Source organism: Dermacentor variabilis, chromosome 10, assembly GCF_050947875.1.
Source record: "Dermacentor variabilis isolate Ectoservices chromosome 10, ASM5094787v1, whole genome shotgun sequence".
In the NCBI taxonomy this organism is placed as follows: Eukaryota; Metazoa; Arthropoda; class Arachnida; order Ixodida; family Ixodidae; genus Dermacentor; species Dermacentor variabilis.
This window is the reverse complement of record NC_134577.1, coordinates 61,540,074-61,684,252: the sequence shown is the minus strand read 5'-3', so window position 1 is coordinate 61,684,252 and position 144,179 is coordinate 61,540,074. Positions and strand designations below refer to the sequence as shown.

At 44.7% G+C, this 144,179-nt stretch overlaps 1 protein-coding gene across 1 annotated transcript; it reads left to right on the top strand.

Moving 5' to 3' along the window:
- The first annotated feature begins 31,396 nt into the window (after window positions 1-31,396).
- On the top strand, window positions 31,397-110,408 carry LOC142559267 (uncharacterized). Its single transcript, XM_075670891.1, has 18 exons — window positions 31,397-31,524; window positions 32,508-32,584; window positions 35,257-35,383; window positions 40,167-40,240; window positions 41,326-41,452; window positions 59,018-59,088; window positions 62,609-62,744; window positions 66,829-66,905; window positions 69,336-69,462; window positions 72,455-72,528; window positions 73,615-73,741; window positions 75,963-76,544; window positions 77,805-77,861; window positions 90,484-90,554; window positions 94,125-94,260; window positions 103,960-104,033; window positions 109,386-109,421; window positions 110,353-110,408. The coding sequence occupies exons 1-18, from the start codon at window positions 31,403-31,405 to the stop codon at window positions 110,406-110,408; spliced, it is 2,151 nt and encodes a 716-aa protein (XP_075527006.1). The 5' UTR covers window positions 31,397-31,402.
- Window positions 110,409-144,179: the final 33,771 nt, after the last annotated feature.

Genomic DNA, 144,179 nt, shown 5'->3' with positions numbered 1-144,179 from the left:
TTTCCTCGATTTCTTCTCAATATTCATTCACGTTTGCAGTGGAAGAAACTTTTGTACAGCAACCATTTTAATGAAGCAATTGAAGCTTGTATACATCCTGCGCTTCCACGAGCAACAGTTTTTTCCCAGCAAGATGTGCACTTCACTTTGCGAGGAGCATGAAAGAAAAGAAGCGATATCATCAAATAAATGTACTTTCTTTCTTAGTAAGGGAGGTTTAGTGTGTTTAGGTGGTTTGGCGGATAGATAGCACGGGTAATCGGGGCGCCTCTGCTGGCGTTCAAAAATTTGTACATTAGCGTCATGCTCGTGGCGGACTCAAACATCTAGTTTTTTTACAGATATGCGGTATCGTTTTATTAGTTTCCGTTCTTTCTTGGCATTGAGTGCGCAAGCGCGGTGATTCAACAACGCGCAGTCGACAACACACGCCAGTTATAGGACATCGAAACATCAGGCATGGCTGAACAAAGCAGCAACGAAAACACGCCTCTTGACTTAAGCGTGAAGGACAAAGCAACACGAAGAGCAAGCCGTGACGGTACCCAGGGCGCTTCATCTACTTTGGGGGCCTACAGAACGTGAGCTTTGCCACTTGTCAATTTTTTCATTGAATACTGTTACCCTTAGACAGACCCATATAATAGGCTTTAACATGCGTTTATTTGCTCCCACCTAAAATGGGTCTTTTTTACTGCCAGCTCAAGCTTTGAAATCGAAGGCATTCGAAGATCAAGATGCGTCTACGCACGGGCGGTGCGAAAATATTGCCACGTTTAGCGCAAAGCAAGCTACTTTGCGCTATGAATAAGATTTTTCAGAACATGAAGCGAACGTATACTTATAGAAGAAAATACTTTTCATTGGTGTATAAGTCTTCTACTCCACAGACGCGATGGGGTGCTATAGCTTGAAGTCCCGGGTAGAAATTAAATATAATTTCACCTCTTTTTTTTTTCTTGTCACAGCTAGTAACTGTCTGACGACATTTTTATTATCTTTAGGATTTCCGACGACGCCTTGCGCTACCCGGGGAACACGCAGCACACGCCCACGACCAACGACATTTGCAACGTCGACGGTACGTAGGCAATTGTCACTCGCCTTTCCCTCAAACATGCCAAATAGGCCCTACGGTTACAATGGTAGCGGTACATTTATTGCGTATAAAGATGCATTTTACTAGCGCGGCCAATACGGTTTCCACATGAACCAGCTTATAACTGTCCTTAGTAAGAAATGTGCGCTCATCTGAATATATCCAAATTCATACATAACCCATGCAGTAGAAGTTTTGGAATGAACGTGTTCTTGTATCGGGGCGCCGATAAAGCACGCTACTAGTTGAGCGCAGAAGCCGAGACTGTACATTACATGCAATGATTAAGTAGCTCGTAAATGGAATCATAGCATGACTCGTCTGTCTACAATTTTATTTGCCAAGCAGAATCTCGGTGGGTTTGACCTGCTAACATCAGGACAATGTTTCCCTGAAACCGATCACGCTGGTTTACAAAGCAAGTGCTTTGATCCGAATGCCGTGGGGGATGTGCAATTATTTCATCGTTTCAAATGTTTTAACAGTGCTGGTATCTTTTAGGCAGAGTGTGAAAATTCCTCATGAATAGCATGTTAGGAGCAGCAGACATATCCCGCTGCGGCCGAATGTAGACGTTACAGCGTACACTTTGGGGCACCCCAAAACAGCTTATATTGAAGCTCTTCGTTCTTTCATACGAAGCAAGCCACAGCCGCAGCATAAGCTATACTAAATATATAATGAAAATGCAATGCAAGGAGATAGAAAATTGTTGGGTAGTTGTTCGCGCTCTTTTGCAATAAATCTTTACCAAATATCTCAGCTATGGGCACCTGAAGCATACACTATTCGTATTGCCAGAGTAACCATCATTTTACCGAACGATTTACAATCAGTGGGCCACTACTTCAAAATTGTAAAGCATTGTTAAGAAGAAAATCTACGCCATGCTGAAACACCGGTCTTCCGAATTGAATGTACTTTTTTTTTTGTAAGGTGATTGACTTTCCTTGGATACGTCATCCATTTTTCGTACTGCCAGTATCTGCGCAACCTCTTTCGCAGGCATGACGAACGGTGCGACTTCAATGGTGCGACTAATAAAGTTGAGAATACCAGACAATAAAAATGAGCTCTTTAATTTACGCCTTTGCTGCTACACTGCAGTTCATTCGATGTCAAAGTTGCAACTAAAATCTGTAGTTCCGGTGGTTGGGAATCCGCGTGTAAAGTTTTCTTCGAAATACGAAGGCATAGACACTGAGCCATGTGGGTGCAATAAAGACGTAAACATTCTTGGCCACCTCAACCCCTCCCCCTTTAATATTGTATTCAAAGTGCATCCAAAAATACGACGTGGCCCTGGAGTTTCAACGCTAATTGCAGTAGCGTAGATGGTCATCCTGAGAGTTTTATGCCGTAATTTCCGCCTCTTAGGTCTCTCGCGTGTTCCTTTCAGTTTCACGCAATTGCTGCGCCGTTATATAAAATACGTGCACCTAGCTGCGATACTTGCAGCGCTATCCATACACCCAACACTTTTAAAATCCTTCGAGGCTTTTCGTTGCATAGTTTAGTTGCATATTGCCCCATGAATTAACACTTCCGCATTTCTTTCCAAGCTAATGTACTTTCTGCAATACGACTCTTACATATGCGCATTGAGTTATATTTTTGAAAGCTGTTCTATAGTCTATTGATGACCTAGACAGGAACATTGTTAATGACAGCCGTTTTAGCGCTCGTATGGAGCAGGGAAATCTGCAGTGCACACCACCGGTACTTATGTGCTTCCCTATACAAGACTCACCAAAAGGGGTGCGGATAACCACTTTCTGAAAGGCGAGTACGTATTTTGATTATGCACCTGCGTCATAGAAGGCCAATAAATTAAGGGCATACGCCAAACAACAATGTTAAATCCCTCGGTAGGAATGCGTCCTCTCACTTTTGCATGGTCATCGTCGGCGTCGGGCTATGCCTGCTGCTCGTAAAAGATAAAGATGAAGAATAAGTAAGAACTTCGTGAGACATCTAATGAGATTATTATTGGATAGCACAGCAAATATTGGGTCGAGGCTTTCACGCACAGGGGACCGAGATGTTGTTATTTACTTTTACCACACTCGTGTTCTGCCCGTGGTTTGAGATAAAGCGTGATAAGCGTCTGAAGAATCCAACACTACACAATCGTGATCGTGCATGGTTTACCCATCACCACGAAGGTCTTGCATGCATTCAAGACATAGATAAAGCACTGCGTATGGAAGCACCGCAGCAAAGTTTCTCGACCACTAAAAGCTTCTTGCCTTGGACCATAAGCATGGAAAATCCATTCCCATGAATTGCCCTTGCACAACGGCGAATGAACACTTTTACTATACTTTTATGCCATAAAGGTGTCACTGAAAATGGGAGCACAAGTTACCAGCACCTGGGGTTCATCGGCAACATCGATCACGCAAGGCCCAGCACAAGCCGCGCTAGCATGGAGGAAGCATCAGCGAAGATTGAAGACGGCGCCATGTAAGTTCAGAGAAAAGTCCCGTTGCGAAACAACTCGGAGACACCAGTGATTGCTACCCGTGTAACAATCATGCCTCTACTCGGTAATTTCTCCTTGGGAGGGCTAGCTCTGATGGCTGAAACAGGTACTGCATCAGCAGTTTTGAGCGTACGGCCGGAGCGGCAGGCCTTGACTAACTTCACGGTTCCAACCGCGCGACCGGACACCACACGGAAGTGTGCACACCCGATGCCTCAACCACAAAGCTATACAGGCTCGCCCGATTTTCCATCCTGTTAACATGCCGCAATGTGCGGTACACTTGCAGGTTTGCTCTCCATTATGGAATATGTAAAGATGGTGAACGGAATATGCTCATCCAAGTCGAGGCTTATAAAATGAAACAGGGTTTACCTGTTTTCCTGTAAAATTACTGCAAGAATTAAGCTTGCACTGACGCACTTGCACGAGGGCTAAAGTCCCGATGACTTAAATGGGAAATATTAACTGGTATTTAGACAATATGGTGTCGGCGTAAACAAAAACCTTTACGTCTGGGACTACTACCTAGGTACATTTGGAGAGAAATGCATGTGCTCGGCAACACCCTGTGCGAGTATTGAAGCTTCTGGAATCTAAAGGAATGTCATAATATCGGAACCGAAGCTGTTGCATTTTAGATTCGTCATATACTTAAGAAGGCGTTGAGAAACTCAAGGAACAGAGTTACATCCTTGCGAACGTGTAATGGTTTCTAGCAAGTACAGACGCGAGCACAAGTAGAAACAGACAGGACAACGCTGGACTTACAATTGAAGTTTATTGTGAAAACACTCCACAAATCACCTCCACGCATGCGTATGCACCCAAGAACAATAACAAGGTTTGTACTCAATTATCAACAAAAGCTCTACACGTCTACAAAAGTGAAGTCACACCCCTTCCCGACAAAGGCAACAACACGTGGATTGACATGATAAATTTCAGCATTGTAGTTCTTTAATATTGTTATGAACCGAAGGTTCACTCACACGAGTATGCGCGCCCAACTTTTTCATGTGGAACGCTTCGCTAGTTTCTCTTTCCAGTTTGCTGGGCTCTCTCCCCACTATCGATACACTATGAAAAAAAAAGGTCGGCATTCGTGCTTTTTGCAACGCAATGGCAAGTTCCCTCCTGTACGTGTACGTAGCAAATAGCGATGCTCACGCATGCGGTCATTATTGCAATGACCTGTCTGGTCAATATAGGACTTTCCGCATGAGAGAGGTATGCGATACACAACCGAAGTTGCAAAGTTTTTGTGAACATAAGTGATGTGCTTTTTTCCACAGCCACTAGTCACATCTTTCTTCTCCCCTGTGATGCTTTTGCACAACCTAACCAGCTTGGTCGGCGCAGTTTACCGGTTGAAAAGATGTCGTACCAGCAATGCCTTAATTCGACGCTTGCAGCGTTCATTATCTTACCGACAAAAGAAAGAGAAGACCAACTTCTTCGGCTGCATATTTCATCCAATGTTCATGAAACACTGAATTATTTGACGGATCTGCGCTTCATACGTAGGGGGGGAAATCACTATGTGATTGTCGTTCTCGTGATGCCTTCGGCAGCAACGGTGTGCAGTTTGAATGCAAGTCAAATGCCAAATTACTTCATACAGACACTGCAGGAAAATATGAACACAGCAGTTTTTCTTCGTATTCGTTATGTGGGACTTCAGTTAAGACGTGTGGTGTCCGACGGGCAGTCGGTCCAGGTCAGAAATAAAGCGTATAGTTCGCCTTTACTGCATTTCTATTTCTTAAAGCGAGAGATTCAAGGGACAAATTGCAAAGGCGTATACCCGGAAAATGCGGCTCGAGTGCAGTGAGAGAAAAATATCAGGAATGTCTCGTAGCTCCGTCAGCAAGCAATGATGTAATGGCTGTATAATAACGAAGGAAAGAAACATCGAACAAACGAGCGAACGAACGAGCAAAGAAAAAAAATGTGTCGATGAAAACAGAGACGAAACAACCTTTAGGTATTGCATTAGGTTCTCTCATGTGACCTTGAGAAGGTCAACCTACAGTGCCAAATGTATACTTCGCACTGCGGCTCACTATGTCAGACCCGTCAGATTGTACAACTTAACTTTAAAGATTAACACGTGCGCAGCAGGCCTTCGTCTTCAGGTGTTAGAGTGTAACATGCTGCCGGACTGTTTTACTCTTTTACACTGAAAAATTCACCGATAATTTGGAAAGCCCATAACGCGAAATTTCAGAGCAGCATTGTACGTGTTTTCCTTTCGCGATATATGGAGTCAAAGATTTTGAGAAAGGCACATAGCAGAGGTAAAGCGCGACGGCTTTTGTAAGTGACTAATCGACGGATCCTGTGTAATAGCTGGTGCTGCTTGGCTTACATAAAATACTACAGAATTCGCGTTGCGCATAGAATCCGGTTGCAAAACAATCGCAAACCAAGACAACCGAACGAAGCAAACAAATCAAGCTGGAGCGAGAGCCGACGCCAACTGATGAGCTGATCATAGCACGAAATAAGCCCTCTGGCTGAGACCAGATGCTAGTACGAAACAAGCAGTCGGGCGGGTCAGCAAAAACCAGTTTTGCGCGCTCATATCACGGAAGGGCAGCGGTCATTGGTCTCCGCCTCTCGAGCGTTCAACGCTCGCGTCTTCTTTTGCTCCGTGTTCGCTCTTTCATCTTTCGCTCGTGTGCCCGTTCGCTCGGTTACGCCGCCGAAGCTCGCCTTAGAAGCGGGTCACTGAGCTGCGTCATCAAACGGAGACGTATTTTAGCCGGCGCAAAACACTCTTTATCAATGCCAAATGTCTCACTTCGGAGGGCACGTTTCTGGACCGTTGCCTGAATACTCCTTGGGAGCGTGTTGAAGGCAGAGTTGCATTTTCAATACTCAGACCGGCTAGTTTTTTAACTTACCATCACTGAGAGATATTTCTACTCTCCTGCACCTGTTTCATGTAGTATTAGCATGATATATTAGATAATGCAAGGCTTCTGTTATGCTTGAATCACGAACGAGAAAAGTTCTTAATTTACAGTTCAGAATCACAGGCCACTGAAAGAACCAGTGTTCAATTTCTGACAATGTAGAGCCCAAATCGAGAGCTAAATAGCAATGCAGGAACTTAGCGCTCAAATTGAGCGAGTCACCTTACCATTATGGTACGGTTTACTTTGTCAAACTCTCATTGGGTCAAAATCTGTTTTCGCCATTCCACAAAAAAGTCGGCCATTTCTTGAGCTAAATTGTCCATACCCTTGCAGGAATGCTACTGAAACCGGAGGAAGAGAACAGCAAGTGTCCTGCGGTGCCAGTAGGAAGGTTTCCAGCAGACGGGACGCCTCACACGGGCAATCCAACGAACGTACGGGAGGCACAGTGCCCATGTTCAGAGCACGCGATCGATCGCCTGTCAAGAAGTCGAATCACAAATGCGAAACATGTGGTAAATTGCTAAGAAGTGCTGCTAATCTAACTGCACATTACCGCACGCATACAGGAGAAAGACCCTACAAATGCGAAATATGTGAGAAATCATTCGCGGACACGTCGAATTTCCATAATCATCAACGGATTCATACAGGCGTGAAACCCCATATCTGTCAAATATGTAACAAACCATTCCAAAGCAAAGCGCAACTTAAACATCATCTTATATCACACAGTAACGACAGACCTTTGATTTGCGACATTTGTAATCGTTCCTTTAAGTATATCTCAACATTGAGAAGACACCGCAAAACTTTTCACGAGGGTAAATAGCCGTACGAGTCCTAGCAGTGTGTATTTCGGTTCGCAATCAAAGAAAACCTCGACGCACATCTCTGCAAGAATATTTGGTGCGAATTGTGTAGATTCGTTTAGAGATGCAGCTCAACTGGTTCCAGATCACGTGACACATACGGGTGGGCAGTCGTAACAGTGTGACTAGTGCACAAGGGAAGTAGATCTCCCACGTGTTTTGCATAGGAACGTGACCGTGAAGCCGCGTTTTCCTAGGAAAATAACGCTGACATTCTCCCACACTGACGAGAAACTAACCGAACGCATCGTGGCGAGAGGGGCTTCTTTTGACGTTTAAAAGTGCAGAATGAAATGCAAGACTCAAACGATGCCGCTAGATTTTTCTAAATTACGTGACAAAACGTCATCTCCACCAGAACTTAGCATGCTTCCATGTCGAAGTATACTGCAGATCCTGCGTAGAGCTCTCTGTTTGCAAAACTATGTTGTTCGCCAACGCAACTTTAGCAAACTCATTTCAAGACAAACCATAATCGGCGGAAGCTTTGTGTTTGCGTAACTAGAAGGTTGAATGTTTGTACAGGATCCTTGAAACCTCGTTTAGTTTTCTGCAAGCGTTTGGCAGTGTACTAGTAATCAAGGTTTAGCTAACCATGCTTTAAGGGTTCTGCAGTTTGAATAGAAGGGAGTACTTCACATGAGGAACTCATTAAAAAAGGAGGCGCTTCCTTGTTGTCAACAAAAACTAATCTCTAATAATTGAGGCCCTTCGGCCTTGCTGCCTTTCTGGGACAGCTTTTACAATATATGGATACAGCTATGGGAAAGCTTGATTCGATTTGTTTTGGTTCTCCCTTTGGCTCTTGTATTCTTACCGAAAATTTTTATTCTTTATCATACTGCTGACAACTGGTCGACTTTATTCGACTCACATCATTTGGAACTTAACTATATATCTTCTTCCAGAGCGAATATTTCAAATATTGTGGTGTTGAGGTGTAACCTCCATCCGTTTTCAAGTGCAGTTTCTTATTCACTCGGAAGTAGTCTCTTTTGACTTGCCCTGCGCTCTAACTACAGCAGGGGAATTTTTTAGCCTGATCTGACAAACGTGTCCCTGCGAGCAATGATAGGACAACTGAGATACAGTTTTTAGTTAATATTATTGACCCACGCACTTCTTATATCTTTTTTTCAATGAACGCGTCTCACCGAATAACAAAGGTTGTTACAGCTTAGGGCATGAGACACCAGCATGTATCAGAACATTCTGCAATAGCGGAGCGTTTTGTAATCAAATTACACGCGTAAGGCGAATACAGTTGTGCATTCTGGAAGACACGCGAGCGCCAATGATAAGGCTGGAATCTTTTACGAAAAAGGTGGGAATAGCCGATACTCGCAAATCGTTTGTTCAACGATCGACTCATGTGCCCGGCAGCATCGTTCTGCCCGACTGTAACTTGTTTTGTTGGTTCAGAGGTACGCCCAATAAAGGTTTTTTTCATGACTCACGGTTCTTTTGACTGGGCTATTCACAGTCACTACAACGTGACATCTGGTAGAGGTGCTTCGTGGAAAAAGAATAAACCCTACCATGGAAATAACGTGAACGTCGTTAGGGGCGAGGGAGATAGCCGCAGGCTAAGACCACCGCCCGAGTACTTGTCCTCTGCCCGAGAAGACTAGGAACATGGTGGCCGAGACAACTGGCATAATGAGAGTGCCCGTGTCACCTGCAGCGACGTGTGCTGCAATAGCCAAGGAGGCCACCGATCATTCGCGGATCACTGTTTGGAAATCTGAAAAGCTGGCCGGAAACCTACTCAACAACCGCCATGTTTACCTATTGAAACTGTGAAAAGCTGTGGTTTCACAGCTTACATTTTTTACATCATTACGGCACTTCTACAAACATTCGCGAGCGTCATGTTTAAGGAGCAAGCTGAATTTCAATGAGAACACGGGGTTATTCCGGGCAGGAATACACTATTCGGCCACGTCGACGACCCGCACACGGCACAGATTAAAGCGTTTTTTACTAATCTGCGATTTTTAAGCAAGTGATTTACGCCAAATTGATATGTAAAACGGCCAATATCATTACGAAGTTCCTAAGGGATGCAACGGGTATCAAAAAGACGTTGGCAAAGCGCACTAGCATTATTGCCGCCTGGTGTTCTCGCCGTGGTGAAAAATTCAAGCACTAAGCTCCGGCGAACTCCGAAAGACCACCAGAACATTTGCGCCCGGAGGACAACTTAAGATGTTCTCTTCGACGCAGCCTCAATTCGCCTAAATTGTTCGCGTCGTCTGAGAGATCTAGCAGCCATTTGTCGTTACTGAATTGCCGCAGCTGAAGCCTGGAGTGATGGCATGCGTCCGCCTTCACGCCCGCACCTTACGACTGCTCGCTCTGCTGAAATCGCGGAGAAGCCAGACACGTCAATTGCGTATACCCGTACCATGAGATGCGACTAAAACCTTGTGCAATCAACTCTTTGCGTTCACGGCAAGACGAACGACCGCATGAAATTGCTGACTCTTTGGCTGCAACTGAATGGCGACTCCGACAACTTTCTCGGTCGCTGTCGCCTAGGCACTGCCTCCCACTGCAGAGCCGAGGGTACACTGGGGAAATACGTGGCCGATGTGTGGGTACGTATCCGGTAAACAAAACACAGCAAACTATGGAGGTGCGGTTTCTGTTCATTGAAGTTCCCAAGGTCCCCCGCCGCCAACGCAAAATCTGTCTCTACGACGAAGAAACGACGCGCTGCAATTTCGACGAAGCTCCGAAGAAAAAACCACGCTGCCTAAAGGATACCTGACGACGCCACGAAACAGGGGGACAGTGTCACGGAGCCATGGTCATACACCTCGAAATAAATAAGATAAGACTACGAACCATCAACATCGACGGAGGACCCGACTACTCCATCAGGAATGAATCCTTAACCGCACAGTCGATGACAGCTATGACTACATGGCAAGGGCCCCAAATCCGAGCAGCTGAAGGTCACCTGACAAGGACGACTGGAATGAGGACGTACGTCGAACACAAGATGTGCGCAACACGCTTGCGTCGCAGAATCACCCTTGTGTCACAGGAACAAAACGAAGCACGTCGCATACTACGTCGATACCCGAGCACGGAAAATATTATGAAATCAGAAAGGTAAGTCATAGAGCAGGCGACACAGTGGCAGGCTATAGAGTAAGCTGGAGAAAGTTTCGAAAGCCAAGGTTTATCGCAAAACATATTTTTGTTGATTTGAGGGCAGGTCATCGTAATGGAAACATTGGGTGCGGTGCGCTTTTCCTTGAGAACGAGTAATTTTTTCGCCAAGGTTTGTATCAATTCTGTTTAACAAGCTTAGCAAGCATCATCACTGTGGCAAACAAGTAGAAACGCTGTTATCATTCATTTTTCAGGTATATTACTCAAATAAAGGTGTTTGCTAGACAGTGTCACGCAGCGGCAAAAGTGCTGCGTAAGTTGAGTTAAGAATTTACTAACGAGGTTTACGTAATTACGTGAACAATGTCCAGTCATGTTAGCACTTGATATAACTGTTTACTGACAGATTTACTTAGCCGGCATTGAATACACTAAGCACGGAATTGGCTGCCGTTCCGTTTTGCATTTGGAGCCCGTATTAATCTACGAAGGCCACACTGTCACGTATATCGTTACTGAAGGGTACTGAAAACCAAGAAAATAACCGCTATCTTGTAGTAGCAAGAAATAAGTTACTTGAGGCAAAGTGCAAAAAGGCAAGTAGGACAATAGAAGTGAACAAAGACACAATAATTCACTTCTATTGTCCTACGTGGATTTCTGTGCCCTTAGTCTGAAGTTATGCAATACGACTTGCCCCAAGTGGGGGGGGGGGGGGGGGGGGAGATCCCACGTCTTCGCAATGCGTGTGCGATGCTCTATAACATACGACAATTTTCGCTCACGCGGACGCCGGCGCAGGACGCCGACACCGGATTTTCTGTCATACCTACGAGGCCCTTAACGCTGTGGTGTTAAAACTCCTTCCACAAACGAAATACAAAACACGTAAAGGACGGGCCACCTGGGGGAATGAGCATTGCAGAAAGACGCGAAAGAAACAAAACACGGACCGTGCATACTTCTTAGGTACCCAATCAAGTAAAATATTATCGAATTAGAAAGGCAAGTCATAAAGTAACTGACACAATGGCAATCTGAAGGGCAAGCTGGCGAAAGTTTCGGACGCCAAGATTTAACGCATGATATATCTTTGTTTATTCGGGCAGGTAATCGTACTGGCAACTTTAGGTGCGGTGCGATTTTTCTTGAGAACCAATAATTTTTTCACCTAGGTTTGTAAAAACTGTGTGTAAGACGCTTAGCAGGCATCAATATTGTGCCAAACATGTAGAAAATCTGTTATCATTCATTTTGCAAGTAAGATATTAATAAATAAAAGTCTTTGCTAGACAGCATCCCGCATTAGGGAAAGTGCTGCGTAAATGTAGCTAGAAATTAACCTAATTACGTAATTACGTCAACAATATAAAGCTATGCTAGCACTGGATATCATTGATTATTGACAGATTTACTTCGGAAGCATTGAATATACCGAAAACGACAATAAGTGCCCTTCTGTTTAGCATTTCAAGCCCATATTTCTGAACAAAGGCTACACAATATCACGTGTGCCGTTTTAGAAAGGTATGAAAAACAAAAAAATATAACCGGTATCTGGTAGTAGCAAGAAATAAATTACTTGAGGCATCGCGCAGAAAGGCACGTAGTTCAAGAGAAGTGAATAAAGACAGAACGCTTCAATTCTGTTGTCCGATGTGCTGTTTGCGCATTACCTCAAGTTATGCCGTACCATTTAAGCCCACCTTTCGGTTTTCTTGAAGAAATCAATTACTGCACTGCTTTTTTTTTCACCTAATGAGCACCTCTGGGCTATATACGTGACGTGAGCGAATTGCGTATGTACAGTCAACAGCAAAAGTTTACCGGATGCAGTTTCCCCTTCAAATGTGAATTCCTGTGCTGTTGAGGCATGACACTTCGTATTTAATGAATCACTGTGTAGTTGGCGAAGGCTACTACAAGCTGGAACATTTAATTCGTGGCTGTGTGAACACGCTTCGCGAGAATTCAGCTTGTTGGCACATTCTGCGTCCCACAAACTTTTGCGGTTGACTGTACACTGCTGCCCTTCTGAGAGGCTGCATGTGCTCTTGCGCTGCAGTCACCCTGCTGGCGAGACTTTTCACTCTTGCTTACGCAATAAAACAAGGACATGATTTGTTACAATAAATTAACGTTGTCCGAACCATTATCGTGGTAAAATAGCCTGGTGATGCTCAGTATAATGTATTTTCAACTGGCATAGCTACAGCAAATACAGATAGCACACTGAAGCTTCAACGATGTGGAACAAGCTCGAAATCGATAGATGTCTTAACTTTCCTCGATTTCTTCTCAATATTCATTCACGTTTGCAGTGGCGGAAACTTTTGTACAGCAACCATTTTCATGAAGCAATTGAAACTTGTATACATCCTGCGCTTCCACGAGCAACAGTTTTTTCCCAGCAAGATGTGCACTTCACTTTGCGAGGAGCATGAAAGAAAAGAAGCGATATCATCAGATAAATGTACTTTCTTTCCTAGTAAGGGAGGTTTAGTGCGTTTAGGTGATTTGGCGGATAGATAGCACGGGTAATCGGGGCGTCTCTGCTGGCGTTCAAAAATTTGTACATTTGCGTCATGCTAGTGGCGCACTCAAACATCTAGTTTTTTTTTCAGATATGCGGTATCGTTTTATTAGTTTCCGTTCTTTCTTGGCATTGAGAGCGCAAGCGCGGTGATTCAACCAGGGGGGGGACACTCCGTATACATCCCATTGGCCGTTTTCGAGCAGACGCTCTTTCGACGCTAGCGCTAAGGTCACCTTCAGTTACGGCCCTAACGAATGGGCGACGCATTAAGCAAAATGGCGGCGCACATGATTGTTTGCGTTGTCATGGCAACAGCAACAGCAGCCGCGCGGCACCTCCTCTTCCAAACGTTTTTCTTTCCTTTTTGTTTTTATTATGCCGACCCGCTCCACTCCCTTTCCCCCTTTCCCCCATGCCGCGCGCGCGGCTCACTTTTTTTGTTTTTACCCGTAAGCGGCGCGTTTTTTTCTTTTTTATAGCGCGCTTGTTACCGCGCGTTACGCGCCAGCTCGCAAGCAATGCGCGCGCTACGCCGCGCATTGGCATTGCTTGCGAGCTGGCGCGTGGTGCGCCGTGGGCTATGCGTTGGCACGCACGCAGTCTTGCCCATACTTATATTATACCAGCATGTGCCGGGACATAAAAAAAATTCCACTTTCAACACAACAGATGTTTAGTCTCGCTTTATTGACTTCGTTTCCGAAAAGAGATTTTTCTTACAACGTGGTGTGATACACGCTCAAAAAATGAGCAAAAGTGAGAGGTGCATGACATATACAAGAGTACTAAAGACAAGAGTTCACAGATGGTGAAATAACAAAAGAAAGTGCTAGAAAACGCGAAGGCCATTTCATGTACATACATATAAAACAAGATTTTTATATAACGTCCTCAAGACCTAAATGTAGACGAGCTCCTGATATGTGCACTAAGATATTGCACAAAATTGGACGACGTGTATGACATAGTCATGACAACTATAAAAAGGGAAAACTCACTAGTAATGGCAAAAACAATGACACGCAAAATACCTGAAAGATAGAATAAAATGCTAACATTGTTTGATTGAGAGCCATACCAAAAGAAAGCTTACTTATAAATCTGCACGAAAGTATATGAAATGCTTGACATGTTCATTACTGCTGAACAAATTGAAAAAAACATGGCAGAAAAAAATAACATTGTACTAAAAACTGAAACACACATTATCACATTATTTCGCACTTGGCCACAACTTGAGTAACGGTGGCAAGGGAACAGAAGATAGTCGGCTTTTGCAGCAGCACATAGAAAACATTCGCAGAAAGGCTTATTCCTCAATCAAAGACCAGGTAAAACAGGCCAACACGACTTTTCTTTCTACCCGAATGCAATGCTTAGCAATAAAATTACGTCACTTAAGGCACTAAGTCGTACCTACTGGGCTCTCCCTTGTATAATAAACACGCACTGCAAAAATCTGCATGTAGGACACTTGCAATGCTCATGCTTTCCAGAGGAAAAAAAAGCGTATCATGCCTACACATGAAGGTTGTTCGCGCGGTTTTCCCATCGGGGGTTACTGAGATAGTACACAAACACTAACAGTAATTTTTCAGCTGTTAGTCGGTTTGTAGAACGTGATACACAGAAAAAGCACTGAGGGCGGTATGGAAAGCTGGGCAAGTTACTGAAGTTGCAGAATGAGACTTGGCACAGAAAAACACAAGTCACAGACCAGGTGACAATGAGGAGGAACATCTATTTGTCAGCTTTCTCTACCGGGAAGAGGCAAGTGTAGCACAATCAAGGCGCAACGACGTCCGGAGCCTCATGGAGTACACAAATGGACAGGGCTGTATTCGTGTACATGCGCCTTCTGATGTCCTTGGGTCTGAGCGCTCACCTGTTGTCTTTAGGCACCTGGAACAACCTTGCAGTACTTGTTTTTGAGGTATTTGTGCACCACTGCACGATGCACGAGCGGTACGAGTCGTGAAACGGGTGAAACATCGCGGAGCACAAGCACACAGCTACCGAGGACCACAGAACTGACGAAACTAGCCACGTCGGTCAACGCACAGCAGCGCACGCATCTCGATGACAGTAGATAACAAAAATAAAGCGTTACGTAGCGGACTAAGCAGCAGCCGGGCCGGCGGGGATGGCACGGCGGCGCGGACGCGTAGACAGTCGACGGAGAGGGAGTTGAGAGGGTATTACGACAGAGGGCGTAGAGAGAGGACTTGAGCGTGGGGAAGGGCTTGGCCACCTGGATCGGCGCGCGTGCGCGCGACGATCTACGAGGCCGTGCAAGGGAAACGGATTTTTGCGTCGCCCATTACAGAGATGGCGCCAATTTCCTGTGCCACCGGAACCGGGGAGTGTCCCCCCCTGATTCAACAACGCCCAGTCGACAATAGCCGCCAGTTATAGGACATCGAAACATCAGGCATGGCTGAAGAAAGCAGCAACGAAAACACGCCTCTTGACTTAGGCATCAAGGGCAAAGCAACAACAAGTACAAGCCGTGACGGTACCCAGGACGCTTCATCTACATTGAGCGCCTGCACAACGTGAGCTTTACCACTTGTTAATTTTTTTCGTTGGATACTGTTACCCTTAGACACGACCCATATAATAGGCTTTCACATCTGTACATTTGTTCTCACCTAAAACGGGTCTTTTTTTAAAGCCAGCTTGAGCTTCGACATCGAAGGCATTCTTAGATCAAGACGCGTCGACGCAAGGGAGGCGCGAAAATATTGCCACGTTTAGCGCAAACTCAGCTACTTAGCACTCAGGATAAGATTTTTCAGAACATGAAGCGAACGTATACTTACGGAAGAAAATATGTTTTATTGATGTGTAAGTCTTGTACTCCACACACGCGATGGGGTGCTATAGATTGAAGTCCCGGGTACAAATTCAGCATAATTTCACCTCTTTTTTTTTCTTGTCACTGCTAGTAACTGTCTGACGAATTTTTTATTATTTGTAGGATTTCCGACGACGCCTTCTGCTATCCGGGGAACACGCTGCACACGCCCACCACCGACGAGACTTGCAACGTCGACGGTACGTAGGCGATTCTCACTCGCATTTCCTTCAAACATGGCAAATAGCCCCTACGGTTACAATGGTAGTGGTACATTTATTGCGTATAAAGATGCATTTTACCAGCGCGGTCAATACGGTTTCCACATGAACCAGCTTATAACTGTCCTTACAAAGAAATTTGGGCTTATCTGAATATATCCGAATTCATGCATATTATATGCAGTAGAAGTTTTTGAATGAGTGTGTTCTTGTATCGGAGCGCAGGTAAAGCACGCTCCTAGATGATGAGGGCAGAAGCCGAGAGTGTAGTCAACAGCAAAAGTTTGCGGGATGCGCGAGCGCGTGGCAAAGCGACCCTCCTCCCCTTCTAGCGGGGAACCTCAGTCTGGTGTCGAGACCGACGCCTGCGCGCATGCGCGTCCCTCCGAGACTGCAAGTGTGCATGTTTTCGCGCTTCGAGCTTTGCGTTCCGGCGACATCCGAATATAGCCGCGAGGTAGTCCTCTTGCGATAGGCCCCGTGGCGGCTTCGACGGGAAGAACTTCGTTTATACAACGAAAATCAATTGTCCCATTTTCGTCTTGCCGGTCTCCTTCCATAGAGCGCGTCTTCTGCCCCGCCCTTCTGCGATAGAACGCATCGTTCGTAAAAAGAAAGAAACAACGAAGAATGGTAATGAGAAGGTGCAGCGCAGAAAAAAAAATGACTTGTTGCGTTCGCCACTGGGCCACACATATGCGGCAGCGCTCGTGATTCGCCAAAAAGCGGCCGCAGCGGCGCCCGCTAGTTCACGCTTCTAAGCACGTTTCACACAGTTTCGCCCGTTGAAGCCGCCACAGCGCATATCGCAAGAGGGCTACCTCGCGGCTACATTCGGATATCGCCAGCGCGCAAGGAGGAAGCGCGGAAACACGCACGCTTGCAGTGTCGGAGGGACGCGCATGCGTGCAGGCATCGGTCTCGACACCAGGGGTTCACCGCTAGAAGGGGAGGAGGGTCGCTTTGCCACGCGTTCGCGCATCCCGCAAACTTTTGCTGCTGACTGTACATTCCATGCAATGATTAAGTACCTCGTAAATGGAATCATAGCATGACTATTTGTCTGCAATTTTATTTGCCAAGCAGAATCTCAGTGGGTTTGACCTACTGACATCGTGACAATGTTTCCTTTAAACCGATCCAGCTGGTTTACAAAGCAAGTGCTTTGATCCGAATGCCGTGGGTGATGTACAATTATTTCGGCATTTCAAATGTTTTAACAGTGCTGGTACCTCCTAGGCAGAGTGAAAATTGATCATGAATAGCATGTTACGAGCAGCAGACATATCCAGCTGCGGCCGAATGTAGACTTCACAGCGTACAATTTTCGCACCACAAAACAGCTTATATTGAAGCTCTTCGTTCTTTCATACAAAGCAAGCCACAGCCGCCGCATAAGCAATACTAAATATATAATGAAAATGCAATGCAAGGAGATTGGGTAGTTGTTTGCGCTCTGTTGCAATAAATCTTTACCAAATATACCAACTATGGGCACCTGAAGCATAAACACTATTCGTATTGACAGAGTAACAATCACTTTACCGAACGATTTACAATCAGTGGGCCCCTACTTCAAAATTGTAAAGCTTTGTTAAAAAGAAAATCTACGCCATGCTGAAACACCGGTCCTCGAAATTGAATGTACTTTTTTTTTGTAAGATGATTAGCTTTCCTTGGATACGTCATCCATTATTTGTACTGCCAGTATCCGCACAACCTATTTCGCAGGCATAACGAACGGTGCGACTTCAATGGGGCGACTAAGAAAGTTGAGAATTGCAGACAATGAAAATGAGTTCTTTAATTTACGCCTTTGCTACAACACTGTGGTTCATTCGATGTCAAAGATGCTACTAGAATCTTTAGTTCCGGTGGTTGGGAATCCGCATTTAATGTTTTCTTCGGCGTACAAAGGCATAGACACTAATGTATGTGGGTGTAATAATGCCATAAACATTCTTAGCCAACTCACCCCCCCCCCCTTCATATTGTAAATAAAGGTGCATCCAAAAATACGACGTGTCGCTGCAGTTTCAATGCTTATTGCAGTAGCGTTGAGGGTCATCCTGAGAAGGTTCTGCCGTAATTGCCGCCTTTTATGTCTCTCGCGTGTTCCTTTCAGTTTCACGCAATCGCTGCGCCGTTATAGGAAAGACGTGCACCTAGCTACAAAACTTGCAGCACTATCCATACAGTCCAAACATTTAACGTCCTTCGAGGCTTTCCGTTGCATAGTTTAGTGACATATTGCCCCCTGAATTAACGCTTCCGCATTTCTTTCCAAGCTAGTGTACTTCATGCAATATGACTCTTACATATGCGCATTGAGCTATGTTCTTGAAAGTTCTATAGTCTATTGATAACCTACACAGGAACATTGTCCAGGACAGCCGTTTTAGTGCTCATAATGAGCTGGTAAACCTGCGCTGCTTACAACCGGTGCTTATGTACTTCATCTTCAAGACTCACCAAAAGCGGTTCGGATAACCACTTTCTGAAAGGCGAGTACGTATTTCGATGACGCACCTGCGTCATAGAAGGTCAATAAATTAAGAGAATACGTCAAACAAAAATTTTAAATCCCTCGATAGGAATGCTTCCTCTAACTTTTTCATTCTCACCGTCTGCGACGGGCTGTGCCTGCTGTTCGTAATCGATGAATAATAAGCAAGAACTTCGTGAGGCATCTGATGTGCTTATTACTGGATAACACTGCTAATATATTGGGTCAGGGGTTTCACGCACAAGATACCGACATGTGGTTTTCAATTCGAGCACTGTCGTGCGCATGTTCTGCCCGTGGTTTTCGACAAAACGTTATAATCTTCACAAGAATCCAACACTGCACAATCTTGATCGTGCTCGGCTTACACATTGCCGTGAAGTTCTTGCATGCATTTAAGAAATAGTTGCAGAAAGAAAAAAGCACCGCGTACGGAAGCACAGCAGTGAAGTTTCCCTACCACTAAAAGTTCTTCCCTTACAAAAAATTTTATAGAAAGTCTATAGACAGTCTATAGATTTTCTATAAAATTTTTTGTAAGGGTTGCCTTGCAAATTAAGCAAGTAATATCAATTTCCAAGGAATTGCCTTTAAACAACGCCGAATGAAATAGTATACTATATTTTCATGTAATACAGGTGTCTCTGACAATGGCCGCACAAGTTTCCAGACAAGAGGCTCCATCAGGAGCATCGATAAAGCAATGCCCAGAACAAGTCGCGCTGGCGTGGAGGAAGCATCAGCCACACTTGAAGGCGGCGCCCCGTAAGTTCCCATTTAGAAAAATTCAATTTAAAACGCAACTTGGACACGACAGGGATGATTACTCGGTATAACAACGATGCCTCTATTCGGTAATTCCTCCTTAAGAGGGCTAGCTCTGATGGCTGAAACAGGTACTGCATCAGCAGTTTAGAGCGTTTGGCCGACGCAGCCTGCCTTGCCAAACCTAATGGTTCCAACAGCGCGACCGGACACCAGTGTCCGGTCCGGACCCGTACTTCATGCCGCAAGCACAAAGCTACACAAGCTCGCGCGATTGTCCATCCTGGTAATACGCCGCAATATGCGGCACACTTCCAGGTTTGTAGCCTGCTAACTCACTCTCCATAATGGAATATGTGAAGATTGTCAAAGAGAGACGCTCATCGAAGGCGAGACTCACAAAATGAATTAGGCTATTCCTGTTTTCCTGTCAAATTCCTGCAAAAATTATGGTAGCACTCAAGTACTTGGGCGAGGGTTAAATGTTGCGATGACCTAAATGACAAATATCAGCTGCTGTTCAAGGAATATGGTGTCGGCGTAAAAAAGAAGCCTTAGCTCAGGATCTACAACCTAAATGTGCTTGAGAACACACTGTACGAGTATTGAAGCTTGCGCACTTAAAGGAATGTGATAACATCGTAACTGAACAGTTGCATTTTAGATTCGTCAAATACTGAAGAAAATGTTGAGAAACTCAAGTAACAAAAACATCTTTATAACTCAATGAAACCGACGGCAAGACTTAATGAACGGCGCCAAATAACACAAATAAAGCGCTGAGAATTCACGTATTACACAGCGCTTTGAATGTTTGTTTTGTGGGTACATCATTCGGCCGTATTCGAACACAATGTATTGATTTCAAGGAAATTGAAAATGAATATGAAGAAAGTTGTCCGCAGAGGATGCTCCAAAAAATGCAGCCAATTGAACTGGGATATATATTTTTTCATGTAGTTAGCTTGTAAATTCTCAGCTTCTATTGTTTTTAAACTTACTGATTTCATAAGTTTTTCCACTTGCAAGCCTGAATAAAAGTTTGATGGATAATTTGCCGGGATTTAACTGGCTCTATCAAAAGAAATATGATAGTTTGAAAGTTCTAATTTCTTCATTAAATAACGCCCAAGGTAACACCACACAACTCGAACCAAACGATGACATTGCATGAGTCATGTATACAACCACTACAATAATTAATAAAAGTATACAAATAAAAAGTACATTACCGCGAGAATAGCGACCAATGTTCACCTAGTGCTTAAAGTAGTCATTTCAAACGAGCAACAGGCTGTACTAAAAACATATGCCATAGGCGCTATCTCTGTTGTACTGCCCGTTGTATTTTTCTTCGGTAAACGGTTGAAAAGATCTCGCACCAGCAAGGCGTTAACTCCATGCTTGCAGAGCTCATCACCTTACCGAGAAAAACAAAAGAAAATAGTAACTTCTTCGGTAACATATTTCATCCATTGTACATGAAAACGCTGAAGTATTTGACGTATCTGTGCTTGCTATGTATCGGGGGAAATGATTACGTGCCGTTCTCACGATGCCTTCAGCAGGAATGGTGTGCAGTTTGAATACGAGTGAACTATTTGACTTCATACAAACACTGCAGGAAAACTTGAACCTGGAAGTTTTTCATTGTATTTGACATGACCGACCTTAGTTATACCTATGATGTCCGACGGGGAGTCATTACACCTACACTTGTCAGAAATAAATCGAAAAGTTAGCCTTTGCACCATCTACATTTCTTAAAGTGAGAACCTCAAGCGGCCAATTGCTATACCCGCAAGAAATCGGCCCTAGTGCAGTGAGAGCAAAATATTATCATGTTTAGATCGGCTAAGTTCCTTATCAAACCACCACTAATAGGCATTTCTTTTCCATTCGAGTAGCAAGAAATACCAAAACCTCGCTTTACTTACTACATTATGTATAGACTATGTGAGAAAGGTGCGGGTCTTTCTTATTTTCAAGTTTAGCCACACCGACCAGCAAACGCTGCATTGTTCAATTTTCGCCAAACATGATCCTCAATCGAGCGCCAAGATTAAATGCATCAAGTTAGCGCTAAGGTTCAGAATGTCGCCTTATCATGAACGCACGATTGTTTATCAACCTCTAAATTCTCAAGTGTGTTTTACTCCTCTCGTAACAAGAGTCGGCCGTTTTGAGCTCATTTGTCCGCGTCCCTGCAGGAATGCTCCTGGAACCGGACGAAAGGAACAGCGAGAGTTGTGCGGTGTCTGTGGCAATGTTTCCAGCAGACGGGATGGCCTGAACGGGAACGCCAAAGAACGCACGGATGACACAGCCCACATTTGCAAAGCATGTGATCAATCGTCTGTGAAGATGTCTGAAATTGTAGAACATTGCCGCAACCGTACTGACAACAAACACAAATGCGAAACCTGTGGTAAATACTTCCGGCAGTCTCATCATCTAGATAACCATAAGCGCACGCACACAGACGAAAGACCCTACAAATGCTATATCTGTGATAAATCGTTCCGGCAGTCTACTCATCTAGATACCCATAAGCGCACACATACAGACGAAAGACCCTACAAATGCAATATCTGTGATAAATCCTTCCGGCAGTCTCATCATCTAGATGAACATAAGCGCACGCACACAGACGAAAGACCTTACAAATGCAATATCTGTGATAAAGCGTTCCGGCAGGCTAATCATCTAGATAATCATAAGCGCACGCACACAGACGAAAGACCCTACAAATGCAATATCTGTGATAAAGCGTTCCGGCAGGCTAATCATCTAGATGACCATAAGGGCACGCACACAGACGAAAGACCCTACAAATGCAAAATCTGTGATAAATCGTTCCGGCAGTCTCGTCATCTAGATAATCATAAGCGCACGCATGCCGACAAGAAAAATTACAAATGCGAAATATGTGATAAATCATTCAAAAACAAAGATAGTTTCACAAGACATGTAGACTCGCAATGTGGAAACAATGCTTTCGTTTGCGAAATCTGCGTTCGATCCTTTCATAACAATTCAAATCTCCTTCGTCACCGTCGAACAATGCACGTGGATAAAACACCGTATGAGTGTACACAGTGCGGATGTCGATTTGCAGACCAAGAAGCACGCGATAGGCATGTGTGCCAGAAGGAATGCAAGATGTGAACGATGCCGTCTGGTTTTTCGAAATCGCGCGACAAGACCCCGTCGACAGAAGTATTTGGGGTGCTTCAATGTCGAAAAATACTGCTGGTCCTGGTCAGCGCTCACTGTTCCATGAACTATGTAGTTGATGAACGTTGCTTTATCAAACTGATTTCAAGACAAACCCTTATGTGCTGCAATCTCTTGAAATGTCCACAAAGTATCCTTGACCCCCATTTGGTTAGATTAACTTGTGTATGTCTTTTAACATTGTAGAGGCAAACAAGCTTTAACTAACCATATTCGTAGCGATTTTGCAGTGTTAACAGAATGAAATATCTCATTAGGAAGCATTTGAGAAAGGATGTACTGTATTCTTGTCAACTAAGAAGTGATTTCTGCCATTAATCGAGGTCCTAAGGGGAAGTTGCCTTGGGGAGAAAGCTTTTACGACAATGCATAACTACATCGTTCACGTATGAAAACCATTCGCTTGAAAGTTTGCTCAATGCATTGACTATACTTCGGCGCGTGTATTCATACCGCAAATGTTTGTTCTATACCATAAGATGAGCTGATGAGAGCAGTGAGACTGTATTAAATTCAACTAATTTGGCACGTCGCTATACGTCATGGTCTCCTACTAGGAAATTTTTTAGTTATGTTTTATTGTGGCGGAACTTCTGAAGTTTCATGGACAGTTTTTTATTCACTCGGATGTCGTCTGTTTGGACTCGGACTGCTCTCTACTTGCAGCGGTAAAATCTTTTTAGCTTCAAGTGACAAAAGTTTCTGTGCGAAAACGACAATAAAGGTCTGACATGACACGTAAGCTTTGGTATATGTTCACACGCTTGCTTGTATATATTTTTCCTATGAACGTGTTTCACCGGCTAACAAATATTACGTTACCCCTCGGCGCATGACGCGCCTGCGTGTATCAGAACCTTCACGATCTTTCTAACCAATTATAAATTTTTTTCTATGCTGTAGTCGAACCTTTCGTAATAACTGCATGCTCAATACGAATAAAAATGTGCAATCTTGAAGGCTTGCAAGCACCAATGATTACGCTACAATCTTCAATGAATCAAGCATTAATATCCGATAAACGTTAGCCGTCAATCACATATTTAATCATTGATGTCTACGCTCGCAACTATCTTTCTGCCCCAGTGTAACTCGTTTTGTGCCTTCCCGTTCCCCGATTAAAGAGTTAGTTGCGTGACACAATGTTCTTGCTGTTTTATTGTTCACTGTCACTGCAACGTAGCATCTGGTAGAGGTGCTTGTTGTGACCCAATACACCCAGAAAGCAATGAAATCATTGTAAGCATTGTCATCGGCCAGCGTTTTTGTTCAGTTGGGAGATATAAGCGTGATACTCCACCTATCAATGAACAGCGCGCTCGAATCAATATTTCAGGCTAATCCCATTGATCCGACCAAAACTGTGCTCCTCGAGGGCTGAAAAGAACAGTAGGGGTCTAATGCACAGTGAATCAACAACCGGCTTAACAAAAAAATCAGACATGCCCACGAAGCTTTTCACGCTGACCTTTGCGTCTAGCTTTCTGCTGCGGAAAATAGAAGCGGGATGTATTGCATTCCAAACACGCGACCCTGATTCCAATGTCAAATGTATGACCATCACGCACATAGGTGCCCTGGCTAGCTCACCGGGGCAAAACGTCCTGTCCAAGGCCACCCCTCGGACCAGTGTGCTGGAACAACCCGTTGAAAGACGTGAACCTCGATGGCGACTACGCTGCATATTCCCAGTCACCTGTAAGCAGAAAAAAGTAAAAAGTCATCACCCCGAAAGACAACGATAGTATCTCATTAAGAAAGGCCGTAGGAGGAAGGTGTTCATTATTTTTCACTTGACCGCGGCAAAAAAGAAAAAAGGAATATCGGCCATGGTAAAGGAGGGTGAACACAAACTGCAATTTCTCCCGGTACATGGAACAATTTTAATTTAGTCGTACTACTATGGCGTTACGGCTAATGTATTCAAATCAATAGAACTTATTCGCAACCTTAATGGATTATCCAAAACTATTGTCTAAATGTAAGCCTAAGGTGTCTGGGTCCAGGAGAGGCATTTAAACTCAGAGCAATCAAACTTTCTCCTGTGATATGCCATCTTCTGAAAGCACCGTGAAGACGGTTTCACCTCATTCTGTGGTGGGACACTTACTGTGTAGACAAGTCTGTCACTTCACACCTACAACTTAAAATGCCCCTTGAGGCCGTGTAATGCGAGTAATTCAAATTGATAGATTGAATTGAATTAAATATTGAATTTTATGGTTGGTGGATTCATTGATGCACAATCTATAGAGGGAATCTCGGTGTTGTGCGATAGGTTTCCTGATGTAACACCTACTTGTAACTTCCGGTGGATGCTTATTAGATAAGAAGGAGACCACCTATTTCAATGTATCAAACAATTCATATTCTTTCATTGATTTAGCGATTGTCAAACCACGCTCCTCCCCAAAGTGGAGTGGGATGTTATTGCATTCCTTTAGAAATGACCCCTTCCCAGTAGCGTTTGCTTTAATGCAGCAACACGCCTCTTTACCGCGTGTCTCTTTGTCAGAACTAGTTTCAGACGATTAGTCCCATGTTGATGCGAATGCATCAAATGGCCCATTGACCAAAATATACTGCGTCTGTAGCAGCGAAACGACACCTATATTCCCATTTGATGCGTCATCACGTCCCGTGTGCCCCTCGAGGAGCAGAGACGGGACAGGGAACAAATGGGGGGGGTGCATTCTGTAAGAGTCCACCTAGTGGACTGTCTATTTCAGCCGCTGCTGATTGAACGCAGGTGTACGAGAGAGGAGGAGACGAGAGGCCTTAGCCAATCAGGAGCGGCTGAAATGCGCAGTCCACTAGGTGGACCCTTACACAATACCTCCCCTGCTGAGGCACTGTCGCGCCAGGTGTTGCGTGAGGGCTGAGCGCATCGACGCAACGCCTCGTCACTGTCATTCTCGGGTGCCTGCGTCCTTCGAGATCAGGCTCTCGCCTGCGTCTTAAGTTCGGCTGGATAATCGCTATAAAGAAACTAATGTATAAAAAAGCAGGAAATCAATTCTGAAGAAAAACGTTCGAGGTTGTGAGTTTCGAAACTACGACCCCAAGCTCCAAAGACGACTGTCTTACAAACTGGGATAATCCAACGCCTTCTAGACAACAGGCCTGTGCACCCTGCATTATAACAGCAGGCTACCTGAACACAAATTTTCATTGCCAAGCCAGGCGTGACTAATGTGGGGACGTGAAAATTGCTGCTTATTCGATGGCGCCCACTTTAGCTTCTATGACAGTCGGGGGAGATACAATGGCGTCACGGAACGAAGCGCTTCGGTCATGGACTATGTCGAAGGCGTTGGCCAAGTGTCTTAACGCACTCGGTTTCCAACGAGGAATTCATAACTCGAAGGACTACTCAGCACACTGTTCAAGTGGACATTAATGCTTTCGTATTCACCACTCACAAGAACTAAGGTTCCTCAAGTATTTAAAGAATCACAATATCTAACACGCTACTATACAAGGGAACTTAGCATAGGCGATACAGTAGCATACTTTATCGCTTTCAATACCGACTCAGCGAAGACGCTTAATTTTCGCCTTTAAAAGTGAAAGGCTATATAACGTTCCAAGATCCTTGAACGGTTCTCACGCGTCACGGCAACTACAGCTTACGCAATCACAATGTTTACCTGGAAACGCTGTCGCCGAACGCTATGCTCCTAGGCGAGTTTTCTAGTAGGAACTCTTGCGTCGGCTGATCCTGGAGGCTGTACATAGCCACGCCGAAGAAATAAATTATCAGGTTTGTTATTTTTTGGCACTTTTAATATTTCAGTCTAAGAAGATATAACATAAAAACATGTGCTGTCGGTGGTTTGTTTCAGGACATTTGTTTGTGGGCTGCCATTCGTAAAATTCCGTGGGAACACCTTGTGATGAATGTAAGAGAAGGTGTGAGATACTTTAGGGATAGAACTGTTTTCCAATATAACCCGTATATATAGCTTGTCCTAAGCAAGGTGTGGCACATACATATACATTATTATAAGTGCTGGAAGTTTCGCTTTAGGGGACTCCGGCGCCGGACGCCGACATCGCATTTTCTGCGAGACGGGACCCTTAATGCTATCGCATTAAACAGGTTCTTTCCGCATACGAATGGCAATACGTGCAGAAGACTGGTGGAATGAGGATTGCGCAAAGACGCCAAAGAAACAAAACAGACCATGGGGCACACTTCCCCCATACCCTAGCACGAAAAATTTCACCAAATTAAAAATGTACGTCACATACTAGGCCCACAATATTGCAGGCTGATGAGCAAGCTGGGGAAACTTTCAAAAGCGACGGTTTCTTGCAATTCATTTTTAGTTCAGTCATACAGGTCACCGTAACGGCAGCTTTGGCTACGGTAAATTTTTTCTTGACAATCAATAATCTTTACCTAAGTTTCTATTAACTAGCTGTGTTAATAAGCTTAGCAAGAATCATCTTTGTCGCAAACAAATAGAAACACAATAATATTTCATTTTCAGGTAAGATATTGCTTAAATAAAAGTATTTACTAAACAATATCACGCAGCGGCAAAAGTGTTGCATAGATTGAGTCAAAAATGTACTTACGAACTTTATGCAATTGCGTGAACAAGGTCCAGCTATGCTTCCATTGGATATCTTTGTTTATTGAGCGATTTACTGAGAAAACTTTGAATATACCAAGCGTGGAATTAAATGCCGTTCCGTTTGGCATTTGCAGCACATTTTACTGTACAAAGGCTACCCACTAGCTGTCACGTATGTCATCCAGTACAGTAACAAAAGACAAAAATAAAACCAGCATATGGTAGTAGGAAGAAATTAATTACTGGACTAGTCTTGTATCCCCTAATGAGCGTCTGTAGGCTTTCGGTGTGACGTCAGTGTATTGCGTGTGTAGGACTGCTCTCCTTCTTACAGACTGCATGCGCTCTTGCGCTGCATAGAGCGTGTTGACGAAGCTTTTCACTCTTGCTTACGTAATAAATCCTGACACAATTTACTGCTTTAAATTACTCTTGTCCGAGCCATTAGCGTGTTAAAATAGCCTGTTGATGCTCAGTATAATTTATTTTCAACCGGCACAGCGAGACCACATATAAGTAGCACACTAAAAATGCATATCCAGCCATGATGACCAGGTAGTGGAAACCTTCTATCAAGACTTGGAATCGGTGATGGGTAAAGTCAAAACGAAATACACTATACTGATGGGCGGCTTCAATGCCAGGGTAGGCAAGATGCAGGCTGGAGACAAGTCAGTGGGGGAATTTAGCATAGCTTATAGAAATAGTAGGGAAGAGTTATTAGTAGAGTTGCCAGAACATAATAATTTGCGGATAACAAATACCTTCTTCCGCAAGCGGGATAGCCGAAAGTGGACGTGGAGGAGCCCGAATGGCGAGACTCGAAGTGAAATAGACTTCATACTCTGCGCTAACCCTGGCGTCATACAATATGTGGACGGGCTTGGCAAAGCGCGCTGAAGTGACTATAGGGTGGTAAGATCTCGAATTAGCCTACACTTGAGGAGGAAACAGAAGAAACTGGTGAATAAGAAGCCGATCAATGAGTTAGCGGTAAGAGGGAAAATAGAGAAGTTCCGGATCAAGCTGCAGAACAGGTATTCGGCTTTAACTCAGGAAGAGGACTTTGGTGTCGAAGCAATGAACGACCATCTTAGGGCCATCATTAAGGAGTGTGCACTAGTAGTCGGTGGTAACTTCATTAGACAGGATACCCGTAAGCTATCGCAGGTGACGAAAGATCTGATTATGAAACGCCAATGTATGAAAGCATCTAGGCCTAAAGCTAGAATAGAACTGGCAGAACTTTCAAAGTTAGTCAACAGGCGTAAGATAGCTGACATAAGGAAGCATAATATGAATAGAACTGAGCATGCTCTCAAGAACGGAGGAAGACTAAAACGAGTGAACAAGAAACTGGGAATAGGCAAGAATCAGATTTATGCATTAAGAGACAATGCCGGCAATATCATTATTGATATGGATGAGATAGTTTAGGTGGCTGAGGAGTTCTGTAGAGATTTATACAGTACCAGTGGAACCCACGACAATAATGGACGGAATTTTCTAGAGCAATTTGACATCCCCTAAGTAACGGCGGAAGAAGTAAAGAAAGCCTTGGGAGCTATGCAAAGGGGGATTGCAGATAGGGAGGATCAGGTAACAGTAGATTTGTTGAAGAATGGTGGGCAGATTGTTCTAGAAAAACTGGCCACCCTGTATGCGTAATACCTCATGATTTCGAGCGCACCGGAATGTTGGAAGAAAGCCAACATAATAATTTTGATCCATCAAAAAGGGGACGCCGAAGACTAGAAAAATTATAGACCAGATCACCTTACTGTCCGTTACCTACAAGATATTCACTAAGGTAATCGTAAATACAGTTAGGAACACCCTAGACTTCTGTAAACCAAAAGACCAGGCAGGATTTCGTAAAGGCTACTCAACAATAGACTATATTCACACTATCAATTAGGCGATAAAGAAATGTGCGGAATATAGCCTACCCTTACATATAGCTTTCATTGATTACGAGAAAGCGTTTGAGTCAGTCGAAACCGCAGTAGTAACGCATGCATTACAAAATCAGGGTGTAGACGAGGCGTATGTAATAATGCTGAAAGATACCTATAGCGGGTCCGCAGCCACCGGAGTCCTCCATAAAGAAAGCCACAAAATTCCAATAAAGAAGGGCGTCAGGCAGGCAAATACGATTTCTCCAATGCTGTTCACAGCATGTTTACAGGACGTATTCAGAGACCTGCATTGGGAAGAATTGGGGGTAACAGTTAATGGAGAATACCTTAGTGACTTGCAATTCGCTAATGATATTGCCTTGCTTAGTAACTCAGGGGTGCCAATTGCAATGCAGGCTCACTGACGTGAACAGGCAAAGAAGAAGGGTGGTTCTAAAGATTATTCTGCAGATAATTAAAGTACTGTTTAATAGTCTCGGAAGAGAACAGCCGTTTCCGATAGGTAGTGATGCACTGGAAGTTATAAGAGAATACATCTACTTAGGCCATGTAGGTGACCGCGGATCCGGATCATGAGACTAAAAAAACAGAAGAATAAGAATTTGCTTGGGTGCGTTTGGCAGGCATTCTCAGATCATGAACAGCAGGTTGCCATTATCCCTCAAGAGAAAAGTGCATAGCAGCTGTGTCTTACCACTACTCACCTACGGGGCAGAAACCTGGCGGCTTACGAAAAGGGTTCTACTTAAATGAGGACGGCGCAACGAGGTATGGAAAGAAGAATGATGTGTGTAACGTTAAGGGGGGATATAAGAAGATAGCAGATTGGGTGAAGGAACAAACACGAGTTAGTGACATCTTAGTTGAAATAAAGGAAATAAATAGGCAAGGGCAGGGTATATAACCAGGAGGGAACATAACCAATGGTCATTAAGGCTTACGGACTGGATTCCAAGGGAAGGGAAGCGTAGCAGGGGGTGGCACAAAGTTAGGTGGGCGGATGAGATTAAGAAGTTTGCAGGGAGAATGTGGCCGCAATTAGCACAAAATAGGGGTATTGGAGAATTATGGGAGAGGCCTTTTCCCTGCAGTTTGCGTAGCCAGGCTGATGATGATTATGAAAGCCTGCATGGTGTAGAACAAGCTCAAAAACCATGGATGTCGCAACTTTCCGCTATTCGTCCTCAGTATTCAGTCGTGTTTGCAGCGACGTAACCTTTTGTACCACAAACCATTTTCACGAAGCAATGGAAGCACGAGTAAACGCCACCTGTCCCCCTTGTAATTTAAACAATCGCGAAAGCATGACCCTGAATCCGTTCGCGGCGAGAGCACAGTGAAAACTGACTCGACTGTTGACTTGGCTTGTTTCTGCTCGCGGCCCCTTACTCGTACTGGCCACAAACACTTATAAACAGCTGACACTTGATTCTTTGTTATTCATGTTTCGTTAAAGTTTGTGCAAGACAAATATTTGAAGGCCGGAGTGGAAATTAGCGTATTTTATTTAAGGACAGCACCACCCGTCGTGCTTGGCATGAAAGACAATTTACAACTGTAGAGCAATCACAAGAAATAGTCCCCGCTGTGCCATGTATGACTGAGCTACGGCTATGCAGGCGCATGAGTGTTCGTTACCGAATAATCGCGTTAAGTGCGAAGAAGCTGTAGTTTTGTATTGGTAGGGGTTTGCGAAGACAGCACCGCAATTTGTGCGACAAGGAACAAAGCAAAGGGAGCACCGCTCGGTCGGTGGTAAGAGCTGCACCTGCTTCATTTCAACTGAGTCAGAGAGTGCCACAGCCGTCAGCAGAATTGTAGCATCTGGTAATCACAAACTATTTAGGCATAACTTAGCTTCTATATCTCCTGCCCTTCCATTAGTGCTTACACCAGCAACAATTTCTTACCAGCAAGATGTGCACTTCACTTTGAGAAGACCACGAAAAAAAGTAGCAATTTCATCCAATAAATGCACAATTTTGTTCTTGTTGTAAATGAGGGTTAGTGTGGGTAGATAATTCGGCGAAAAATAGCAAGGTATATCGGGGCGCCACTGCTAGCGTTCAAAAATTCGCACAGTCGCGTCAAGGTAGTGGCGGACTCGAACGTCTTGTTTTTTTCCCAGCCGTACGGTATCATTTTAATCGAAACCCCGACATGACAAAATCTTTATTAGTTTCCGTTCTTTCTTGGTATTGAGTGCGCATGCGCGGTGATTCAATAACGCGCTGTCGACTGTACACGCCAGTTAGAGAACATCGAACCATCAGGCATGGCTGAAGAAAGCAGCAACGAATATACGCCTCTTGACTTAAGCATGAAGGGCGAAGCAACACCAAGCACAAGCCGTGACGGTAACCAGAGCGCTTCATCTACTTTGGGGGCCTACAGAACGTGAGCTTTGCCACTTCTCACTCAATTTTTTTATTGAATACTGTTACCCATAGACAGGACCTATATAATAGGCTTTAATATCTGTACAATTGTTCCCACCTAAACGCGTCTTTTTGACAGCTAGTTTGAGCTTTGAAATCGGAGGCATACGTAGATCAAGATGCGTCTACGCAAGGGCGGTGCGAAAATATTGCCACGTTTAGCGCAAAGTAAGCTACTTCGCGCTATGAATACGATTTTTCAGAACATGAAGCGAACGTATACTTACAGAAGAAAATACTTTTCATTGGTGTATAAGTCTTGTACTCCACACACGCGATGGGGTGCTATAGCTTGAAGTCCCGGGTAGAAATTAAACATAATTTCAACTCTTTTTTTTTTTCTTGTCACAGCTAGTAACTGTCTGACGCGTCGACGCAAGGGCGGTGCGACAATATTGCTACACGTGTGTAGTATTTAATTGTTTGAACGAGGCGCGTGGGCTCCATCACTCGAGAAAAGAGGAGGAAGAACGCTCTCTGGCTATCGAGCTGTCGGCTGAACTGGGCAGCGCTACATTATCCCCTTGTAAATATATTTTGTTAACAGTCGCCAGTTTTATTCCTTCGTTCGCGTAACAATTCGGTGGAGGGTACCGTTCCCTGTCCTCGCCACGGAGCTCCGCAGCGGCCGCACCATCCTGCTTTGCGCCATGGCTCCCGGTGACGACACCTCGTCTCCTTCTACTCCTGCGACCCCAACAACAATGTGCCATGTTCCGCGCAAAGTCAGCTGTTGAGCGCTCAGGATAAGATTATTCAGAACATGAAGCGAACGTAAACTTATTGGAGAAAATATCTTTCCTTGATGTATGTAGAAGTATTGCACTCCACAAACGCGATGGTGTGCTATAGCTCTAACTCGCGGGTACAAATTAAACATAATTTCACCTCTTTTCTTGTCACAACTAGCAACTGTCTGACGAATACCTTCATCAATTCTAGGAATGCTGACTACGCCTTGCGCTACCAGGGGAACACGCGGCACACGCCCACGACCGACGAGACTTGCCACGTCGACGGTACGTAGGCGATTCTCACTCGCCTTTACCACAAATATCGCAGATAGCCCCTACGGTTACCGTGCTAGAGGTACTTTATGGCGTATAAAGATGCACTTTACTAGCGCGTCCAAGACGGTTTCCGCATGAGCCAGCTTATAACTGTCCTTACTAAAAAATATGTGCTTATCTGAATATATCCAAATTCATACATAACCTATGCAGTAGATGTTTTTGAATGAATTTGTTCTTGTATCGGTGGGCTGGTAGAGCACTCCAGGATGATGAGGTCAGAAGCCGAGGCTTTACATTCTATGTAGTGATTAATTCGCTCGTAAATGGAATCTGTGCTTGACCATTGGGCTAAAATTTTATTTGCCAAGAAGAATCACAGTGCGTTTGACCTACTAACATCAGGATAATGTTTCCCTTAAACGGATCGCGCTCGTTTACAAAGCAAGTGCTTTGGTGCGAATGCCGTGTGTGATGTGCAATTAGGGCGGCGTTTCAGTTGTCCTTACAGGAGAGTCATAACGGTGCTGTTAAGATTTAGGCAGTGTATGAGAATTCCTCAGAAATAGCATGTTACGAGCAGCAGACATGTCCCGCTGCTGCCAAATGCAGAAGTTACAGCGCACAATGCGGGGCACACCAAAACATATTATTGTGGAGCCCTTGGTTCTTTCATACCAAGCACGCCAAGCCAAAGCCGCAGCATAAACAAACTGCAACACAAGGAGAAATGCAACATAAGGAGAAAAAAATCGTTGGGTAGTAGTTTGCGGTCTGTTGCCATAATTTTTTACCAAATATCTCAACTTTGGGCGTCTGAAACTTAAACACATTTCGTATTGACAGAGTAACAATCACTTTACCCAATGATTTCCTGTGAGTGTGCCACTACATAAAAATTGTAACGCTTTGTTAACGATAAAATCTACGCCATGCTGAAACACCGACCTTCCAAAATGAACGTTCTTTTTTGTAAGGTGATTAGTTCGCTTGGATACGTCAAGCATTATTCGTTCTAAGAGTATTTGCGCAACCTCTTTTGCAGTCCTCATGAACGTTGCGACATTAACGGCGCGACTTATAATCTTAAGAATGCCAGAGAATAAGAGAGTGAGTTCTTAAAGTTACGCCTATACTATCACACTGTAGTTCTTTCGAAGTCAGAGATAAAACTGCAATATTCAGTTCCTGTGGTTGGGAATCCGCTTTGAATGCTTTCCGTTGCGTACGAAGGCATAGTCACTAAAGCATGTGGGTGTAGTAATGCCGTAAACATTCTTGGTCACCACCCCCCCTTCATATTGCAAATAAAGGTGCATCCAAAAATACGGCGTCTCCCTGCAGTTTGAATGTTAATTGCAGTAGCATCGATGGTCATCCTGAAAGGGATTCTGCCGTAATTTGCGCCTTTTATGTCTCTCGCGGTTCCCTTTCAGTTTCAAGCTATTTCTGGCCGTTATAGGGAAGATTTCCATCTAGCTACAGTACTAGCAGCGCTGTCCATACAATCCACACTTTTAACGTGCTTTGAGAATTTCTCTAGCATAGTTTAGTGGCATTGCCCCGTGAATTAACACTGCCGATTTTCTTTCCAAGCTAATGTACTGTCCTCAAGGTGGAACTGGTCGCATTTACCACTGGGTGCTACGTGTCCATACTGCTCCGTTCCTGTGATGGAAGCAGATACATACCACCTAATATGGATATGTACTGGTTTAAAATCGGAACGCTCGCGTCTCCTACTGCAAGCCGGCCTCCGCTACAGTGTGACAAACAGCTATGACCGCTGGATACATAACAGATTCCACAAAACACTGCTTCAATTCATACCTAACACAGGCCTCACAGCACACATATAATACACATATACGCACCAAGAATTATGCCTTAAGGGCAAGTCTTTATCGCAATAAAAAAAATGTACTGTCTCCAATAGGACCCTTACATATGCGCATTAAAAGACCTTTTTGAAAGTTCTCCTATAGTCTACTGATGGCCTGCACAGGAACATTGGATAACCGTTTTAGTGCTCGTAATTAGCTGGTAAACCTGCAGTGCTTACAGCCGGTGCTTATGATGTTCAGCTAAACGAGCCACCAAATTGGATTCGGATAACCCCTTTCTGAAAGCGAGTACGTATTTCCATAACGCACCTGTGTCATAGAAGTTAATTAAATTAAGGGCCCACGTTAAACAAAAATGTTAAATCCCTCGGTAGAAATGAGTCCTCTCACTTGTTCATTGTCGTAGTCGGCGTCGGGCTGTGCCTGCTGCTCGTAAAAGATGAAGAATAAGCAAGAACTTCGTGAGGCATTTAATGTGCTTATTACTGGATAATACAGCAAATACAGTGGGTCAAGGGTTTCTCGCACAAGAGACCGACATGACGTTTTTCATTTCAAGCACTCTCGTGTTCTGCCCGTGGTTTGAGATAAAACGTGATAAGCGTCACAAGAATCCAACGCTAAAGAATCTTGATCGTGTTCGGCTTCCCAATCGCCACGAAGTTCTTGCATGCAGTCAAGACATAGACAAAGCACCGCGTATCGAAGCACCGCAGTAAAGTTTCTCTACGACTAAAAGCTTCTTGCCTTGCACCATAAGCATGGAGTATCCATTCCCATGAATCGCCATTGCACTACGGCGAATGAACACCTTAACTATACTTTTATGCCATATAGGTGTCACTGACAATGGCAGCACACGGTGCCAGCACCTGGGGTCCATCGGGAACATCGATTACATGAGGCCCAGTACAGGTCGCGCTGGTTTGGAGGAAGCATCAGCCATGTCTGAAGACGGCGCCACGTAAGTTCACATTTAGAAAAATTCCATGAAATGCATCTCAGGGAAGAGAGGAATGGCTACCCGTGTAACAATATGCCCCTACTTGGTAATTTCTCCTTGGGAGGTCTAGCTCTGATGGCTGAAACAGTACTGCATTGACAGTTTTGAGCGTTAGGCCGGCGCGGCTGGCCTTGACAAACGTCACGGTTGCAACAGCGCGACCGGACACCACACGGATTTGTGCACACCCCATGCCGCAGCCATGAAACTATACAAGCTTGCCCGATTTTCCATCCTGCTAACATGCCGCAATGTGCGGTACACTTGCAGGTTTGCTCCCCAATATGGAATATGTAAAGATTGTGAAGGGAGGATGCTCATCCGAGTCGAGGCTCATAAAATGAAACAGGGTTTTCCTGTAAAATTAATGCAAGAATTAAGCTGGCACTGACGCATTTGCGCGAGGGATAAAAGTCCCGATGACTTAAATGCCAAATATCTGGTGGTGTTTAGACAATATGCTGTCGGCATAAACAAAAAGCTTTACCTCAGGGTCTACTACGTAGGTACATTTGGAGAGAAGTGCATGTGCTCGGCAACACCCTGTACGAGTATTGAAGTTTGTGGCATTTAAAGGATTGTGATAATATCGGAGCTGAAGCTGCTGCATTTTAGATTCGTCATATACTTCAGAAGGCGCTGAGAAACTCAAGGAACAAAGTTACATCTTTGTGAACGTACGTATGATGGTTTCCAGCAAGTATGGACGCGAGCACAAGAAGTAGAAACAGACAGGACAACGCTGTACTTACAATTGAAGTTTATTGTGAAAACATTCCACAAATCACCGCCACGCATGCGTATACACCCAAGACCAATAACAAGGTTTGTAGTCAATTATCAACAAAAGTTCTACACGTACACAAAAGCGAAGTCACACCCCTTCCCGACAAAGGCAACAACACGTGTATTGACATGATAAATTTCGAAATGCAGTTCTTTATCATTGATATGAACTGAAGGTTCACTCACACAAGTATGTGCGCCCAACTTTTTCATGTGGAACGCTTCGCTAATTTTTCTTTCCAGTTTGCTGCGCTCTCTCCCAACTATAGGTACACTATCAAAAACTGGTCGGCATTCGTGCTTTTTGCGATGCAATGGCAAGTTCCCTCCTGTACCTGTAGGTAGCAAATAGCGATGCTCACGCATGCGGTCATTATTGCAATGACCTGTCTGGCCGATACAGGACTGTCCGCATGAGAGAGGTATGCGATACACAACCGAAGATGCAAAGTTTTTGTGAAAATAAGTGGTGTGCTTTTTTTCCACAGATACTAATCGCATCTTTCTTCTCCCCTGTGATGCTTTTGGCACAACCTAACCAGTTTGCTCGGCACCGAAAACACTAGTGTGACACCCAGAAGGCGAGATTAGTGTCGGCAGGGCACCCGGTCTCACTTTTGATGGCTGTGTCAAAATTCTTGTTTAGAAAGTACACAAAAAAAAACCGTGGAAACCGCGGACAACAATGAATCTTAAAAAAGAAGGAAGGTCGTAGTGATGCCGTATTTGCATGGCTTGTCACATAATCTTGAAAGGGTGGCCACTAGGGATGGCGTCACACTAGTGTTTTCGGCGCCGAGCAAACTGGTTAATTTGTGCAAAAGCATCACAGGAGAGAAGAAAGATTCGACTAGTCGCTGTGGAAAAAAGCACACCAATTTTTTCACGAAAGCTGTGCGTCTTCGGTTCTCTATCGCACACCTCTCTCATGCGGACTGTCCTATATCAGCCAGCCAGGTCGTTGCATTAATGACCGCAAGCGCGAGCATCGCTATTTGCTACCTACAGGTACAGGAGGGAACTTGCCATTGCATTGCAAAAAGCATGAATGCCGACCAGTTTTTGATAGTGTACCGATAGTGGGGAGAGAGCGCAGCAAACTGGAAAGAGAAATTAGCGAAGCGTTCCACATGAAAAAGTTGGGCGCACATACTTGTGTGAGTGAACCTTCAGTTCATATCAATGATAAAGAACTGCATTTCGAAATTTATCATGTCAATCCACGTGTTGTTGCCTTTGTCGGGAAGGGGTGTGACTTCGCTTTTGTGTACGTGTAGAACTTTTGTTGATAATTGACTACAAACCTTGTTATTGTTCTTGGGTGTATACGCATGCGTGGCGGTGATTTGTGGAATGTTTCCACAATAAACTTCAATTGTAAGTCCGGCGTTGTCCTGTCTGTTTCTACTTGTGCTCCCGTCCATACTTGCTGGAAACCATCATACGTTCGCCATGCACTAACTGGCCCAGCAAACTACTCTACTAGACTTACATCTTTATACCTCAGAAACAAAGAGACCGCCCCAATTCAATTAAGTGCCGCGAATAACATATTTAGAGCGCTCAAAATGGATGTATTACACACCGCACTGAAATTTAGTCTTTCATGGGTAGATCATTCTCCAGTCCTCGGACACATTGTACCAATTTCAAGCAAATTGTAAATGAATATGAAGAAAGTTGTCCGCTTCGGATGCTCCAAGAGATGCAGCTAATAAAACTGTGATATATATTTTTTTCGTGTAGTTAACTTTGTAAATTCTGAGATTCTATTCTTTTTAAGCTTAGCGATTTCATAATTTTTCGCATTTGCAAAGATATATAAATGTTATGATGTATACATTTACCGGAATTTACCTGGCCCTATCAAACAAAATTTGAATGTTTGATAGTTCTAATTTCTTCAGGAAATAATCCCGTCTTAATGCCGGCGAAGCTGGCGCGATTAGAAACGACGCACAACGTAACACAACACGACTGCAACCAAACCATAACATCGCATGAGTTATGTCAACATGGGCAACACGAATAAATCAAAGCACATTACCGCAAGAATAGCGACCAATGTTAATCTAGTGCTTAGCGTAGACATTTCAAACGAGCTACTGGCTTTACAAAAGACATACACCAAGCGCGCTGTCTCTGCCCTACTGCCCGTTATATTTTGCTTCACCAAACGGTTGAAAAGATGTACAAGCAATGCCTTAACTCGACGCTTGCAGCGTTCCTTATCTTACCGAGAAAAGAAAGAGAATACTAACTTCTTCGGCAGCATATTTCATCCAATGTACAAGAGACACTGAATTATTTGACGTATCTGCGCTTGCTACGTATGGGGGGAAATCACTATGTCTGTGTCGTTCTCGTGATGCCTTCGGCAGCAACGGTGTGCAGTTCGAATGCAAGACAAATACCAATGGCTTCATTGAAACACTGCAGGAAAATTTGAACACAGCAGTTCTTCTTCGTATTCGTTATGTGGGACTTCAGTTAAGACGTGTGGTGTCCGACGGGCGGTGAGTCCAGGTCAGAAATAGAGCAAATAGTTCGCCTTTACGGCATTTCTATTTCTTAAAGCGAGAGATTCAAGTGACTAATTGCAAAGGCGTATACCCGGAAAATGCGGCTCAAGTGCAGTGAGAGAAAAATATAATCAGGAATGTCTCATACCTCCGTAAGCGAGCAATGGTGTAATGGCTGTATAATAACGAAGGAAAGAAAGAAACATCAAACGAACTAACGAGCGACGGCAAAAAATGTGTCAATGAAAACAGAAACGAAACAACCTTTAGGTATTGCATTAGGTTCTCTCATGTGGCGTTGAAGAGGTCAACCTAGAGTGCCAAACGTATACTTCGTACTGCGGCTCACTACGTCAGACCCTCAGATTGTACAACTTAACTTTAAACATTAACACGTGTGCAGCAGGCCTTCGTCTTCAGGTGCTAAACGAGTGTAACATGCTGCCGAACTGTTTTACTCTTTTACTCTGAAAAATTCACCGATAATTTGGAAAGCCCATAACGCCAAATTTCAGAGCAGCATTGTACGTGTTTTCCTTTCGCGATATATGGAGTCAAAGATTTTGCGAGAGACGCATAGCAGAGGTAAATAGCCACGGCTTTTGTAAGTGACTGATCGACGGACCCAGTGTAATAGCTGGTGTTGCTTGGCTTATCACTTGTAAAGAGTAGAGGCATCAAAAATCACTTGTAAAGAGTAGAGGCATCAGGGAACGTTCACTCTGGGACAAGCACCTACAGTATCCTTCGCCGGCCCTCCTCATCACACCATCTTTATGACTGGGCATGTTAGAGGTCATTAGATTACGTGTTACACCCGCCGTGGTTGCTTAGTGGCTAAGGTGTTGGGCTGCTGATAACGATGTCGCGGGGTCGAATATCGGCCATGGCGGCCGCATTTCGATGGGGGCGAAATGCGAAAACACCCATGTGCTTAGATCTAGGTGCACGTTAAAGAATCCCAGGTGGTCTAAAGTTCCGGAGTCCTCTACTACGGCGTGCCTCATAATCAGAAAGTGGTTTTGGCACGTACAACCCCATAATTTTTAGATTACGTGTTATGCGTGTCATTTGGCACGTGGTATAACATTGATTTACTAAATACGTGAGCTTGTCTTGGAATATACACTGTCTAAATACTACTAACCTTACTTTCGTTATTGTTTTATATCATATTATAGATGTCATAGCTTCGCCCTTCCGCGAAGACAGCGTCTATATTAGTACGGGACCTCTTTCATTCCGATAGCATAGATCGCACTAAATTGTTTAAGTGCAATATGCCTGTGCGCCTTAAGGATTTGGAGGCAAACGTTTCCAAACAGGAACTTGTCCTCGTCTGTTGTGTCCCCCAGTCGAAACGTTGGCTTCCGCTACAATATTTGTCCAACCACTGTTGGCTCAGTGTTTATGTGAATATCTGTCTTGTGTTGCAGAATTCCTGAGACAACCCGCGTTGACCAATGCAACACGCAGTACCACCTGGCTGATAGCACATCCACCGACTGCGGTAGGTGCGGGAAGGTTTTCGGTCACTGGTATACCACGCCTCGCAGTCAAGGTGATTGAGGAAGCTAACATTTGCTATCGTACACAATACATTCAGGCAGCACGAATGAATGTATTCTGGGGTTTTAGGTGTCATAACCCCGATGTTATGAGGCACGCCATAGTGAGGAACTCCGGATTTATTTTGACCACCAGAGGACTTTTACCGGGCCACCAATGTTAAACAGCATCGCCGCTGTCTGAGGTATGGTTCAGTAAATTTCATTCATGCACCTTTTCGTTAATCGGTTGATCCAAACTTTTCTTGCTTCGGTTAAGTAATTTTATTGCTAAGCATTCTTTGCCTCATCCAATATACTGTGACAATTGAGTCCAAGGTCCGCCCATAAGTCCCGAGACCAACCGCCCTTACCCGCTGAAAGCCAAGCCAGCTGGAATCCACTCGAACCTTAATGACTTTGCTCTGCTAACGCAAATGTCCTTTGTCTCAGCGCTGATATGAGGATCATCCATAAAATTTGCGAAGATGTGCAGGTTTCATCATAACCAATGACAAATTTCTTTCGGGAACCATTCATCGCTTTTTGTGGTTAGCTGATATTTTTATAAGCCCGATCTCGTTCTAGAGATTTTGAAGGTAAAATATGGAATGTTTACTTCATTTTATTTTTCAATAACAGCAGCAACCTACTATGCAGCGATTGTTCCGTACATGCATTTGCATGTACCGTTTTCTTGTATGACCGACAGCAACGTCGTCTGCCGCTGAGTTGCTTATCACAGAGCACAACCATAATCAAAGCGCGCCAAGAAGCGAGAGAACAAAAAATCAGCCCTTGCAAGGTCAACCTACCTCCGGTCAGTGCAGAATAGCCGAAGGAATGTAGCAACGAACAACTCCCTAAACACACGCGAGTCTTTCTCGTAACATTACGTTGTGGCTTCCCACTTTTGTTGTTTGAATTAAGAGAATCACTTCAGACGGCCGCAGCGCTGTCAGAGTTACTTCTTGCTTCCTGCGCGTTCTTATCGCGGAATTCTCCGGCCTTGTTGTCGCACAATCTCAAATCGGCATCTCTATTTCAGGGCATACAGGCCACACAGAAACCGGAAGCACTGGCTTCCCACTTCCGGTCTGCAGCAGCAGCCCAGTGGCCAGCACAAGCTACGCGCACATGCAGGAACCATCGGACATTTTTGGGAACGACGCTTGGTGAGCCAAACTTTTGTACAAATTCCTTTCCATGGAGGAACTCAGTGAGACCACACGGAACGCTGCCTATGGCTCAATTATACTTCCACTGACGAACTTGTGCGACGGATGAAAGTGTTGTTGCCTGAAATGCCAAATGTCATCTGCAGTTAAGACAATATGGCGCTGGCGTAACACGAATCTTCAGCTCAGGACTTAAGTACATTGAAAATGAGAGATTAATCTGCTGAACAACCAACTGCGCCAATATTCCAGTTTCTGCATTCGAAAAAAATTTATAATATGTTAAGGAATTGCATTTTTGATTTACGTCGCAAGTACCAAAAATTCTGAAACAATTCGGCTATAAAGCCAACGCCGCGATTCTTTAAACTGCACCTAACACAAATTTCAAAATTTTTCAAACTTGACAACCTAGATAAAAGTTGTGATTGATGCGATTACTGGAATTTGACTGTTTGAATGAAATACCATCAACTAGTTTTGAATTCAAACGTAAGTCACTGAAGAAGTCTTTTCTTCAGCCTAGACCGGGTCCTCTGAAAACGCTCATCCCGCTATTGTGGCCAGCTATCCCAATTCTCCTAAATTTATTATTAATTTGTTTACTTATTTACTTACTTACCTAACAAATGTTTACGATGTAAAAATTAAGTACGTAATCTGGTCTAGATACGGGCCGAGCGAGCACGATTAGAAAAAACATACTAAGTTACACCACATAAGTTCAATGACACCATAACCTTCCATGAGTCACGTGAACAATGACGAATAAATATAACCCACCGTGGTTGCTCAGTGGCTATGGTGTTGGGCTGCTCAGCACGAGGTCACGGGATCAAGTCCCGGCCACGGCGGCCGCATTTCGATGGGGGGCGAAATGCGAAAACACCCGCGTACTTAGATTTAGGTGCACGTTAAAGAACCCCAGGTGGTCGAAATTTCGGGAGTCCTCCACTGCGGCGTGCCTCTTAATCTGAAACTGGTTTTGGCACGTAAAACGCATAATATAATCTTTTTAGAATAAATATAGGTAAACGATAAATACCATATTAACAACAATAAAGCAAACAATTTTCATCCAGTACAAACTGGACAGTAACTTCAAAAAACAGCAGACAGGAGAGAACGCATACGCGAGGCACTTGTGCATGTGTCGTATTCAGTTCGTATTTTTTTTCTTGCATTTCTGCCTTAAACGGTAGGGATGATGACGCACCAACAATGCCAACTCCACGTATGCAAACTTCCTGAAATTAACGCACAAGAAATGTCATGGCCAAGAAATGAATAGAAAGAAATAGATTTTATCCACGGCGCTTGAAAACTCTGGCACACTTCATAATATTCGATATGTATTTGATATTTGTATATTGCCATATGTCCGACGATGAGCAGCCCCCTCCCCACCCCCCAGCCCCTCGTATTTGTCAGAGATAACGCGAGTAGTACAGCGCGCCTTTTAAGCATTTGCAATTATGTTACTCCTCGTTACGTACAAGGGCTTGTATAAAAAGCAAACGTGTTTTAGCTCAGGCAATACGGTCTGTTTCAGTGCTGAACGTCGCACTTCCGAGGGCACATTTCTGGACCTTTGCCTGAATGCTCCTCCTTAGCGTGTCCAAGAAGTAGGACTGTTTTTAATCTTTAGAGCATGTAAATTTCATATATAATTTCGTTTTCAGATAGTCCTACTCGTCTGCGCTGGTTACATTTAGGCTTTATATATTGTAACAAATATAACAACACTTTTTATTATTATCCACTTCACGGACCATCGTTCGTGTTTTCAAGATTAACGAAATAGACACAACAAAAGCTCCAGTGTTCAATTTATGCCAATCTAGAAGCAAAATCGAGCGTTAAATATAAATGTAGCAGGTTCGCGCTCAGATTGTGCAAATCGCCTTACTATGAACGCGCGATTTAGTTTGTCCAACTCTCAAATGGCAAATGTGTTTTTATCATCAAGTAACAACAGTCGCCCATTTTGAGCCCCATTGTACGTTTACTTACAGGAATGCTACTCGAACAGGAGGGAGGGAACAGCAAGAGTTGTCCGCTGCATGTTCCAATGTTTCCAGCAGAGAGGATGCCTTACACGGGCCCACCAAGGAACACACGGGCGATACAGCCTACACTTGCAAAGCAATTGATTCTGTGAATAATTCTGTGAAACACTGCCGGAATACAACAGGCAAAAACCACAAATGCGCAACCTGCGGCAAAATGTTCCACGGGGCTAATCTTCTTGCTAAACATTACCGCACGCACGCAAACGAGAAGCCCTACAAATGCGAAATATGTGAAAGATCGTTTCGGCAATCTCATCACCGAGATATCCACAAACGCACACATACAGGCGAGAGACCGTACACTTGCAAAACATGTGGTAAATCATTCGCGGACTCATCGAATCTCCGTAAACACAACTCCACTCACACAGACGAGAAACCCCATGTCTGTCAGAAGTGTACTAAACCGTTCAAAACCAAAAGCAGCCTCAAACATCATCACGACCTGTGTAGTGGGGACAGAGTCTTCGTTTGCGAAATATGTAATGCATCCTTCAAGAACAACTCAGGTCTCGGCCGTCACCGTCGAAGCCACATGGATGAAACCCCGCATTAGTTTACGCAGAGCGCATTTGCTCTCGCAGAGAAAGCCTTTGATTGACACCTGCACCAGAATATTACCTGCCAATTGTGTGGAGATGCATTTGGAGACGACGATCAACTTAATACCCACTTCGTGACGCATAGGGTTGTGCAGACATAATAGTCTGACTAGTGCGCAAGTTAACTAAATCGCCCGCGGCTTTTGCATGCCAACGTGAAAGTGAAGCAGTGCGGGGAAGCAACGCTGATATTCTTTCAGAGGATCCAGGAGCTAACTAAACGCATCTTGTGCATAGGCCGGCTTCTTTTGACGTTTATAGCGCCCTAGTAAAATGAGCGATGTGAACGATGCCATCTGGTTTCTCCAAATTATGAGAAAAGACGTCGTTGCCAGAAGTATTTGGAGTGCTTCAATGTCGAAGTATACGGCAGATCCTAGCCAGCGCTTACTGTTTCCATACATACATTTGTTTTTCACGAACGCAGCATTAGCAAACTTATTTCAAGATAGATCCTTATGGGCTGCAAGTGTGTGCTTTATGTAAGTAGAAGGTTGAAATGCCTTCACAATATCCTTGACTCCCTGTTCTGTCAGTTTCTTTGCAGGTGTTCTGACAGCGTAGTAGTGAACCGGCTGTAAAGATCCCTATGCTTTATGATGTTCTAAGGTCGATAGAAAGGGACAACTCTAATTGGAAAGAACTTAAAATAGGAGGCACTGTCTTTTCAACTAACAAGTAATCTCTGTCATTAAGGTCCTTGCGCCCTGTTGCCTCCCAGAGACACCCTTTATGACTATATAGAGACGCATTCCACCCATGGGAAAATTTATTTCTTTTAAAATTTGTTGAATGCATTGACTGTTTTGGTTCTCTCTTTACTACTGTATCTATACCGAAAGTCTTTTTTTGTATACCATAAACTGTGTTGATGACAGTAGTGAGACTGTATTAGATCGAAATAGTTTGGAGCTTCACTATATCATGTGTTCTCCAACTACAAAAATTTTGTGAAATTGTGATAGCTTAAAGCTTTAAAGGCCAGTCTTTTATCCACTTGAAAGCCGTCTGTTATAACTCACACTGTTCTCCAGTTACAGCTGTAGAATCTTTTTTTTAGCGTGATGTGACAAACTCATCTGTGCGAGCAATGACCGGAAAAGTGAAATGCACTTTTTAGGCATATTAACAAGCACACTTGTATATCTTCTACTTGTGAATGCGTTTCGCAGGCTAACAAAGGCTGTTACCACTCAGTGCACGGCACTGAGTGGTAACGGCACTGAGTGGTAGGCACCAACAATTACGCTGCAATCTTCGATGAATCACGTAGGAATATGCGACGTTCGTTAACCGTAAATCACTTCTTCGATGGTTGACGCATGGGCTCGGAAATATCTCTGTCCGAGTGTAACTTGTTTCGTGGGTTCACGTTCGCCCAATAAAGTGATTCGTGGCTCACGCTTCTTATTACTGTGTTGTTCGCCGTCACCACAACGCTACATCCCGTAGAGGAGCGTCTTCATTACCGGATACACACTACAAGCCGTGAAAACAGTGTAAATGTCGCCATGGACCAGTGAGCTAGCCGTAACCTACCACTACCAGAAGAGTACGGACGTGTGCCCGACAAGACTAGGAAGATCTTGGCCCTGTGAGCAGTCGCAATGAACGCATCCATGTCGCCTGCAATGATCATTCTGCGAAAATCTTGGGGGGAAGGGATCGAATCCTGGCCATGGTGGCCCCATTTTATTAATCGCAGTTTATTAAAAAGGAGTGCTCGAACTGACTCTGCCTCAACTTACATCTGAAGGGTGGCGTGTCGATAAGCTCCAGACGTGTCAGCAACTATTGCTACACCGCCGGAGGAGTTCGCCTCGTCACGGACTTTTCGGGAGATGGTGTAATTGCGAAGGGAATTAGTGCTCCCAGCGCTGCTGGTAAAACCGGTAGCGCAGGGAGCTTCGGATATATAGGCGAAACATCGTCAGCAGTAGTCGCATGGTTTCGCATCTGCCATTTCATCCTCCGAGACAGTCACACGTTCGGCTTGCGCGCTTGCCCTCAAACTCCGAGTTCGTGGAATACCGGATCTGCCCGACTATGCTTCGGGGGTTAGAGACGACCCGTCGAAGATACCATAAGAATGTTAGCCGACTGAAGAAAAGCTGCCGGGAAGTGCTTCCGGCGATTACCCTAGCCCGTTTACTCCGTTGTTTAAAAGAAAAAAAAACCGTGTCTGTCTTTCGGGAAGCCTCTCAAAAGCCCAGAATGGACCCTCGCTCGTAGCCACTAAAGGTTTTTAGGATAGTCATTTCGAGCCGACGAGCGGCTACGCTTTATCAAAAACATTGATAGCGCCGGCGCGACAAACCTTGTGGTAAAGTTCAGCAGACAGGTATGGCTTTTAATTCTATTTTTGTTTTTCTGACGCAGTCATTACGTCACTGCGGGAAGATTGAAAAGTTTAAGGTCACTACGCCACGTAGTGGCACTCACGCGAACTAAAACCTGACGTCCAGAACAGCTGAATCTGATGGGGATCATGCACACATAATTATGAAAGGGTTCGCCCTTTGAGATTAGCACGCCGCTATACATACTTATTTGCTGTTTTGCCACTGAGAATGTAAGAAGCAAAATTCGACTTGATTGAGTTTTCTCCATGCGTGATAATTGTATCGGCCATAAGGGCACACTTGACGCGAGTGAGCTGCCTTTGCGATGTCAATGTTCGCAGATTATGTAGCCGTAACACAGCGGTCTATGCACGGCGGCCACACGATTACTTGGCAACTTATTAAAGCGTCAGCCACCTCGTATTCGTACCTATACATACGTACAGTGCGATGCTTGCCTGCGCCAGGTACTTGCTCCTGTATAGATTTGATCGACTGAGTGACTGATTGATTGCTTTAACGTCAATGCAACGCCCAGGATACGACAGAGAAGTCAATGTCCTTTATAAACATCTATTTGATAAGGGATACACAATAGTGGAGGACTGCGCGTTCATTTTGAAGTTCCTTAAGGTGTCCGTAATCTTCATAAACCAACATTTCCGCATTCTGACCATTAAGATAAACATGCTCCGCAAACGGGAATTGGACTTGCGATCTACTGCTGATCAGAACCCGGCTACTAGTGAATCACAAAGGCGGGTGTTTATGAACCTCTTCAGTGCGGGTACCGATGACGAACGTTTGGGGCATTATGAATTAAAATTAATTCATATTTGAGGGTTCGCGTGCTAGCTGAAATCGGGACATCATGATGAGGCACGTTGTCGTGAGGATCCAGATAAATTTAAAAACATCTGAGGTTCCAGAAGCCGGAATTATGAATAGTCAAACGCCACGCGGTCATCGCATCTCGAAAGTATTCAAGAGCTAGAAAAAGTATTCTATTACATTACATTGCAATCTCCTTTCTGCTGTGTTTACACGACACTGCATTTTTTATACAGTTGCCTCCACAGGGGCTCATTTGTCGGCAGGCGTTTGGTGAGCCGTGACACCAAAGTGTCCAGCAGACGTGGGCCGGACTCTTCGTTCCCTCATCGTGCGCTGCTTAGACGTGTCCAAAAGAAAGGTGATTAGTACAGTTAAGACGGTAAGAAGAGTGCCGGGGCGTTTTAAAGCCCTTCGGTGGAGGCCCTGCACGTTACTGCCTTGGATTTTCCGTACATTTCGAGTGACCCATCCGAGGAAATTCGGCGTTGGCATTTTCCTCTCCCCTTATTTGATTCCGTATTTTTTTCTGACGTGCTTTATTTTACTCATGACCAATCCTATCTTCCTATTTGTTTGTACGACTCACGTATGCATTCTTACATGTTAGGTCCTCCAACGTCTCGTAGTCATTGCAGTCTAAACAAAATAGAAGGCTATAAGAACCCCATCTTCTCCTTCACTACCGCAACTCTCCAAATAACTTGACGCACCAATGGAGGCTTACCAACTCTTTCTATCGACCGAAAGAGATTCCGCCCTTTCGATGAAGCAAAATACGATAAAATTGAAAACCAAGATAGAATACTTTCTACTTTTGTTGCTGGCAATTCTTTGGCTTACACCCTAGGCGCGGGCTATGAGGTGCTAAAAATGGTCAGCGGAGACCTCCTGCTCTTGTTTCGTGACAAACAGGAGTAGGAGACTCTAACCAGTCTTGTGTATCTTGGAGGTATTCCGATGACCAGCTTACAACCATTATCATAATCATCATCAGCCTCGTTAAGCCCACTGCAGGGCAAAGGCCTCACTCATACTTATCCTACTTCCCCGCTCCTAAACAAATTGTGGCCATGTCGTCCCTGCAAACTTCTTAACCTCATCCGCCCACCTAACTTTCTGCCACTACCTGATACGTTTCCCTTCCCTTGGAATCCAGCTCGTAAACCTTAATGACCATCGGTTATCTTCCCTCCTGATTACATGTCCTGCCCATGCCCATTTCTTGATTTCAACAAAGATGTCATTAACTCACGTTTGTTCCCTCACGCAATCTGCTCTTTTCTTATCCGTTAACGTTAGACCCATGATTCTTATTTTCCATAGCTCGTTGCGTCGTCCTCAATTTAAGTAGAACACTTTTTGTAAGCCTCCAGGTTTCTGCCCCGTACGTGAGTACTGGTAAAACACAGCTGTTATACACTTTCCTCTTATACACCCACCCTTCTGCTTTGCCTCTCCAGGTCAGTGAGCATGCCTTGCAATTTGTCCTCCGAGTTAGTAAGCAAGGCAATATCATCAGCGAACCTCAAGTTACTAAGGTATTCTTCATTAACTCTTAACGCCAATTCTTCCCAATCCAGGTCTCTAAATACCTCCTGTAAACAGCACTGGAGAGGTCGTGTCTCCCTACCTGAAGCCTTTCTTTATTGGGATTTTGTTGCTTTCTTTATGGAGGTCTACGGTGGCTGTGGAGCCACCATAGATATATTTCAGTATTTTTACGTACGGCTCGTCTACACCCTGATTCCGCAATGCCTCCATTACTGCTGAGGTTTCAACTGAATCAAACGCTTTCTCGTATCCCATGAAAGTTATATATAAGGGTTGGTTATATTCCGCACATTTCTCTATCACCTGATTGATAGTGTAAATATGGTCTATTGTTGAGTAGCGTTTACGGAATCCTGCCTGGTCCTTTGGTTGACAGAAGTCTAAGATGTTCCTGACTCTATTTGCGATTATCTTAGTAAATACTTTGCATGCAACGGACAGTAAGCTGATCGGTCTATAATTTTTCAAATCTTTTTATGGATTAGGATTATGTTGGCGTTCTTCCAAGATTCCGGTACGCTCGAGGTCATGAGGCATTGCGTATATGGGTGGCCAGTTTTTTCCTAGAAAAATCTGCCCAACATCCTTCAACAAATCTGCTGTTACCCGATCCTCCCCAGCTGCTTTCCCCCTTTGCATAGCCCCCAAAGCTTTCTTTACTTCTTCCGGTGTTACTTGTGTGATTTCAAATTCCTCTAGACTATTCTCTCTTCCATTTATCATCGTCGGTGCCACTGGTACTGTGTAAATCTCTATGGAACTCCTCATCCACTTGAACTATCTCATTCATATTAGTAACGATATTGCCGGCTTTGTCTCTTTACGCATACATCTGACTCGTGCGAATTCCTAGTTTCTCCACCGCTTTTAGGCTTCCTCCATTCCGGAGAGCATATTCAATTCTATCCATATTATAGTTCCTTATGACTACTGCCTTACGCTTGTTGATTAACTGGGAAAGTTCTGCCAGTTCTATTCTAGCTGTATTGTTGCGGGCTTTCATACATTGGCGTTTCTTGATCAGATATTTCTTGTACTGCGATAGCTTACTCGTATCCTGCCTAACGGAGTTACCACTGACTTCTATTGCACCCTCCTTAATGATGCCCATAAGAGTGTCGTTCATTGTTTCAGCACTAAGGTCCTCTTCCTGAGTTAAAGCCGAATACCTGTTCTGTAGCTTGATCCGGAATTCCTCCATTTTCCCTCTTACCGCTAACTTATTGATCGGCTTCTTATGTACCAGTTTCTTCCGTTCCCTCCTCAGGTCTAGGCTAATTCGAGTTATTACCATCCTGTAGTCATTGCAGCGCACCTTGCCGAGCACGTCCACATCTTGTATGATGCCAGGATTAGCGCATAGTATAAAGTCTATTTCATTTCTAGTCTCACCGTTCGGGCTTCTCCACGTCACTTTCGGCTATCCCGCTTGCGGAAGAAGGTATTCATTATCCGCATAATATTCTGTTCTGCAAGGTCTAATAATAACTCTCCCCTGCTATTCCTCGTGCCTATGCCATATTCCCCCACTGCCTTGTCTGCAGCCTGCTTCTTGCCTACCCTGGCATTGAAGTCGCCCATCAGTACGGTGTATATTGTTTTGACTTTAGCCATCGCCGATTCCACATCTTCATGGAAACTTTCGACTTCCTGGTCATCATGACTGGATGTAGGGGCGTACGCCTGTGCGACCTTCAATTTGTACCTCTTATTGAGTTTCACAACAAGACCTGCCACTCTCTCGTTAATGCTATAGGATTCCTGTATGTTACCAGCTGTATTCGTATCAATCAGGAATCAGACTCCTAGTTCTCGTCTCTCCGCTAAGCCCCGGTAGCAGAAGACGTGCCCCCTTTTTAGCACTGTATACGCTTCTTTTGGCCTCCTAACTTCACTGAGCCCTATTATATCCCATGTACTGCCCTCTAATTCCTCCAATAGCACTGCTAGACTCGCCTCACAAGATAACGTTCTAGCGTTAAACGTTGCCAGGTTCAGATTCCAATGACTGCCAGTGCAGCGGTGGCGTAGAGGTCGAGCATCCGCCTCGCGCGGAAGAGAGCCGTGGTTCGAATCCCGATGCCTCGCAATTTGCCACTGGAATTAAAAAAATCCGCTTGTTGATAAAATTGCACTCCGACGATCAAGTCTGCTGACACAAACTTTACCATGAGCCTTGAATGGCTTTCGCCTTAATACTATCAATTAAGTTTGAATTCGAACCGAAGTCACTAAAGAACTCTTGATCCTAGACAGGTTCTATGAAAATGCTGCTGTAGGCAGTTATTCCTTACTCCTATAATTATTTATTTACTTACTCAATACATTTTTTCAATGAAAAAATTCATTAAGTACGCAATCTGGTCTAGATACGACCCAAGCGGTCACGATTAGAAAAAACGTAAGAGCTAGGTTACACCAGATGAGTTCAATCGCACCATAACTTTCCATGAGTCACGTGAACAATGACTAGAATAATATAGGTAAACGAATAAATGGCATATTAAAAGCAATATAGCAGAGAACGTTCATCCAGGGCATATACGGTAGTAATTTTTAAAAAATCAGACGGTAGAGAACGTATACACTAGGCACTTGTGCATGTCTTCTATTCTGTACTTTTCCTTTTTTATATATTTCTGCTCTCAACGGCATGAGCGATGAGGCGCTAGCAATTCCGAAACGCCACGCATGCAAACTTCTTGAAGTTAACGCACAAAAGTGTCCTGGCCAAGGAATCAAAAGAAAGAAATACATTTTATGCTACTATGAGGAACATTGCAGTGAGCGTTGTACTGCATATTTGCACAATCGGATCTTTGAAGTATTCGGCAGCAGATTTTATCGGTTGTGCGTGAAAACTTCGAAATATTTCATAATATACGATATGTATTTGATATGTATGTGTTGAGTCACCACATATGTCCGACGATGACTTAAGCCGTCTCCTCCTTCCCTGTATTTCTCAGAGATAATGCCAATAGTATAGTACACCTTTGAAGCATTTCCAATTATATTACTCCTCCTCACGTACAAGGCGTCCTACAAAAAGCAAACCTGTTTTAGCTCGGGAAATACGGTCTGTTTCTGTGCCGAGTGTCTCAATTGGCAAAAATGTGTTTTTGTCATCCCGTAAAAAGAGACGCCCATGTTGAGTTCCATTGTGCGTCCATTTGCAGGAATCCTACGGCAACAGGAGGACGGCAACAGCAAGGATTCTGCGATGTTTGTGGCACTGTTTCCAACAGACAGGATGCCTTACACGGGCCCGCCAACGAACACACGGGCGATACAGGACACACTTGAAAAGCAAGTGATTCTGTGAATAATTCGAAGTTCGAAGAACGCTGTCGGAATACAAGAGGCAAAAACCACAAATGCGCAACCTAAGGCCAGTTGTTCCGCCAAGATAGTAATCTAGTTATACACTGCCGCGTGCACATAGGCGAGAAACCTTACAAATGTGAAATGTGTGAGAAATCGTTTCGGCAGTATGGTCATTTAGCTTACCACAAGCTCACACATACAGACGAGCAACCCTGCAAATGCCGCATTTGTGATAAATCGTTCCGGTGGTCCAGTCATCTAGATAGTCATATGCGCACACATACAGGCGAGAAACAATAGATATGGGAAATATGGGAAAAAGCGTTTCGTCATTCTCATAACCATTCTCATTCTCATTCTCAGCCACTTGGTTTCTCGAAATTACGAGACAAGACGTCGCCGCCAGAAGTATTCAGGTGCTTCAATGTCGAAGTATACTTCAGATCCTGGCCAGCGCTTACTGCTCGCATAACTGCGTGTGTTATTCGCGAACGCAGCTTTAGCAGACTTATTTCGAGAGAAACGCTCATGGGCTGCAAGTTTGGGTTTTGTGTTAGTAGAAGGTCCTTGACCCGCCGTTTCGTTAGAGATTTTTTTTTTCGGGCATTTTGACATTGGGCTTAGTAAACAAGCTCTAATGGACCCTGTGCTTCATGATTTTGCAGTGTGAATAAAAGGGAAACTATAATTGAAAAGCATATAAAAAAGGAGGCACTGTTTTCTTGGCAATTCACAAGTAAGGTGTCATTATTTCAGCTCTTTACGCCCTCTTGCTTTCCATAGACAGCGTTCACAATATATAGACACATCTTACGTTTGGCAAAACTTATTTCCTTTAAAATTTGGTAAATGCATTGACTGTTTTGGTTCTCTCTTTGGCTCGTGTATTCATACCGAAAATATTTGTTTGAAACCATAAACTAAGCTGATCACAGTAGTCAGACTACTAGATTGAAATAATTCGGAGATTCACTATATTATGTGTTCTCCCGCTACGAAAATTTCACTTGTTTTATTAAGGTAGCATCATGTTTTAAAGGGCAGTTTTTTATCCACTTTGAAGCCGTCTGTTATAACTCGCACTGTTCTCTATTTACAGTTGCAGAATCTTTTTAGTGCGATGTGACAAACGCATCTGCGTGAGCAATGACGGGAAACGTGAGATGCAGGTTTTAGGCATATTGACACGCGTACTTGCATATCTTGTTCTTGTGAATTTTTCCTTCTCTGAAATTCGTCTACGTCGCTGCTTCAAGTACAACCAGCTCGGAAGGCCTGCATCTCCCAAATGCCAAGGATGTCGTCACATTTCATCACACAAAGGGAAGCGCAGTGACGGAATTCTCGTTTCAGAAATGCAACGCGTGAACAAAGTGAGACTACACACCGTGTACAGTGAGGCTAACCAGTGCGTAGCTGCTGCCAAAGCAAAAGGCGCGTTGTCGCTGGTTTCCTCCAACATCGGAACTCGTAGTGCTCACTCTACAGACACTGAACCCGGCACAGTTCTCAACCAAGCAGATGTCTTTGCCATTCCGAAAGGCAGCTTGATGAACCAGTTCCAAACCGAGAGATTCTCTATGTAGCATGATGTGGTCTATGCAGGACAGACATGGCAAGCAATGCAAAATGCTAACGTATTTCTGAGAATTGTCCTCTACTATACAGGCATTTTTAGACATCGGAAAAGCGATCGGTAGGTAGACATGCATAAGCTACGAGAAGCAAGTAAACAAAAGCGAAACAACAGCAGAGCCAAAGAACGGTTAGACATTACGAGACAGTACTCAGAATTTCTTTACTATTTTTTTTTGTCAAGTTCCATATTTCATGAAAGTGCGTGAAACAAAATTTTTTTCGTACTCGCGATGCAGGTTCCGCGGCATTTTTTTAGAAATTCACCATTTCATGTTGCTAGTGCGAAAAAAAAATTACGTCAGTGATGCCATCACTGGGGAAGGAACTCCAAACGGGCCGCAGGGTGCCTGACCTGGCACCTGCTTTACATTCGCATCTTATGACACGCCTGAATCGGCGCATCCACGTGTCAGGCGTGCAGTAGCAGCGACAGTACACTAATCACAAGCCACGTAGGCTTCGCGGCTACAGCCGAGCGCGAAGCAACTTCCAATATTTCCACAAAAAAATAATAAAAGGTGCTTAGTCTGGAGGCCACCGTTCCTAATTCGATGGTCTGCATGCACTCAAGCTGTCAATGGGATCACGTGTTCACAGAGTCAAAAGACAAAGAAAAACAAGATGACAAACGCGCTGACTGGCCACTCAAGAAAGGTGGAAGAAAAGTTCGTCAACACCAACATCGAGGACGCTAGACCGCCCTACCCTCGACCGCAGCGCCCCCTCACAGACCGGGGCCAAACTGCGTCCGATTTAAGAGATAGAATTCTGCGAATGAAAACTTTTACATTATATATATTCCCAAATTGTTTAACATGCACCAATTTCCCTTGCAAGCCATACCACTTAATAAAAATAAAAATAAAAATATTACAGTCACTTTAGCATATGGTAAAGAGGATGAAAGGGAAAGGCTGCGCGCTCACAAGACAATCATTAAATTACTTTGACATTGTCCCTCGAATGCGGTGTTACTTTCTATTATTACCTGCTTTCCCCTCACTCGTTTTTCTTTTGCAATCTTTTGCGGTCGCCTAGGCATCGCGACTGATTCCGCATGGTTAAAGGAACGCTAGAACGGCCGTGGCAGGGCTATGAAGGCCATTCGGAGACACACGCTAGTTCCCTGAATGATTTTTGTAGCACGTTATTCGACGAAGGTAGCTACATGGGCTTGTGTATATTCTTTTAGCACAGAATGGAAAGGCAAAGTAGGCAAAACAGACAGCGCTAAATTTCAATGACAGATGATGCAGACGTACTGATAGTCCTGAAAACGTCATAAGACATGTGTACTTTGCTCGCCGGACATGAACAACATCGAGGAAACCACACGCAGACACTTTTGTGGCCACGCTGATAATTTATAAGGGCGTCCGTTCAACGCGAACAAAGGTGATCGAACTCTTTTTTTTTAATTGATAAACAAATACTGGCGCATGCGCTTGAATCTTGATGCCATAACGCCCTACGGACAAATTTTCGACCCATGAGCCATCTTAGACTTTCGCCTTAAAGAAGACATTTCATGCCAACGGTTTTTAACTGGGTGAGGGGGTTACACGGTTTTGATCATTTGGTGGCAAGACAGCGCGGGTTATTAGAACGCCTCTTCTACAGTTAAAATATGAGCATTCTAGCGTCGAGGTAGTGACGCACTCTATCCGCTCTTTCTTTTTTTTCAGATGAGCCCTACGGCTGTCTTCTAGTTTCCAAAGAGCCAAACGTTTCATTGTTTCCCTTTCGTCATCGGCACTGACTGCGCATAGGCGGTGATTCCGGGTGCTTCTGTCCCGAAAGAGACGCTAGTGCTCCGGAGGCGCCGAAACAGCCATGGCTGAAGAAGGTAACAGTGGAAACACGCCTCCTGTGTTTACCTTTGACGACGAAGCAATGCCGAGCACAAGCCAGGAATTCTTCGAGGACGCTTCGCGCACTTCCGACTGTAGCACTCTGTGAGTTTTGTCGCTTGTAAAAATTCTCGACGAATATTGTTCCCCGTAGGTATGACCCGGAACGCAGGCGTTGATAGCTGTAGATTTGTTCTTACTTCAAGGCAGGCCTTTGACTGACAACTTCAGCCTGCGTACGTGGGCGACATTTTTAACTTTTTTCACACGTCGATGAGCGGCTCATGCCAAAATATTGTCAAGGTAAGTACAGCTGCGGCTGTTTGTCGTTAAGGTCCAAAGGAATGTCACTGCGGGAAGCAAGTGCTTCTATCAAAGAACATGTTCTTCGCTCGTGTTTGGTCACCGCGTCGCATACCTGTTCCGGTGGCCCAGTGGCTACGGCATTGTGCTGCCGAGTTCGAGGTCACTCCTGTTGTTCCTGGAGCAACGGCCTATCATCGCTGATGGTGAAATGCAGAAAACACACACCGGTCTACGTGCCAGGTATAGAAAACCCACGCAGTGAAGCAAAATTTCGTTCGTGTCAGGCTTTTCGAATGCTGCTCACCGTGACATTTTAAAGCCATATTTTTCCAATGGTCCCCTTTGAGCTAAATAAACGTCCTTCACAGAAACATGCACAAAAAATCGGTAGGCGGGAGCCGCGGAGCTAGCAAAACCGAAACAAATCAGGTACATCCGACGTACCTTTCGATTCTGGGATTCGCGTACACACGACGTACAGTCGTGAGCACGCTTAGCGTAAACACGGGAGCGCCTGCCGCCCTGTGCTATCAGCGACGCCTGCCGACGCGAACGTGAAGTTCTGCACGTGCGCAGTGCGTTTGCGGCTTGAATATTTTACCACCGCGCGCATCGCGTCATCGGAAAGCGCCTTCGTCGTCTGCTATGTTGCGCGCCGGTTGCCGCAGGTTTTATGATAAAGATCACGCCACCACCCAGCATGCTATGAGCAAATATATAAATGGAGACGGTGTTTCTGAACGTTCCACAGGTGACGGCATACTGCCATGGCTAGGTTTCCCGAGGAGCAGAGGCGTGAAACTGTGCATCTTGCATATAAGGGGTGCACCCAACGTCAAATCTGAACATCGGTTAACAGGCCATTGAAGACCGTGAATAGAATAATTCAGGCTTTTAAGCATGAAGGACGCATCCGCGATACGACGCAGGATGAAGATGAAGAGGATACGACGGAGGATAAAGATGTGTTAATCATCAAAGTGGTAGTCCAGGATCCTTTCCTAGAGTGCTGACTCCATTTAGTTATTTACACGTTTTGTTGTTAGTAATTGTTGCGGCAAGCAGGGCGAAAGCTGGAACCCACGCGAACGCTCTTAAATAAGGACGAAGTGACAAAGAACGAACGGTGGTAGCTTCAGAAGCAGGCAAGAGATGGTGTAACGTAGTAACATTGTTTTAAAACGTAATTCAATGGGCGCTTATTTGGTATAGAAGACACGCAAAGTCTAAGCTAAAAGTAAATCGAAGGCCGGTACTGCCGCACAGACCTAGCCAGCTCTTGTTTCATTTATCGTAACTGGCAGATCGCGGTAAGCCGGACGATAGCAGCCGAGGCAAAATATAGCAGACGACGACGGCGCGCTGCGTTGATGCAATGCGCGCGATGGTAAAATAGCAACGCCGCAAAAATGCTGCGCATGTGCAGAACTTCGCGTTCGCATCGGTAGGCGTCGCTGATAGCACCGTGGGGCACGCGCTCCCATGTTTACGCTAAGCGTGCTCACGACTGTACCTTTCGACACAGCGACCACCACATGGCCTGTCAGTGCCCACTGCTTCACCTGACTTGCCGCCCTGGCAGCCAGCGTGGGAGCGTAAACAAATTAGCGTATGGGCATGGCCAGCGCGCGACCACATTCCGCCATTCCGGCACTATAAAGAAAAACGCATACAAAACGAGCAAAGAAACTACTCATCTCTAGTAGGGCGGGCGATTAATGAAATGTCATCGCGTACTGGGTGGCTGTCTAGGACGACTGATTAGTCCCCTTTACGAGAGTTTCTTTTACGCATAACCTAAAAACTCTCGCGCAGCATTCACTTGTGCTGCGCATCGCGCGGCTGTCAGCTTGGTGATGTCTCTTCCTTTTACAGCTGAAGGGAAACTTATAAGCATATTTAAGTTCTATATCAGGTTTTAAAGAGTAAGCTTCGACAACTTTTTTTACTGCTGCAGTAAAGAAGTCGCCAGTAAAAATGATTTGCGGTACGCAACTACAGAAGCCCGTCCCTTCATTTGCGTTTTTTTTTTTCTGAGGCTTATGTCTGCAATTGCGGCTTGTTCATGCCCCATCGCTCAGCCTAATTTTTCCGAGAGGCAGCTGTGAACGAAACTTGAATTAACACATTTTTGTCCTAATGCAGTGATATGGTCTTGTTGGTATGATATCGTGAGGCTTATAGCGCGTGAAAAGACTAAATCGGAAGGAAGACGTGACACACACATGTCACGTCTTCCTTTCTCCCTTGCCTTTTCACGCGCTATAAGCCTCACATTTTTCTCACATATGCTTCATTTAAACTGACTGCGTCCTTCTGTTTTGAAGCGCTCAAAATGGGTGTTCCCTAAGAGGCAACTGTCGGTTCACTATTATTCTGTGGAAGCCATGTTGCTCGTAATTTTAATTATTAATAAGATTGATTGCTCATAGCGCGGATCCACGATTCGTATTAAAATTGCTTTGAAAATTCTAATACCACCACGGCGACTGCGAATCCCATCAGCCGCGGAAGGAGCATTTCTTTTTATTACTACCCTGCTTTGAACCAAAGCATGCCGGAAGTTCATGCACCCTCTTCTTTTGAGCCTCACCCTATTTCATAGAACCATTAGACAAAAATATTCCGGTTAGCCTATTCTGAAATTATCACTGCGATTCTCCTCCATGCGTTATTGGCTCCACGACAACTTCAAAACTGAACACGTATAGCCAACTACAAAGAACTAATCAGAACCGTTGTAAGTAAACAAAAACAAGTTCTAAACTAATCTAAACTAAACTTGATTTCCATATTCGTGCAAGTCAGAGACCTATCCACTACGATCGATGATCGCTCCCCACTCCACGTATAACACAGGGTTCCCCTTGTGCCAGCCAAAAGTGAGCATAGGGATAAATTAAACATTACATGTATCACGTTCGTGAAAAAAATAGTAGTTGGCTTGTTCCAAATTGTGATTTCACCAAACTTTCTGCAGATGTTTCCTTCCTTATCTGTAAGCAAAGAGTCCGATTATAATACATACGTCTAATTCTAGGACTTGCGATGACTCCTTCGAAGACCTGTGGAACGCGATGAACAGCCACAACGATGCCACGGACGTCACTGGTATGTACGGCACGGCCTTCGACTATCAATACCACTTGCGAAGACCCTTGACAACCCTCAAAGGAAAGAACATTTACATTGGTAGATTACATTACATTACTGCAATCGGTAAATCTAACGTTGCAACGTTTACGGCACAAAAGGACACATTTTACGCGCGTCACCGTGCATATTTCCCATCGCCACCTCAGTAAAACCTGAAATATGCTTATTGCTGGAAATGTAGACCCAAATGTAGGCAAGAAGCAGGCTGGAGACAAGGCAGTGGGTGAATATGGCATAGGCACTAGGAATAGCAGGGGAGAGTTATTAGTAGAGTTTGCGGAACAGAATAATATGAGGATAATGAACACCTTCTTCCGCAAGCGGGATAGCCGAAAGTGGACGTGGAGGAGCCCGAACGGCGAGACTAGAAATGAAATAGACTTCATACTCTGCGCTAACCCTGGCATCATACAAGATGTGGACGTGCTCGGCAAGGTGCGCTGCAGTGACCACAGGATGGTAAGAACTCGAATTAGCCTAGACCTGAGGAGGGAACGGAAGAAACTGGTACATAAGAAGCGGATCAATGAGTTAGCGGTAAGAGGGAAAATAGAGGAATTCCAGATCAAGCTACAGAACAGGTATTCAGCTTTAACTCAGGAAGAGGACCTTAGTGTTGAACCAATAAACGACAATCTTGTGGGCATCATTAAGGAGTGTGCAATGGAAGTCGGTGGTAACTCCGTTAGGCAGGATACCAGCAAACTATCGCAGGAGACGGAAGATCTGATCAGGAAACGCCAATGTATGAAAGCATCTACAGCTAGAATAGAACTTGCAGAACTTTCGAAGTTAATCAACAAGCGTAAGACAGCTGACATAAGGAAGTATAATATGGATAGAATTGAACATGCTCTCAGGAACGGAGGAAGCCTAAAAACAGTGAAGAAGAAACTAGGAATAGGCAAGAATCAGATGTGTGCGTTAAGAGAAAGCCGGCAATATCGTTACTAATATGGATGAGATAGTTCAAGTGGCTGAGGAGTTCTATAGAGATTTATACAGTACCAGTGGCATCCACGACGATAATGGAAGAGAAAATAGTCTAGAGGAATTCGAAATCCCGAAGGTAACGCCGGAAGAAGTAAAGAAAGCCTTACGAGATATGCAAAGGGGGAAGGCAGCTGGGGAGGATCAGGTAACAGCAGATTTGTTGAAGGATGGTGGACAGATTGTTCTAGAGAAACTGGCCACCCTGTATACGCAATGCCTCATGACCTCGAGCGTACCGGAATCTTGGAAGAACGCTAACATAATCCTAATCCATAAGAAAGGGGACTCCAAAGACTTCAAAAATTATAGACCGATCAGCTTACTGTCCGTTGCCTACAAAGTATTTACTAAGGTAATTGCAAATAGAATCAGGAACACCTTAGACTTCTGTCAACCAAAGGACCAGGCAGGATTCCGTAAAGGCTACTCAACAATAGACCATATTCACACTATCAATCAAGTGATAGAGAAATGTGCAGAATAGAACCAACCCTTATATATAGCTTTCATTGATTACGAGAAAGCGTTTGATTCAGTCGAAACCTCAGCAGTCATGGAGGCATTACGGAATCAGGGTGTAGATGAGTCATATGTAAAAATACTGGAAGATATCTATAGCGGCTCCACAGCCACCGTAGTCCTCCATAAAGCAAGCAACAAAATCCCAATAAAGAAGGGCGTCAGGCAGGGAGATACGATATCTCCAATGCTATTCACAGCGTGTTTACAGGAGGTATTCAGAGACCTGGATTGGGAAGAATTGGGGATAAAAGTTAATGGAGAATACCTTAGTAACTTGCGATTCGCTGATGATATTGCCTTGCTTAGTAACTCAGGGGACCAATTGCAATGCATGCTCACTGACCTGGAGAGGCAAAGCAGAAGAGTGGGTCTAAAAATTAATCTGCAGAAAACTAAAGTAATTCTTAACAGTCTCGGGAGAGAACAGCAATTTACAATAGGCAGCGAGGCACTGGAAGTCGTAAGGGAATACATCTACTTAGGGCAGGTAGTGACGGCGGATCTGGATCATGAGACGGAAATAATCAGAAGAATAAGAATGGGCTGGGGTGCGTTTGGCAGGCATTCCCAAATCATGAACAGCAGGTTGCCATTATCCCTCAAGAGAAAAGTATATAATAGCTGTGTCTTACCAGTACTCACCTACGGGGCAGAAACCTGGAGGCTTACTAAAAGGGTTCTACTCAAATTGAGGACAACACAACGAGCTATAGAAAGAAGAATGATAGGTGTAACGTTAAGGGATAAGAAAAGAGCAGATTGGGTGACGGAACAAACGCGAGTTAATGACATCTTAGTTGAAATCAAGAAAAAGAAATGGGCATTGGCAGGACATGTAATGAGGAGGGAAGATAACCGATGATCATTAAGGGTTACGGACTGGATCCCAAGGGAAGGGAAGCGTAGCAGGGGGCGGCAGAAGGTTAGGTGGGCGGATTAGATTAAGAAGTTTGCAGGGACGGCATGGCCACAATTAGTACATGACCGGGGTTGTTGGAGAATTATGGGAGAGGCCTTTTACCCTGCAGTGGGCGTAACCAGGATGATGATGATGATGATGATGATGATGATGATGATGATGTAGACCCAAGATTTCTCCGATTACAGACACACAAAAATTTTGCAGGACGCTTTAGCTTTGCTTTTAAGAGTGGAAAGCAATACCATTCAAAGATCCCTGGCTGCTTCTCGCGCTTCCCGGTAACTGCATCTTATGTAACCGTAATGTTTACCGGGAAACGCTGGCCGCAAACGCTACGCACGAACGCGAGCTTTATGGTAGAAACGCGGCTTCTTGCGTGGGCCGCTTATGCTCGGAGGCCAGCAACATCTGGACGCCCCTCTATAAGGGGTAGAAACGCTGGAAAATGGGTTTGTGTTTGAGTGTCCACTTAAAAAAATGTTTTCTCGTGTATTCAAATTACAATCTGACGCTATCATGTCTGTAGGTTGTGTGTAAGTCATAATTTACGATGTTTCTGACGCATTTTACTGACGCAATTCGTTAAGTTCAGTAACACCTTTGCGCTACACGGAAGCCCTGCGTGGTTCGGTATGCCTGATTCGGAATGATTTTTTGCTCACAACATGGTCAACGCCGGTGCCGGACGCAGACACCGGATTTTTTGCGGCACGAGGGCCGTAACGCTGTCACGTTAAAAACGCGTACTGTTGTCCTAGCGTGGAACACTATCGTGTTCTATTCTAGTGTAATAAATGCAGCACATAATTTGGGGAAAATCCAACGTTGCATAATTTCCGCCAAGCACGTCTATTTGGTCACATGTATTGAAGGCACGTTTCCAGAAAGAGCACCGCACACGGAAGTCCTGAAGTAAGGTTACCCTATCACTAAACTTCAACTAAATCGTTGTGGGTTTTTTTTTTCAGCACGCAATGGTTGACGCTCGCTGAATGACCCTTGCACAGTGACGAGCTAACACCTCTGTCATTCTATCAGGCCATACACATGTCACTGAAAGCGGAATCACCAGTGCCCAACCTGTGGAGTTCAGGAGCAGCGTTGATCATGCACAGTCCAGTACAAGCCGCGCTGGCATGGAGGAAACATCGGCCATTCCGGAAAACATTGCTAGGTGAGCCCACGTGTGGAAAAATTTCTTTGCATAAAGCAAATCACAGACGGTGCGTAATGCTGCCCGTGGTGCAACTGTGCCTCCATTGTCTAACTTTTTTCTGAAACGCGCACAATAACAACCGTTATTATAAACACTGGTTCTTGTAAACACTCAAGGTGGTGCTAACATGCTTGTCATGCTCAGAACTCTTGCAACTTTGTGAAATGCGTACGTACTACACCATATTCATTGGCAAAGATACTAAAGAGAAAGGCGTCCGTCTAAAGACGAAATTAAATTATGGGGTTCTACGTGCCAAAACCACTTTCTGATTATGGAGCACGCCGTAGTGGAGGACCAGGGGCTCTTCAACCAGGGGCTCTTTAACGTGCACCTAAATCTAAGTACACAGGTGCTTTTGCATTTCGCCCCATCTAAATGCGGTCGCCATGGGCGGGATTCGATCCCGCGACCTTGTGGTCAGAAGCCTAACACCATAGCCACTGGGCAACCACGGCGGATGCCTAAAGCAATTGAGCAAGGCAGTGACGGCCCATATTGCTTAAGTGACGTTCATTTCAGAGTGCGGCGACAAATCTTAGACTTTCGATGATTCGACTGTATGCCACATGCTCAAATATTGTACCGCTTTGCTATGACTTTCACTTACCAAAGTAACCTATGAGCCTGGAGGCACGATGACGGTATGACGCTAACGCAATGATAATGGAATAAGAATGAATGATAATACTAGGTAGCCGGATCGAATCCGGGCCATGGTGGCCGCATTTCGATGGGGTGTAATGCGAAAACACCCGTGTAGTCAGATTTAGGTGCACGCGCTAAAGAACTGCAGGTGGTCAAAATTTCCGGAGTCCCCCACTATGGCGTGCCTCATAAACAGGTCGGGGTTTTGGCACGTAAAACCTCATAACTTAATTCCAATTTAAAGGAATGATATTGATGTAATGGTAAAGTCGTACGATGGCGACGGCATCCCGACAATTACAGGCGCATTCTTAAGTCATGATGATGGTATGACAAGGACTACGTGACGACGACGGTAAAGCAACCGCATGAAAAAGCGATAATGACGACGACCGCACCGCACAGGCGGCATGATGACTATACTGTGTGACATCAAATGCATGATAGCGTCTGTGTGACAACGACGCAATGACAACGATGGCATGACAACGACGGCGTAATCCCGACGCAATCGCGACAGCATAACTGCCGCAGAATAACAAACAAAAAATGACGTCGACACACCAACGAGGGTGGTGTCACGGCATGACGGCAATGGGATTACGGCACGCAAGTGATGAATGCGGCGGCTGCAGTGAATCGCACCCACGCGTCACCCACGCGCTGCCTCTCGCGATCTCCCACTTAGCGAGGCAGTCGCGCCACATTTGGCTCCGTTTGCAACGCGCCGCACGAGACACTGACCGCGCCAGCCAATACATCGTGAAATGTAAACATGTATGCAGCTGCGCTCAAATTAGGCATTCGGAAGTATCATAATAGTCGGTGCAGTTCTTTGTAAGATAAAGAGTTCAGGTTTTTATTTGTTGTTCTACCCCGGACAAGTAACCAGTGTTTTGGTCGAATTAAGGTCGACATTGATCGTGCGAAGAATTCTGCCTAAACGTTAATTTATATATTTCCTGAGTAAAATGTTATATTTTCTTCACGAAATGAGACACATTTGCTTAACTTTATCGAGTTACATTATGTGGTTTATTTACCTCCTTTTACTTATTAAGCACATATTGCGATGGAGATACCACGTAAGCCAGTAGAGTTGACGAAGACTTACAAAGTAACATCACGTGGGTTGAATCGTGGCACATATTTGGCTGAGTCGCGACAACAAAAGTAACAGAATAAATGCGACTACGCAACCCTAATTCCAAAACAGCGCCAGGGGCGCACACAGAGAAAGGAAACAACAGGACGGCGTGCTGCCTCTCAAGGTCACGTTTGCAATTATGTTAGCACATGAACTCGCCCAACTGTTCCTACTGTTCATATACAAATTTATAAAATATAGAAGGTAGAAGCTATAGCTCGAAATGTTCATTATTTTAATAATTAAAAACAATCATGTACCAAAGTAAAAGAAATAAAGAAAAATAGAGGTTATCTATGTTACAGTAGAGCAGATTGCAAAGAGTGTTGATGTGTAGATTTGAAGACTGAGATTGAAGAAGCAGAAATTTCATTGTCGGCATACTTCATCCACTGCGCGTTTATACTTGAACGTACTTGGTATTTCACCTATTCACGCACGCGGTGTATGATGCGATAGATTATGCGCATGTCGGTTGGTTCCTGTGCTGTGCGGGAGCGATAAATTGCACGCATGTGTTTCAGTGTTAACCAACTTGCTACAAAGATAACAGAGACATTAAAGTCCGGTAAATTAAACATAAGGCCGGAGGAGGAAAAGCAACAGTTTGGTTTAACACGATTGCTGGTCGTATAGCATGTTGCCTAAGAGCGACCAATGTATTTTGAAGAGAAAACAAAGTACTGGGCGAGCTGACCCATTTTCCGCTCGGGGTAGTTGGGCCAATGAAACCCCTTCTGGCAGTGTTTTTAAGGGTTCTTTTACCACTGAAATTTATATTAGGGGGCTCCCAATTGTATTTACAAAAGAAAACCCACGCGACATTACACTACAGCGATCAAGATGTGGAAATTTAAGTCACCATATGCTGCGGTACCCTCTACCATTTGAGAACAAGTGCAGTAGTACGTCGCGTTTCAGTTACGCTCATGCAGTGTACAGTGTATATACAGTGTATCCGTCATCGGACATTTTTAAAGCGGACAGTATAGATCTCTGTTTCAAGGTCCCGTTGTAATTGCACAGAATATCTGAGTGCTCGCATCACTACTGGCTCTTTCGTCGTCGCCGTATTTCACATCGCTGCCACATTGACGCCACTAACCATGCCAGAAATGACAGGCAACTATTGTACAGTCAATTAAGACACCCGAACTCAGGACCTTTGATAGGAGTCGAACCCACGATATTTGGTGTTAATAAGGGCGAAGATGACTAAGGCACAGCTAATAAAGGTAGCCTAATTAGGGCGCTAAACCCACGACCTTAACTGGGAAGAAGTAATAAGAAGCAAGAATGCATTCGAACGAAAATGTCGAGTAATTCGATGGCTCTCTTGAGTGTGGTGACATTAGCCTCCACAATCTATGGCGTATGCGAAAGTGACTGTCATTTTTTTTTTCATGCTGTTCTCACAATAAACTTCATCCTTCAATAAATTCTCAGATAATCAGCTGCGACTGTCATAGCAGAAGCAAACTAACCATAGTTTGCAAACGAATATTTATGAACTCCATCTTCGTTGATCCGCAATTCATTCGAATTCATCCTCTCATTTTGAACTGTTAATATTGACACTTGGCTATGAGACAAAATCTGTTTTGTATTATGATCAAGTTATTTAAGACCGAAATTTCAAGTACTAGCGAAAATGTGCTGGATTTCACACAGCTCTGGAATGCACGAGTCATGAATGTAATTAGCGCGAAAAGCATACATTCTCCACGGCGATGCCGAGCCACAACATGTGGGTACAAAGGGGAATTTTTCTAACATGAGTGCTGTTTTGCATCAGCATTGCAAAAACCATTCACACAGTGTGTTTTTTATGCTTTAGCCTGTTTTAATATTATTGCATGAAAAATGTTCTATGCAGCAAAATATTTTCTCCCGGAATTCTTAGGATTCTCTCACTGTTGCAAGTGGAGCACGCGTGTTATATAGGAAACTAGACGCGGATGCATCATGCCCGTTGTAAATAATTTAACAGTTAAACTGACATTTTTCGTGCAAGTCAAGGTAGGTGCCATTTCGATTACGGTGGATGAGTGCCCCGCACCAGATGTTGGCCCCTGTGCCTTTTGTCCAATTCCAGCAAGCGCAGTGTGCCTTAAGTGAGAGCGAAACATTTCAAGAAGCCCGGTTACAACAGAGTATTTTACCTTTCCTGAACTTTGTTTTATAAAAATGTAATTTCAACTTTTTCGCCACAGCTGTGTCTAACACCAATACCTTTAATAACTGCAGCATTACTGACGACGCCTGGCGTTACCATTGGAACACGCAGCACAGGCCAATAACTGACGGGACTTACAACGTCGACGGTACGTAGGCGATGGTAACTGGCCTTTACTACAAACATGGGAGATAGCCCCAACGCGTTCCGTGGCAGCGGTGCACTTATTGCCTAGAAAGGGGCACATTACCAGCGGCGACAACAAGGTATCCGCATCAGGCACTTGATCACTGTCCTTAGAAAGAAATGTGTGTCCCCTTTCCCTCACCCTCAGTGTAGGGTAGCCTACCGGGTGCTCGTTTGGTTGATATCACTGCGTTTCCTCTCCTTGCTCTCTCTCTCTCTCTGCATTGATGAGAATACATGCAAATTCATACATCGTGCAGTTCGAGATTTTGAACGAATTTGTACCGATATGACCAAATTGCGAATACACGCTCCTAGGTGGCTACGTCGGAATGCCAGACTCTGCGTTCTATACCATGATCAGTTCAATCGTAACGGCAATCACAGCGTGACCATTGTTCTAGAATTTCGTTAAGCAAGCATAATCTCAGTGGGTCCGTCGCGCTACCACTAGGTACTCTTTTTCTTTGAATCGATGAAACTTAGAAGAGAAAATTTTTTGATACCATCGCAGCGTGTGATTTACAATTAGGGTGGCGTTTCAGATGTCTATACCGGAGGGTTGTAACGGTGCTGCAACGTTTTCGGCACAGCGTGAGAATTGTTCACGTGTAGCTTGTTACTAGCAGCCGACATATCCCACTGCATACAAGTTACAGTTTACAATTTGGGGCAACCCAAATCAATTTATACTGAAAATCTTATTTTATACCCAGAAAGAAAGCAACAAATGCAATGTATACATTACGAATTTATTGAAAACGTAACTCATTAAAACAAAAATTTTTGCTAGGTCATTCGCTCTGTTAGCACAAATATTTACCAAATATCCCCACCATATGCTGCTGAACCTTTAAAGAGGTTTAATCGCGTTGATAGATTAGGAATCCCAGAAGCCAACGATTTCCAACAACTGTGGCACCGCGTGAAGACTATAACGCTTTATTAACAAGAAAGTCTACACCTTGCTGATACAACGGCCTTCCAAACTGAATGCTCTATTCTGTAAGCTGGTTACCATTCTACGCATATCAAACGTTTTTCGGTCTGCCGATATCTGTGCAACCTATTTCCTAACACTGACTGATGCGCGTTGAGAGTTTAATGGCATGACTAGCAAAAGTGAGTGTGCTGGACTTTAAAAATGAACTCCTTAAATTACGCCTAATCAGTCGCACTGTAGTTCGTTGGAAGTCAAAGCTATTGCAACTCATATCTTTAGTGATCTGGTTCGGAATTGGTGTTTAATGCTTTTGTGACCTACGAAGGCGCTGACACTATGGCAGTGGGTGTAATAATGTGATTATCATTCTTAGTCGGCTTTCTCCAAATCAGATTGCATATAAAGATGTATTCAGCAATATGGTGTGCCCTGCATTCTTTTGTACGGAACCTCCTCGCATCCTGAGAAGGCCTATGCCGTATTCTCACCTTTTAGTCTCTCCTGTTTTCCTTTTTTTTTTCCAATGCCATGCAATTTCCGCGCAAATAGGGAACATGCGCTGCTTGGTACAATTCTTGCAGCGCTATCCGCACATCCCACACTTTTAAAGCAATTTGACGCTTTCTGTTGCACCATTTAATGACATTTCCCCATGAATAAAGACTTCCATATTTCGTTCCAAGCTAATCTACTGTCTGCAACACGAATCTTAGATAATCGCATTGACCAATCGCTGTTGATGGTCTGTTGATAGTCTGTTGATGGCATACACAGGGCCATTGGCGAGGACAACCGTTTTCGATTTGTTAATGAGTTGATTAATATGCATTGCTTACCGCCTGAGCTTAGGAACCTCAGCCGAAGGAGTGGCCAAATGGGGTTCGCATAACCAGTTTCTGAAAGGCGAGTAGGTCGTGACATATGTATGTGCCATAGGAGGTCAAGAATCTCTGATCAGGCTTAAAAAAAATTATAATCCCTCGGTAGAAATGTGCCCTCTCAATTTTTCTTTGTCCTCCTCTGTAACGTGCTGCGTGTAGTACTTGTAATAGTTCAGCCAAAGGAAAGAACTCCACGACGTATCTAATGCGCCTATAACTAAAAAATCCAGCAAATATAGTGGGTCAAGGGTTGCACACACAAGAAATCGACATGCCCTATTTTCCTTCGAACGCTCTCCTATTGTGTCCGCGATATGAGATAGAGCGTAATAATCTGTCAGAAGAATTAAGGTCGTGCTCGGTATCCCCATCCCCACAAAGTCCTTGCGTCGATTCAAAACATAGATATATATGTGAAAAGCATAGACTCCGAATCCCTGCAGTAGGGTTCCCCCACAACTAAAACTTCTTGCCTCCCACCATCGATAATAATGAAGCATTCATTTCCTATGAATTGCCCTTGCAAAGCGGGGAATGAAGACCTTTGCTGTACTTCTATACCGTACAGGTGTCACTGACAATGGTAACACGAGTTACCTGCACCAGGGGTCCAGCAGCAGCCTTGATCACGCGACGCCCAGCACAAGCCGCACAGGCATGGAGCAAGCATCAGCCATTAGAGAATGTGGCGTCAGGTCAGCCCACATTTACAGAAGCTTCCTTCCAAATAAACTCAGAGACTGCTGGGATGGCTACCCGGGGAACAATCATGCCGGTACTCAATAATTCCTCCCGGGAAAGGCTAGCTCTGATGCCTGAACCAGGCGCTGCATCAGAAGTTTTGAGCGTTCGGCAGGCGGAGCTTGTCATGCTATACGTAACAGTTGCAAGAGCGCGACTAGACACGGAGAGAGTAAAACAAAACAAAACAGGCAGCATGTTGCACTCCCGTTACACGTGAAGGCACGCATTCAGGATGGTTACCTTGGTTACTCACCCCCCTGTGAAATATATGAACATAGTGAGGATAGAGATGTTCATTTAAAAGAAAACGCGTACAATGAAACAGAGGTTGGCTAAGTCTTTCTAGGCAATGTAGCGTAGCTGCGCTGGTAGTAATCAAAGCAGTAGAAATTAATCCTTGCTCCCACACTACAGCCAGCAACATAATGAGATCGTGGTTTTGGTGCATTAAAGCCCCAGAGTTCAGTTTTTGAAATTTTTATATTTTTGCCTTCACCAAACGTTTTAAAGGCCATAAGAAGAAAGTTATCAAATAGCCGTAATTGAAGCAGTTGCTGAGCCGAATATATCTCAATAAGAAAACGTGAAATATGTAAAATGTCCAGGAAAGTACTGCTAAACCTTCCATTTATTTTTACGGGTAATTAAGCACTCCTTATCGTCAATGATATCAAAGTACAGGTTCTTTTAAGTTTAGCCTGCCATACTTCGGCACGTCATTGAAAGGTGTTCTCAACTTGATCAATACGTACCTATGATACGTGAACCGCTAGGCCATTTGCACAAGCTAGTCTTGTACCGATAATACGGCAAGTTGCTATACTTGTGTAAAGAAGGACCAGCACCCCGACAAGTCCAGGCCGCCCACTTTGGTCCGAATTCGCCTTTCCTTCTTTCTTTCTTTCCACTGAGAGGGCAAGAAATTAATGGTAAAAGCTACGTCAATATGCTTGTCTCAACTTCGCCTGTGTACAAGAACTTCCCACCAAAACGTCGCTTTATGCAATTATCGGTGTAAGACTTCCCCACAAAAACGAAAAGACATGAAAACATAAAGCAGGAAATGCTGAACGAGCACACTTGCTCTGGGCTCTGCTTTGCGCCTTCGCGCGCGCGTTCTCGATTGTTTCACAGACTCGCTTAGTCATACTGCGCTGAATTGACAGTTCGGTTCACATCCACGCAATATTATATAAATGCACATGCATGCCCCATACCAAAATTCTTCAAAGGCTCACGCGTCCATTATTCGCGCATTAAAGCCATTCGTCTGACGTCAAATATTTGCGTAACCAGTTAAATAAACGCGCGCTTACAATCCCACATACAGCGTTGCGGGAGCGGAGACCGTAGTATCGCCCTTGGAATTTATACAGAACGTCACGGCGATGGTGACGCCGACGGCATAACTGCGTCTCGAATGCCCATATACTTGTTATCGCAATAAAGAATAAGCTTGCCGAAGAACGGCTGAACAAGCCTTGGCAGGTGGGTTGAGAAGTGCTGCCAAACGAGGCTTCAGTTTCCGAGATGGTTAGATGGGTGTACATGAGTTCGCCATTAACAATCGTTAAATAGCCAGCGTAACTGTGTTGGTTCGCAAGCGTGTGAGATCTTCGGCTGAATAGGCTCAAGTTTCAGGTGAGGGATGAACGGCCAATGATAGATCCTTGGCAATTTGCTGCATGCCACGGAGTATCATTTGGCTTCCGTGCTGCTAACGTCATTCGGTACACATTGCGGCAGTTCCCTTACCTTACGCAAAGAGGGTTCCCGTGCACTTTGAACAAAAGCGGCTGCCTTGACACGACTTTCCGATATATATCCGTCTATACCTTGCGCCACACATTCACGGAATATGTATAGCCTTAAAAGCGAATGCGTTGGCCAGTGTTCCCGTAGGCGTAAGTATATATCGACTACTCAGATACAAATCGCGGTCGGCGCTAAGACATAGCGTTCTCTACTGCTTGCAAATACCGGTGCCGCATCGGTTTTTAGTACACTACGTAGAAGAAAAACTTCCACTGCGCCTTTGTATTCCATGCATGGAAATGCGGGATGTGGAGACTTAGGATCGGCATAGTTTTCGGAGAGCCAGGACGCTTCGAAGGACAAGAGACGGCAAGCAGCAAAGTCTGACGCCTTGGTACGCAATATCTTCCTCCTGTCTTGACCTGTGCGGTAGAAATCACTTGCAGAGAGTAGAGGCATCAGGGAACGTTCACTCTGGGACAAGCACCTACAGTATCCTTCGCCGGCCCTGCTCATCACACCATCTTTTTGAATGGGCATGTTAGAGGTCATTAGATTACGTGTTACACCCGCCGTGGTTGCTTAGTGGCTATGGTGTTGGGCTGCTGATAACGATGTCGCGGGATCGAATACCAGCCATGGCGGCCGCATTTCGATGGGGGCGAATTGCGAAAACACCCATGTGCTTAGATCTAGGTGCACATTAAAGAACTCCAGGTGGTCGAAAGTTCCGGAGTCCTCCACTATTGCGTGCCTCATAATCAGAAAGTGGTTTTGGCACGTACAACCCCATAATTTTTAGATTACGTGTTATGCGTGTCACTTGGCACGTGGTATAACATTGATTTACTAAATACGTGAGCTTGTCTTGGAATATACACTGTCTAAATACTACTAACCTTACTTTCGTTATTGTTTTATAACATATTATAGATGTCATAGCTTCGCCCTTCCGCGAAGACAGCGTCTATATTAGTACGGGACCTCTTTCATTCCGATAGCATAGATCGCACTAAATTGTTTAAGTGCAATATGTCTGTGCGCCTTAAGGATTTGGAGGCCAACGTTTCCAAACAGCAACTTGTCCTCGTCTGTTGTGTCCCCCAGTCGAAACGTTGGCTTCCGCTACAATCTTTGTCCAACCACTGTTGGCTCAGTATTTATGTGAATATCTGTCTTGTGTTGCAGAATTCCTGAGACAACCCGCGTTGACCAATGGAACACGCCGTACCACCTGGCTAATAGCACATCCACCGACTGCGGTAGGTGCGGGAGGGTTTTCGGTCACTGGTATACCACGCCTCGCAGTCAAGGTGATTGAGGAAGCTAACATTTGCTATCGTACACAATACATTAAGGCAGCACGAATGAATGAATTCTGGGGTTTTAGGTGTCATAACCCCGATGTTATGAGGCACGCCATAGTGAGGGACTCCGCATGTGTTTTGAACACCAGAGGACTTTTAGCGTGCCACCAATGTTAAGCAGCATCGCCGCTGTCTGAGGTATGGTTCAGTAAATTTCATTCATGCACCTTTTCGTTAATCGGTTGATCCAAACTTTTCTTGCTTCGGTTAAGTAATTTTATTGCTAAGCATTCTTTGCCTCATCCAATATACTGTGACAATTGAGTCCAAGGTCCGCCCATAAGTCCCGAGACCAACCGCCCTTACCCGCTGAAAGCCAAGCCAGCTGGAATCCACTCGAACCTTAATGACTTTGCTCTGCTAACGCAAATGTCCTTTGTCTCAGCGCTGATATGAGGTTCATCCATAAAATTTGCGAAGATGTGCAGGTTTCATCATAACCAATGACAAATTTCTTTCGGGAACCATTCATCGCTTTTTGTGGTTAGCTGATATATTTATAAGCCCGATCTCGTTCTAGAGATTTTGAAGGTAAAATATGGAATGTTTACGTCATTTTATTTTTCAATAACAGCAGCAACCTACTATGCAGCGATTGTTCCGTACATGCGTTTGCATGTACCGTTTTCTTGCATGACCGACAGCAACGTCGTCTGCCGCTTAGTTGCTTATCAGAGAGCACAACCATTATCAAAGCGCGCCAAGAAGCGAGAGAACAAAAAAATCAGCCCTTTCCAGGTCAACCGCCCTCCGGTCAGTGCAGAGTAGCCGAAGGAATGTAGCAACGAACAACTCCCGAAACACACGCGAGTCTTTCTCGTAACATTACGTTGTGGCTTCCCACTTTTGTTGTTTAAATTAAGAGAATCACTTCAGACGGCCGCAGCGCTGTCAGAGTTACTTCTTTCTTCCTGCGCGTTCCTATCGCGGAATTCTCCAGCCTTGTTCTCGCGCAATCGCAAATCAGCACCTCTATTTCAGGGCATATAGGCCACACAGAAGCCGGAAGCACTGGCTTCACACTTCCGGTCTGCAGCAGCAGCCCAGTGGCCAGTACAAGCTACGCGCACATGCAGGAACCATCGGACATTTTTGGGAACGATGCTTGGTGAGCCAAACCTTTGTATGAATTCCTTTCGATTGAGGAACTCAGTGAGATGACACTGAACGCTGCCTATGGCTCAATTATACTTCCACTGACGAGCTTCTGCGACGGATGAAAGCGTTTTTGCCTGAAATGCCAAATGTCATCTGCAGTTAAGACAATATAGCGCTGGCGTAACAGGAATCTTCAGCTCGGGACTTAAGTACATTGAAAATGAGAGATTAATCTGCTGAACAACCAACTGCGCCAATATTCCAGTTTCTGCAGTCGAAAAAAATTTATAATATGTTAAGGAATTGCATTTTTGATTTACGTCGCAAGTACCATAAATTCTGAAACAATTCGGCCATAAAGCCACCGCCGCGATTCTCTAAACTGCACCTAACACCACATCTAAAGTGCGCAAAATGGGTGTATTACGCAGCACCCTGAAATATACTATTTTAGAAGCAGATCCTTTAGTAATCCTCGCAAACCAAAACTTCACGCAAACTGGAAATGTATAAAAAGGAAGTGATGACCTTGGGTGCAGGAAGTTATGACCTGGTGCAGTTAACTTAATAAACCTTTTCTTTTTTTCTCGTAACTTTGCGATTTCAAAATTTTTCAAACTTGACAACCTAGATAAATGTTGTGATTGATGCGATTACTGGAATTTGACTGTTTGAATGAAATACCATCAACTAGTATTGAATTCAAACGTAAGTCACTGAAGAAGTCTTTTCTTCAGCCTAGACCGGGTCCTCTGAAAACGCTCATCCCACTATTGTGGCCAGCTATCCCAACTCCTAAATTTATTATTAATTTGTTTACTTATTTACTTACTTACCTAAAAAATGTTTACGATGTAAAAATTAAGTAAGTAATCTGGTCTAGATACGGGCCGAGCGAGCACGATTACAAAAAACATACTAAGTTACACCACATAAGTTCAATGACACCATAACCTTCCATGAGTCACGTGAACAATGACGAATAAATATAACCCACCGTGGTTGCTCAGTGGCTATGGTGTTGGGCTGCTCAGCACGAGGTAGCGGGATCAAATCCCGGCCACGGCGGCCGCATTTCGATGGGGGGCGAAATGCGAAAACACCCGCGTACTTAGATTTAGGTGCACGTTAAAGAACCCCAGGTGGTCGAAATTTCGGGAGTCCTCCACTGCGGCGTGGCTCTTAATCTGAAACTGGTTTTGGCACGTAAAACGCATAATATAATCTTTTTAGAATAAATATAGGTAAACGATAAATACCATATTAACAACAATGTAGCAAACAATTTTCATCCAGTACAAACTGGGCAGTAACTTCAAAAAACAGCAGACAGCAGAGAACGCATACGCGATGCACTTGTGCATGTGTCGTATTCAGTTCGTATTTTTTTCTTGCATTTCTGCCTGAAACGGTAGGGATGATAACGCACCAACAATGCCAACTCCACGTATGCAAACTTCATGAAATTAACGCACAACAAATCTCATGGCCAAGAAATGAATAGAAAGAAATAGAGATTTTATCCACGGCGCTTGAAAACTCTGGCACACTTCATAATATTCGATATGTATTTGATATTTGTATATTGCCATATGTCCGACGAGGAGCAGCCCCCTCCCCACCCCCCACCCCCTCGTATTTGTCAGAGATAACGCGAGTAGTACAGCGCGCCTTTTAAGCGTTTGCAATTATGTTACTCCTCGTTACGTACAAGGGCTTGTATAAAAAGCAAACGTGTTTTAGCTCAGGCAATACGGTCTTTTTCAGTGCTGAACGTCGCACTTCCGAGGGCACATTTCTGGACCTTTGCCTGAATGCTCCTCCTTAGCGTGTCCAAGAAGTAGGACTGTTTTTAATCTTTAGAGCATGTAAATTTCATATATAATCTTCGTTTTCAGATAGTCCTACTCGTCTGCGCAGGTTACATTTAGGCTTTATATATTGTAACAAATATAACAACACTTTTTATTAATATCCACTTCACGGACCATCGTTCGTGTTTTCAAGCTTAACGAAATAGACACAACAAAAGCTCCAGTGTTCAATTTCTGCCAATCTAGAAGCAAAATCGAGCGTTAAATATAAATGTAGCAGGTTCGCGCTCAGATTGTGCAAATCGCCTTACTATGAACGCGCGATTTAGTTTGTCCAACTCTCAAATGGCAAATGTGTTTTTATCATCAAGTAACAACAGTCACCCATTTTGAGCCCCATTGTACGTTTACTTACAGGAATGCTACTGGAACAGGAGGGAGGGAACAGCAAGAGTTGTCCGGTGTTTCCAGCAGAGAGGATGCCTTACACGGGCACACCAAGGAACACACGGGCGATACAGCCTACACTTGCAAAGCAATTGATTCTGTGAATAATTCTGTGAAACACTGCCGGAATACAACAGGCAAAAACCACAAATGCGCAACCTGCGGCAAAATGTTCCACCGGGTTGCTCATCTTGCCGCACATTACCTCACGCACACAAACGAGAAGCCCTACAAATGCGAAATATGTGAAAAATCGTTTCGGCGTTCTCATCACCTAGATAACCACAAACGTACACACACAGGCGAGAGACCTTACACTTGCAAAACATGTGGTAAATCATTCGCGCTCACGTCGACTCTCCGTAAACACAATTACACTCACACAGACGAGAAACACCATGTTTGTCAGAAGTGTACTAAACCATTCAAAACCAAAAAAATGCTCGAACGTCATCACAGCTTGTGTTGTGGGGACAGAGCTTTCGTTTGCGAAATATGTCACGCATCCTTCAATAACAACTCGGCTCTCGATCGTCACTGTCGAAGCCACATGCATTAAACCCCGCATTTGTGTACGCAGAGCGGACTTGCTTCCGCAGGGAAAACCTTTGATGGACACCTGCACCAGAATATTACCTGCCAATTGAGTGGAGATGCATTTGGAGACGACGATCAACTTAATACCCACTTCGTGACGCATAGGGTTGTGCAGACATAATAGTCTGACTAGTGCGCAAGTCAACTAAATCGCCCGCGGCTTTTGCATGTCAACATGAAAGTGAAGCAGTGCGGTGAAGCAACGCTGATATTCTTTCAGAGGATCCAGGAGCTAACTAAACGCATCTTGTGCATAGGCCGGCTTCTTTTGACGTTTAAAGCGCCCTAGTAAAATGAGCGATGTGAACGATGCCATCTGGTTTCTCCAAATTATGAGAAAAGACGTCGTCGCCAGAGGTATTTGGGCTGCTTCAATGTCGAAGTATACGGCAGGTCCTGGCGAGCGCCTACTGCTTGAATAACTGCATTTGCTGTTCACGAACGCAGCTTTAGCAAAATTATTTCAAGACAAATCCTTCTGGGCTGCAAGTTTCTGTTTTATGTAAGTAGAAGGTTCAAATGTCTTCACAATTTCCTTGACTCGCTGTCCTGTCAGTGTTTCTTTGTAGGTGTTTTGACAGCGTAGTAGTGAACAGGCTCTAATGAACCCAGGGCTTTATGATATTCGAATATCGATAGAAAGAGACAACTCTAATTGGAAAGAACTTAAAATAGGAGGCACTGTATTTTCAACTAACAAGTAATCTCTGTCATTAATTAAGGTCCTTGCGCCCTGTTGCCTCCCAGAGACACCTTTTATGACTATATAGAGACGCATTCCACCCATGGGAAAATTTATTTCTTTTAAAATGTGTTGAATGCATTGACTGTTTTGGTTCTCTCTTTACTCCTGTATCTATACCGAAAGTCTTTTTTGTATACCATAAACTGTGTTGATGACAGTAGTGAGACTGTATTAGATCGAAATAGTTTGGAGCTTCACTATATCATGTGTTCTCCAACTACAAAAATTTTGTGAACTACAAAAATTTTGTGAAATTGTGATGGCTTAAAGCTTTAAAGGCCAGTCTTTTATCCACTTGGAAGCCGTCTGTCATAACTCACACTGTTCTCCAGTTACAGCTGTAGAATCTTTTTTTTAGCGTGATGTGACAAACTCATCTGTGCGAGCAATGACCGGAAAAGTGAAATGCACTTTTTAGGCATATTAACAAGCACACTTGTATATCTCCTACTTGTGAATGCGCTTCGCAGGCTAACAACGGTTGTTACCACTCAGTGCACGGCACTGAGTGGTAACGGCACTGAGTGGTAAGCACCAACAATTACGCTGCAATCTTCGATGAATCACGTAGGAATATGCGACGTTCGTTAACCGTAAATCACTTCTTCGATGGTTGACGCATGGGCTCGGAAATATCTCTGTCCGAGTGTAACTTGTTTCGTGGGTTCACGTTCGCCCAATAAAGTGATTCGTGGCTCACGCTTCTTATTACTGTGTTGTTCGCCGTCACCACAACGCTACATCCCGTAGAGGAGCGTCTTCATTACCGGATACACACTACAAGCCGTGAAAACAGTGTAAATGTCGCCATGGACCAGTGAGCTAGCCGTAACCTACCACTACCAGAAGAGTACGGACGTGTGCCCGACAAGACTAGGAAGATCTTGGCCCTGTGAGCAGTCGCAATGAACGCCTCCATGTCGCCTGCAATGATCATTCTGCGAAAATCTTGGGGGAGGGGATCGAATCCTGGCCATGGTGGCCCCATTTTATTAATCGCAGTTTATTAAAAAGGAGTGCTCGAACTGACTGTGCCTCAACTTACATCTGAAGGGTGGCGTGTCGACAAGCTCCAGACGTGTCAGCAACTATTGCTACACCGCCGGAGGAGTTCGCCTCGTCACGGACTTTTCGGGAGATGGTGTAATTGCGAAGGGAATTAGTGCTCCCTGCGCTGCTGGTAAAACCGGTAGCGCAGGGAGCTTCGGATATATAGGCGAAACATCGTCAGCAGTAGTCGCATAGTTTCGCATCTGCCATTTCATCCTCCGAGACAGCCACACGTTCGGCTTGCGCGCTTGCCCTCAAACTCCGAGTTCGTGGAATACCGGATCTGCCCGACTATGCTTCGGGGGTTAGAGACGACCAGTCGAAGATACCATAAGAATGTTAGCCGACTGAAGAAAAGCTGCCGGGAAGTGCTTCCGGCGATTACCCTAGCCCGTTTACTCCGTTGTTTAAAAGAAAAAAAACCGTGTCTTTCGGGAAGCCTCTCAAAAGCCCAGAATGGACCCTCGCTCGTAGCCACTAAAGGTTTTTAGGATAGTCATTTCGAGCCGACGAGCGGCTACGCTTTATCAAAAACATTGATAGCGCCGGCGCGACAAACCTTGTGCTAAAGTTCAGCAGACAGGTATGGCTTTTAATTCTATTTTTGTTTTTCTGACGCAATCATTACGTCACTGCGGGAAGATTGAAAAGTTTAAGGTCACTACGCCACGTAGTGGCACTCACGCGAACTAAAACCTGACGTCCAGAACAGCTGAATCTGATGGGGATCATGCACACATAATTATGAAAGGGTTCGCCCTTTGAGATTAGCACGCCGCTATACATACTTATTTGCTGTTTTGCCACTGAGAATGTAAGAAGCAAAATTCGACTTGATTGAGTTTTCTCCATGCGTGATAATTGTATCGGCCATAAGGGCAAACTTGACGCGAGTGAGCTGCCTTTGCGATGTCAATGTTCGCAGATTATGTAGCCGTAACACAGCGGTCTATGCACGGCGGCCACACGATTACTTGGCAACTTATTAAAGCGTCAGCCACCTCGTATTCGTACCTATACATACGTACAGTGCGATGCTTGCCTGCGCCAGGTACTTGCTCCTGTATAGATTTGATCGACTGAGTGACTGATTGATTGCCTTAACGTCAATGCAACGCCCAGGATACGACAGAGAAGTCAATGTCCTTTATAAACATCCATTTGATAAGGGATACACAATAGTAGAGGACTGCGCGTTCATTTTGAAGTTCCTTAAGGTGTCCGTAATCTTCATAAAACAACATTTCCGCATTCTGACCATTAAGATAAAAATGCTCCGCTAACGGGAATTGGACTTGCGATCTACTGCTGATCAGAACCCGGCTACTAGTGAATCACAAAGGCGGGTGTTTATGAACCTCTTCAGTGCGGGTACCGATGACGAACGTTTGGGGCATTATGAATTAAAATTAATTCATATTTGAGGGTTCGCGTGCTAGCTGAAATCGGGACATCATGATGAGGCACGTTGTCGTGAGGATCCAGATAAATTTAAAAACATCTGAGGTTCCAGAAGCCGGAATTATGAATAGTCAAACGCCACGTGGTCATCGCATCTCGAAAGTATTCAAGAGCTAGAAAAAGTATTCTATTACATTACATTGCAATCTCCTTTCTGCTGTGTTTACACGACACTGCATTTTTTATACAGTTGCCTCCACAGGGGCTCATTTGTCGGCAGGCGTTTGGTGAGCCGTGACACCAAAGTGTCCAGCAGACGTGGGCCGGACCCTTCGTTCCCTCATCGTGCGCTGCTTAGACGTGTCCAAAAGAAAGGTGATTAGTACAGTTAAGACGATAAGAAGAGTGCCGGGGCGTTTTAAAGCCCTTCGGTGGAGGCCCTGCACGTTACTGCCTTGGATTTTCCGTACATTTCGAGTGACCCATCCGAGGAAATTCGGCGTTGGCATTTTCCTCTCCCCTTATTTGATTCCGTATTTTTTTCTGACGTGCTTTATTTTACTCATGACCACTCCTATCTTCCTATTTGTACGGCTCACGTATCCATTCTTACATGTTAGGTCCTCCAACGTCTCATAGTCATTGCAGTCTAAACAAAATAGAAGGCTATAAGAACCCCATCTTCTCCTTCACTACCGCAACTCTCCAAATAACTTGACGCACCAATGGAGGCTTACCAACTCTTTCTATCGACCGAAAGAGATTCCGCCCTTTCGATGAAGCAAAATACGATAAAATTGAAAACAAAGATAGAATACTTTCTACTTTTGTTGCTGGCAATTCTTTGGCTTACACCCTAGGCGCGGGCTACGAGGTGCTAAAAATGGTCAGCGGAGACCTCCTGCTCTTGTTTCGTGACAAACAGGAGTAGGAGACTCTAACCAGTCTTGTGTATCTTTGAGGTATTCCGACGACCAGCTTACAACCATCATCATCATCATCAGCCTCGTTAAGCCCACTGCAGGGCAAAGGCCTCACTCATACTTATCCTACTTCACCGTTCCTAACCAAATTGTGGCCATGTCGTCCCTGCAAACTTCTTAACCTCATCCGCCCACCTAACTTTCTGCCACTACCTGATACGTTTCCCTTCCCTTGGAATCCAGCTCGTAAACCTTAATGACCATCGGTTATCTTCCCTCCTGATTACATGTCCTGCCCATGCCCATTTCTTGATTTCAACAAAGATGTCATTAACTCACGTTTGTTCCCTCACGCAATCTGCTCTTTTCTGATCCGTTAACGTTAGACCCATGATTCTTATTTTCCATAGCTCGTTGCGTCGTCCTCAATTTAAGTAGAACACTTTTTGTAAGGCTCCAGGTTTCTGCCCCGTACGTGAGTACTGGTAAAACACAGCTGTTATACACTTTCCTCTTATACACCCACCCTTCTGCTTTGCCTCTCCAGGTCAGTGAGCATGCCTTGCAATTTGTCCTCTGAGTTAGTAAGCAAGGCAATATCATCAGCGAACCTCAAGTTACTAAGGTATTCTTCATTAACACTTAACGCCAATTCTTCCCAATCCAGGTCAATAAATACCTCCTCTAAACAGCACTGGAGAGGTCGTGTCTCCCTACCTGAAGCCTTTCTTTATTGGGATTTTGTTGCTTTCTTTATGGAGGTCTACGGTGGCTGTGGAGCCACCATACATATATTTCAGTATTTTTACGTACGGCTCGTCTACACCCTGATTCCGCAATGCCTCCATTACTGCTGAGGTTTCAACTGAATCAAACGCTTTCTCGTATCCTATGAAAGTTATATATAAGGGTTGGTTATATTCCGCACACTTCTCTATCACCTGATTGATAGTGTAAATATGGTCTATTGTTGAGTAGCCTTTACGGAATCCTGCCTGGTCCTTTGGTTGACAGAAGTCTAAGATGTTCCTGACTCTATTTGCGATTATCTTAGTAAATACTTTGCATGCAACGGACAGTAAGCTGATCGGTCTATAATTTTTCAAATCTTTTTATGGATTAGGATTATGTTGGCGTTCTTCCAAGATTCCGGTACGCTCGAGGTCATGAGGCATTGCGTATATGGGTGGCCAGTTTTTTTCTAGAAAAATCTGCTCAACATCCTTCAACAAATCTGCTGTTACCCGATCCTCCCCAGCTGCTTTCCCCCTTTGCATAGCCCCCAAAGCTTTCTTTACTTCTTCCGGCGTTACTTGTGTGATTTCAAATTCCTCTAGACTATTCTCTCTTCCATTATCATCGTCGGTGCCACTGGTACTGTATAAATCTCTATGGAACTCCTCATCCACTTGAACTATCTCATTCATATTAGTAACGATATTGCCGGCTTTGTCTCTTTACGCATACATCTGACTCGTGCGAATTCCTAGTTTCTTCTCCACCGCTTTTAGGCTTCCTCCATTCCGGAGAGCATATTCAATTCTATCCATATTATAGTTCCTTATGTCTACTGCCTTACGCTTGTTGATTAACTGGGAAAGTTCTGCCAGTTCTATTGTAGCTGTATTGTTGCGGGCTTTCATACATTGGCGTTTCTTGATCAGATATTTCTTGTACTGCGATAGCTTACTCGTATCCTGCCTAACGGAGTTACCACTGACTTCTATTGCACCCTCCTTAATGATGCCCATAAGAGTGTCGTTCATTGTTTCAGCACTAAGGTCCTCTTCCTGAGTTAAAGCCGAATACCTGTTCTGTAGCTTGATCCGGAATTCCTCCATTTTCCCTCTTACCGCTAACTCATTGATCGGCTTCTTATGTACCAGTTTCTTCCGTTCCCTCCTCTAGTCTACGCTAATTCAAGTTCTTACCATCCTATGGTCACTGCAGCTCACCTTGCAGAGCACGTCCACATCTTGTATAATGCCAGGATTAGCGCATAGTATAAAGTCTATTTCATTTCTAGTCTCACCGTTCGGGCTTCTCCACGTCACTTTCGGCTATCCCGCTTGCGGAAGAAGGTATTCATTATCCGCATAATATTCTGTTCTGCAAGGTCTAATAATAACTCTCCCCTGTTATTCCTTGTGCCTATGCCATATTCCCCCACTGCCTTGTCTGCGGCCTGCTTCTTGCCTACCCTGGCATTGAAGTCGCCCATCAGTACGGTGTATATTGTTTTGACTTGAGCCATCGCCGATTCCACATCTTCATGGAAACTTTAGACTTCCTGGTCATCATGACTGGATGTAGGGGCGTACGCCTGTGCGACCTTAAATTTGTACCTCTTATTGAGTTTCACAACAAGACCTGCCACTCTCTCGTTGATGCTATAGGATTCCTGTATGTTACCAGCTGTATTCGTATCAATTAGGAATCCGACTCCTAGTTCTCGTCTCTCCGCTAAGCCCCGGTAGCAGAAGACGTGCCCCCTTTTTAGCACTGTATATGCTTCTTTTGGCCTCCTAACTTCACTGAGCCCTATTATATCCCATATACTGCCCTCTAATTCCTCCAATAGCACTGCTAGACTCGCCTCACAAGATAACGTTCTTGCGTTAAACGTTGCCAGGTTCAGATTCCAATGAGCGCCAGTGCAGCGGCGGCGTAGAGGTCGAGCATCCGCCTCGCGCGGAAGAGAGCCGTGGTTCGAATCCCGATGCCTCGCAATTTGCCACTGGAATTAAAAAAATCCGCTTGTTGATAAAATTGCACTCCGACGATCAAGTCTGCTGACACAAACTTTACCATGAGCCTTGAATGGCTTTCGCCTTAATACTATCAATTAAGTTTGAATTCGAACCGAAGTCACTAAAGAACTCTTCATCCTAGACAGGTTCTCTGAAAATGCTGCTGTAGGCAGTTATTCCTTACTCCTATAATTATTTATTTACTTACTCAATACATTTTTTCAATGAAAAAATTCATTAAGTATGCAATCTGGTCTCGATACGACCGAAGCGGTCACGATTAGAAAAAACGTAAGAGCTAGGTTACACCAGATGAGTTCAATCGCACCATAACTTTCCATGAGTCACGTGAACAATGACTAGAATAATATAGGTAAACGAATAAATGGCATATTAAAAGCAATATAGCAGAGAACGTTCATCCAGGGCATATACGGTAGTAATTTAAAAAAAATCAGACGGTAGAGAACGTATACACTAGGCACTTGTGCATGTCTTCTATTCTGTACTTTTCCTTTTTTATATATTTCTGCTCTCGACGGCATGAGCGATGAGGCGCTAGCAATTCCGAAACGCCACGCATGCAAACTTCTTGAAGTTAACGCACAAAAGTGTCCTGGCCAAGGAATCAAAAGAAAGAAATACATTTTATGCTACTATGAGGAACATTGCAGTGAGCGTTGTACTGCATATTTGCACAATCGGATCTTTGAAGTATTCGGCAGCAGATTTTATCGGTTGTGCGTGAAAACTCCGAAATATTTCATAATATACGATATGTATTTGATATGTATGTGTTGAGTCACCACATATGTCCGACGATGACTTAAGCCGTCTCCTCCTTCCCTATATTTCTCAGAGATGATTCCAATAGTATAGTACACCTTTGAAGCATTTCCAATTATATTACTCCTCCTCACGTACAAGGCGTCCTACAAAAAACAAACCTGTTTTAGCTCGGGAAATACGGTCTGTTTCAGTGCCGAGTGTCTCAATTGGCAAAAATGTGTTTTTGTGATCCCGTAAAAAGAGACGCCCATATTGAGTTCCATTGTGCGTCCATTTGCAGGAATCCTACGGCAACAGGAGGACGGGAACAGCAAGGATTCTGCGATGTTTGTGGGACTGTTTCCAGCAGACAGGATGCCTTACACGGGCCCGCCAACGAACACACGGGCGATACAGGACACACTTGAAAAGCAAGTGATTCTGTGAATAATTCGAAGTTCGAAGAACGCTGTCGGAATACAAGAGGCAAAAACCACAAATGCGCAACCTAAGGCCAGTTGTTCCGCCAAGATAGTAATCTAGTTATATGCCGCGTGCACACAGGCGAGAAACCTTACAAATGTGAAATGTGTGAGAAATCGTTTCGGCAGTATGGTCATTTAGCTTACCACAAGCTCACACATACAGACGAGCAACCCTGCAAATGCCGCATTTGTGATAAATCGTTCCGGTGGTCCAGTCATCTAGATAGTCATATGCGCACACATACAGGCGAGAAACAATATATATGGGAAATATGTGAAAAAGCGTTTCGACATTATCATAACCATTCTCATTCTCATTCTCAGCCACTTGGTTTCTCGAAATTACGAGACAGGACGTCGTCGCCAGAAGTATTCAGGTGCTTCAATGTCGAAGTATACTTCAGATCCTGGCCAGCGCTTGCTGCTCGCATAACTGCGTGTGTTATTCGCGAACGCAGCTTTAGCAGACTTATTTCGAGAGAAACGCTCATGGGCTGCAAGTTTGGGTTTTGTGTTAGTAGAAGGTCCTTGACCCGCCGTTTCGTTAGAGATTTTTTTTTCAGGCATTTTGACATTGGGCTTAGTAAACAAGCTCTAATGGACCCTGTGCTTCATGATTTTGCAGTGTGAATAAAAGGGAAACTATAATTGAAAAGCATATAAAAAAGGAGGCACTGTTTTCTTGGCAATTCACAAGTAAGGTGTCATTATTTCAGCTCTTTACGCCCTCTTGCCTTCCATAGACAGCGTTCACAATATATAGACACATCTTACGTTTCGCAAAACTTATTTCCTTTAAAATTTGGTAAATGCATTGAATGTTTTGGTTCTCTCTTTGGCTCGTGTATTCAAACCGAAAATATTTGTTGGAAACCATAAACTAAGCTGATCACAGTAGTCAGACTACTAGATTGAAATAATTCGGAGATTCACTATATTATGTGTTCTCCCGCTACGAAAATTTCACTTGTTTTATTAAGGTAGCGTCATGTTTTAAAGGGCAGTTTTTTATCCACTTTGAAGCCGTCTGTTATAACTCGCACTGTTCTCTATTTACATTTGCAGAATCTTTTTAGTGTGATGTGACAAACGCATCTGCGTGAGCAATGACGGGAAACGTGAGATGCAGGTTTTAGGCATATTGACACGCGTACTTCCATATCTTGTTCTCGTGAATTTTTCCTTCTCTGAAATTCGTCTACGTCACTGCTTCAAGTACAACCAGCTCGGAAGGCCTGCATCTCCCAAATGCCAAGGATGTCGTCACATTTCGTCACACAAAGGGCAGCGCAATGACGGAATTCTCGTTTCAGAAATGCAACGCGTGAACAAAGTGAGACTACACACCGTGTACAGTGAGGCTAACCAGTGCGTAGATGCTGCCAAAGCAAAAGGCGCGTTGTCGCTGGTTTCCTCCAACATCGAAACTCGTAGTGCTCACTCTACAGACATTGAACACGGCACAGTTCTCAACCAAGCAGATGTCTTTGCCATTCCGAAAGGCAGCTTGATGAACCAGTTCCAAACCGAGAGATTCACCATGTAGCGTGATGTGGTCTATGCAGGATAGACATGATAAGCAATGCAAAATGCTAACGTATTTCTGAGAATTGTCCTCTAATATACAGGCATTTTTAGACATCGGAAAAGCGATCGGTAGGTAGACATGCATAAGCTACGAGAAGCAAGTAAACAAAAGCGAGGCAACAGCAGTGCCAAAGAACGGTTAGACATTACGAGACAGTACTGAGAATTTCTTTACTATTTTTTTTTTGTCAAGTTCCATATTTCATGAAAGTGCGTGAAACAAAATTTTTTCGTACTCGCGATGCAGGTTCCGCGGCATTTCTTTTACAATATCACCATTCCATGTAGCGAGTGTGAAACAAAAATTTACGACAGTGATGCCATCACTGGGGAAGGAACTCCAAATGGGCCGCAGGGTGCCTCACCTGGCACCTGCTTTACATTCGCATCTTATGACACGCCTGAATCGGCGCATCCACGTGTCAGGCGTGCAGTAGCAGCGACAGTACACTAATCACAAGCCACGTAGGCTTCGCGGCTACAGCCGAGCGCGAAGCAACTTCCAATATTTCCACAAAAAAATAATAAAAGGTGCTTAGTCTGGAGGCCACCGTTCCTAATTCGATGGTCTGCATGAACTCAAGCTGTCAATGGGATCACGTGTTCACAGAGTCAAAAGACAAAGAAAAACAAGATGACAAACGCGCTGACTGGCCACTCAAGAAAGGTGGAAGAAAAGTTCGTCAACACCAACATCAAGGACGCTAGACCGCCCTACCCTCGACCGCAGCGCCCCCTCACAGACCGGGGACAAACTGCGTCCGATTTAAGAGATAGAATTCTGCAAATGAAAACTTTAACATTATATATATTCCCAAATTGTTTAACATGCACCAATTTCCCTTGCAAGCCATACCACTTAATAAAAATAAAAAGAAAAATATTACGGTTACTTTAGCATATGGTAAAGAGGATGAAAGGGAAAGGCTGCGCACTCACAAGACAATCATTAAATTACTTTGACATTGTCCCTCGAATGCGGTGTTACTTTCAAATATTATCTGCTTTACCCTCACTCGTTTTTCTTTTGCGCTCTTTTGCGGTCGCCTAAGCATCGTGACTGATTCCGCATGGTTAAAGGAACGCTAGAACGGCCGTGGCAGGGCTATGAAGGCCATTCGGAGACACACGCTAGTTCCCTGAATGATTTTTGTAGCACGTTAATCGACGAAGGTAGCTACATGGGCTTGTGTATATTCTTTTAGCACAGAATGGAAAGGCAAATTAGGCAAAACAGACAGCGCTAAATTTCAATGACAGATGCATTTCCAGCTGATGCAGATGTACTGATAGTCCTGAAAATGTCATAAGACATGTGTACTTTGCTCGCCGGACATGAACAACATCGAGGAAACCACACGAAGACACTTTTGTGGCCACGCTGATTATTTATAAGGGCGTCCGTTCAACGCGAACAAAGGTGATCGAACTCTTTTTTTTTTATTGATAAACAAATACTGGCGCATGCGCTTGAATCTTGATGCCATAACGCCCTACGGACAAATTTTCGACCCATGAGCCATCTTAGACTTTCGCCTTAAAGAAGACATTTCATGTCAACGGTTTTTAACTGGGAGAGGGGGTTACACGGTTTTGATCATTTGGTGGCAAGACAGCGCGGTTTATTAGAACGCCTCTTCTACAGTTAAAATATGAGCATTCTAGCGTCGAGGTAGTGACGCACTCTATCCGCTCTTTCTTTTTTTTTCAGATGAGCCCTACAGCTGTCTTCTAGTTTCCAAAGAGCCAAACGTTTCATTTTTTCCCTTTCGTCATCGGCACTGACTGCGCATAGGCGGTGATTCCGGGTGCTTCTGTCCCGAAAGAGACGCTAGTGCTCCGGATGCGCCGAAACAGCCATGGCTGAAGAAGGTAACAGTGGAAACACGCCTCCTGCGTTTACCTTTGACGACGAAGCAATGCCGAGCACAAGCCAGGAATTCTTCGAGGACGCTTCGGGCACTTCCGACTGTAGCACTATGTGAGTCTTGTCGCTTGTAAAAATTCTCGACGAATATTGTTCCCCGTAGGTATGACCCGGAACGCAGGCGTTGATAGCTGTAGATTTGTTCTTACTTCAAGGCAGGCCTTTGACTGACAACTTCAGCCTGCGTACGTGGGCGACATTTTTAACTTTTTTCACACGTCGATGCGCGGCTCATGACAAAATATTGTCAAGGTAAGTACAGCTGCGGCTGTTTGTCGTTAAGGTCCAAAGGAATGTCACTGCGGGAAGCAAGTGCTTCTATCAAAGAACATGTTTTTCGCTCGTGTTTGGTCACCGCGTCGCATACCTGTCCGGTGGCCCAGTGGCTACGGCATTGTGCTGCCGAGTTCGAGGTCACTCCTGTTGTTCCTGGAGCAACGGCCTATCATCGCTGATGGTGAAATGCAGAAAACACACACCGGTCTACGTGCCAGGTATAGAAAACCCACGCAGTGAAGCAAAATTTCGTTCGTGTCAGGCTTTTCGAATGCTGCTCACCGTGACATTTTAAAGGCATATTTTTCCAATGGTCCCCTTTGAGCTAAATAAACGTCCTTCACAGAAACATGCACAAAAAATCGGTAGGCGGGAGCCGCAGAGCTAGCAAAACCGAAGCAAATCAGGTACATCCGACGTACCTTTCGATTCTGGGATTCGCGGACACACGACGTACCTTTCGACACAGCGACCACCACATGGCCTGTCAGTGCCCACTGCTTCACCTGACTTGCCGCCCTGGCAGCCAGCGTGGGAGCGTAAACAAATTAGCGTATGGGCATGGCCAGCGCGCGACCACATTCCGCCATTCCGGCACTATAAAGAAAAACGCATACCAAATGAGCAAAGAAACTACTTATCTCTAGTAGGGCGGGCGATTCCTGAAATGTCATCGCGTACTGGGTGGCTGTCTAGGACGACTGATTAGTCCCCTTTACGAGAGTTTCTTTTACGCATAACCTAAAAACTCTCGCGCAGCATTCACTTGTGCTGCGCATCGCGCGGCTGTCAGCTTGGTGATGTCTCTTCCTTTTACAGCTGAAGGGAAACTTATAAGCATATTTAAGTTCTATATCAGGTTTTAAAGAGTAAGCTTCGACAACTTTTTTTACTGCTGCAGTAAAGAAGTCGCCAGTAAAAATGATTTGCGGTACGCAACTACAGAAGCCCGTCCCTTCATTTGCGTTTTTTTTTTCTGAGGCTTCTGTCTGCAATTGCGGCTTGTTCATGCCCCATCGCTCAGCCTAATTTTTCCGAGAGGCAGCTGTGAACGAAACTTGAACTAACACATTTTTGTCGTAATGCAGTGATATGGTCTTGTTGGTATGATATCGTGAGGCTTATAGCGCGTGAAAAGACTAAATCGGAAGGAAGACGTGACACACACATGTCACGTCTTCCTTTCACCCTTGCCTTTTCACGCGCTATAAGCCTCACATTTTTCTCACATATGCTTCATTTAAACTGACTGCGTCCTTCTCTTTTGAAGCGCTCAAAATGGGTGTTCCCTAAGAGGCAACTGTCGGTTCACTATTATTCTGTGGAAGCCATGTTGCCCGTAATTTTAATTATTAATCAGATTGATTGCTCATAGCGCGGATCCACGATTCGTATTAAAATTGCTTTGAAAATTCTAATACCACCGCGGCGATTGCGAATCCAATCAGCCGCGGAAGGAGCATTTCCTTTTATTACAACCCTGCTTTGAACCAAAGCATGCCGGAAGTTCATGCACCCTCTTCTTTTGAGCCTCACCCTATTTCATAGAACCATTAGACAAAAATATTCCGGTTAGCCTATTCTGAAATTATCACTGCGATTCTCCTCCATGCGTTATGGCTCCACGACAACTTCAAAACTGAACACGTATAGCCAACTACAAAGAACTAATCAGAACCGTTGTAAGTGAACAAAAACAAGTTCTAAACTAATCTAAACTAAACTTGATTTCCATATTCGTGCAAGTCAGAGACCTATCCACTACGATCGATGATCGCTCCCCACTCCACGTATAACACAGGGTTCCCCTTGTGCCAGCCAAAAGTGAGCATAGGGATAAATTAAACATTACATGTATCACGTTCGTGAACAAAATAGTAGTTGGCTTGTTCCAAATTGTGATTTCACCAAACTTTCTGCAGATGTTTCCTTCCTTATCTGTAAGCAAAGAGTCCGATTATAATACATATGTCTAATTCTAGGACTTGCGATGACTCCTTCGAAGACCTGTGGAACGCGATGAACAGCCACAACGATGCCACGGACGTCACTGGTATGTACGGCACGGCCTTCGACTATCAATAGCACTTGCGAAGACCCTTGACAACCCTCAAAGGAAAGAACATTTACATTGGTAGATAACATTACATTACTGCAATCGGTAAATCCAACGTTCCAACGTTTACGGCACAAAAGGACACACTTTACGCGCGTCACCGTGCATATTTCCCATCGCCACCTTAGTACAACCTGAAATATGCTTATTGCTGGAAATGTAGACCCAAATGTAGGCAAGAAGCAGGCTGGAGACAAGGCAGTGGGTGAATATGGCATAGGCACTAGGAATAGCAGGGGAGAGTTATTAGTAGAGTTTGCGGAACAGAATAATATGAGGATAATGAATACCTTCTTCCGCAAGCGGGATAGCCGAAAGTGGACGTGGAGGAGCCCGAACGGCGAGACTAGAAATTAAATAGACTTCATACTCTGCGCTAACCCTGGCATCATACAAGATGTGGACGTGCTCGGCAAGGTGCGCTGCAGTGACCACAGGATGGTAAGAACTCGAATTAGCCTAGACCTGAGGAGGGAACGGAAGAAACTGGTACATAAGAAGCGGATCAATGAGTTAGCGGTAAGAGGGAAAATAGAGGAATTCCAGATCAAGCTACATAAGAGGTATTCAGCTTTAACTCAGGAAGAGGACCTTAGTGTTGAACCAATAAACGATAATCTTGTGGGCATCATTAAGGAGTGTGCAATGGAAGTCGGTGGTAACTCCGTTAGGCAGGATACCAGCAAATTATCGCAGGAGACGAAAGATCTGATCAGGAAACGCCAATGTATGAAAGCATCTAACCCTACAGCTAGAATAGAACTTGCAGAACTTTCGAAGTTAATGAACAAGCGTAAGACAGCTGACATAAGGAAGTATAATATGGATAGAATTGAACATGCTCTCAGGAACGGAGGAAGCCTAAAAACAGTGAAGAAGAAACTAGGAATTGGCAAGCACCAGATGTATGCGTTAAGAGACAAAGCCGGCAATATCATTACTAATATGGATGAGATAGTTCAAGTGGCTGACGAGTTCTATAGAGATTTATACAGTACCAGTGGCATCCACGACGATAATGGAAGAGAAAATAGTCTAGAGGAATTCGAAATCCCGAAGGTAACGCCGGAAGAAGTAAAGAAAGCCTTAGGAGATATGCAAAGGGGGAAGGCAGCTGGGGAGGATCAGGTAACAGCAGATTTGTTGAAGGATGGTGGACAGATTGTTCTAGAGAAACTGGCCATCCTGTATACGCAATGCCTCATGACCTCGAGCGTACCGGAATCTTGGAAGAACGCTAACATAATCCTAATCCATAAGAAAGGGGACGCCAAAGACTTGAAAAATTATAGACCGATCAGCTTACTGTTCGTTGTCTACAAAGTATTTACTAAGGTAATTGCAAATAGAATCAGGAACACCTTAGACTTCTGTCAACCAAAGGACCAGGCTGGATTTCGTAAAGGCTACTCAACAATAGACCATATTCACACTATCAATCAAGTGATAGAGAAATGTGCAGAATATAACCAACCCTTATATATAGCTTTCATTGATTACGAGAAAGCGTTTGATTCAGTCGAAACCTCAGCAGTCATGGAGACGGAATCAGGGTGTAGATGAGCCATATGTAAAAATACTGGAAGATATCTATAGCGGCTCCACAGCCACCATAGTCCTCCATAAAGCAAGCAACAAAATCCCAATAAAGAAAGGCGTCAGACAGGGAGATACGATCTCTCCAATGCTATTCACAGCGCGTTTACAGGAGGTATTCAGAGACCTGGATTGGGAAGAATTGGGGATAAAAGTTAATGGAGAATACCTTAGTAACTTGCGATTCGCTGATGATATTGCCTTGCTTAGTAACTCAGGGGACCAATTGCAATGCATGCTCACTGACCTGGAGAGGCAAAGCAGAAGAGTGGGTCTAAAAATTAATCTGCAGAAAACTAAAGTAATGCTTAACAGTCTCGGGAGAGAACAGCAATTTACAATAGGCAGCGAGGCACTGGAAGTCGTAAGGGAATACATCTACTTAGGGCAGGTAGTGACGGCGGATCCGGATCATGAGACGGAAATAATCAGAAGAATAAGAATGGGCTGGGGTGCGTTTGGCAGGCATTCCCAAATCATGAACAGCAGGTTGCCATTATCCCTCAAGAGAAAAGTATATAATAGCTGTGTCTTACCAGTACTCACCTACGGGGCAGAAACCTGGAGGCTTACTAAAAGGGTTCTACTCAAATTGAGGACGACACAACGAGCTATGGAAAGAAGAATGATAGGTGTAACGTTAAGGGATAAGAAAAGAGCAGATTGGGTGAGGGAACAAAGGCGAGTTAATGACATCTTAGTTGAAATCAAGAAAAAGAAATGGGCATGGGCAGGACATGTAATGAGGAGGGAAGATAACCGATGGTCATTAAGGGTTACGGACTGGATCCCAAGGGAAGGGAAGCGTAGCAGGGGGCGGCAGAAGGTTAGGTGGGCGGATGAGATTAAGAAGTTTGCAGGGAGGGCATGGCCACAATTAGTACATGACCGGGGTTGTTGGAGAAGTATGGGAGAGGCCTTTACCCTGCAGTGGGCGTAACCAGGCTGATGATGATGATGATGATGATGATGATGATGATGATGATGATGATGATGATGATGATGATGATGATGATGATGATGATGATGATGTAGACCCAAGATTTTTCCGATTACAGACACACAAAAATTTTGCAGGACGCTTTAGCTTTGCTTTTAAGAGTGGAAAGCAATACCATTCAAAGATCCCTGGCTGCTTCTCGCGCTTCCCGGTAACTGCATCTTATGTAACCGTAATGTTTACCGGGAAACGCTGGCCGCAAACGCTATGCACGAAAGCGAGCTTTCTGGTAGAAACGCGGCTTCTTGCGTGGGCCGCTTATGCTCGGAGGCCAGCACCATCTGGACGCCCCTCTATAAGGGGTAGAAACGCTGGAAAATGGGTTTGTGTTTGAGTGTCCACTTAAAAAAATGTTTTCTCGTGTATTCAAATTACAATCTGACGCTATCATGTCTGTAGGTTGTGTGTAAGTCATAATTTACGATGTTTCTGACGCATTTTACTGACGCAATTCGTTAAGTTCAGTAACACCTTTGCGCTACGCGGAAGGCCTGCGTGGTTCGGTATGCCTGATTCGGAATGATTTTTTGCTCACAACACGGTCAACGCCGGTGCCGGACGCAGACACCGGATTTTTTGCGACACGAGGGCCGTAACGCTGTCACGTTAAAAATGCGTACTGTTGTCCTAGCGTGGAACACTATCGCGTTCTATTCTAGTGTAATAAATGCAGCACATAATTTGGGGGAAATCCAACGTTGCATAATTTCCGCCAAGCACGTCTATTTCGTCACATGTATTGAAGGCACGTTTCCAGAAAGAGCACCGCACACGGAAGTCCTGAAGTAAGGTTACCCTATCACTAAACTTCAACTAAATCGTTGTGGGTTTTTTTTTTCAGCACGCAATGGTTGACGCTCGCTGAATGACCCTTGCACAGTGACGAGCTAACACCTGTGTTATTCTATCAGGCCATACACATGTCACTGAAAGCGGAATCACCAGTGCCCAACCTGTGGAGTTCAGGAGCAGCGTTGATCATGCACAGCCCAGTACAAGCCGCGCTGGCATGGAGGAAGCATCCGCCATTCCGGAAAACATTGCTAGGTGAGCCCACGTGTGGAAAAATTTCTTTGCATAAAGTAAATCACAGACGGTGCGTAATGCTGCCTGTGGTGCAAATGTGCCTCCATTGTCTAACTTTTTTCTGAAACGCGCACAATAACAACCGTTATTATAAACACTGGTTATTGTAAACACTCAAGGTGGTGCTAACATGCTTGTCATGCTCAGAACTCTTGCAAGTTTGTGAAATGCGTACGTACTACAACATATTCATTGGCAAAGATACTAAAGAGAAAGGCGTCCGTCTAAAGACGAAATTAAATTATGGGGTTCTACGTGCCAAAACCGCTTTCTGATTATGGAGCACGCCGTAGTGGAGGACCAGGGGCTCTTCAACCAGGGGCTCTTTAACCTGCACCTAAATCTAAGTACACGGGTGTTTTTGCATTTCGCCCCATCTAAATGCGGTCGCCATGGACGGGATTCGATCCCGCGACCTTGTGGTCAGAAGCCTAACACCATAGCCACTGGGCAACCACGGCGGATGCCTAAAGCAATCGAGCAAGGCAGTGATGGCCCATATTGCTTAAGTGACGTTCATTTCAGAGTGCGGCGACAAATCTTAGACTTTCGATGATTCGACTGTATGCCACATGCTCAAATATTGTACCGCTTTGCTATGACTTTCACTTACCAAAGTAACCTATGAGCCCGGAGGCATGATGACGGTATGACGCTAACGCAATGATAATGGAATAAGAATGAATGATATTACTAGGTAGCCGGATCGAATCCGGGCCACGGTGGCCGCATTTCGATGGGGTGTAATGCGAAAACACCCGTGTAGTCAGATTTAGGTGCACGCTAAAGAACTGCAGGTGGTCAAAATTTCCGGAGTCCCCCACTATGGCGTGCCTCATAAACAGGTCGGGGTTTTGGCACGTAAAACCTCATAACTTAATTCCAATTTAAAGGAATGATATTGATGTAATGGTAGAGTCGTACGATGGCGACGGCATCACGACAATTGCAGGCGCATTCTTAAGTCATGATGATGGTATGACAAGGACTACGGGACGACGACGGTAAGACAACCGCATGAAAAAGCGATAATGACGACGACCGCACCGCACAGGCGGCATGATGGCTATACCGCATGACATCAAATGCATGATAGCGTCCGTGTGACAACGACGCAATGACAACGATGGCATGGCAACGACGGCGTAATCCCGACGCAATTGCAACAGCATAACTGCCGCAGAATAACAAACAAAAAATGACGTCGACACACCAACGAGGGTGGTGTCACGGCATGACGGCAATGGGATTACGGCACGCAAGTGATGAATGCGGCGGCTGCAGTGAATCGCACCCACGCGTCACCCACGCGCTGCCTCTCGCGATCTCCCACTTAGCGAGGCAGTCGCGCCACACTTGGCTCCGTTTGCAACGCGCCGCACGAGACACTGACCGCGCCAGCCAATACATCGTGAAATGTAAACATGTATGCAGCTGCGCTCAAATTAGGCATTCGGAAGTATCATAATAGTCGGTGCAGTTTTTTGTAAGATAGAGTTTAGGTTTTTATTTGTTGTTCTACCCCGGACAAGTAACCAGTGTTTTTGGTCGAATTAAGGTCGACATTGATCGTGCGAAGAATTCTGCCTAAACGTTAATTTATATATTTCCCGAGTAAAATTTTATATTTTCTTCACAAAATGATACACATTTACTTAATTTTATAGAGTTACATTATGTGGTTTATTTACCTCCTTTTACTTATTAAGCACGTATTGCGATGGAGATACCACGTAAGCCAGTAGAGTTGACGAAGACTTACAAAGTAACATCACGTGGGTTGAATCGTGGCACATATTTGGCTGAGTCGCGACAACAAAAGTAACAGAATAAATGCGACTACGCAACCCTAATTCCAAAACAGCGCCAGGGGCGCACACAGAGAAAAGAAACAACGGGACCGCGCACCGCCTCTCAAGGTCAGGTTTGCAATTATGTTAGCACATGAACTCGCCCAACTGTTCCTACTGTTCATATACAAATTTATAAAATATAGAAGGTAGAAGCTATAGCTGGAAATGTTCATTATTTTAATAATTAAAAACAATCATGTACCAAAGTAAAAGAAATAATGAAAAATAGAGGTTATCTATGTTACAGCAGAGCAGATTGCAAATAGTGTTGATATGTAGATTTGAAGACTGAGATTGAAGAAGCAGAAATTTCATTGTCGGCATACTTCATCCACTGCGCGTTTATACATGAACGTACTTGGTATTTCACCTATTCGCGCACGCGGTGTATGATGCGATAGATTATGCGCATGTCGGTTGTTTCCTGTGCTGTGCGGGAGCGATAAATGGCACGCATGTGTTTCAGTGTTAACCAACTTGCTACAAAGATAACAGAGACATTAAAGTCCGGTAAATTAAACATAAGGCCGGAGGAGGAAAAGCAACAGTTTGGTTTAACACGATTGCTGGTCGTATAGCATGTTGCCTAAGAGCGACCAATGTATTTTGAAGAGAAAACAAAGTACTGGGCGAGCTGACCCATTTTCCGCTCGGAGTAGTTGGGCCAATGAAACCCCTTCTGGCAGTGTTTTTAAGGGTTCTTTTACCACTGAAATTTATATTAGGGGGCTCCCAATTGTATTTACAAAAGAAAACCCACGCGACATTACACTACAGCGATCAAGATGTGGAAATTTAAGTCACCATATGCTGCGGTACCCTCTACCATTTGAGAACAAGTGCAGTAGTACGTCGCGTTTCAGTTACGCTCATGCAGTGTACAGTGTATATACAGTGTATCCGTCATCGGACATTTTTAAAGCGGAAAGTATAGATCTCTGTTTCAAGGTCCCGTTGTAATTGCACAGAATATCTGAGTGCTCGTATCACTACTGGCTCTTTCGTCGTCGCCGTATTTCACATCGCTGCCACATAGACGCCACTAACCATGCCAGAAATGACAGGCAACTATTGTACAGTCAATTAAGACACCCGAACTCAGGACCTTTGATAGGAGTCGAACCCACGATATTTGGTGTTAATAAGGGCGAAGATGACTAAGGCACAGCGAATAAAGGTAGCCTAATTAGGGCGCTCGAACCCACGACCTTAACTGGGAAGGAGTAATAAGAAGCAAGAATGCATTCGAACGAAAATGTCGAATAATTCGATGGCTCTCTTGAGTGTGGTGACATTAGCCTCCACAATCTATGGCGTATGCGAAAGTGACTGTCATTTTTTTTTCATGCTGTTCTCCCAATAAACTTCATCCTTCAATAAATTCTCAGATAATCAGCTGCGACTGTCATAGCAGAAGCAAACTTACCATAGTTTGCAAACGAATATTTATGAACTCCATCTTCGTTGATCCGCAATTCATTCGAATTCATCCTCTCATTCTGAACTGTTAATATTGACACTTGGCTATGAGACAAAATCTGTTTTGTATTATGATCAAGTTATTTAAGACCGAAATTTCAAGTACTAACTAAAATGCGCTGGATTTCACACAGCTCTGGGATGCACGAGTCATGAATGTAATTAGCGCGAAAAGACTACATTCTCCACGGCGATGCCGAACCACAACATGCGGGTACAAAGGGGAATTTTTCTAACATGAGTGCTGTTTTGCATCAGCATTGCAAAAACCATTCACACAGTGTCTTTTTTATGCTTTAGCCTGTTTTATTATTATTGCATGAAAAATGTTCTATGCAGCAAAATATTTTCTCCCGGAATTCTTAGGATTCTCTCACTGTTCCAAGTGGAGCACGCGTGTTATATAGGAAACTAGACGCGGATGCATCATGCCCGTTGTAAATAATTTAACAGTTAAACTGACATTTTTCGTGCAAGTCAAGGTAGGTGCCATTTCGATTACGGTGGATGAGTGCCCCGCACCAGATGTTGGCCCCTCTGCCTTTTGTCCAATTCCAGCAAGCGCAGTGTGCCTTAAGTGAGAGCGAAACATTTCAAGAAGCCCGGTTACAACAGAGTATTTTACCTTTCCTGAACTTTCTTTTATAAAAATCTAATTTCAACTTTTTCGCCACAGCTGTGTCTAACACCAATACCTTTAATAACTGCAGCATTACTGACGACGCCTGGCGTTACCATTGGAACACGCAGCACAGGCCAATAACTGACGGGACTTACAACGTCGACGGTACGTAGGCCACGGTCACTTGCCTTTACTACAAACATGGGAGATAGCCCCAACGCGTTCCGTGGCAGCGGTGCACTTATTGCCTAGAAAGGGGCACATTACCCGCGGCGACAACAAGGTATCCGCATCAGGCACTTGATCACTGTCCTTAGAAAGAAATGTGTGTCCCCTTTCCCTCACCCTCAGTGTAGGGTAGCCTACCGGGTGCTCGTTTGGTTGATACCACTGCCTTTCCTCTCCTTGCTCTCTCTCTCTCTGCACTGGTGGGAATACATGCAAATTCATACATCGTGCAGTTCGAGATTTTGAACGAATTTGTACCGATATGACCAAATTGCGAATACACGCTCCTAGGTGGCTACGTCGGAATGCCAGACACTGCGTTCTATACCATGATCTGTTCAATCGTAACGGCAATCACAGCGTGACCATTGTTCTAGAATTTCGTTAAGCAAGCATAATCTCAGTGGGTCCGTCGCGCTACCACTAGGTACTTTTTTTCTTTGAATCGATCAAACTTAGAAGAGAAAATTTTTTGATACCATCGCAGCGTGTGATTTGCAATTAGGGTGGCGTTTCAGATGTCTATACCGGAGGGTCGTAACGGTGCTGCAACGTTTTCGGCACAGCGTGAGAATTGTTCACGTGTAGCTTGTTACTAGCAGCCGACATATCCCCCTGCATACAAGTTACAGTTTACAATTTGGGGCAACCCAAATCAATTTGTACTGAAAATCTTATTTTATACCCAGAAAGAAAGCAACAAATGCAATGTATACATTACGAATTTATTGAAAACGTAACTCATTAAAACAAAAATTTTTGCTAGGTCATTCGCTCTGTTAGCACAAATATTTACCAAGTATCCCCGCCATATGCTGCTGAACCTTTAATGAGGTTTAATCGCGTTGATAGATTAGGAATCCCAGAAGCCAACGATTTCCAACAACTGTGGCACCGCGTGAAGACTATAACGCTTTATTAACAAGAAAGTCTACACCTTGCTGATACAACGGCCTTCCAAACTGAATGCTCTATTCTGTAAGCTGGTTACCATTCTATGCATATCAAACGTTTTTCGGTCTGCCGATATCTGTGCAACCTATTTCCTAACACTGACTGATGAGCGTTGAGAGTTTAATGGCATGACTAGCAAAAGTGAGTGTGCTGGACTTTAAAAATGAACTCCTTAAATTACGCCTAATCAGTCGCACTGTAGTTCGTTGGAAGTCAAAGCTATTGCAACTCATATCTTTAGTGATCTGGTTGGGAATTGGTGTTTAATGCTTTTGTGACCTACGAAGGCGCTGACACTATGGCAGTGGGTGTAATAATGTGATTATCATTCTTAGCCGGCTTTCTCTGAATCAGGTTTTATATAAAGGTGTAGTCAGCAATACGGCGTGCCCTTCATTGTTTTGTAGGGAACCTCCTCGCATCCTGACAAGGGTTATGGCGCATTCACGCCTTCTAATCTCTCCTGTTTTCCTTTTTTCAATGTCAGGCAATTTCTGCGTACTTAGGGAACATGCGCTACTAGCTACAATCCTTGCAGCGCTATCCGCACATCCCACACTTTTAAAGCAACTTTATGCTTTCCGTTGCACCAGTTAATGACATTTCCCCGTGAATAAAGACTTCCATATTTCGTTCCAAGCTAATCTACTGTCTGCAACACGAATCTTAGATAATCGCATTGACCAATCGCTGTTGACGGTCTGTTGATAGTCTGTTGATGGCATACACAGGGCCATTGGCGAGGACAACCGTTTTCGATTTGTTAATGAGTTGATAAATATGCATTGCTTACCGCCTGAGCTTAGGAACCTCAGCCGAAGGAGTGGCCGAATGGGGTTCGCATAACCAGTTTCTGAAAGGCGAGTAGGTCGTGACACATGTATGTGTCATAGGAGGTCAAGAATCTCTGATCAGGCTTAATAAAATTATAATCCCTCGGTAGAAATGTGCCCTCTCAATTTTTCTTTGTCCTCCTCTGTCACGTGCTGCGTGTAGTGCTTGTAATAGTTCAGCCGAAGGAAAGAACTCCACGACGTATCTAATGCGCCTATAACTAAAAAATCCAGCAAATATTGTGGGTCAAGGGTTGCACACACAAGAAATCGACATGCCCTATTTTCCTTCGAACGCTCTCCTATTGTGTCCGCGATATGAGATAGAGCGTAATAATCTGTCAGAAGAATTAAGGTCGTGCTCGGTATCCCCATCCCCACGAAGTCCTTGCGTCGATTCAAAACATAGATATATATGTGAAAAGCATAGACTCCGAAGCCCTGTAGTAGGGTTCCCCCACAACTAAAACTTCTTGCCTCGCACCATCGATAATAATGAAGCATTCATTTCCTATGAATTGCCCTTGCAAAGCGGGGAATGAAGACCTTTGCTGTACTTCTATACCGTACAGGTGTCACTGACAATGGTAACACGAGTTACCTGCACCAGGGGTCCAGCAGCAGCCTTGATCACGCGACGCCCAGCACAAGCCGCACAGGCATGGAGCAAGCATCAGCCATTAGAGAATGTGGCGTCAGGTCAGCCCACATTTACAGAAGCTTCCTTCCAAATAAACTCAGAGACTGCGGGGATGGCTACCCGGGGAACAATCATGCCGGTACTCACTAATTCCTCCTGTGAAAGGCTAGCTCTGATGCCTGAACCAGGCGCTGCATCAGAAGTTTTGAGCGTTCGGCAGGCGGAGCTGGTCATGCTATACGTAACAGTTGCAAGAGCGCGACTAGACACGGAGAGAGTAAAACAAAACAAAACAGGCAGCATGTTGCACTCCCGTTACACGTGAAGGCACGCATTCAGGATGGTTACCTTGGTTACTCACCCCCCTGTGAAATATATGAACATAGTGAGGACAGAGATGTTCATTTAAAAGAAAACGCGTACAATAAAACAGAGGTTGGCTAAGTCTTTCTAGGAAATGTAGCGTAGCTGCGCTGGTAGTAATCAAAGCAGTCGAAATTAATCCGTGCTCCCACACTGCAGCCTGCAACATAATGAGATCGTGGTTTTGGTGCATTAAAGCCCCTGAGTTCAGTTTTTGAAATTTTTATATTTTTGCCTTCACCAAACGTTTTAAAAGCCATAAGAAGAAAGTTATCAAATAGCCGTAATTGAAGCAGTTGCTGAGCCGAATATATCTCAATAAGAAAACGTGAAATATGTAAAATGTCCAGGAAAGTACTGCTAAACCTTCCATTTATTTTTTCGGGTAATTAAGCACTCCTTATCGTCAATGATATCAAAGTACAGGTTCTTTTAAGTTTAGCCTGCCATACTTCGGCACGTCATTGAAAGGTGTTCTCAACTTGATCAATACGTAGCTATGATACGTGAACCGCTAGGCCATTTGCACAAGCTAGTCTTGTACCGATAATACGGCAAGTTGCTGTGCTTGTGTAAAGAAGGGCCAGCACCCCGACAAGTCCACGCCGCCCACTTTGTTCCGAATTCACCTTTCCTTCTTTCTTTCTTTCCACTGAGAGGGCAAGAAATTAATGGTAAAATCTACGTCAATATGCTTGTCTCAACTTCGCCTGTGTACAAGAACTTCCCACCAAAACGTCGCTTTATGCAATTATCAGTGTAAGACTTCCCCACAAAAACGAAAAGACATGAAAACATAAAGCAGGAAATGCTGAACGAGCACACTTACTCTGGGCTCTGCTTTGCGCCTTCGCGCACGCGTTCTCGATTGTTTCACAGACTCGCTTAGTCATACTGCGCTGAATTGACAGTTCGGTTCACATCCACGCAATATTATATAAATGCACATGCATGCCCCATACCAAAATTCTTCAAAGGCTCACGCGTCCATTATTCGCGCATTAAAGCCATTCGTCTGACGTCAAATATTTGCGTAACCAGTTAAATAAACGCGCGCTTACAATCCCACATACAGCGTTGTGGGAGCGGAGACCGTAGTATCGCCCTTGGAATTTATACAGAAAGTCACGGCGATGGTGACGCCGACGGCATAACTGCGTCTCGAATGCCCATATACTTGTTATCGCAATAAAGAATAAGCTTGCCGAAGAACGGCTGAACAAGCCTTGTCAGGTGGGTTGAGAAGTGCTGCCAAACGAGGCTTCAGTTTCCGAGATGGTTAGATGGGTGTACATGAGTTCGCCATTAACAATCGTTAAATAGCCAGCGTAACTGTGTTGGTTCGCAAGCGTGTGAGATCTTTGGCTGAATAGACTCAAGTTTCAGGTGAGGGATGAACGGCCATTGATAGATCCTTGGCAATTTGCTGCATGCCACGGAGTATCATTTGGCTTCCGTGCTGCTAACGTCATTCGGTACAGATTGCGGCAGTTCCCTTACCTTACGCAAACAGGGTGCCCGTGCACTTTGAACAAAAGCGGCTGCCTTGACACGACTTTCCGATATAAATCCGTCTATACCTTGCGCCACACATTCACGGAATATGTATAGCCTTAAAAGCGAATGCGTCGGCCAGTGTTCCCGTAGGCGTAAGTATATATCGACTACTGAGATACAAATCGCGGTCGGCGCTAAGACATAGCGTTTTCTACTGCTTGCAAATACAGGTGCCGCATCGGTTTTTAGTGCACTACGTAGAAGAAAAACTTCCACTGCGCCTTTGTATTCCATGCATGGAAATGCGGGATCTGGAGACTTAGGATCGGCATAGTTTTCGGAGAGCCAGGAGGCTTCGAAGGACAAGAGACGGCAAGCAGCAAAGTCTGACGCCTTGGTACGCAATATCTTCCTCCTGTCTTGAGCTGTGCGGTAGAAATCACTTGCAAAGAGTAGAGGCATCAGGGAACGTTCACTCTGGGACAAGCACCTACAATATCCTTCGCCGGCCCTCCTCATCACACCATCTTTTTGACTGGGCATGTTAGAGGTCATTAGATTACGTGTTACACCCGCCGTGGTTGCTTAGTGGCTATGGTGTTGGGCTGCTGATAACGATGTCGCGGGATCGAATACCGGCCATGGCGGCCGCATTTCGATGGGGGCGAATTGCGAAAACACCCATGTGCTTAGATCTAGGTGCACGTTAAAGAACCCCAGGTGGTCGAAAGTTCCGCAGTCCTCCACTACGGCGTGCCTCATAATCAGAAAGTGGTTTGGGCACGTACAACCCCATAATTTTTAGATTACGTGTTATGCGTGTCATTTGGCACGTGGTATAACATTGATTTACTAAATACGTGAGCTTGTCTTGGAATATACACTGTCTAAATACTACTAACCTTACTTTCGTTATTGTTTTATATCATATTATAGATGTCATAGCTTCGCCCTTCCGCGAAGACAGCGTCTATATTGGTTCGGGACCTCTTTCATTCCGATAGCATAGATCGCACTAAATTGTTTAAGTGCAATATGCCTGTGCGCCTTAAGGATTTGGAGGCAAACGTTTCCAAACAGGAACTTGTCCTCGTCTGTTGCATCCCCCAGTCGAAACGTTGGCTTCCGCTAAAATCTTTGTCCAACCACTGTTCGCTCAGTGTTCATGTGAATATCTGTCTTGTGTTGCAGAATTCCTGAGACAACCCGTGTTGACCAATGGCACACGCAGTACCACCTGGCTGATAGCACATCCACCGACTGCGGTAGGTGCGGGAAGGTTTTCGGTCACTGGCATACCACGCCTCGCCGTCAAGGTAATTGAGGAAGCTAACGTTTGCTATCGTACACAATACATTCAGGCAGCACGAATGAATGAATTCTGGGGTTTTAGGTGTCATAACCCCGATGTTATGAGGCACGCCATAGTGAGGGACTCCGGATTTATTTTGACCACCAGAGGACTTTTACCATGCCACCAATGTTAAACAGCATCGCCGCTGTCTGAGGTATGGTTCAGTAAATTTCATTCATGCACCTTTTCGTTATTCGGTTGATCCAAACTTTTCTTGCTTCGGTTAAGTAATTTTATCGCTAAGCATTCTTTGCCTCATCCAATATACTGTGACAATTGAGTCCAAGGTCCGCCCATAAGTCCCGAGACCAAACGCCCTTACCCGCTGAAAGCCAAGCCAGCTGGAATCCGCTCGAACCTTAATGACTTTGCTCTGCTAACGCAAATGTCCTTTGTCTCAGCGCTGATATGAGGATCATCCATAAAATTTGCGAAGATGTGCAGGTTTCATCATAACCAATGACAAATTTCTTTCGGGAACCATTCATCGCTTTTTGTGGTTAGCTGATATTTTTATAAGCCCGATCTCGTTCTAGAGATTTTAAAGGTAAAATATGGAATGTTTACTTCATTTTATTTTTCAATAACAGCAGCAACCTACTATGCAGCGATTGTTCCGTACATGCGTTTGCATGTACCGTTTTCTTGTATGACCGACAGCAACGTCGTCTGCCGCTGAGTTGCTTATCAGAGAGCACAACCATTATCAAAGCGCGCCAAGAAGCGAGAGAACAAAAAATCAGCCCTTTCAAGGTCAACCGCCCTCCGGTCAGTGCAGAATAGCCGAAGGAATGTAGCAATGAACAACTCCCGAAACACACGCGAGTCTTTCTCGTAAAATTACGTTGTGGCTTCCCACTTTTGTTGTTTAAATTAAGAGAATCACTTCAGACGGCCGCAGCGCCGTCAGAGTTACTTCTTTCTTCCTGCGCGTTCCTATCGCGGAATTCTCCGGCCTTGTTCTCGCACAATCGCAAATCGGCATCTCTATTTCAGGGCATACAGGCCACACAGAAACTGGAAGCACTGGCTTCACACTTCCGGTCTGCAGCAGCAGCCCAGTGGCCAGTACAAGCTACGCGCACATGCCGGAACCATCGGAGATTTCTGGGAACGACGCTTGGTGAGCCAAACTTTTGTACAAATTCCTTTCCATGGAGGAACTCAGTGAGACCACACGGAACGCTGCCTATGGCTCAATTATACTTCCACTGATGAACTTGTGCGACGGATGAAAGTGTTGTTGCCTGAAATGCCAAATGTCATCTGCAGTTAAGACAATATGGCGCTGGCGTAACAGGAATCTTCAGCTCAGGACTTAAGTACATTGAAAATGAGAGATTAATCTGCTGAACAACCAACTGCGCCAATATTCCAGTTTCTGCATTCGAAAAAAATTTTTAATATGTTAAGGAATTGCATTTTTGATTTACGTCGCAAGTACCAAAAATTCTGAAACAATTCGGCTATAAAGCCAACGCCGCGATTCTCTAAACTGCACCTAACACCACATCTAAAGTGCGCAAAATGGGTGTATTACGCAGCACCCTGAAATATACTATTTTAGAAGCAGATCCTTTAGTAATCCTCGCAAACCCAAACTTCACGTAAACTGGAAATGTATAGAAAGGAAGTGATGACCTTGGGTGCAGGAAGTTATGACCTGGTGCAGTTAACTTAATAAACCTTTTCTTTTTTTCTCGTAACTTTGCGATTTCAAAATTTTTCAAACTTGACAACCTAGATAAAAGTTGTGATTGATGCGATTACTGGAATTTGACTGTTTGAATGAAATACCATCAACTAGTTTTGAATTCAAACGTAAGTCACTGAAGAAGTCTTTTCTTCAGCCTAGACCGGGTCCTCTGAAAACGCTCATCCCGCTATTGTGGCCAGCTATCCCAATTCTCCTAAATTTATTATTAATTTGTTTACTTATTTACTTACTTACCTAAAAAGTGTTTACGATGTAAAAATTAAGTACGTAATCTGGTCTAGATACGGGCCGAGCGAGCACGATTAGAAAAAACATACTAAGTTACACCACCTAAGTTCAATGACACCATAACCTTCCATGAGTCACGTGAACAATGACGAATAAATATAACCCACCGTGGTTGCTCAGTGGCTATGGTGTTGGGCTGCTCAGCATGAGGTCGCGGGATCAAATCCCGGCCACGGCGGCCGCATTTGGATGGGGGCGAAATGCGAAAACACCCGCGTACTCAGATTTACGTGCACGTTAAAGAACCCCAGGTGGTCGAAATTTCGGGAGTCCTCCACTACGGCGTGCCTCTTAATCTGAAACTGGTTTTGGCACGTAAAACGCATAATATAATCTTTTTAGAATAAATATAGGTAAACGATAAATACCATATTAGCAACAATATAGCAAACAATTTTCATCCAGTACAAACTGGGCAGTAACTTCAAAAAACAGCAGACAGGAGAGAACGCATACGCGAGGCACTTGTGCATGTGTCGTATTCAGTTGGTATTTTTTTTTTCTTGCATTTCTACCTTAAACGGTAGGGTGATGACGCACCAACAATGCCAACTCCACGTATGCAAACTTCATGAAATTAACGCACAAGAAATCTCATGGCCAAGAAATGAATAGAAAGAAATAGAGATTTTATCCACGGCGCTTGAAAACTCTGGCACACTTCATAATATTCGATATGTATTTGATAATTGTATATTGCCATATGTCCGACGCGGAGCAGCCCCCTCCCCACCCCCCCGCATTTGTCAGAGATAACGCGAGTAGTACAGCACGCCTTTTAAGCATTTGCAATTATGTTACTCCTCGTTACGTACAAGGGCTTGTATAAAAAGCAAACGTGTTTTAGCTCAGCCAATACGGTCTGTTTCAGTGCCGAACGTCGCACTTCCGAGGGCACATTTCTGGACCTTTGCCTGAAAGCTCCTCCTTAGCGTGTCCAAGAAGTAGGACTGTTTTTAATCTTTAGAGCATGTAAATTTCATATATAATCTTCGTTTTCAGATAGTCCTACTCGTCTGCACAGGTTACATTTAGGCTTTATATATTGTAACAAATACAACAACACTTTTTATTAATATCCACTTCACGGACCATCGTTCGTGTTTTCAAGCTTAACGAAATAGACACAACAAAAGCTCCAGTGTTCAATTTCTGCCAATCTAGAAGCAAAATCGAGCGTTAAATATAAATGTAGCAGGTTCGCGCTCAGATTGTGCAAATCGCCTTACTATGAACGCGCGATTTAGTTTGTCCAACTCTCAAATGGCAAACGTGTTTTTATCATCAAGTAACAACAGTCGCCCATGTTGAGCCCCATTGTACGTTTACTTACAGGAATGCTACTGGAACAGGAGGGAGCGAACAGCAAGAGTTGTCCGGTGCATGTTCCAATGTTTCCAGCAGAGAGGATGCCTTACACGGGCACACCAAGGAACACACGGGCGATACAGCCTACACTTGCAAAGCAATTGATTCTGTGAATAATTCTGTGAAACACTGCCAGACTACAACAGGCAAAAACCACAAATGCGCAACCTGCGGCCAAATGTTCCACGGGGCTAATCTTCTTGCTAAACATTACCGCACGCACGCAAACGAGAAGCCCTACAAATGCGAAATATGTGAAAGATCGTTTCGGCAATCTCATCACCGAGATATCCACAAACGCACACATACAGGCGAGAGACCGTACACTTGCAAAACATGTGGTAAATCATTCGCGGACTCATCGAATCTCCGTACACACAACTCCACTCACACAGACGAGAAACCCCATGTCTGTCAGAAGTGTACTAAACCGTTCAAAACCAAAAGCAGCCTCAAACATCATCACGACCTGTGTAGTGGGGATAGAGTCTTCGTTTGCAAAATATGTAATGCATCCTTCATGAGCAACTCAGGTCTCGGCCGTCACCGTCGAAGCCACATGGATGAAACCCCGCATTAGTTTACGCAGAGCGCATTTGCTCTCGCAGAGAAAGCCTTTGATTGACACCTGCACCAGAATATCACCTGCCAATTGTGTGGAGATGCATTCGGAGACTACGATCAACTTAATACGCACTTCGTTATGCATAGGGTTGTGGAGACATAATAGTCTGACTAGTGGGCAAGTTAACCAAATCGCCCGCGGCTTTTGCATACCAACGTGAAAATGAAGCAGTGCGGGGAAGCAACGCTGATATTCTTTCAGAGGATCCAGGAGCTAACTAAACGCTTCTTGTGCATAGGCCGGCTTCTTTTGACGTTTAGAGCACCCTAGTAAAATGAGCGATGTGAACGATGCCATCTGGTGTCTCCAAATTATGAGAAAAGACGTCGTTGCCAGAAGTATTTGGAGTGCTTCAATGTCGAAGTATACGGCAGATCCTAGCCAGCGCTTACTGTTTCCATAACTACATTTGTTTTTCACGAACGCAGCATTAGCACTCTTATTTCAATATAGATCCTTATGGGCTGCAAGTGTGTGCTTTATGTAAGTAGAAGGTTGAAATGCCTTCACAATATCCTTGACTCCCTGTTGTGTCAGAGTTTCCTTGCAGGTGTTCTGACAGCGTAGTAGTGAACCGGCTGTAAAGATCCCTATGCTTTATGATGTTCCAAGGTCAATAGAAGGGAACACCTCTTATTGCAAAGCATTTAAAAAATGAGGTACTCTTTTCTTAACTAAAAAGTAATCTGTCATTACTTAGGGTCTATTCGCCCTGTTGCTTTCCGGAGACAAGTTTTATGACTATATATAGACACTTTCTACACATGAGAAACATTTCATTTAAAATTTGTTGAATGCATTCACTATTTTCATTCCCTTTGGTTCCTGTATTCATACCAAAATCTTTGTTGTATACCAAAAACTAAGCTGATGACAGTATTGAGACTGCATTAGATCAAAATAATTTGGAGCTTCGCTATATCGTGTGTTCTTGAACTACGAAAATTTTAGCTGTTTTATTGTGGTGGCTTAAAGCTTCAAAAGCCAGTCTTTTATCCATTTGGAAGCCATCTGTCAAGACTCACACTGTTCTCTAATTACAGCTGTAGAATCTTTTTAGCCTCATGTGACAAACGCATCTGTGCGAGCAATGACACGAAATGTGAGATGCGGTTTTTAGGCATATTGACACGCATACTTGTATGTATTCTTGTGAATGCGTTTCGCAGGTAACAAAGGTTGTTACCACTCAGTGCATGACGCGACTACATTGTCACAAGATTCTCGATGTTTTTCGTCGATTATACACTTTTTCTACGTTGTAGTCGAACCTTCTGTAATCAAAATTTCACGCGCTACGCGTGTACAGTTCGGCATTTTGGAAGGCATGCAAGCACCAACGGTTACGCTGGAATCCTCGATGAATCATGTACTAATATGCGACGCTCGTTAGCAGTAAATCAATTCTTGGATGATCGACGCATGTGCTCGGAACTATCTTTCTGTCCTAGTCCAACTTGTTTTGTGAGTTCACGTTCACCCAATAAAGGGATAGTTTACTGTCTCACGGTTCTTCTTACTGTGTTGTTCCCTTCTACGAAGGGGAGATGCCTTGCCGAGACAACCAGTCGGCAAGGCAATTCTGCTACATCTGTAGAAGCACTGGACTGCCCCAACCCGTTGGTTTGTGCGTGTAACGTCTGCACCCACCTTAACCCAGACGCCGGATACACTTTTGTTCCGAATTTCGCTCTTTGCGGAGGGGCCCATCTCACGGCCGCAACCATGTGCAACAAGCCAAGCGCATTCCTCGCAGAGGGAAACCTGCCTCCACCACTATACTGAAAACCCAACAGCAGCCCCACCCAGTCACTCAGTCGACCCAGGCGGCTGACCTTTTCGGTGGTGGTTCAGCTCAGTGGGAAGACTCCGACTTTGACTACGCGGAGTCTTCGAGCGTCTACGGATCCCAGTCCGGTTCCAACCCAAGGTCCAGATCTCGCTCCTGTTCTCGCGCCCGGCCTCACTTTCGGTCGCGCAGACGGCGATCTCGGTCGACGCCCAAGCAAGCTCAGCAGGCAGCACCAACTACCGCGGCATTCAGTCAAGGGGCCCCAGCAGCACCAACGAAAGACCAAGGAAGCCTCACTCAAGAGGACTACCACCTAAGAAAACGAGGTAACCTGGACAGCAGTAGCTTCCGCCTCGTATAAAAAAGCACAGACGCCGCAACTATGAAGTTTGAACAGGAGCTCGAGCGTATGCGCACACAGATGCAAACACTCATAGAAGAAAACAAACAGCCCAAACAACAAGTGATACAGCTCACAAGATACCACAAGAGATGACACCACACAAGGCAATCACTGACCTACAAACCCATGCCAATGCCATCGGCTTCCAGATGCACGCCTACGTGGACGCTACACGCGCCCAGGTTGAACAAATAATACAGCCTGCAATACAACGCACAGTGAGAGCAATAAGACATGGAAACCACTCTAGACAGCAAGCTTAAGCACGAGCTTCACTCCATAAAACTTCAAAAGACACTACGACAGAACCTCTACAAGGCCACATATGTGGCAGGACTGAACCAAATATGCCAGATGATAACGTCGCCGAACACATCTAACGATGCCTAGACCATACAGCCAAGTCAATCAAAACTTAGAAATTTACCCATGGCGATGTAACTGTACTGGGTACCGAAGGAAAAAAGGGCGGCTGACAAAATTCATCGCTCATTCCTCAAAACCACCGGGGCTCATAGCCCTAGAGAGCCCTGTACCCGACCAACACTGCATGGCTGCGAAGAATACCACAGAAGTCAAGTGTAAGGTAGCCACACTAGTAGACAGAAACACCACAACCATATAACACAAGGCCATCGACGACGGGTACGTACTACATTCGCTCCTCGAACTCATCTACAAAGGCAACCAGAAACATAGCGTGTTCGTCCTAAACATATATTGCACCTCCCCCCCCCCAGCCAAAGGCGGGCAAACATAGGCAAACTCTTTACGGACACCCTCCGCCTCGATAAAGGCAGCCCCCTGGTAATCATAGGCGATTTCAAAGCTCAGAACGCTGTGGGGGTACCAGATGCCGAGCTGGAAGGATTTCCATCTAGAAACATTAACTGGACTGTCACCTCACACTCATCACAGACCCAAACATACCGACTAGGGAAGGGAAAAGCGTAACAAGCGACTCCACGCCCGAACTCCTCATCACACCACGCAAGCCGAATGACTCAACACACCCGAAAAACTTGGGCAGCGATCACTACATATTAAATTTAACACTACAGACTGAATGCCTATGCAGACAGAATGGCACAGCTAAACTCGCATCAGGGAAGCCCAAGAACTGGATGCAGACACAATCATGAACCTGGAAGACTGGTGCGACAACCTCTGTCGACATGCACAACACCACACAAAGGAAGTCGCCAGCACGGACCAGACCTCCGAGGTGAATCCCTAGTTACTACAGTTGTGGGATGCCGTACGAGGCCTCACCTGCTGCCGGAAAGCACAAAAGAACAACAGGAAACTGAAGACACGTATAGCACAAATCACAGCGGAAGCAGAAGACTACGCCACGCAACTCGCCTCGGTGAACTGGTATAGCTTCTGCGACTCCTTCGGTGGCACCCTGGATGCGGCCAAAACGTGGCACATCGTGAAAACCATCCTGGGCCCCACCAAACCCAAAGGACACAAGGCACTGGAGCGGTTCCTACACACCTGCTCAGGTAGCCGACAAGACCTCGTCGATGCTATCAAGGCCAAGTTCTATGAAGATCCCCCTCCCACACAACCATGTACAACATCCTACACAGGACAAAACAACCCACTAATGGACGAACCTATCACAGTGAACGAAATGAGACCAGTAATCGCAGCCACCACTGGCACGCACGGACCGCATACCGAACTCCATGATCGGAAACCTGAGCGACAAGTCTATCACCACGATCACGGCCTTTCTCAATCAACACTGGAAACAAGGTACGGTGCCGGCGATGTGGAGCCACGACCGAATAATCATGATCCCCAAGTCCGGCCAGAAATGGGCAATTGAAAACCTCAGACCCATGTCGCTCATCTCCTGCATCGGCAAGGTGCACGTGAAAATTATGAACACGAGACTACAGAGACATATCGAAGACAAGCAGCTGCCACACACCTTGTTCAGTGTCTGCGCAGGCCTCTCCACACAAGACGTGCTACTCCAAATGAAGGAATAAATTCTCAGCAACGCTCCCTAAAGCGGCGAACACGTCCTCCTAGCAATCTACATCATAAGGGCTTTCGACAACGTCAGCCACCAAGGAATCCTAGGAGGGCTCGCAAACACAAACTGCAGCGACCGAACGTATAAATTGTTCAGAGCTTCCTGAACCACCGCACGGCGGAGCTGAAGATGGGGGGAGATACAGACTCCAGTGTACCAGCTTCCCAGCAAAGGCACACCACAAAGTGCTGTCATTTCACTCACGTTCTTCAACGTCGCCATGATCGGCCTCGCAAGCAAACTGCAGGATGTAGAATCAATCGATATCAATCAATAGCAATCAACGCAATCTACGCAGATGATATAACACTGTAGAACACAACAGGGTCCCCCTTTGGAAAAGAACGGCTGCAAAGTGCAGCTCACCTCATCCAAGAATTCCTGAGAAAACGGAGGCTACATTGTTCCCCCGAGAAATCTGAGCTCCCACGATAGTGGCGAGGCCGGGGTAACCACAAAGTCCCCACAGGCCCAATAAGAAAACTCGAAGTATACCTCAACGGGGACCTCATACCAGAGAAGCCATTGCTCAGGGTGCTGGGCATACAGCTGCAGTCCAACAAGCGAGCCACGCACGCAACCTCACACTCCTCAAAACCAGTGTCAAGGTGACATCACGTATGAGCTGCCGCTTAACATCCAACGGCAGAAGCATGAAGGAAAGGGCAACCTCCCGACTGGTCCGAAGCCTGGTGGGGAGCAGAATCACGTGCAGTCTTCCATTCTACTATGTCGCACAGTCCGAGACGAAGCTGGCCAACACGCTCTTGAGGTTGGCTTTCAAGATGGTTATCCTCCTGTTGATGAGTACATCGACTGAAAAATTATTGTCGCTAGTGTTACACAACACCCTCAGCGAACTGACAGAAGCCCTTTACTTGTCGCAACAGACTTGCGCGGACTCGCACGGGCCAGCAGGTGCTACAAACCTTGGGCTTCAAAGCAATGCCAACACGACCTAAGAAACCTGCTCGATATGTCGTCCCGCCCAGGACAGTTATCATGTTGCCCCAATACCACGCAACATGTACCCTAACGTACACCCCAACAGGAGAGCGAGGGCCCAGTAGATGGAGAAAACATTCAGGTTCCATGCAAAGGCCCGTTTTATGGACGCCGCCACGTATGAGACAAAGAACAAGAGCATAGGGCTATGGTATGTGACCGCGGAGACCACGTTACCTCCACTGCATCGACCCTCCCCTGTATGATCACGGAAGCCGAGGAGCTGGCAATCACGTCATCCATCCGCGAAGTCCAACACGCAAACAAATTACTGACGATCCTCAGGGATTCCCAGCAGGCCTGCTGCAACTTCCTACAGGGAAGAATCGGAAGACCTGCTGCACAAGTCTTAGCCCAAATACCCAAGGAGGGCACTGACGACATGACCACTGAAACCACCTTCTGGATACCGGGCCACACTGGCATCACGGGTAACCTTCAGGCCGACAGAGGAGCTCGAGGATTATTGCATAACCGAGCACTACACACACCGGCTGCAGAAGACCCGGACCCCGTCAACCTTTAGTATTCAGCCACCGTGAACTACCAAAGAGGGAGTCGCTTGCGATATCCACCACCCCATCGAAATCTAAAAGCAAAGGATGCCGCTGCCTGGCATAGGCTCCAGACGCGCACTTACATGAACCTACACATATAACATCGCATACATCCCACAGCCTCCAGGGACTAGTGGCCGTGGTGCCGGGCCACACGAATCCCATGACACAATACGTGGTAGTGCATGCTACACAACATAGAACACACCTACACGAACACCACAATAGAGCAATGGGAAGCACTGACGTCCAGCTCGCCCCTCAACGACCATCTCAAGCTGATCCAGCTAGCTCAATATGATCCAGATCCAGTGAGCCAGCGATGCCCTGCATTACGGGCCCCGATCATTTGCGATTATTCTAATTATTCATTTATTAAAGTTTCTCTCTCTATCTCACGTCACTACAGTGCGACATCTTGTAGAAGAGCTTACTTTTTACTGGATACAGCCTGCAAGGCCAGAAAACGGGGTAAACGTGGCAATGGGCCAGAGACCTAGCCACAGGCTACGACTACCACCAGAGTACCGACGTCTACCCTTAAAGACTGTGAAGATATCGCTCAGCTAATAACCTCAATGACATTCCCCTTGATGCCTACAACAATTGTGCTCCAAAAGCGAAGGCAGCCACCGATCTTCCGCGGATCACCGTATGAGGATACCAAAAGTTAGCTGGTAACCTACGCAAGAACCCCTACATTAAACAATTGAAACTAACGATAAGCTACGGCATCGCTATATCTTTCTGGAAGAAACCGTCAGTACGTGGACCGAGAACCCAGAGTCCAGCCTAACAACTTCGGAGCGGTTTCGCGGCGTCTTCCTGCAAATATTCACGAGCGTCGTCCGCGATGAGCGGGTGGAAGTTCTAATTGAATACCGTGTGCAGCTACCGAATGAGAAAGTCGCGATCTTTAAAGAAGAGCGAACCGTCTTTTGCTAAGAAGAAAACGTGCTTGCTCAAGCGGGGTTTGAAGCAAGAGCTTTACGCCGGATTTAATTCGTAAGCCCCCCAAGACCGTCGCGAAATTTCTCCCGGAAGCCATGGGCCAGAATAAGATGCTGGAAATGTGCACTCGGAAACATAGCCGCGTAGTGCCCTCGCCGAAATGAAAAATCCGGCGACTAGGCTCCGACAAGCTCTCAAAGATCATCAGAACCGTTGTACGCGTAGAACTCCGCAATATGTCCTCTTCGATGCAACATCAAGTAACATTAATCACTGATATCGTCTGAGAGGACCTACAGTAGTCATTTGAGTCCATTAATAGCCGCAACTTTTGCTCCAATATATTGTTGGGGTGCGCACAGTTGCATGTTTAAACCATTACTAAACTATTAAATATTGCCATCCCGAATAAGAACTATTCCGGTAAATCAGTTATGAGGAACCGCAGGGTGGAGGCATTATCATGAAAGAGAAAAGTTGTCATCCATCCTTATATAGCACGACACTACAAAAGAAACCACGGGTTTCCTTTGTAGCTTCGTGCTATATCTTGGTGGATGACAATTCTTTTGCCCTTTATTATTATATATTCTATAGAAAACACATGCTGTTCATTATTACAAGCTTTCAAATTATTGCACACCTCTTCAATTTCATACTTCACTACAATTTCAAGCTACAAAATCACCCGGCGTATGCCTGTAAAAGTTTCGTGCTCTAATAAAGAGTTCCTGCCGAGCGCCCATATTGAAAGATGTTCGACTCAGCTGTGGACCATACCTCGCTTAACACTTTATTGACAGTACATTTAAATACCGCAAAAAATATTTATTTTCAATCCGAATGTGCAAAATGCATCAATAATAAGCATAATCATCAAAAAAAGTATTTGGTGGGAACTTTTTTCACAAATGATAGGGAAGCGCCATTCAGAAAACTGAAAGTGGGTTTCAGCCCAAGCCACTTGTGTTTTCTTTCGAATGTGTACCGACAGCTCCCGTCATAAGTGAACCCTAGGCGTGCCCTTCATTTCGTTTGCACCAGGTGTGTTGTCCCTTATCTTGCATCGGCTATCTCCCGTCGATTTTTCTCTTCTCACAGTGCTTGTTCTTGTCTCAAAAAGAGCATGTCGCATGCCAATCTTCTTTCCTCCTCGTCCAATGTTCCTCCTTTATATCAAGAAATGAATGACACTCGTTTCCGATCGTTGAGTGTTGAGACATTTCGCCAGCAACTTCGTACTCAATGCCAAAACTCCTCAAGAAAAAAAAACATTCTCCTATTTTGTCTGTAGGCAACACTAGTCAATAAAGGGTTCATCGCACTCGGACGTGAAATCGCCTTCGTGAATTCCTGCCTTGATAAATAAAAGTACCAACTGATGTCTCCGGGCAATGATGCAATGCCGGCTGATGAAGCTCCTCCCTGAGAATAAGTCAAAGAAGGCTCCAACTTCGACGCCAGTATGCACAGCTACCGTGAAAAAGACAGTTTTTGCTGTTCGCTTATGAAGGTGAACCAGGTAAAATTAAAATCAAACTGGTAAAAATTAAAACCGGATAACATTTGTAATCTCATATGTGGGTACATGGTATTTAGGTGCAGGTTGGTGAACTCCGGTGTGTTACATTTTATTGCACTAATAATATGTAGAAGGCCGCTGAGTTAAAGTGGTGCATCCGTTCTCGACAATCGTATTGCGGAGCCTTCCCATACATTGTCTCACGGGCAGGTTTGTTGGTATTTTCATTGCAAGTAATGTTGCTGTAACCACTTAGCCACTGAAATACAAAGTCATGGCCTCTCTCCATCGCTTGATGGCAACCGAATTGTATCGCCGCTGTCAATAGTTCATTTGGGCTTTGAAGCAGAGCTCATAACAGTGATTGCAGGGCTGCCTTTCAGTCAAAGAATACAGCCCAGCGATTTGGCAACTGTTATTGCACATAAGACATTGCGCTGCACAGGGCGGCAAGTTTGGACTCTGTCAATGTTGCGACGGCCCTGATCCGGAATTTCTTGCAGATTTACGTCGATGAAATGTGTACATCCCCAGGACTGCTGGTTTCAGTCGAAGAGAGATCGGCAGAAATGAAAACTTGAATTGTGTAATAACCATGCAGTATTTGTAGAGCGGCTTGATTCAGGACGCCAGTTGGCCAGTCGCGCTTCTTTCCAACTCCTGGAATGGAAAGCCGCATTTGTGGCTGACGGAGACACCGCAAAGTAGAAGGCGATCTTGTTGCAGGCTGCGCGCGTGAAATCGGATGAAAGAGAGGATAGGTAGCAGGCTAGGATGCCGCTAAAAGTTGCCGCTGGTCTACTTTTCGAATGAGAAGCGATGTGTTGAGATTGGAGTCGCAAAGGTGTCGTAAATTATTTCTAAGAGTGCGCGTAGCGACGTACGTATGCTGATGAGAATGTTCCCTGGCGATGGCAATTCTTGCAGCTCTTGAAGCGCATCGCGGAAGACCAAGACAGGTTCAAAGCGCCTGAGCTTGAATCTTCTCAAACACTCTCAAATTTGTCTTCCGAGCGCTTGACAACACCGGAGTGCGTTAACGCTAGGAATCCGAGGGTCCCCATGTTTTTCTAGCGATGACATCGAAACGGTGACTGATCGAGAGGAGTGGCTTTTCTGATTCATGGGGGCTCCAGGAAAGGTCGCTTTCAACAATGATCCTTAATTATCGATGGGTTGTCTTGTACAAGATAGGCTGAACAATAATATACACCGGGCATCCTGTCATTGATTTTCTCATGGAGACGTCTAATGCGCGTTTTGCTGTTGTGGCACCGAAGCCTACAGTCTCTTAAGATAAGCAGACATCAGCCTTGCAGTTCTTTGTAATCTCGCGTGAACCTGTGAGCAATTACTCCTGAAGTCCAGATGCAAGTATCATCTGCGCAGATTTATAGGCTAACCAACTGTGGCAGGGATTCCACTAGCGTAATCTGAGATATATAGGCTGAACAAAACTGGGCTCAAAACGCCACGTTGTGGAACTCAATTGCTTGTGTAGTTGTCACTAGTTTCACTATCATCGGCGAATACAAAGAAGTAATTCGGGTCAGACACCTCCAAATTCGCCGAAAAAGGCGGCCTCCAATTTCAAAGGGCACGAGCGCGTCAACGATGGCTTCACGAGAAAGATTATCCTAAGCGTCCGTCATGTCTAAAGATAGCGCTTCGAAGAAGCGTTTGAGTGATTTCTGCTGTTGAATCGAAGAAGCAAAATCAATGGATTTGGTGATCGACGAATGGCCACGTCGGAAGCCTGGCATTGCGTCTGCATAAACATTGTGATGTTCAAGAAACCATTCGAGGCGCGTGGGGTTATCCATATCTATCAATTTGCTAACACATCTGGCGAGAGCAAAAAGTGGATGTGATGTATATTTCAGGGCAGACTTTTGTTGCTTTAGGATTGGGACAAGACGGCTACGCTTCCACCCAAAGGCAACCGCATTGTCACTTCATCAAACGTTGGGGATGACACAGCACGATTTCTCACGCTTCATGATCAAGGTGGCATATAGCAGGGTAAGCAATAATGCCTAGTCTATGTCGAAAAGGAACGCACGCAAATGGCTAAAACAGCCTCCAGTTCTTCCATGGAGAAAGGTTCGTCCGTTGCTTCATGACGGGAACGTCGTACAATTAAATTTTCTTTCGTAGCACTCCGTCACCAGCAATTCCCCGTAAAAGTCTTCTCCAGCATTCACTTCTCGTCTGCCTTGGCGGAAAGCAAGTGCCTTAAAGGGTTGGCGTTGCTGTGGAGCAGCGCGAAAGCCATGGAGAGTGCGCCATACGCGAGACAGTCCTTTGCGGAAGTGCAACTAGTTACATAATGATTTCCAGTCTTCGTTGTCTAATTTGTACATGTGACAATGCATTTTCCTCTCCGTGATAGATATGATAGAATAGCTGGTTGGGAGCTGGGATACGAGTGTAATTGTAGATGATTCGCAGCCTAAGAAGTTTTCTATCCCTCCAATTTGTCTACGTCACTCCTTCAAGTGCAACCAGCTCATAAGGCCTGTATCTCACGAATACCAAGGACGTGTTCACATTTCATCACACAAAGGGAAGCGCCGTGGCGGAATTCTCGTTTCTGAAATGCTACACTTAAACAAAGTGAGACTTCAGACCGTGTACAGTGAAGTCAACCAGTGCGTAGCTGAGGCCAAAGCAAGAGGTGGCTTTTCGCTGGTTTCCTCCAACATCGAATCCCTTAGTGCTCACTCCACAGACATTGAACAAGACACAGTTTTCAACAAATTAGATGTATTGGCTGCTTCCGAAATGTGGCTTGATGAACCCGTTCTGATCCTAGAGTTTCAATAAGCAGCATGGTGTAGTCTATGCAGGACAGACATGATAAGCAACACAAAATGCTACCGAGATTCTGAGAATTGCTTACTAATGCGCAAGCATTTTTAGAAATTGGTAAAGCGATGGGTAGGTAGACACGCATAAGCTACGATAACCAAGTAAAGAAAGGTGAACTAAGATTGGAGCGAAACAACGGTTACGCATTAGTGGACAATTCTCGGAATTTATCCAGCAGTCTTTTAATTCCCCGTTTCGTGAAAGTGCAATGGCAAAAGAATTTTTCCAGGCTGGTGATGCAGGTAGCACGGCATTCTTTTCTTTTTTTTCAGTTCAGCGCTCCATGTAGCGAGCATGAAAAATAAAAGTTTTTGACAGTGACGCCCTCACTGGAAAGCACTCCAAAAAGGCCGCAGGGTCCCGGACCTGGCATCTGCTCTTGATTCGCATCTTATGACATGCCTCAACACACAATCGGTGCATCCACGGGTCAGGCGTCTGGTAGCAGCGATAGAACACCAATCACAAGCCACGTAGGCTTCGCTGCTACACCCGGGCGTGAAGGAAGTTCCTATCCTAGGAAGTTCCTAGGAAGTTCCACACAAAAGAAGAAACAAAGGTGCTTGGTCCAGAGCCCATCGTTGTTAATTCTATAGACTGAATGCGCTCAAGCTGTCGATGGCTACCACGTGTTCACGGAGTCAACAGAGTAGAAAAAAAATCACATTGCCAAAAGCGCCCGGTGGCCAGACAAGGAAGGTAAAAGAAGAGCTCGTTAACGCCAACATCAGGAACGCACGAGCGCCCTACCCTCGACCGCAGCGCCCCCTCAAAGACCGGGGACAAACTGCGTCCGCTTTGAGAGGTTGAGTTCTGGAAATTAAATTGTTTGCGTTATACATATTGCCGAATTATTCCGCGTGCACCAATTTTCCTCTGGAAGCCATAGCACTTAGAGAAGGAAAAGTAAAACATTACAGTCACTTCAGCATACGGTACAGAAAATGAAGGCGAAAGCCTGTGCGCTCGCAAGAAATTCCTTAAATTGCTTTAACTTTGTCATTCCAATGCGTTGTCACTTTCCATTAGACCTGGCTTTCTCTTAACTCGTTTTTCTCTTGTCCTCTTTTTCGGTCGCTTAGGCATCGCGACTTTTTCTGCGTCCTTCAAGGCACGCTAGAATGGCCGTGGCAAGTCTCTGAATACCATTGGGAGACACACGTTTGTTCCCGGAATGATTTTTAGCGCTTTAATCGACGAAGGTAGCTGCATGAGCTTTTATATATACTTTTAGCACAGAATGAGAGGAACACGGAAAGCCAAATTAGGCAAACAGACAGCGCTAACTTTCAACGACAGATGCATTTCCAGTTCACGCAGACGTACTGATACTCTTCAAAACGTCATAAGACACGTACGTGTACGTTGCTCGCCAGGCAGGAACAAAACCGGAGAAACCGCACGCACACACTTTTGTGGCCACACTGCTTATCGAGAAGGGCGTCCGTTCAATGCTAACAAAGGTGACCGAACTCTTTTTTTTATTTTTTATTATATTATTTTATTTTATTTTATTTACACATACTGCAGCCCCTGCTGGGGCTACAGCAGGAGTGGACAATACAATACAAGAAAGAAATACAATAGGCAACAAAGAAAGTTTAGGCGCAGTGTTGAGGGAGTACAGACAAGAATTCATTTAATGGGAGAGAACGGTTGGTTCCTGGCAGCGAATTCCATGTTTCAATTGTTTTAGGGAAGAAGCTATACTTAAAAGTATTAGTGCGTGCAAAAAATGGTGTAATGTTAAGCGCGTGATGTCTCCTACTAGAAGAGATTTTTGCAAAGGTGATATATTCATTACTGGAGAGGCGACAAGATGAGTGAATAATGCCATGAAAAAATTTTAAAGAATTAACGTTTCGCTGTTCGGCGAGAGATGTCAGGTTGAGTGAAGGCATGACTGACGATGGTGAGAACTGGTGGTCATAACGTCGGTAGACAAATCTAATGGCTTTTCTTTGTATGGCCTCAACTCTGCCTATTTCGTACTGCTTGCAGGGATTCCAAACGATACTACCATACTCAATTATAGGGCGAACAATAGTTTTATATAACAGTAATTTAGTGTCGCGCGGAGAGTTAGACAGAGTACGACGTAAATAACCGAGTTTTTGTAGAGCTTTAGTCGTAATGGAATCAATGTGCTTTGACCAGGACAGGTTAGTGGTGAACGTGAGACCAAGATACCTATATTCAGAAACGCGTTGAATTAAATTATCATTAAATCCGTAGCTGAAAAGGAATGGGTTAGCTTTATTAGAGAAGGACATAACGACAGTCTTACGGAAGTTAATATTCATTTGCCATGTTTCGCACCATTTAGAAAATCTGACGAATGATTCACTAAGGCGAACATGCTCAGAGGGATATGAAATGATGTCATACAATACGCAGTCATCTGCATACATTCGAATTTTGGATGATATCTCGCGTGGCAAATCATTAATATATAGTAAGAAAAGTAGAGGTCCGAGGACCGAGCCTTGTGGGACGCCTGATAACACATCCACCACCGAAGAATTGATAGAGTTAAAGCTTACGAATTCAGTGCGGTGAGACAAAAAACTTTCTATCCAGTTCACTAATTGAGAGTTAAGAATGGCATTTAGTTTGGACAGTAGTTTTGAATGAAGTACGCTATCGAAAGCTTTGGAAAAATCTATGAATATAGCGTCAATTTGAAATCCCTTATTCAGGTTAGAAGCTATGTCATGCGTGAACTCGAGAAGTTGTGTTATGGTGCTAAAACCGCGTCTGAATCCATGTTGTACATTAGAGAGAATGTTATTTGATTCAAGGAATTCCATAATGTGTTTGTATATTATATGCTCTAGTATTTTGCATGAATATGGTGTTAAAGATATTGGCCGGTAGTTAGAAAGATGCTGCTTACTACCTGACTTATGTAACGGAAGCACCTTAGCCATCTTCCATGATGAAGGTACTATGCCGGAAGTTAGTGATTTATTGAAGATAAGAGTAAGGTATCGTGAAGTCCATAAGGCATACCGAACGAGAAACAAATTCGGGATTCCATCAGGCCCTTCACTTTTCTTTGTGTCAAGGTTTAGTATAAGGTTTAAGACACCTTCTGTGCTAACTAAGATATCATTAATGGGGCAAGTCGGATGAATGTTTGGAAAAGGAGGAACAATATGATTACCGCAAGTAAAAACGGACTTAAAGTATGCGTTGAAGGCGTTGGAGATTAATAGTGAATCACTAGTCATTTCGTTCTTCACACACAAGGATGTACAACAGCTGTCACGAGGAAAAATGGATCCCCAGAATTTATGCGGGTTACTTTTCAACAGAAGCGGTAGCTGCACGCTATAAAAAATCTTTGGCTGATTTGGTTTTTGTACAAAGGTCCTCCTTCACCTTAGCTAACCTAGCAGTGTGTAGTCCGTGTAGTCAGTGTGCAATGGGAGTCCTTCAAGCGTCTAAGCCTGCGAACACGACGTGAAAGATGTAGTATATCTCTGTTCATCCAAGGGATTTTAGTATTTTTCTTTTTTGTTTTGACCGGAATGAAGTGTTCGATACATGACATGACAATATTTTCAAAATATGTCACGAGAACATTCACGTCACTTGATATAGTGAGTGTTTCAAAGGTGTCGAAGGCATCGGCCAATGTATCTAAAATAGAGGTGTCGTCAGCGTGATTGAAATCGCGAAATGTAGTAAGAACGAAGGATGGTTTAGGAACAATGCACGGAAGGGAAACGAGAACAGCCTTATGATCAGAAATGCCTTCTACCACTTCGCAAGTGTAGTCATTCGCGGTGAGGTTCGAGCTAAGAAATACCAAGTCCGAAAGAGCATTTTGCCTGGTAGGCTCGCAAACGATCTGAGTAAGCCCCAAATTCAGGCTAAAATTCAAAAGTTCTTTTTCTAAAGAGCCATCATGACCGCATGTCGATAGAGAGGGCCAATGAATGCCAGGTGCATTGAAATCGCCCAGACAAATAAAGTTGGAAGGACCTAGGTTGTGCATGTGCATGAACGTTTCGATTGATTGAAGCGAGTCCATCGTTGTTCCCGGGGGGCGATAGAAAGCGCCGATTACAAGATGCGTTTTTTCCAAGTAAAGTTTGCATCAGGTCGACTCCGTATCTAGAGGAGCTGGAAGATCGGAAAACCTAAGATCAGACCGAAGCAAAAGGGCGACGCCGCCCCCCCACCCCCCTTGCTGTTGTGTCTGTCCGTGCGAATTGCGATATAGTCCGGTGGAGTGAATTCCGAGTCAAAAATACCATTGTGTAGCCACGTTTCCGTGATAGCAACAACGTGAGGACAGTACGAGTGAATAAGAGATAACGAGGCGGGAAATTTATTGGTGAAACTTCGTGCATTAAGATTGAGTAAACGAAGGCAATCAAGCGATGTGGAAGCTGGTCAAAGATGCGATGACGGTGATACAGTATGGCTGCTAGCATCGGCACAGTTGTTTGTTCATATTGGTAAAGAAATACTGGCGCCTGCGCTTCAATTTTGATGCCATGACGCCGGGCAGCCAAATTTTCGACCCATTACCCATGAAAGGTTTTCGCCTTAACAGATTTCATGTCAATGGTTTTTGACTGTGAGAGAAGGCTACACTGTTTTGATGAATTGTTGGGAAGACAGCGCGCGTTATCAGGTCGCCTCTTATATCGTAAAAATATGAGCACTTTAACGTCGAAATAGTGGCGCACTCTATCGTGCCTTTTCTTCAGATGATCTGTACGGCTTCCTTCTAGTTTGCAAAGACCCAAACGTGCTATTTGTTTCCTTTCATCGGCACTGACTGCGCATGCGCGGTGATTCGGCGTGCTTGTGTTAGGAAACAGACGCTAGTGCTCCAGAGGCGCCGCATCAGGCATGGCCGAAGAAAGTAGCAGTGTACACACGCCTCCTGCGTTTACCTTCGGCGACGAAGCAGCTCTGATCACAAGCCAGGAATTCTTGCAAGGCGCTCCGTACACTTCCGCCTGTTGCACTACGTGAGTCTTGCCGCTTGTGAAAATTCTCGCTCAATATTGTCCCCCGTAGGTATGACCCTGAACACCGGCGTTGATAGCTATAGAGTTGTTCTCACTTCAAAGCAGGCCTTTGGCAGACAACTTCAGACTGCGTAAGTGGGCGACATTCTTAGCTTTTTTTCGCGCGTCGATGCATGGGTGATGCCAAAATATCCTCACGGTAAGCACAGCTGCGGCTCTTTATCTATAAGGCCCAAAGGAATGTCACTTCGGGAGCCAAATGCTTTTATCGAAGAACATTACTGTCGCTCGTGTTTGGTCACCACATCGCAAACCTGTTCCGGTGGCCCAGTGGCTACGGCATTGCGCCGCCGAGTTCGAGGTCACACCTAATGCTTTCGGAGCACATGCCTATCACCACTGACGCTGAAATTCAAAAATCCACACGAGTCTAGATGCCCGTTACAGAATCCCAGACGGTGAAGTACAATTTCGCTCGTGTAACGCCTTTCGAATGCTGCTCTCCGTCACCTTTCAAAGCATTTCTTTAATGGTCCCCTTAAAGCTAAATAAATGTCCTTACCAAAAACATGTGCAAAACATCGGTAGGCGGGAGCCGCGAAGCTTTAGCGAAAGCAAAGCAAACCACTGCAAGCGCGTCCGACGTATCTTTAGCCTGGCACGAGAGGAGATACTGCTCCAGGAGAGCAGGCCCGGTCTCTACCACTGCTCCTACAGCTCCGCCGCGTAATTGAGCGATCTTAATTACGAAAGCTGAGCGCCGTAAAGCGCGAGAAAGGTATGATCCGGCATGACTGACTAAGCACGAGCACAGCTTGGCTCGGGAAAGTCTATCCCACGTATGTACCTTTAGATTCTGGGATTCGCGTACGTCCGACGTACGGGTTCGACACAGCGGTCACCAAATGGCCCGTCAGTGTCCGCTGCTTCACCCGAGTCACCGCGCCGGCAGTCAGCGTGGTAGCGTACACGAACTAGTGCATGGCCATGGCCAGCGCGCGACCTCATTTCGCAATGCCGAAAATATAGGAAGAAACACATACAAAACGAGCAAAGCATGTACTCCTCCGTGGTGCCCAGGCAAATTCAGATACTCAAGAAGCAGAAGGCCCCAGATTTTCTCTCTCTCGCACCCGCTATTACTCGCGCCAGCACGCAAGTGTCGGGCGGTTCCTGAAATGCCATCTCGTGCTGGGTGACTCTCTCGGCCGACTGATTCACCCCTGTGCGGGAGTTGGTCTAACGCATAACATAAAACACTCCCTGCACCATTCACGTGTGCTGCTCATCGCGCGGCTGTCACCTTCATGATGTCTCTTCCTTTTATAGCTGACGTGAAACTTATAAGCAAATTTAAGTTCTAAAGCAGGTTTTAAATAGTAAACCTTCGACAACGTATTTTGCTGCCACGGTAAAGTCGCAAGTTAGAATGATTTTCGGTATACAACTGCAGAATCACGTGCCTTCATTTACGTTTTTTTTCTGAGGCTTATGTCTGCAATTGCGCTTTGTTCATGCACCTGTACCTCAACTTAATTTTTCGGAAAGGCAGCTGCACGTGTCGTACGTGAGTGAATACACTTTCATTGTTTTATTCCCCTTACGCCAGCCAGCAAGTGAGCATTTGGGTAAAATGAAACATTACATGCATCACCTTCATTAACAGAATAGCAGTTTGCTTGTTTCAAATAGTACTTTTACAAAAGCTTCATCAGATATTTGTCGCCTTACCTGGAAGCAAAGAGTTTGATACCAATACATATGTCTAATTCTAGCATTTGTGACGACTCCTTCGAAGACCTGTGGAACGCACTGAACAGCCACAACGATACGACAGACTTCACTGGTACGTATGGCATGGCATTCGAGCATCGATACAACTTGCGAAGACTCTTAACAACCCTCAACGGAAAGAACATTTACATAGGACACAACAGCGGTGCATTTACTGCACCGCTTTACTGCACCGACACGAGCGTCACCGTGTCGGTTTCCGTATCATCATCATCATCAGCCTGGTTACGCCCACTGCAGGGCAAAGGCCTCTCCCATACTTCTCCAACAACCCCGGTCATGTACTAATTGTGGCCATGCCTTGCCTGCGAACTTTTTAATCTCATCCGCCCACCTAACTTTCTGCCGCCCCCTGCTACGCTTCCCTTCCCTTGGGATCCAGTCCGTAACCCTTAATGACCATCGGTTATCTTCCCTCCTCATTACATGTCCTGCCCATGCCCATTTCTTTTCCTTGATTTCAACTAAGATGTCATTAAGTCGCGTTTGTTCCCTCCCCCAATCTGCTCTTTTCTTATCCCTTAACGTTACACCTATCTGTCTTCTTTCCATAGCTCGTTGCGTCGTCCTCAATTTGAGTAGAACCCTTTTCGTAAGCCTCCAGGTTTCTGCCCCGTATGCGAGTACTGGTAAGACACAGCTATTATATACTTTTCTCTTGAGGGATAATGGCAACCTGCTGTTCATGATCTGAGAATGCCTGCCAAACGCACCCCAGCCCACTCTTATTCTTCTGATTATTTCCGTCTCATGATCCGGATCCGCCGTCCCTACCTGCCCCCTAAGTAGATGTATTCCCTTACGACTTCCAGTGCCTCGCTGCCTATTGTAAATTGCTGTTCTCTTCCGAGACTGTTAAGCATTACTTTAGTTTTCTGCAGATTAATTTTTAGACCGACACTTCTGCTTTGCCTCTCCAGGTCAGTGAGTATGCATTGCAATTGGTCCCCTGAGTTACTAAGCAAGGCAATATCATCAGCGAATCGCAAGTTACTAAGGTATTCTCCATTAACTTTTATCCCCAATTCTTCCCTATCCAGGTCTCTGAATACCTCCTATAAACATGCTGTGAATAGCATTGGAGATATCGTATCTCCCTGCCTGACGACTTTCTTTATTGGGATTTTGTTGCTTGCTTTATGGAGGACTACGGTGGCTGTGGAGCCGCTATAGATATCTTTCAGTATTTTTACATACGGATCGTCTACACCCTGATTCCGTAATGCCTCCATGACCGCTGAGGTTTCGACAGAATCAAACGGTTTTTCGTAACCAATGAAAGCTATATATAAGGGTTGGTTATACTCCGCACATTTCTCTATTTCGTATTTCTCTTTCCGTATGAACAGCACCAATGCGAATTAACAGGATAGCTGATATCACATATCACAGCTCTGTAAAACTTCATGACCTAGAGCACCTAAGACGGCCAATATTGGTTCATGAGTTACAAACTTACAAAAATGTTGAATGTTTACGATCGTTTCTCAAAAGTCCTACCCACAACATTGTATCGTATTTCAGAGCGCCGGATATTTTATCATTTTGACCACTTTAGATATATTATTAGATGTATCCAAACAGTGTTATCATTTTTATTGCTCCATTAAATTTGAAAGCTTGACATTGTTCATATTTTACAAATTCTTCCATATTGAAACATTTTTATAAAAGCATTCACAGCCAAAAGAAAACTTCGTTTGCGCAAGTCGCTACATTTTAATGTTTTCTTTCAAGTGTAACAGACCTCAGCAAATTTAGTGCAATGGTTACCGCGTATTTCTCATGTATTTAGACAGAATCCCCAGAGCTAAACTTTAGTTTTCTGTTCTACTAGGGAGCTTTACTGTAAGGAGCCTTTATGGTTAAGGCAAGTTAGGTTTCTGCAAAAGATAACTAATGAACTATTGAATATTTTCCATCGGCAGCTTAGTAAAGTCTGAAATATCCTTATTGCTGTAAATGTAGAGCAAAGATTCCACTCCGATTAGACACAACGAAATTTTCAGGACGCTTTAGCTTCGCCTTTAAGAGTGGAAAGCGATACCATTCAACGATCCCTGGCAGCTTCTCGCGCTTCCCGGTAACTGCATCTTATGTAAGAGTAATGTTTACCGGGAAACACTGGCCGCCATCGCTATGCACGAAAGCGATCTTTCTGGTTCAAACACGGCTTCTTGCGTGGGTCGCTTATGCTCGAAGGCGAGCGCCATCTGGATGGTTTTGCACGGAAATGGGTACGCCACTCCCCGTGGTGCAAGAGTACTAGAAGCGCTGGAAAATTGGTTTGTGCTCGAGTTCCCGCGTAAAAGATTTTCTCGTATATTCAAGTTAGAATCCGATGCTATCACCTTTGGAGGTTGTGTGTAAATCGTATTTTACTATGGTTCTGACGCATTTCACTTAAATTCATTTAGTTCCGTAACGCATTTGCGCTACACGGAAGGCCTGCGTGATTCGGTCAACGACGGCGCCGGACGCAGACACCGGATTATGTGCGACACGAGGCCGGTAGCGCTATCGTGTTAAAAATGCCTAATCTCATCCTCAGCATGGAACACTGCCGTGTTCTCTTCTGGTGTGCTAAATACAGCGCATATTTTGGTGGATACTCAATGTCGCATAATTTCCGTCGCACACGTCTCTTTCGTCATAAGTATTGAAAGCATATTCACAGAAAGAGCACCGCATATGGAAGCACTGAAGTCAGGTTACCCTATCACTAAACCTCAACTAAATCTTCATGTTTTTTTTTTTTCAGCACGAAATACGCTCGTTGAATGACCCATGCACAGTGATGAGCTAACACCTCTGTTATTCTCTCAGGTTATGCACATGTCACTGAAAGCGGAATCACCAATTCCCTACCCATGGTGTCCAGCAGCAGCATCAATCATGCACAGCCCAGTACAAGCCGCGTTGCCATGGAGGAAGCGTCGGCCTTTACGAAAAACATTGCTAGGTGAGCCCACGCTTGGAAAAATTTCCTTGCGTAAAGCAAATCACAGATTGTACGTAATTTTGCCCGTGATGCAACTACGCCTCCTCTGTCGAACTTTTTCTATTAAGGAGAGCTCTGATGCGTGAATAGCGCACAATATCAACCGTTACTATAAACACTGGTTAGGGTGTAGGTGGTGCTAACATGCTTGTCATGCTCAGTGCTCTTGCAGGTTTGTCAAAAGCGTACGTATTATGCCCTATTCATTTGCAAAGATAGTAAACAGAAAGGCGTCCGTCTAAGGACAAAATTAAATTATGGGGCTTTGGTGCCAAAACCACTTTCTGATTATGAGGCACGCCGTAGTGGAAGACTCCGGAAATTTCGATCACCTGCGGTTCCTTGACGTGAACTTAAATCTAAGTACACGGGTGTTTTCGCATTTCGCCCCCATCTAAATCCGGCCGCCGTGACCGGGATTCCATCCCGCGACCTTGTGGCCAGCAGCCTAACACCATAGCCACTGAGTAACCACGGCGGGTGTCTAAAGCAATCGAACAATGCAGTGACGATCCATATTGCTTAAGTAACGTTCATTTTAGAGTGCAGCGATAATTCTTAGACTTTCGAGGATTCGACTATATGCCAAATGCTCAAATATTGTACCGCTTTGTTATGACTTTCGCATACGAAGGCAACCTATGAGCCCGGAGGCATGATGGTATGACGCTAACGCAATGATAATGGAATAACGAGGAATAATATTACGAGGTCACCGGATCAAATCCCGGCCACGGCGGCCCCATTCCGAGGGGGGGGGGGAGGCGAAATGCGAAAACACCCGTATATTTAGATTTAGGCGCACGTTAAAGAACCCCGGGTGGTCAAAATTTCCGGAGTCCCCCACTACGGCGTGCATCATAATCAGGTTGTCGTTCTAGCACGTAAAACCTCATAACTTAACTTTAACTTTAAGGGATGATATTGATGTACTGGTAAAGTCTTACAATGGGGAAGGCATGAGGCAAATGACAGGCGCATTCTAAGTCATGATGATGGTATAGTAAGGACGACGTTAAGACGACGGTAAGACAATGGCATGAAAAAACGATAATGACGACGAACGCACCGCCAAGGTGGCATGATGACTATACCGTATGGCAACGAATGCATGATAGCGTCTGTGTGACAACGACGCAATGACAACGATGGCATGACAACGACGGCATAATCCCGACACAATTGCGACAGCATAACTGCCGCAGAATAACGAACAACAAATGACGTCGACGCATCGACGACGGCGGTGTCACGGCATGACGGCAATGGGATTACGGCACGGAAGTGATGACTGCGGCGGCTGCAGTGAATCGCGCCCACACGTCACCCACGCGCTGCCTCTCGCGATCTCCCACCTCGCGAGGCAGTCGCGCCCCACTTGGCTCCGTTTGCAACGCGCCGCGCGGGACACTGTCCGCGCCAGCCAATATATCCTGAAATGGAAACATGCATGCAGCAGCGTCAAATTGGGCATTCGGAGGTATCATAATAGTCGGTGCAATTTTTTGTAAGATAAAGAGTTTAGCTTTTCACTTGTTGTTCTACCCCGGACAAGCAACCAGTGCTTCCCTCCTCATTACATGTCCTGCCCATGCCCCCCCCCCCATTTCGTTATCTTGATTTTAACTAAGATGTCATTAACTCGCGTTTGTTCCCTCACCCAATCTGCTCTTTTCTTATCCCTTAACGTTACAGCCATCATTCTTCTTTCCATAGCACGTCGCGTCGTCCTCAATTTAAGTAGAATCCTTTTCGTAAGCCTCCAGGTTTCTGCCCCATATGTGAGTACTGGTAAGACACAGCTGTTGTACACTTTTCTCTTGAGGGATAGTGGCAACCTGCTGTTCATGATCTGGGAATGCCTGCCAAACGCACCCCAGCCCATTTTTATTCTTCTGGTCATTTGTCTCATGATCCGGATCCGCGGTCGCTACCTGCCCTAAGTAGGTGTATTCCCTTACCACTTCCAGTGCCTCGCTACCTATCGTAAACTGCTGTTCTCTACCGAGACTATTAAACATTACTTTAGTTTTCTGCAGATTAATTTTTAGACCCACCCTTCTGCATTGCCTCTCCAGGTCAGTGAGCATGCATTGCAGTTGGTCTCCAGAGTTAGCAACCAACTATGCTGATTCGACGCCACTAACCATGCCAAAATAGAGAGTCAATTATTCCAGAGTCAATTAAGGCACTTGAACTCAGGATGTTGGATAGGAGTCGAATCCACGACATTAGGTGTTAATTAGGGCTAATATGACTAAGGCCCACTTAATTAAGGTAGCCTGATTAGGGCGCTCGAACCCACAGCCTTTATTGGGAAAAAGAAGTAATAAGAAGCAAGAACTCATTCGGACGAAACTATCGACTAATTCGAGGGCTCTCTCTTGAGCGCGCAGACATTAACTTCCACCCTCTATGGCGTATGCTAAAGTGACTGTACCTTTTTCATTCTATTCTCACAATAAAATTGATCCTTCATTAAATTATCAGATAAGCAGCTGCGACTGGCATAGCAGAAGCAAACTTAGCATAGTTTGCCAAGAAATATATATGAGCACCTTCGTTGAGGGGCAATTCATTCGAATTCATCCTCTCATTCTGAACTGTTCAAAATGACATTTGGCTATGAGACAAAATCTGTTTTGTATTGAGAGCCAGTTATTTAAGCCCATAATTTCAAATACTACCCAAAATGCACTGTATTTCTCACAGCTCCGGGATGCACGAGTCATGAATGTAATTAGCGCGAAAATACTACATTCTCCACGGCGATGCCGAACCACAACATGCGGGTACAAAGGGAAATTTTTCTAACGTGAGCGCTGCTTTTCATCAGCATTGTAGAAACCATCCGCACACTGTCTTCTTTATGCCGCAACCTGTTTTATTATTATTGCACAAAAAATGTTCCGTGGAGCAAAATATTTTCTTCCAGAATTATTAGGATTCTGTCACTGCGGCAAGTGGAGCACGCATATTATATAGGAAAGTACACACGGAGGCATGATACCCGTTGTAATATAACCATTAAGCTAACAATGTTCGTGCAAGTCAAGGTAGGGGACGTTTCGACTATGGTGGATGAGTGCCCTGCACCAGATGTTGCCCCGTGTGCCGTTTGTGCTTTTCCGGCCAGTGCAGTGTGCCTTTAGTGGGTGCGAAACATTTCAAGTAGCCCGTTTAGTAAACACTACTTTGCCTTTCCTGAACATTGTTTTAACAAAATTTCAACTTTTTCGCCACAGCTGTAAGTGTTTGACGTAGTAGTTCTGCGGAAATACGCGGTGGAGAGAAGCAATGAATAAAGGGAAAATGAGCCATCCACCCGTTCGTAGCAATTGCTACAAAGGAAACCCATACGGGTTCCTCGAAAGAAAAGCCTCGAAGTTGAAGAAAAATTCGTCCTGGTCCGGGACTCGAACCCGGGACCACCGCCTTTCCGGGGCAGCCGCCCTTTCCCTTTATTCCCTTTATTCATTGCTTCTGTCCACCTTGCGGGTTTCCGCAGAACTACTACGTCAAACTCTTGCCTTTGCTTCGTGTTGTCGACAAATTCGATTCGCCCTGCCATCCGCTAGCCGCCTGGTTAGCTCAGATGGTAGAGCGGCTGCCCCGGAAAGGCGGTGGTCCCGGGTTCGAGTCCCGGACCAGGACGAATTTTTCTTCAACTTTGAGGCTTTTCTTTCGAGGAACCCGTGTGGGTTTCCTTTGTAGCAATTGCTACGAACGGGTGGATGTCTCATTTTCCCTTTATTCAGCTGTAAGTGTCTAACACCAACACCTTTATTAACTGCAGCATTTCTGACGACACCTGGCTTTACCAATGGAACACTCAGCAGAGGTCAATAACCGACGGGACTTACAACGTTGACGGTACGTAGGCCACGGTCACTTGCCTTTACAACAAACATAGGAGATAGCCCCAACGTGCTCCCTGGAAGCGGTGCACTGATTGCGTATAAAGAGACAAGTTACCAGCGGCTCCAGCACTGTTTCCGCATGAGCCACTTCATCAATGTCCACTGCAAGAAATGTGTGTCCCCTTTCCCTCAGCCCCAGTGTGGGTTAGCAAACTGGCTGCTCGTCTCGTTGACTTCCCTGCCTTTCCTGTCCTTGCTCTCAATCGGTCTGCGCTGATGGGAATACACGCAAATTGATATGACGTCGTGCAGTTCAAGACTTTGAACTAATTTGTACTTATGACTGAATTGCGAATGCACGCTTCTAGATGGTCACGTCAGAATGCGAGACTAGGTTCGATGCCATGACCAATTCACTCACAACGGGAACCAGTGCGTGCCAATTGGTCTTCCATTTTGTTTAGCAAGCAGAATTTCAGTCGGTCCATCGCGCTACCACGGGATACTTTTTTCTTTGAACCGATCCAACTTAGAAGAGAAAATGTTTTCGTAACATCCCAGCGTGTGATCTGCATTTAGGGTGGCGTTTAAGGTGTCTATACCGGAGGGTTGTAACGGTGCTGTAACGTTTTCGTCACAGCGTGAGAATTGTTCCCGAGTAGCATGTTATGAGCAGACGACACATCCCACTGTATACAAGTTACAGTTTACAATTTAGGGCAGCCCAAATGAATTTTTGCTGAAATTCTGTTATTTTATACTCGGAAAGAAAGCAAGAACTGCAATTTAAACATTACAAAATTAATGAAACCGTAACTGAATAAGACAATTATTTGCTCTGTTAGCATAAATCTTTACAAAGTATCCCCACCATATACTTCTGAAGATTTAATGAGCTTTAATCGCATTGACAGATTAAGAATCACAGTACACAACGATTTCCAATGAGTGTGGCGCCACCTGAAAATTATACCGCTCTGTTTACAAGAAAGTCTACGCCTAGCTGCTACAACGGCCTTCCAAACTGAATGCTCTATTCAGTAAGCTGATTAGCATTCTATGAATATGTCAAGCATTTTTCGTTCTGCCGGTATCTGTGCAACCTATTTCATAACACTGACTGATGCCCGTTGAAAGTTTAATGGCGTGACTAGCAAAAGTGAGTATGCTGGACTTTAAAAATGAACTCCATAAATTACGCCTAATCAATCGCACTGTAGTTCGCTGGAAGTCAAAGCTATTGCAACTCATATCTTTAGTGATCTAGTTGGGAATTGGCGTTTAATGCTTTTGTGACCTACGAAGGCGTCGACACTATGGCAGTGGGTGTAATAATGTGATGATCATTCTTAGCCGGCTTTCTAATAGGGTAACTATTACATCTGATCTTCGATGGAATGATCACGTCACATACATACACAAGAAAGCCATGAGACAACTAGGCTACTTACGGCGAACACTTCCCAAAGCTTCAAGAGATGTAAAACTTTTGGCCTACAAAACGTATATAACGCCAACACTCGAATACGCTGCTGCAGTGTGGGATCCGCACACCAATACAAATATAAGGAAACTAGAAAGCATTCAGCGAAAGGCGGCTAGATTCGTTTTTAATTCGTACAGCAGCAAAACATCGCCAACTGCTCTATTAATTTCTGCAAATCTAGAATCCCTACAAACAAGACGGTACCGCGAAAGGCTAAAAATATTCTACATGATATACAATGATAACTTTGGAATCGACAAAAACACGTACTTGAAACCTCTTACGCAGCGTTCGACTCGTTCTTTTCATTCAAAAAAAGTTAGCGAAATTTATTGTAGAACCAACACTTACATGAATTCTTTCTTTCCCCGTACCATCCGTGATTGGAATCGTTCGCCCGTAGAAGTAATCGAGAGCTCTTCCGTTGCCGCTTTCACTGCCGCACTTCAATATGCGAAATGATTAGTGTCTTATCACCAATGATCTAGCAACGTTTTATGAAAGCGTCGCACTTATATCCTGCTTTTCTTTATTTTGATCTTTTTACAGTAATATTTTCTTTATATTGTGCACCGCATTGACATGTATAACGCATCGAAACAATTACTTTTCTTTCGCTTATTTCCTTCACATTGTCAATTGTTGAGCAACGCACTTCTCTAATATGTCTTGATGTGTGTTCATATATCTACTATTGCGATATGATGTGTGTTCATATTTATATAACATTTTACCATTTGACATTATATAATTCAGTGCCGTACTTGAGAAACCAGTCACTTTTCTCCAGTTCCATTGTTTGTATGTGCTCTTTTTGTTGTTCAGGTACATTTGTACCGAAGTGTAACCAACTCCTGCTTAAGGCCTGGAATTCAGGCTAGCACTACTTAATAAATAAATAAATATAAAGATGTATTCAGCAATATGGTGTGCCCTCCATTCTTTTATAGGGAACCTCCTCGCATCCTGAGAAGGCTTATGCCGTATTCTCGCCATTTAATCTCTCCTGTTTTCCTTTTTTTTTTCAATGCCACGCAATTTCCGCGAAAATAGGGAACATACGCTGCTAGCTACAATTCTTGCAGCGCTATCCGCACATCCCACACTTTTAAAGCAATTTGACGCTTTCTGTTGCACCATTTAATGACATTGCCCCGTGAATTAAACTTCCATATTTCTTCCCAAGGTAATCTTCTGTCTGCAACACGAATCTTAGACAATCGCATTGACCAATCGTTGTTGATGGTCTGTTGATAGTCTGTTGATGGCATACAAAGGGCCATTGGCGAGGACAACCGTTTTCGATTTCTTAATGAGTTGCTGAATATGCATTGCATACCACCTGAGCTTAGGAGCTTCAGCCGCAGGAGTGGCCAAACGGGGTTCGGATAACCAGTTCCTGAAAGGCGAGTACGTCGTGACACATGTATGTGTCATAGGTGAAGAATCTGTGATCAGGCTTAAAAAAAGTTATAATCCCTCGGTAGAATGTGCCTTCTCAATTTTGCTTTCTCCTCCTCTGTAAGGCGTTAGGTGTAGTGCTCGTAATAGTTGCGCTAAAGGAATGAACTCCACCACCATGTACCTAATGCGCCTATATCTAGATAATCCAGCAAATATGGTGGGTCAAGCGTTGCACACACAAGAAATCGACATGTCCTATTTTCATTCGACCACTCTCCTATTGTGTCCGCGATATGAGATAGAGCGTAATAATCTTCAGAAGAATTAAGCTCGCCCTCGGTATCCCCATCACTGAGCACGAAGTTCTTGCATTGATTCAAGAAATAGTTATAGATGGGAAAACATAGACTCCGGTAGCCCTGCAGTAGGGTTCCCCCACAACTAAAACTTCTTGCCTCGGACCATCGATAATAATGAAGCATTCATTTCCTATGAATTGCCCTTGCAAAACGGGGAATGAAGACCTTTGCTGTACTTTTGTACCGTACAGGTGTCACTGACAATGGTAACAGGAGTTACCTGCGCCTGAGGTCCAGCACCAGCATTGATGAAGCAATGCCCAACACAAGCCGCACAGGCATGGAGCAAGCACCTGCCATTACAGAAGGCTGCGCCAGGTGAGCCCACATCTAGAAAAGTTTATTTCCAAAGAAACTCAATGACAAGAGAGATGGCTACCCGGGGAAAAATCATGCCTTTACTCACTAATTTCCACCGGTAAGGGCCAGCTCTGATGCCTGAAACAGGCACTGCGTCAGCAGCTTTGAGCGTTCGGCATGCCGAGCTCGACATGTCATACTTAATAGTTGTAAGAGCGCGACTGGACACGGACAGAGTAAAAAAAAAAAACCGGCAGCATGTTACTCCTTTTAGACATGAAGGCACGCGTTCAGGATGGTTACCTTGGAGACTCACTCCCCCCTGTGAAATATATGGACTTAATGTGGAGGCAGATGTTGATCTAAGAGATAGATGTCAAAATGAAACAGAGCATGTCTATGCTTACCGAGGCCGTGTAGGGTGGGTGCGCATGCAGTAAGAAAAGTGGCCGAAGTTATTCCGTACTTCCACACTAAGGCTTGCCTCATAATGAAATGAGATGAACATAGTGAGGAGCGAGATGTTCATCTAAAAGAAAGTGCGTACAATGATACAGAGGATGTCTAAGTGTACCGAGGCAACGTAGCGTAGGTGCGCTGGTAGTAAACAAAGCAGTCGAAATTAATCCGTGCTCCCACACTACAGCCTGCAACATAATGAGATCGTAATTTTGGTGCATAAAAACCCCGGAATTCAGTTTTTTTTATATTTTTATCATTCTCTTCACCAAACGCTTCAAAGGCCATAAGAGCAAAGTTATTAGGTAACCGTAATTGAATCATTTGCTGAGCCGCAGATATCTCAGTAAGAGAACACGAATTATGTCAGAATGTCATGGGAAGTTCTGCGTAATCTCACCATTTCTTTTTTTCTTGTAATTAAGCACTACCCATCGTTGATGATATCAAAGTAGATGTTCCTTTAAATTAGCCTGCCCTACTTCCGCACGCCATTGAGGGGTTCTCACCCTGATTGATACGTAGCTATCAAATGTCAACTACGAGGACAACTGCACAAGCGAGTCTTGTACCGATAATATGGCAAGTTGCAGTGCTTGTGTAAAGAAGTGCAAGCACGCTCACGAGTCCAGTCCATACAGTTTGCCAAGTATTCGCCTTTCCTTCATTCTTTCCACAGAGAGGGCAAGAAATAAATGGTAACACCTACGTCAATATGCTCGTCTCGACTTCGCCTGTGTTCAAGAACTTCACACCAAAACGTGGCGTTACGCAATTATCAGTGTAAGACTTCCCCACAAAAATGAAAAGACATGAAAACGTAAAGCAGGACATGCTGGCCTAGCACACTTGCACTGGGCTCTGCTTTGCGCCTACGCGCGTGCGTTCTCGATTGTTTCACAGATTCGCTTAGTCATACTGCGCTGAATTGTCAATTCGGTTCACATCCACGTAATAATATAATTGCACATGTATGCCCCATACCGAAATTCTTCAAAGGCTTATGCGTCCATTACTCGCGCATTAAAGCCAATGGTCTGATGTCAAAGATGTGCATGACAAGTTAAATAAACGCGTGCTTACAATGTCACATACAGCGTTGTGGGAGCGGATACCGTAGTATCGCCCTCGGAATTCATACAGAACGTCACGGCGATGTTGACGCCGACGGCATAACTGCGTCTGGAATGTCCATATACTTGTTATTGCAATAAAGAATAAGCTTGCACAAGCGCGGCAGAATAAGCCTTGGCAGGTGGGTTGAGACGTGTTGACAAACGAGGCTTCAGTTTCTGAGATGGTTAGATGGGTGTACATGAGTTCGTCATTAACAATCGTTAAATAGCCAGCGTAACTGTGCTGGTTCGCAAGCGTGTGATATCTTCGGCCGATTAGCCTCTCAAGTTTCAGGTGAGGAATGAACGGCCAATGATAGATCCTTGGCTATTTGCTGCATGCCGCGGAATATTATTTGGCTTCCGTGCCGCTAACGTCTCTCGGTACACACTGCGGCAGTTCCCTTACCTTACGCAAAGAGGGTTCCCGTGCACTTTGAACAAAAGCGGCTGCCTTGACACGACTTTCCCATATAAATCAGTCTATAACTGGTGGCGCAGATTCAGGGAATATGTATAGCCTTAAAAGCGAATGCGTCGGCCAGAGTTCCCGTAGGCGTAAGTTTAAATCGACTATTGTAGCGAGATACAAATCGCGGTCGGCGCTTAAGACATCACGTTCTCTATTGCGTGCAAATACAGGTGCCGCATCGGTTTTTAGTACACTACGTAGAAGAAAAACTTCCGCTGCGCCTTGGTATTCCATGCATGGAAATGCAGGATTTTGATATTTCGGATCGGCACCGTTTTCGAAGAGCCAGGACACTTTGACGACCAAGAGACGGCAAGCAGAAAAGTCTGACGCCTTGGTGCGCAATATGTTCCTGCTGTCTTGACCAATGCGGTAGAAATCACTTGTAAAGAGTAGAGGCATTAGGGAACGTTCACTCTGGGACAAGCATCGACAGTATCCTTCGCTGGCCCTCCTCATCACGCCATCTTTCTGACCGGGCATGTTATAGGTCATTAGATTATGTGTTATGCGTGTCGTTGGGGCACGTGGTATAACATGGATTTACTTAATACGCGAGCTTGTCTTGGAATATACACTGTCTAAATACTACTAACCTTACTATCGTTATTGTTTTAGTATCATATTATAGATGTAATAGCTACGCCCTTCCGCGAAGACAGCGTCTATATTGGTACGGGGCCTCTTTCATTCCGATATCATAGACCGCACTAAATTGTTCAGTACAATATTCCTGCGTGCCTTAAGGATTTTGGAGGCGAACGTTTCCACACAGGAACTTGTCCTCCTCTGTTGTGTCCCCTAGTCAAAACGTTGGCTTCCGCTACAATCTTTGTCCAACCACTATTGCCTCAGTGTTCATGTGAATATCTGTCTTGTGTTGCAGAATTCCTGAGACAACCTGTGTTGACCAATGGAACACGCAGTACCACCTGGCTGATAGCACATCCACCGACTGCGGTAGGTGCGGGAAGGTTTTCGGTCACTGGCATACCACGCCTCGCCGTCAAGGTGATTGAGGAAGCTAACGTTTGCTATCGTACACAATACATTTAAGCAGCACGAATGAATTCCGGGGTTTTAGGTGTCATTACCCCGATGTTATGAGGCACACCAAAGTGAGGGACTCCGGATTTATTTTGACCACCAGAGGACTTTTACCGTGCCACCAATGTTAAACAGCATCGCCGCTGTCTGAGGTATGGTTGAGTAAATGTCATTCATGCACCTTTTCGCTATTCGGTTGATCCAAACTTTTCTTGCTTCGGTTAAGTAATTTTATTGCTAAGCATTCTTTGCCTCATCCAATATACTATGACAATAAAGTGCAAGGTCCGCCCACAAGTCCCGAGTTCAACCGAACTTACCCGCTGAAAGCCAAGCCAGCTGGAATCCACTCGAACCTTAATGACCTTGCTCTGCTAACGCAAATGTCCTTTATCTCAGCGCTGATATGAGGATCACCCATAAAATTTGCGAAGATGTGCAGGTTTCATCATAACGAATGACAAATTGCTTTCGTGAACCATTCATCGCTTTTTGTTGTTAACTGATATTTTTATAAGCCCGATCTCGTTCTAGAGATTTTAAAGGTAAAATATGGAATGTTTACTTCATTTTATTTTTCAATAACAGCAGCAACCTACTATGCAGCGATTGTTCCGTACATGCGTTTGCATGTACCGTTTTCTTGTATGAACGACAGCAACGTCGTCTGCCGCTGAGTTGCTTATCACAGAGCACAACCATTATCAAAGCGCGCCAAGAAGCGAGATAACAAAAAATCAGCCCTTGCAAGGTCAACCGACCTCCGGTCAGCGCAGAATAGCCGAAGGAATGTAGCAACGAACAACTCCCGAAACACACGCGAGTCTTTCTCGTAACATTACGTTGTGGCTTCCAACTTTTGTTGTTTGAATTTAGAGAATTACTTCAGACGGCCACAGCGCTGTCAGAGTTTCTTCTTGCTTCCTGCGCGTTCTTATCGCGGAATTCTCCGGCCTTGTTGTCGCACGATGGCAAATCAGCACCTCTATTTCAGGGCATACAGGCCACACAGAAACCGGAAGCACTGGCTTCACACTTCCGGTCTACAGCAGCAGCAGCCCAATGGCCAGTACAAGCTACGCGCGCATGCAGGAACCATCGGACATTTTTGGGAACGACGCTTGGTGAGCCAAACTTTTGTATGAATTCCTTTCGATGGAGGAACTCAGTGAAACGACACGGAACGCTGCCTATGGCTCAATTATACTTCCACTGACGAACTTCTGCGACGGATGAAAGCGTTTTTGCCTGAAATGCCAAATGTCATCTGCAGTCAAGACAATATGGCGCTGGCGTAACAGGAATCTTTAGCTCAGGACCTAAGTACATTGAAAATGAGATTAATCTGTGGAACAACCAATTGCACCAATATTCCAGTTTCTGCATTCGAAAAAAAATAAATAATATTTTAAGGAATTGCATTTTTGATTTACGTCGCACGTATCAAAAATTCTGAAACAATTCGGCTATAAAGCCAACGCCGCGATTCTCTAAACTGCACCTAATGCCACATCTAAATTGCACAAAATGGTTGTATTACGCAGCACCCTGAAATATACTATTTTAGAAGCAGATACTTCAGAAATCCTCGCAAACCCAAACTTCACGCAAACTGGAAATGTATAAAAAGGAAGTTATGACCTTGGATGCAGGAAGTTATGACCTGGTGCAGTTAACTTAATAAACCTTTTCTTTTTTCTCGTAACTTTGCAATTTCAAAATTTTTCAAACTTGACAACCTAGATCAAAGTTGTGATTGATGCGGTTGCTGGAATTTGACTGTTTCAATGAAATACCATCAACTAGTTGTGAATTCAAACGTAAGTCACTGAAGAAGTCTTTTCTTCAGCCTAGACCGGGTCCTCTGTAAACGCTAATCCTGCTATCATGGCCAGTTATCCCAACTCCTAAATTTCTTATTTCTTTATTTCTTTACTTACTTACCTAAAAAATGTTTACGATGTAAAAATTACGTAATCTGGTCTAGATACGGGCCGAGCGAGCACGATTAGAAAAAACGTACTAAGTTACACCACATAAGTTCAATGACACCATAACCTTCCATGAGTCACGTGAACAATGACTAGAATAAATATAACCCACCGTGGTTGCTTAGTGGCTATGGTGTTGGGCTGCTCCGCACGAGGTCGCGGGATCAAATCCCGGCCACGGCGGCCGCATTTCGATGGGGACTAAATGCGAAAACACCCGCGTACTTAGATTTAGGTGCACGTTAAAGAACACCAGGTGGTCGAAATTTCGGGAGTTCTCCACTACGGCGTGCCTCATAATCAGAAAGTGGTTTTGGCACGTAAAACCCCATAATTCAATCTTTTTAGAATAAATATAGGTAAACGATAAATAGCATATTAACAGCAATATAGCAAACAATTTTCATCCAGTACAAACAGGGTAGTAACTTCAAAAAACAGCAGACAGGAGAGAACGCATACACGAGGCACTTGTGCATGTGTCGTATTCAGTTCGTATTTTTTTCTTACATTTCTTCCTTAAACGGTAGGAATGATCACGCGCCAACAATGCCAACTCCACGTATGCAAACTTCATGAAATTAACGCACAAGAAATCTCATGGCCAAGAAATGAATAGAAGGAAATAGAGGGTTTTTTTTATGTTACATTGACGAACATTGCAATGAGCGTTGTACTGTATATTTGCAGAATAGGATCTTCAAAAAAAGGAACCCTTCCGCAGCAGATTTAATCCACTGCGCTTGAAAACTCTGGCACTCTTCATATTATTCGATATGTACGTGATATTTGTGTATTGACATATGTCCGACGAGGAGCAGCTCCCTCCCCCCCCCCCCCGTATTTGTCAGAGATAACGCCAGTACTACAGTACGCCTTTTAAGCATTTGCAATTAAGTTACCCCTCCTTATCTACAAGGGCTTGTATAAAAAAACAAACGTGTTTTAGCTCAGGCAATACGGTCTGTTTCAGTGCCGAACCTCGCACTTCCGAGGGCACGTTTGCGGACCTTTGCCTGAATGCTCCTCCTTAGCTTGTCCAAGAAGTACGACTATTTTTAATCTTTAGAGCTTACATAACCTTCGTTTTCAGATAGTTCTACTCGTCTGCGAAGGTTACATTTAGGCTTTACATAATGTAATATATATAACAACACTTTTTATTATCCACTCCACAGACCATTGTTTGTGTTTTCAAAAGTTTAACGAAATAGACACAACAAAAGCTCCAGTGTTCAATTTCTGCCAATCTAGAAGCCAAATCGAGTGTTAAATATAAATGTAGCAGGTTCCTGCTCCGATTGTGCAAATCGCCTTATTATGAACGCGCGATTTATATTTGTCCAACTCTCAATTGGCAAATGTTTTTATCATCACGTAACAAAAGTCGCCAATTTTGAGCCCCATTGTACGTTTACTTGCAGGAATGCTACTGGAACAGGAGGGAGGGAACAGCAAGAGTTGTCCAGTGCATATTCCAATGTTTCCAGCAGACAGGATGCCTTACACGGGCACACCAAGGAACACACGGGCGATACAGCCTACACTTGCAAAGCAAGTGATTCTGTGAATAATTCAGTGAAACACTCCCGGAATACAACAGGCAAAAACCACACATGCGCAACCTGCGGCAAAGTGTTCCACCGGGCTGCTTATCTTGCCGCACATTACCGCACGCACGCAAACGAGAAGCCCTACAAATGCGAAATATGTGAAAGATCCTTTCGGCAATCTCATCACCGAGATATCCACAAACGCACACATACAGGCGAGAGACCGTACACTTGCAAAACATGTGGTAAATCATTCGCGGACTCATCGAATCTCCGTACACACAACTCCACTCACACAGACGCGAAACCCCATGTCTGTCAGAAGTGTACTAAACCATTCAAAACCAAAAAAATCCTCAAACGTCATCACAGCTTGTGTTGTGGGGACAGAGTCTTCGTTTGCGAAATATGTAATGCATCCTTCAAGAACAACTCAGGTCTCGGCCGTCACCGTCGAAGCCACATGGATGAAACCCCGCATTTGTGTACGCAGAGCGGACTTGCTTTCGCAGGGAAAACCTTTGATGGACACCTGCACCAGAATATTACCTGCCAATTGTGTGGAAATGCATTCGGAGACTACGATCAAGTTAATACGCACTTCGTTACGCATAGGGTTGTGCAGACATAATAGTCTGACTAGTGGGCAAGTTAACCAATTCGCCCGCGGCTTTTGCATACCAACGTGAAAATGAAGCAGTGCGGGGAAGCAACGCTGATATTCTTTCAGAGGATCCAGGAGCTAACTATACGCATCGTGTGCAGAAGCCGACTCGTTTTGACGTTTAAAGCGGCCTGGTAAAATGAGCGATGGGAACGATGCCATCTGGTTTCTCCAAATTATGAGAAAAGACGTCGTCGCCAGAAGTATTTGGGGTGCTTCAATGTCGAAGTATACGGCAGAGCCTAGCCAGCGCTTACTGTTTGCATAACTGCATTTGTTGTTCACGAACGCAGCATTAGCAAATTTATTTCAAGACAAATCCTTATGGGCTGCAAGTTTGTGTTTTATGTAATTAGAAGGTTGAAATGCCTTCACAATATCCTTGACTCCCTGTTCTGTCAGTTTCTTTGCA

Excerpts from the sequence above, each read along its gene's own strand:
- LOC142559267 (XM_075670891.1), top strand. The coding sequence starts at position 31,403 with ATGGCTGAAGAAAGCAGCAACGAATATACGCCTCTTGACTTAAGCATG. Across the intron at positions 41,453-59,017 it reads ATTTTTGGGAACGACGCTTG|GACTTGCGATGACTCCTTCG; the intron begins GTGAGCCAAACT and ends GTCTAATTCTAG. Across the intron at positions 90,555-94,124 it reads CGATGCCACGGACGTCACTG|GCCATACACATGTCACTGAA; the intron begins GTATGTACGGCA and ends TTATTCTATCAG.